Below are 121,896 nucleotides of genomic sequence, written 5' to 3'. Positions count from 1 at the left end.
TCGCAACCTGTGACAAAAGAGATAACCCCAAACTTTGTGATCGAGAATAAATTAACAAAATAATTATAAAAAGACTTGATTAAACGGACGTTAAATGTGCATGACTGTATTGTGAGAGAACTGTCAATCATATGACGTCATTTGTTTGAAGTTTTAGCGACAATAAAGAAGCATGTTAAAATGAGAGTTGTGTTTGAGCCACGTGAGTTGTTGTTTGTAGCATGTAAAATGGACGGAGTTTAAAATTGAAACATGTCGTGGTGTACAGGACAGTTTGATTACAGTGTCTTTATTGGATTTATTTAAATAACACGACGATCGTTTCTTCTGTTGTTTCACTCTAGAAGGTAGTTATTATATTTTATCTCATGCCCTTGCTATATATGTATTAAACATGAAACATGACGTATATTTGTATTGAGTGCAAGTTAACATGTTGACTTACTAACCAGACTAGACAGCACGTCCACAGACAAAAACAAACACCACGTCTTAAATTTGATTTAAGTTTTTTAAAAAAAGTGTTGACTTTAACCCTACAGAAATGGCAATCAGTTCTGAAAAGAAAGATGCAAATGTCACTAATGAATTAACACATAAAATTCACCCGAGGTAGAGAAAGTGTGTGTGTGTGTGTGTGTGTGGGGGGGGGGGTGGGGGGTGGGGGGGGGGTCAGAGAGCGGGAGGGGGAGAAGAAACATGCCTGGATCTTAAGTCTATTCGTGTGTCTATTCGTAATCCTAATCCTATCCTAATCCGGAGAACAAAGGGGCAACAGACTGATTATATACATGCGTGGATCTTAAGTTAATCAATGTGTCCCATGTATAGTGAGAGAAGGAGAGGGATATGCATTAACAATATTTTGTATTTAACATAAATATTAAGCTTATTCATGCTTTAAGCCCATTTTGGATGTGTTAAAGGCTCAATACCACTCTTGTTGTAACTGAATAATATGTCCCAATCTTTATTCTGGTCAACAAATTGTACTATTTTAGAATATTTCAATTAATTGATGATACAAATTTCATCTTAACACACCTTATTTAAAAATTTTGAAAAATTCAACATAATGGTTTGAAACGTCTAACGTAACTATTATAACACTTTAATTATCTTTGGTACGTGTAATACTCAGTCGATGACAAGTCATTCATTAGTTATATGTTGGTATTATCAGGGGAACCCATGAGGTTATGCATATATAAAGACAACATTCGCGGTGTTTAGTTCATATTGAACGGTTACACGTTTTTTCTTGTTTATTATACTCATTCGTCAAGTCAAACCATGAATTAGTTATATGTTGGAATATTCAGGGGAACCGACGAGGTTAGGCATGTATAAAGACAGCATTCGTGCGTTTTAGCCCATTTTGAACTATTACACTATAATTAGTTATCGTTTATCATACTCATTCGTCAAATCAAGCCATGAATTAGTTATATGTTGCTCTTATCAGGAAAACCCACGAGGTTGTACTCGGTTATCAAGTCACGTATTAGTTGTAAATACCGTTATGTAATGTGATATATACAATTGCTTTACCCCGATCTAGGCAATATATGAATAGTGCATTATGTTTATTTGCATTTTAAAACATGTCGTGAAGTCAACGTCAAAGATAAAACTTGATGTATGGGTTCTTAGTATGTCCCGTGTAGACATATTGACAGTCTGCTTATTTATGTATCCTGGATATTGTAGTTAAAGCTGCACTATGTAAAATTTAAATAAAGAGCTGGCCATTAGTTCTATAATAGTTCAAAAATAGATAACGAAAAATTAATAAATTGAAAATTTCATTGAAATTACTTTATTCTAAGCGAAGTTATGACTCTTTGAAGATGTAGCGTAGAATGTTTATTATCGCATCCACGGTACACGACAATCGAGACTAAGTCCCGATTATTTTTAAATCTAGCGTATGTTCTATTCCATGTAAATCACGACCATCCGATGGTCTAGAGAGTTTATTATAGGCATGTCGTGTGCACACGTCATGTCCAAATAATAGTTTAAATAATATTTGAAGCCATAATAAAGACTTGCAATAGACAGATTTAGTTCTTACACAATGCATCTTTAAAATAAGAAAATAGAAAATACAGGACAATAATATACAAAAAAATATACAAAAATATACAACACCAGGACTATCGCACACAGGGCTATAATACACCAGTTTGAGCACAATATACAGCATCAGCCACAGCAGACAGCGTCATTTGCTCGAGCACACAGGGCTATAATATATAACATTAGTCACAGCAGACAGGGCTATAATACACATCATTTGCTCGAACACGGGGTGCTATAAAACACAGCATCAGGGCAATAATACGTGGTGGGGTGGGGTGGGTGGGGGGGCTAATGGTCTACAGTGTCACGCTTCGACCTTTAGCTGGCCGACCACCTCTGGCTTGCGGTTGTGGTTTCGATCCCTGGTGGGAGCGTGTGTGGCCTCTCACCCTCGTGGGTTTACTCCGGGTACTCCGGTTTCCTCCCTCCTCTCACAGGTACGACACATGCACGTGCGCTAAAATAATACACATGAGAATAAGACAACTTGTCTGCAATATCACTTTCGGTGGAAGTAGACGTTAAACACTTAAGTACAACAACAAACAATAATACGTATTTATGCTCATCTTATAAATCGCTTAAATTTACAAAACGTCTTAAAATACGATTTCGACAGATATTGGGTGGATTAACGAAGTTCCTTGTCACCTACAAGCCTAGGATAAAACCACACCACTTGACTAAATGGCAGATCAGGTGCTATCTAAACCTTATCCGTTATGAATTTAAAAAAAAAATGACTGAACCCTTTAATTGATCATGTAATTGAGTCATTTTAATAAATAAAAAAATCTATAATGACCTAAATTCTGCCAATATATTTATAATGTACACTGTTGTAATACACAGTGGCAGTGGTACACCACTCAGATCCCCCCCACCCTCCCTCCCAACCTCCACACCTCTCCCATTTTTAAAAAAAAATGCCCCACCCTCTTTCCTGTATTTATCATAAGAGTTAAGTGATTTTAATGAAGAATCTATAATGACCTAAATTCTACAAATATATTTATAATATACGCTGTTGTAATACACAGTGGTATATACATGTAGTACATAGATAATATAATAATATTATTATTTTACCTGTTTAGACATGATCTAATCTATACATCAATACAACACAATACCTGGATTACTACATAGGTAAATCATACAGCTCACCTTATACATACCTTAAATCAATATACTATATTAGTTCAGTGTGTGTCGACTTGGGTGTTACTGTCATTTAAGTATAAAAATACTCTAAAATATCATACGGATTGTAATTTCTAGCCAAGGTAAGTTATTTAATATACTGGTCATTGTCCATGACTTCATAGCCTTGTTGTGATGACGTGTATAAAATGCATACCTTAAATCGATATACTATAGTTGTTTGCGTTGATCGGTGTGTTACTGTGTTCTTAGTATAAAATAATATACAATATCATACCAGTTGTAAGCTTTGATTAAGGTAAGTGATTTAAAAATTTAGACGACTTGATAGTCTGATGTTTGTTACGGTGATGTGTATATAATAATAGTTAATCTCTTGTCTTTATAGTCAATGACATAGTAGCTTATATATCGACCTATCTCTTTGTATCACAAAGTCCCATGCTGAAATGTTTATACATGATTCCCTGAGTTGGTCGAGAAGACCAGTGGATATATTTCAACCCCAGATATCTCGCCTGCGAAAAAGGTGGCACCTACGGTGCTGATAAAGACCGTTTGTCTAGATATTCGGCTGGTACGACAAACATAGGTCCCATGTACAGATTGTTAGTGCACGTACATGTATAAGATCAAATGGCTGTTTTCCAGGCAATATCTCCCAATCTTATCTCAATCGACAGAAATAAAATTACCGTGTGTTAGTCTGGAAATGACCCAAATGAAATGTAGACAGGACGTTAAACCCTATTACATTATATTATATTTGCTGAGTGTAAACATCACAGAAGCTTGCAATATTCTCTTATAATGCTCCCACTGATTAAAACCCCTACGCGCAAGCGATTTATTGAAATAAAATCAAACCATATGTTAGTCCCAAATTGACCTTGTTCGTGTCGAGTGGACGTTAAATCCACCACATGGTTTCTTTTTATAAATTGCTACATTAAGCCTATGTGGTTGATTAATATTAGCGTTGTTCAAAGCAGGTAGGCCGTACTCATGGCATAGCTATTTCATTGGTCAATCAATATGAAATAGTTGACCTATGACTATGTATAACCAGTGTTATTGTGACTAAGTATGTTGGATTTGGAAGCCGCGCCGAGATCCCTGATTCGACCCCACAAATTCCACGAGATTTTCGGGCGTGGCCTCGCCTTGCCAGTGGCGGAGGACGGATCTTCTGGCATGGATTATTGTAGTGGAACCATTTCTAGGATTATTGATAAATGAAATGATGTTTAACGCCCTACTGTTCTGCTCCGACTGGGTTAATGAAGACGGGACATTTTGACCGGACTGCGGCGCTACAGCCTACTCTTAAATCAAATTCCAACTGCCAATGTGTACACCTCGATTTTCGTCCAATCCGAACAAGTAGGAAACTACGCGGCGATGAACCTTCTCGGCGAACACCGGGAACGAACCTGCGACCTCCAGGCTAGGGAGCCAGCGTTTTGATAAGAAGTGTAGCGTCAGGATTAGTGTAAGACTATATAAGGATTAGTAGTAGTAGTATACAAGTATTATATAGATTAGTTTAGTATATACACAACGCCTAGTTATATAGATATGTAGGTATGTATGTGTATAACACCCCACCTGTAGTGATGTCAATATGTATCTTTATCTATATAACACAATAACATAACTAGGTTGTTGATAGATCTTATATTATTATTTATACCCCGTTTCCTTTTAATTTCCTTTCTATTTCTTACTTTGAGAATTCGGTGGCCGAGTGGTCTAATGGACTGCAGTTTACATTATAGGGCCTGTCACCGAGTCAAGTGGTGTGGTTTCGATCCCAAGATTGTACGTGACAAGGAGTAGGATCACTTGCCTGAGCTCGTGGTTTTTCTCCGTGTGCTCTCGTGTTCCCCGTCTGGTAGTTATTGAAATAACATTGTACCATAATATGTTATCCCCAAAATGATCCAGCTTGTGCCGACTGGATGTTACTGCGCCCCCCCCCCCCTCCTGCCCCCGCCATTTAATCATATTGATCAACCAGTGTCAAACATATACCGTGACTCAAATATGCAGATATGCTACATTTGGACTATCGACTCTAACCATGCCCCCCACCCCACCACCCCACGAAGATAGAGACAAATTCCTGTTTCACCATATGGCTGTGTTGCTTTTAGTAGCGCTGTTACTTTGGAAAACAGTATCTTTTCACTAACTTAAACCTACAGTTGTATTGAGTGGACGCTAAACCAGTTGAATTGTGCAAGAAGAATTCATGTCATTAACTGAATTGTTTTTTTATTCGATATTTCAGGTTGAAAACTGAACTGACGACTCGTAGAATATTGAATTAACTATCCGATAAATGGTGATTGACCTCCTATGAAATTGACTGAAAAGCCATAAAATAGTAAACAAACAGCTGTGAAATAATAAATAGAATACTGAATAAATGTATGCAAAAGACTGAATCAACTTGTGTAAAATACTGAATCAACTCAAGTCAAATACTGAATCATCTCAAGTCAAATACTGAGTGAAATACTTGATTAACAGGCAGCTGAATATTTATTTCACTACAAAAAGTGAGTTCACTTCTATAGAATATTAAATGGAATACTTTCAGAGAATACTGAATTAACTATACACTGAATACTGAGTGCAATTCTGTGGAATACTAAATAAAAATCTGTGAAATACTGAATAAAAACGGCAGTATGTGGAATAAAAACTAATTATTTGTAATGAAAGTAAATATTTGTGAAATTTAAGCGAGAAATCTAATAAAATATATTTATTACGTGCATCTACGAACCACAAAGGAACTGTCTGTAATAACATAGCGAACTCAACTGTATGTGAAATACCATAATATACCTAACTGTATGTGAAATACCATAATATATATACCGAGCTGTGTATTAGTATTGGTATACGTAATACCGGAAATAAATCTGTGAGAAATATGATCCAACTGTGAAATACACAACAGATACGTGAAATAACAAAGTTTTTATGTTGTGTAAGAAAGGGGACGAAATAAACAGAAAATGTTATAATCTTTAGAAAGGGTTTGGTGTGGAATTTCAGGAGATTTATATAATACTCAACACTAGTCATTGATCCGGTCACAGATTTTGTACCTAGTTTTCTAACACAAAGGTAAGATATCATTTATTTTATTTATACTTCCAGAACACTGGTAAATAAATGTGTTGAAATTAACATAATTGGCGTGATATGTTCAATGTCATAGATAGTTCCGAAAGAAATGTGTTAAAATATTAACGTACTATACATACATTTTACCCCATGGGGAGATGGAGTGAAAGTGGTGAGATTGGGTTGGACGAGAATAGTATTGTAGAGGATATCTTTCAGATTGCAGTGTATTTTAGAATAATCGGCAAATAATGATTTTGAGATCATGCACAATAGGATGTAGTCTTACCAAGATGCATAATATTCTAACCGGTATTAAAATTGATCAACGTAAATTCCACGTTAATTTCTACTGGTTGCAGATCGCCACCTTTCCTTTTTTTTTTCGGGGCCGCGGTGACTCAGTGAGTAAGACGTTGGCTCGCTAGCCCGGAGGTCCCTTGTTTGATCCCTACGTTGGCCGAGAAAGTTCATCGGCGTGGTCCCCGCTTGTCATTACTGTAGGACAGAGGGTCTAGCAAGAAACAACGTACAGTCGTTCGGGTGGGACGAAAAACAGGGGTCCCGTGTAACCATTGGCGTGCACGTAAAAGAACCCTTGATAGTTGAAATTCATAGCGCACTGCATAGCGCATGTCCGTCGTCTTTAGTGCAGAACAGTAGGATGTTAAATCAATTTCTTTTCATTTCTGGAGAAGAGGGGGGGGGGGGGGTAACGCGTGCGCGTTGTATCAGAAGGTCTGTCATTAAGTCAGGTGACGTGGTTTCTATTCCCCGCTTGTACATGACAAGGTGTAGTGTCCCCCGCTTTCTCTCCTACTAAAAACCCGTGCGTGCAAGCGAATTATTGAAATAAAATTGAACCAAATGTTAATCCTGCAATGACCTAGTTTGTATCGAGTGGACGCCCCCCTCCCCTCTCTTTCTCTCTCTCTCTCTCTCTCTCTCTCATTTCATTTCTTATCTTCCCACGATCTACCGTACTTTCAAAACCCTAAATAACCTCTTCAAAGGACATAAATCTCTGTAGTGTAATTATATATTTACACATAATATGTAGGTATAGCTTTCAATCAATTTCAATGTCAATCATTTCAACCTGATTTATCAGCGTGTGAAGATATTAAAGGGAAATTGAGCAGAGGTTGTGAAATCAAGCGTGAAAACGGATTTTGATTTTTTTTTTACGGCTTATTATATCTATTAGAGTTTTCTGAAATTTGCAGAAATTGTTAAATTATATGGGAAAACTAAATTTGAATTTTATCACAGATTATGAAGAACCATTGCAATGATTTCAAGTAGCTGGTCGTCGTTTGTCATTTTTGGATATGATCTAATTTTTCAGTGCTTACTTATATTTAGTTAATATAAAAATCAAAAAAAAAAAAAAAAATCAGAATATATACGGCAAATATTTGTTAGATAATCTCTTGACCTCGATTTTAGCGACGGTGATATCTCACTTGGTTTTATCAATCAGATATAAAATGTTCATCTCCTGAAATAAATAACATTCAATCAAATAAACGACGCCCCTTCCCCTTTGATTTTTAAATGTGGGTGATCTTCATATTTACATTTTTGGTACAATATCTAATTTTTCACGGCTTTTCAGATCCGAAATCAGAGAGAGAAATGGGGTTTAACGTCCACTCGACACGAACTAGGTCATTTCGGGACTAACATATGGTTCAATTTTATTTCCATAATCCCGCTTTAGCAGTGGGAGCAAACCGGAGGTCCCGGAGAAAACCCACGAAGTTGGACAGGCGACCCGACTCCTTGTCACGTACAACGGGGGAATCAAAACCACGCCAGTTGACTCAATGACAGACTTTATGATACAGCGCGCACGTGCTAACCATTTAGCCATCCAACCCACCGATCCGAAATCATGTAATAGATCAAATCAAATTTCATGAAACCGACACAAATTGTTTTGATCCAAATCCACGCCCCCCCCCCCCCCCACCGTTTTAATTTTGATTCTAATTAATAACAAATTTACGTGTAAAACAGTGTTATATATTTTCATTAACATTTTACAGCCTTCTACTTATATCTGTTTATTATATTTATAATGACAATTTGATTGGATTTTTATTGACTTTTTACATAGTGACCTTATCTCTAAGTTTAATAGTTAATGTTGAACATATTTATATAAACCTAGTATAACAATGGTGTCATATAAACATATATATACAAAGCACCTGTTGTACATATATATTGTTAAACACAGGTCATTGTTCAAATACCTACCATATTCAATATAGTTTATATATATATAAGTTGAATACGTACAATCTGAGCATTGATTTGTACGCGCGAATACGTGTATTTTATAGTGATTTGTTGTATGCCGGTGTTATGAAATCAAATAGCACGGTGCTGACGGGACATTAAATAAAATCCATTTTGTTTTTGTGTAAGTACAATATGTTTTGAACAATATACCATCCATTTTTTTTTTTCTGGCACTGTTTATTCGGACACTGTTTATTCCATCAATATTTACATAAATGAAATGAAATGAAATGAAATGGGGTTTAACGTCCTACTGTTCTACTCCTAACCTGGGCTAATGAAGACGGGCATACGCCATACAGTGTGCTATGAGGGAAATTTTGCCCGGGCAGCGGCACTACGGCCTACTCTTATATCGAATTCCAACTGCCAAGGGATCTTTTACGTGCACGCCAATGTGTACACGGGACCTCGGTTTTTCGTCCCATCCGAACGACTAGACAGCTTTCCTTGTCAGCCCCTCCGTCCTGCATCACTGACAAGGGAGAACCACGCCGGAAAATCTGGATGAACTTTCTCGGCCAAAGCAGGGATCGAACACCCGACCTCCAGGCTAGCGAGCTAGCGTCTTACCCACTTAGCCACGTGATCCCCCTATTTACATAAATATAAAGATATAAAATATAATTATGGAATCTGTAAATTGTACAGATTCATCTCCCCTAAGACATTATTAATTTACAGAAATAGAAACACATTGTTTAAGATTAGAATCATAAATTATATAAAGGTGTAAATTACAAAGCAACAAGCTAATATCTAAGAATTTAATCAAAATATTATCTCCGATATATCGTAATTTAGTTCAATACACGTTTTGATATACAGAAGGTAATGTGGGTAGCACATTGATTCAGTAGTAATCGAAGGGTATGCGAATCTTGTCAGCCCCCCCCCCCCCGTCCTGCACCACTGTCAAGGGGAAACCACGTCGGAAAATTCCGATAAACTTTCTCGGCCAATGTAGGGATCGAACACGCGACCTCCAGGCTAGCGAGGCAGCGTCCTACCCACTGAGTCACCCCGCCCCCCACACCCAATGGGAAATCAAAGACATCCATCGTGCGACAGACAGTATTCCATTCGTAACATTACTTATTGTATACCCCTAACCTCAACTTTCAGCATAATTTAACCCTTCCAAGTTCCACAGAGAATTGGGGGTGGGGGTCGAATGGTTAGCACGTGCGCGCTGTGGTGTATCATACGGTCTGTCATTGAGTCAACTGGCGGGGTTTCGATTCCCCGGTTGTACGTGACAAGGAGTAGGCTCGCCTGTCCAACCTCGTAGGTTTTCTCCGGGTCCTCCGTTTTCCTCAAACTGCTAAAGACCCCTACGCGCAAGCGAATTATTGAAATAAAATTGAACCACGTGTTAGTCCCGAAATGACCTAGTTTGTGTCGAGTGGACGTTCAGGCATCAGCTAACATTCTTAGAGAAAACAAGATGCACGAAATCAATGGAAAGTAATGGGAAATTCAGAACTTAGTTTTGATTAATCGAATTGAATACGGTTTATATCAAAAAGCTTTATTATAAGACTATACCATTCGGTGTTCATACCGTTTATCAGAATGCCCAAAGGTTTTAATCTGTAGTCTTATACATTGGGTTCTATACCATTTTTCCAATGTCGAACCAGCTTGCTTCTTATAATAACTTTTTATGTTTTATGAAAGTGTCTGTGAATTGAACAAATGGATGTCATCTCCCAATTTTTAAAAAACAAATGAAATTTAATAGGATTTACTTTTCTGCCCGCACCAACTGGAATAATAGGTGATTGTAAATTTTATATTAAGTGTACAAAACTCTATTTGGTTTGGAAAACCCTTTCGGATTGTTTCAGTATCCTGTTTATTTAATTTATGTGATAGTTACCTCTTCTTCTTCTTCTTCATCTTCTCCTCCTCCTCCGCCTCCTCCTCCTTCTTCTTCTTCTTCTTCCGTGAGCTCAGCGGGTAAGGCGTTTTCTCGCTAACTTCTTCTTCTTCTTCTTCCGTAAGCTCAGTGGGTATGGCGCTGTCTTGCTAACTAGGGGCTTTCGGATTCACTTCCGGTGTTGGCCGAGAAAGATCCTTGGGATTGTCCGGTGCGGTTTCCCCATGTCAGTGGTGCAGGACCACAGGCCTGGCAAGGACTGTGTCTAGTCTTTCGGGTGGGACGAAAAACCGACGTCCCATGTACACATTGGCGTGTACGTAAAATATTCCTTCAACAATGGAGATCCTAATATTTGACCTCGACAGTCGAGATGATTAATATAAAACCATTGATTGAAAAATATGTTCAAACTACCGCAATACACTGTAACTGTATTTCGTGGTTATTGTTGGGGGGGGGGGTCCACAATCATTTACCGAAGTTTGTATAGGCGGGCGACATTTTGGCAAGTGCTAGTTAATTACGAACTGTCACTGCATGTAACCGCCTTACTAGTCAAACATTCTACTGGGCCAATCTAATTAACATTAGGTTACAATGTCCTTTCCTGTTTTGCTGATTTTCAAGCTAGATTGTAACACCACCTTCTATTAAAGTACGCGTAGAAAGGCTTCTTCTTGGCCCACCTCGGTATTCGAACGCGGAATATTCTACCCGAGAGTCAAGTGTCCTTACTACCAAAATCAAGCAATAGGACATATTTTTCAAACTCGTCTCTCAAGGGTGACACATAGATGTAGTCGTTGAGATATAACGAAAAGGCGGGACCCATCCTTGTACATATTAGCCCAGTTGGAGCAGAACAGTAGGACGTTAAACCCCATTTCATTTGTACATATTGATCTCTTGCGTGACATGGAGTACGGTCGCCTGTCCAACCTCGGCGGTTTTCTCTGGGTCCTCCGGTTTCCTCCCACTGCTAAAGACCCCTACGCGCAAGCGAATTGTTGAAATAAAAATTGAACCATATGTAAGTCCCGAAAGACCTAGTTTGTGTCGAGTGGACGTTAAACCCCATCTCTCTCTCTCTCTCTCTCTCTCTCTCTCTCATAATCTCTTCGTAGTTGAAATTAAAAGGAGAGTATGTCGAAATGCCACTGGCTGGAGACAATTCTCCCCCTCTATATCTGGCCTTTAATAGGTTTTTGGTGGATCTCTAATTCTTGATTAAGATTTTATCAATTCGTGCGCTCTATATGTTACTGTATTTCGTAATAAAAACGAAACGTCTTTCAGTAATAAATAGTAATTACATTCCATAGAATTTTGTCCGATGTGTCTCTAATACTTGATATAGTTTTGATCAATTTGGTCCAACCACTCATTCGCTCTCTCTATATTAGTTACCATATATCGTGATGTAATTAAATAACAAGACCAGTGTTAATATGAACGAATCAGCTGGTATTAATTATTTATATCACATTATCTAACTTACATACATGTATATCTTAATTAACAAGTATGTCTATCATTACACCACGTGTGGAGAGATAGAAAGGGCGAAATTAATAGGGTTTAACATCCACTCGTCACAAACTTACATGTTAATATTATATATGTAAACATGTATGTATCTTAATTAACAAGTGTGTCTATCATAACACGCCGTGTGAGAGAGAAATTGGGTTTAACGTCCATTCATCATTTATAATGTATAACATCCTACACAGAGATAACTGGCTAATTTAAGAATATATCTATGGAGACAGACCACCATTAAATGTCATCATCTCGGTACCCAGTTCGTCTATCTAGAGCAATCCTCTCTCTGTCTTTCTTCTCCTCTTTCACATGCCCATTTTTGTTGATTTGTTGGTCTATAATGGACGAAGAGGGTTTGAATTAACATTTTGGTAAATATTCATGATTTTGAGGCGGAAGGATAACAGAGGTATCAGGTTGGCTACGGTGATATGTACGGCAACTAGTTACATGTTTTCAGTATGCTTCTTCAAGTTTGTGTATCTCAAAATTTTGGTGGTCAACGTCATACAAATTTTAGTGCAAAGACATGACCATTTGTTCCTCTGTCTGTAGTGAAAAGCTTTCAGCCCAACGAAAATTAGGGGAAAAGTTGGAGGTGGGCAAAGAGGCCAGAATTAACATTGAAGTCAATGGGGGAAAATAATGGTGGTCTGCTTCCCTATGTCCAGAATGGACGCCATATTGAACAATTAGTGTGCTATTTTATTCTAATCCGTTTCATACAAACAAAAATATCTAAAAAAAAACATTTTCAATTGAATAGAAATATACTTCTAAAAAATATGGAAGTATAGTTAGTGTTTTCTAATAAAATCATCAAATAGAAATCAGAATGTCTGTCAACTGGCTTAGTGTCTTTTCTCAAGTCAGTTTAAGTTTTGTTGTGATATGTATCTTTTATCTTAATTTGCAGTCATAGAGAGATCTGATTATACCGGGACTAACATAACGTGATTGCGTGTAGGATGTTTTTAGCAGTGGAGATGAAACCGAAGGACTGGGTGAGAACACTCGATATTAGGCAATTGTCCTAACTCCTTGTCACCGTCAAGTCTGGGAACAAAACCAAGGCCACTTGACTCATTGACAGACAGAATAAATGGTTTGGTTGTCGAATTTATGTTATGTAGAAATGAATGGCTGCCTGTGTCTGGTCGTGTATGCGATAGTATTAGAGAAATGAGTTGAAAAATGACCCTTTGTATAATCGTTAAGGTTGATTCGATGACGATGTAACCAGAGCTTGATTTACACCCTGTCGACCCAATGGGGGTTGGATAGCTGAATGGTTAGCATGCGCGCGCTGTATCATAAAGTCTGTCATTGAGTCAACTGGCGTGGTTTCGAATCCCCGGTTGTACGTGGCAAGGAGTAGGGTCGCCTGTCCAACCGCGTGGGATTTCTCCGGGTCCCCCGGTTTCCTCCCACTGCTAAAGACCCCTACGCGCAAGCGAATCATTGAAATAAAATTAAACCATATGTTAGTCCCGAAATGACCTAGTTTGTGTCGAGTGGACGTTAAACCCCATTTCTCTCTCTCTCTCTCTCTCTCTCTGTCGACCCAAGGCATGTCAGATTCGGGGGCACCGTAAATTATATAACATGAAAAGAAATGGGGTTTAACGCCCTACTGTTCTGCTCCTATACTGGGCTAATGGAGATGAACATACACCATTTAGTGTGCTAAGACAGAAATTTTGCCCGGACAGCGGCACTACATCCTACTCTTATATCGAATTCCAACTGTCAGGGGTTTTTTAAAGTGCATTTTAACGTGGACGCGGGCATCGGTTTATCGTCCCTTGCAAGGCCCGCGCCCTATACCACTGATAAGGGAAATCCCTCTGACCTTTATCATCGGTCGACACATATATCGAACACGGGACTTCCAGGTTAGCGAGCCAACGTCTAACTTACTGAGCCACCGCGGCTCACTGACAAGTTTGATTTCAAGGAGCACGTGTGATTTTGTTTATCGACTGTAAGAATAACTTTGACAATATTTTGCAGTTTGTAATATAGAAGACAAAGTGATATAGAATAATAATTCAGATTTTATAATTACAAATTTTATATAATAAAGGAAATCCAGTGGATTGTCTCCTTATACAAGTAACAGTGTGGAACAGTACAATTTATTAATGTCGAGGCAAAGCTTAATGTCTCTATATTTAACACTGCTAGCAAATACTGCTTTAATTAATATGTATACGACGGTTCGATTCCCTACGTGACATTAATAATACTTTATTGTTGTCTATCAGGGTTTAGAAACGTGATGTCGCTATGTTATTTATTCCAATGTCAAATCGATGTTCATTCAATGTCCGCCATCTTCAAGTTATTATATACAGGAGTGCATATCTATGGTAGACATAGTGCCTCAGTTGGTAATAATGGCGCTAGCTAGTAAACTTGGACGTACCTTATTCGCTCCCGGTGTTGGCAGAGAAAGTTACGTGGGATTTACCGGCGTGCTTCCTCCCCTTGTCAGTGCTGCAGGAAGTAGATCTGGCCAAACAAACGAGTCCGGTTGTTCGGTAGGCAAAACACCCGACGTCCCACGTACACGTTGACGTACATGTAAAATAACATGTAGGCGAACTGTATGGCGGATCCCTGTCTTCATTGAAATTGTTTGGCGAACTGCATGGCCGATCTCTGTCTGCATTGGCCTTAAAGGCTCAATACCACTCTTGTTGTAACTGAATAATATGTCCCAATCTTTATTCTAGTCAATTGTACTATTTTACAATATTCCAATTAATTGATCATACAAATTTCATCTTAACACACCTAATTTATAAAATTGGAAAAATTCAACTAAATGATTTGAAAAGCCTAACGTAGACCTTTTCAAATGTGACTTGGATTTAAAGATATTTTCGAACCCTCTGGACAAGTAAAAAAGGATGTAATGGATAATTTACACAACAGGTAGGACACATAAACATCTAATACCTAGAATAAGGGTATTATTTATTTTCTGGAGCTGTCAAGCCAGCAAGAGTGTTTTTGTCCCTTTGATTGGCTATCTGTATGGCTGATCTCAGACTTCATTGGCCTTGTTTGGCGCAGAAACGTGGGAAGATAAACCCACATTTTATTTCATTTCCAAACCATTAGTAGATGGCGTCATAGGATATGTTTAATCGCTCTAGGACGGACAATATAACTTCAAATTTAAGGGGTCAACTTGATTGACAGATTTTTTATTTACATTTAAGCTTATAGTACATGATTCGTTGGATGAATTAATAATAGTATTGCTACTGTGTGGATTTGGCTTAAGTCTATTGAATAGCTCGTAATCAACAGATTAATGAGATTTAGATGGATTAGTATAAGTAGTAATCTAAGATCACCCTCGCGTTTAATTAATACACTTATAAGTGCATGTATTAATATAACCGTGACCACACCCCAGGGAGTGGTAACAAGTGAAATGAAATGGGGTTTAACGTCCTACTGGAGTGGTAACAGGTGAATATGAGGTAATAACACTGGCTAACACCCACCCCCACAGAAATTTTACGATTTTAAGTCTGGGTCCAAGCACACAGCTGTGAAGAGTTTTAACGGACGCTGCCACCGAGGGTGATATAGCAGACCTGTTTCCACTGTTTGTAGTATATTTTGTACACGGTGAACAGTCCATTTGCTGATTACACTATTACCTATAGGACTTCGAATTTTGTCTAATGGTTTGGATTGTTCGTACTTGGTTTTATTTTATTTATAGCAGACAAATGTTTCTTAAGAAAGGGTCAATCGTATTGGGAGGCTAGCCCAACACGGTAGGACAACGTGGGGATGAAAAAATAAATTCATAGCAACCTCATCTTGCCTAGTAAGATACAGTGTCTAATGGGACCTTTCAATGTCATTCTCACCCCAATCTTCTGTGAACAAGCTACCTAATTAGGATGGTGGCCAGCAGGTGCGGACTTACCTTGGACACCTAGGGTGTACTGATCCTTGATATTATAAAATGAGCAACATGGGGTGGAGGTACAAAAGCCCTATAGATATATCGTTAAACACACACACACAAAGTACAAAGATATTTGGTGGTGTGTATGAGTAGCATATCCGATCTAAAGAGGGTTGTGCCCAGACTTACAGTAAAACTATTGTAATGTTGTTCGTAGGTGTTTAGGACCGGCTTCCACGAGGTTGAGAATGCGACAACATCTCAAAACGATACACGCTCACACCAGATATCGAAACCACTATCGTAAGACAGAGATGCCCGGCTAGCTGGTGCTCGAAGCGCAAGACTCAGACCACTAGGCCACCCAACCTAACCCCTTACGGTGATGTTATACAATATGTAACTTAATCAGTTATATCCACTGGTAGCAGGTGACTGGCACGTGACTTTAATCCGACACGTTTAATCAAAATTAGTAGGAGCTCGATCCACAGGGAAGGTGATTGCCACCTGCCATTTTGTCAGTTTGATATCTTTATCTGCGATATCAGTTTGTGGGAAGGGACACTCAATTTACTAATTGCCTTAGTTTGTTTTTACCACGTGGTACTGGCACCACGTGCCTTCTATTCAACACATTCTCTATTCTATTCTTCTCTTGGTCGCAATTGGACAAAGCTCATTGGAAACCACGGCCGGGGTCGTTCTAAACAGATTCGAACTTGTTTTTGGTAAAATTAATTCTCTCCCGGCATCAAATCATGTCGCATATATGGTAATTTCGAATTTTCCTTGAATTAATTTGTTGTCTTTGCTCGCAGACTCAAAAGTTATTTTGGCAGTTGAGGTTTCTAATAGAAAGCATACCCTATAACGCGGTTAAACGTCTCATACACCATGATGTATGTAGTTAATGCTGTCGTATGCACGGTAAGTACGAGTTTCTCCTCTAGCTCTATAAAGGAGCCACGGTGGTTCAGTGAGTAAAGGCTCTGTCCCGTGTTCGATCGTTAGGATGGAACGAAAAACAGAGGTCTCTTGTGCAAGTGTGTATACTCATTAGAGAGAACTCATGACAGGTTGAATTCAGTTAGCACACTTTATGTATATTTTCATTAGCCCAGTAGGTGTAGAAAAGTAGGACGCCAAACCCCATTTCATTCATTCAATCTAGCTCTACAATCACGTAAAATGCCACATCTTTTACTTGCAAACACGAAAGTTATTTTTACACCCGAATTTAATTGCACGTAGGAATATTAACCTGTGACCTTTCACTTTCGAGGGCCATTTCACATTATTTGCTTTCTCTAGAAACATCATTAAATGTTACTGTCTGTAGAGTATTTGTATCTGAGTTTCGAAAGGAATTACATTTTTGTGTTAATCGAGGTTTAATACGTGACAGAGACTTTAACAATCCAATATCCTGGTGTGGGCCAGTACTTCATTATTTGAGTTTCTTAAATCCTTAATAGTTATCCAAAATATTTAAAATATTTTTTTCAGGTAGTGCTAAGGATCTGAAGTTATCCTGAAGAGAAGATAAACCAAATGGTGCCATAAATAGAGATATAGTATGATACCTTATACTTGCTAATGGTAAACAATTCTAGTTGTTAATTTGTGGGGAGCCACGGTGGCTAGGTGGGTAAGACGCTGGCTCGCTAGACTGGAGGTCTCGGGTGTTCGATCCCTGCATTAGCCGAGAAAGTTCATTGGGATTTTCCGACGTGATTTCCCCTTGTCAGTGGTGCAGAACGGAGGGCCTGACAAGGACAGTTGTCTAGTCCTTCGGATGACACGAAAAACTGAGGTCCCGTGTATACATTGGAATGCACTAAAAGATCCGTTGGCAGTTGGAATTCTATATAGGAGTAGGCGATAGTGACGCTGCCCGGGCAAAATTTCCCCCATAGCACACTATATGGCGTATGCCCATCTTCATTAGCCCAGTATAGGAGCAGAACAGTGGGGTGCTAAACCCCATTTCATTTCATGTTATTTTGTGTGGAGATCTGGTAAGAATTATCTCATATCCATGTCACGAGGCCCCATGTACAATTGTCGGTTGCTATACCTGCAACGTGAATTTCAAGGGCTAATGGTCGAACTTGACTACTTGAGATCATAACGGCTGCTATAAATATGCATGTCGTGGGTTAGATCCGATGCTTGTATTTGATTAGAAAAATTAGGACTGGCTGCCAAACCTCACGGTTTAATTACTCTGTGGCCCGCTTCCTACCACTGATAAAGACCACTGCGTGCAAGAGAATCAGGGAGCCGCAGTGACTCATTGAGGAACACACTGGCTCGCTAATCAGGAGCACTCGGATTCGCTCGCGGTGTTGACTGAGAAAGCATCGCGAAATTTTCCGGCGTTGTGCCCCCTTGTCAGTGTCTCTACTCGTTCTGATGCGACGAAAAACCAAGGTCACGTGTAGACATTGGCAATATCTCCTTTGGTCCTGCACACATCATAAATAAATTGAAAATCACGATATGTTAGTCCCAAAATAGCCTAAAAATGGTGTTATTTGTCCTTTAACACCAAATTCCTTTCCATGTAATATTTATATTCATATAGATATATATATATTTTGTGTTATTAAAAACATATTTCATAACATAGTACTACATATAAAGCGATTGTGTATGTTCAAGAATTTAAATCATTATTTTAATTAAAACTCGATTCTGTTTTTTCAGGTGGAAGGGGATCATCTAGAATTAGTCACTTGACGAAAACTGCGATTCTTTGAAGTCATATATAACATGCTTATAAATTTCTAACGGTAAATTCTGTCAAGTCGCGGCTTTGTCAACGGTGAATAAAGAAAAACCCTATTGACGAAATGTGAAAGCGATTTATCAGAGCGTATACTAATCAATAGTGCTGCTCCCTTGACAGTGCAAGGGTCTTGTTTAAAGTGGGTAATCAAGTAAAACCGTTGTATTTGTTTATTGAGAGAGAGGCATTAATGTCAACACCACACTTGATTGGTAGAATACAAGTACTCATCATTAGAATTCAATAAACCTGAGCACTTGCTTGGGTCGTTTTATAATGTATGTGTGAAAATTCAAGCCTGGGAGTTTATTATTGAAAATAATATCGGTGTGAATAGCCTCAAAGATCGTATCTAAACGATATATCCCGTTTTGAACTATTTGATTTCGTGAAAACATTCTGATAAACATAGCTATGTAGTTGATGGAAAATGTGATTAAACATTGGACGACAATATTGTGAATTACTCGATACTGCTAAAAACAGATAGACGGAGGATCGTCAGTATATAAAAACAGACTGTTTTACCCCGATATACATATCAATGTAGTTAATGACTCTATCGTGCATTACTCGTACTGATAAACATAAACTATTTTAATAATTTGATTCGAAACATTGAGTGATTAATGTGCAATAGAGTGGACACTGTGATATATTATATTTTGATTTTGTGAAAGATATGACCGAATCCAGGACGACAATATTGTGCATTACTAGGTTCAGCTATATAAACACACTGGTTTAATCATTTCATTCGGGACATTGAGTGAATAATGAACATGATTGAGTAACATGTTGGACTATGTGATCAGATTATCTGGAAAAATGTTATTGTGAATTACTAGGGTGAAGATAAACGTATAAATATTGGGCGAACATTGGGCGAATGAACATTACGATATTATTATCACGCGAAAATTTGATCATTTGGATATTGTAAGTGGATATTGCATATATTGTAACGTGGATATTGCATATAGTGTAACGTGGATATTGCGTAGTGTAACGTGGATATTGCAAAGTGTAACGTGGATATCTCTTATGATAGGAAATTATTGATTTAAGATTCTGTCTGGGAGAAGACAGAGTAACAAATTAATTTTTCTGTTAATCAAACGATCGTCTTGCAAATTATTTGAATTTGAACATTGGAGTTAAGCATGCCAGCTTTCATGAAATATAATAGGGGCCATCATTATTTTCGTACTTAGTATAATCTAGTGTGTGTAGAAAAATCGATTCAGTGTTGTTTTTGTTTAAAATAAATTGTGGATTTGTTGGACACGTTATGTGGGCGTATTGTGTAATTTCACTTCGATGTGTAGTTTTTTAAAGTGACTGATTCTGCTCTGAACGCCACATCAATCATGACGGATCACCAGTATTATAATGGCGGGGGTTACGTCACAAAATCCAATACAATGAACAAAAGTTCCTCTGCTGCCTTAAGCAGAGACAATATTCACCAAGCTCCATACCGACGAATGGAACCTAAACATTTGCAGCCCCCGCCACGGCGCGTTGGACCAGGTCATCGTCAAGACCAACCCGATCTTATCAAGGATTATAGAGAGGTGAATAAAATGTCGGGTGAACAACATGGTTACCGTCCACACGCTTCCTTAGATACGACGGATCACCATGGTTATGTATCTCAGTCTGCTTTAGATTCGGCTCGGAAGAGTCAAGGAACTAATACTAAAGCTCCAAAGCGAGAGTTTCAAATCTACGCAAATGCTGATGTTAAAAAGGGAGAGTTCATCCATGATTCTTCAGGTTATCAACAAAGAAGTTTCAATGGGACTGCCGGCGTTGAACCCCAAAGATCAAGAGAATCAGAACGAACGTCTCAAACTCCTCGTCCACATTCCCGAGGATTGGCAATGAATGGCTCAACCCTGGAGGTCATCAATATGAACTATAATTCTATTCAGCAACAACTGGAAAGAAATCTTCTCCCAAAAAATCGACCATCCTCCAGGATGAGGTCTGAAGAAGCTCCAAACCAACCTCTAACTTCTGCAAATCATAAAGTTACAGAAAGGTCTACCATTTCGTCTGGTCGTAAAACACCATTGGATCAAAACACAAGATCATCATCGGAAGACTCAAATCGTCCTGTTACAAGAATGACGCAAGCTGAAATTATACGAAATCGGAATTTAGCGGCTGCTGGTCGTAAGACTCCGATTGAACCTCCACATCTTAGGAAACACACATCCGAAGATTCTTCGAACAGACCGACAGGCTACCAACAGTTTACACAAGATAAAGTATCCCCAATATTGTCGTCATCCCATAGAAATTCTAATGAATCTTCAAGACAGTCTGAGGATACATCATCCAGAGGTCGAATTCCGCCGCATGAGAGAACGAGTCGCCTCACTAAAGAAAATTTGGAGCAGCTTCGAAAGCCAAGACAGGAAAGCCGGTCGATAGATCAACAAAATGATACAGGTGTTATATCGCAAGTTAACCCTGGTGTTCGTCAACAGCCAATGGGTGCTGAAGCTGTTCCTCGCCCGGCTACTAGCATGGGGTTTGACAGAGCTGCCCCTCGCAGGCCACCAATAAGCAACGAAGCTAGAAACCTTGCTGTCCGAGAAAAGCTGCAGCATTTACAACGTAGAAAATCGGCAGGAACAAGCCCAGATGTGGGTAAAAGGGAATTTGCTACAACACCGACGCGAGATACACAAACAGAGAGTAGAACTCAACGGCACAGACTTAGCTCCAGTGGCCAGGAGAGACGAAAAAGCTACACAACATCAACACCAGCAAAAGGTCGTATGCAACCAGAACGACCATCATCGCGAGGATCGATTTTATCGAGATCAACAGATGACCGTTCATCTAGAGCCTTAACGGATTCTACAAACTTTTCTGATTCTCACAGAACCGCCACTAGGTTAAAAGACGTTGTGGGAAATAGTAAAGATGCTGCTGGACTCTCATTCAAAGAACGATCACTCATGCGATGGCAGGAGATAGACAAGCTGGTATGCAAATCTTCCAATCATGGCCCAGAAGAAATGACCAATAATAATGGTGTAATTTTACGGACTGACTATCCATTCTTCACAGAATTCTCTAAAAAGAGCCATTGTATATCTAGCTCTTTGGATTCTCTCAACCAAGAAACGTCGAAACACCTCGCTGAGCATCAAACAGATAGTGCATGGTTAAACGGTGGTGGTACACGTAAACACGCCTTGTTAGCCATAGGAAATGATAACGACTCGGATTTTCAGGGAACACCCCAACTTTCGTCCCCTGTTGACTTTGATCCAGAAAACACGAATTATCGGTCTAGTTCTAATGAGGATTTAGATTTGGAAGTGCGGAACCTTCTAGGTGAATCGCCAAATCAAGTTGATCCGATAGAAATGGCACTTTATCAGAAGATGATTGACGCCAAGATTCACGAGAAAATGACACTGCTAAGAGATCGCAGATTTGTGTTAGAAAGAAAAGACAATGATTTAAAATTCAAACGTGAAAAATTGCAGCGTCGGATGCAGCAAATGTTATCAAAAACGACAGCAGTGTTAAATAAATCAATCGAGTTGGATAAGTCCCGCTCTCTGAAGGAAATGGAATTCCAGGAGCAGACGAAATCCGTGGGTAACCCGGAAGAACTGTCTGTTATTCACGCGCTGTCATCTACAATCCGTCCTGATACCAGGTCATTAAATACTGGTAATCGTGCCCACAACTCTAGACCACAGCACGTGAGTGACACAATTTGAATACTCATTCTACCTTTTCCGGTGTCGTCCGAGAAAGTTCATTGGGCGTTTCCTAACGTGGGTTATCCTTGTCATTGGTGCAGGACAGAGCCACTGACAATGTCCAGCGTCTATTCGTTCGTATTGGATAAATATCCGTTGTCATCCGTGTACACGTTGGTTTGAACGTTTAAGAACCATTGACAACGGAATTTGAAATACGAGTCGCCCGGTCAAAACTGCCCCCATTGCACACTGCATGACATATGCTCGTCGGTTCATTTCTCTATCTAGCTCAGAAATTCGAATATGATTTTTCTGTACTTTAGACTGTAAGGTCAGTCACTGATTCAAGTGGCCTTTCAATCCTAAGCGTGTGCATGACAAGAAGGATCGCCCAATCCTTTTGGAATTTGTACAACGGTTGCTGTTTAAAACGACTAGGCCCCAGGTCACCAATCACCATTGGTTCCCCGTTCTCTTTAATATATTAGTTCTCATCACTTTTGTCGAGAAAGAGTAAGGGAGACAATATTGAGGAGAATCAATGGTGGTCTGACTCCATGTCAGCAATAGGCATCCGTTTCATCCAAAAAGCAATCTGACCGATACCTGATCAGTTGTGTTTTTTTTTCTATTTTTAGACCATGGAGAGAAAACCTCGACACCAAGGTTATAGATCTGAACCACCAGTGTATGGTGGTGCACAGTCTTCCAGTCATCATGAAAAGGAAGAATATGTGTAGTTCTACATCGGTTCTTACAAAAAGGACTCGATTGTCAACTGTTAAGTGAATTCATTACGGTTAAGAAGTAATGTAGACTATGGCGTGTTTATCGTTTAATATCACTGGCACGAGAATAGTGACTCAGTTATCCAGTGATATGCATGAGCCAAATGTTACTCCGTTATCAAGTGATGTTTTTCTTTTTCAGTTCAACATATATCGAGGCACCCACGCATTTCAAACACTTTATCGTTCGATCGTTCTTTCATTGGTTCGTTGGGGCTTAACGCCCGCTTCCACTTCGTCCAGATTTTTATGGTAAGGACTAGGAAACAGCCATAAGTTGGAACTGACCAATCAATCACAATTGACTATGAATAGAAGGAAGGCTTTGTCATCATAGAACAAAATGAGAGGCCTTAACTGTTGTCCAAGTTGGAATGTTGGTACAATATATCTAACCCCCATCTTCATTAGCACCGATGGATAAGAATGTAGGACGTTAAACACCATTTCATTTCATTTTTCCAACACATGGCGCTACTATTTGACAAATTCGTAAATCACGTGTTTAAAGACAAGAGCACGTAACTCCAAGTAATCAAAACGGAAATAGATAATTAGTGGATTGCTATAGATATTCATATTCTCTAGGACTAATAAGGCACGGTGTGAGATGTATGTGCTAGATAAATGATGTTAGATGTATTCGAAGTGGAGACAATTTAGGCTGGTGCAAGGGAGACAACAACAACAACAAAGCGTGAACTATAGCTTCTCTAAATACATACATAAATAAGACACGGTGTGAGATGTATGTGCTAGATAAATGATGTTAGATGTATTCGAAGTGGAGACAATTTAGGCTGGTGCAAGGGAGACAACAACAACAAAGCGTGAACTATAGCTTATCTAAATACACACTGTTTAACCGGCATTTAGTAATTGAACATATTAAATTAAACACGCGAGTTTTCATCGGAGCTACACTTCTTCAACGATTCTCTTGTCGTTTTTAAGCACAATACTGATACAGTCACAGGGAATGAAATATATGCTACGTACAATCAAAACATAAGTGAAAACACTTTATTAAATACACCCTAATACATTAATTTCGAACAATTGAAATAACACATTTAATCTGTTTTCTTTATGGTTGCTTCCACATGATGTGATTGAGATGAGTGTATCCGCATTTTTGTTTAGCCAAATCACGATTACAGTCATGGATCACTCGGGCGATGCTATCAAGTAGGCTTGCCATGCAATTTAGCTGACGTCAATTGCAGAATTAAACCGTATTTTACCAGATTGAGTTACGACTAATGAACTATCAAGTGTGATAAATAATGACGTATTTAATAAATATACATTAGTGGTTTATCTGTAAAATGAACTTTTTCTATGTGAAATCTTTCACCATAGCAACCGTAATGCATTTACATTGTACTTCCTGACGTCAAGTGTGATAAATAATGACGTATTTAATAAATATACATTAGTGGTTTATCTGTAAAATGAACCTTTTTCTATGTGAAATCTTTCACCATAGCAACCGTAATGCATTTACATTGTACTTCCTGACGTCATGGTGGACAATCCACATCCGGTTGAGAATTGTTTGTTCCGGCAGATGATTAGTTGATTAGTTATATTATTTTAGTGGTTTATATACGAAATGAACTTGTTTATATTAAATCTTTCACCATAGGAACAGTAATGTAATAACATTCATCGTCCTGTCGTAATGGTTGACAATCAGGCGGAGATACAAATCTAAATATCGCTGCAAATGCATGTATCCGTGGTCCCAAAAAGAACTATATTAAACGAAATTCGAACATAAAATAAATCACATTATTGCTTATTCTGTAGAAGTAACTTAAAATATAATTCAGTGCTTACTATATCTATTTGATTCTGATCACCATTCATTAGCTTAGAAGTAACCTAACGTGGCCATCCTTTATTAGCCTAGACGTAACGTAACGTAGTCTGGTCATTTAATATTCGCCTAGAGGTAACGTAACGTGGTCATCTAATATTAGCATAGACGTAACGTGGTCAGCTAGTAGAGACTTTTGGCAAGCGTAAATTTCTGGTCCGTATCGCGTATCCGTATGGATTTTGCGTATGACGTCATCGATGTGTGTATATTTCTCATACGTGATACGACACACGGATACGGCAGCACGTATCGAACAGCTTTTATACGGAAAGGTCCGTATAACATTGTCGTGTCCTTTTACCGTCTTTTTTGCTACTTTTAGACGCTGAAATGTTGTATCGTAGTGTTTTTATGAATCTTTGTGTATTCTAGAACATGAAGGTGTATATTTGATGTGATTTTAACCATGATGGTTGAACTACGTGCTAAATTTAGGGAGGCGGAACCTTGTAAATCTGTAAATGATTTTATTCTGTGGTAAAGGGGGATAAACTTTCTGAAATGTTACATTAGTGAAACCAAAAATTGCAGTCGAGTCGAAGTCGAAGATTTTAAATAAGATTCGACATTAATTTTTTTTAATAGCTCGGCTCTAATAGGCACTTGACTAGTACTGATGGTGATCTTGTAGATATCTGCCATCATGCTGTAATAGAACTAAGCTCAGCTGATCGACGCACACGTACGCGACACGAAAATCTGCCAAAACTCTTAAACTACAATGACGCAACGTATCACGTATACGATACGGATACGTGATACGGATGGGACAATTCCGCTTGCCAAAAGTCTTTAGTATTAGCCCAGACGTAACATAATGTCATATATTATTAGCATTAAAATACAGATGTGACGTCAGCCTTTAATGTTGGCGTACCATTATTTCAAATAATCGTACGGGCAACTTGCCAATCCTACATTATTTATACTATTGAAATATTAGACTCGCGTTACGTATTTCACTGTAAAAGCACGTGCGGAGTGTCTGGATTTTAAGTTGTTTAATGGTCTCGAGCTTAAGACATTGCCTGTTACAATATATTACTTAATGTCTCGCTCTCGACCATTAAACAATACATACGTAAGGTAATGTCATCTAACATTACCCTAGACGTAACGTAACGTGGTCATTTATTATTAGCCTAGATGTAACGTAAAACAACAATCGTTGTTTACTATGTGTATCTGATTATGTTCATCTAATGTTAGTCCCTTATTGTTGATCAATCAAAATAATATCAATAATCCATTTGTTTTATTCCGTCCAGATGTATATGTCTCTGTATTTCCATTCATTCAATGTGTTTTTGTGAATTGATGAATTGTTGATAATAGGAAAATAAATGATACAATATTTACATTGGGCTATATTTATATGGGCATTACAACTCGAATGTCAATACATGGTGATGAGTAAGACGATGGCTCGTTAGCCTGGAGGTCGCGTGTTCGATCCCACCATTGGCCGATAAAGTTCATCGTGATTTTCCGACGTGGTTTCTCCTTGTCAGTGGTGCAGGACTGATAGTTCAAGCCCTAATGTAAATCCGTCGGCTTTTCGGGTAAAAATCGTGGAACAAGCTTTATTTTGTAGATTTTCATGTTTAATGACAAAAAACCAATGTTGACATTTTTATACGCCCACATTTTCATGTGGACGTATATTGTCGTCGCCCCTGTCCGCCCGTCCGTCCGTCCATAATTGTTTGTGAACAGTCTACAGGTCACGATTTTTATCCGATTTCAATTAAACTTGAAATATAGGTTTATCACCCTAAGATCTCGGTTCCTGAATTATGGCCCTTGATTGTAGGAAAAATCACTTTCGTTTTAGCTTGTTCTCTATCGATCTCTCGAAAATGTGGGCGTATCCTGCCTGGCAGTCGCTGGTTTTCTGAGTAGGTCTTCATAGGGTATTATCTGAGGGCAGCCATTTTTCGATAATATTGCAACTTATTTTTTTTTTATTGTTTCCCGCCTTTCGAAGAAAGCAGGGGACTATTAAAATGGGTTCGTCCGTCTGTCCGTCTGTCTGTCCGTCACACTTTTTGGGACACAATAACCCTCTTTCTAATTGAGCTAGAATGCGCAAACTTGGTGTATTTGTTTATTAGGTCAATACCTTGATGGAGTTCGAAGATGAGCATATTTTTCCGCTTAGGGTAAGCGGAGATAAGCAATTTGATTGCTTAATGCTTTGGGACACGATAACTTTAGTTCTAATTAAGTGAGAGTGATGAAACTTGGTGTATAGCTTTATTACATCAATACCTTGACTAGGTTCGATAATGAACATTTTCTGCTGAGGGTAAGCAGAGCGATAAGCAATTTGATTGGTCGAGACTTTGGAACACAATAACTCTCCTTCTAATTGAGGTACAATGTTTAAACTTGGTTTAGGCATTCATTAGGCGAATCCCTTGATGGAGTTCGATGATGAACATTGTCTGCTTAAGGTAGGCAGAGATAAGCAATCCGATGGGTTGTTGCTTTAGGGGGCAGGATAATTTTGGTTATAATGAAGTGAGAGCGACGAAACTCTGAATATAGATTCATTATATCATTACCATGACTAAGTTCGATTGTGCGAATTTTCTGCCTGGGCTAAGGGGCGATAAGCAATTTGATTGGTCAAGACTTTGGAACATAAAAACTCTGCTTTTAATTGAGGTAGAATGTTTAAACCAGGTGTAGATGTTCATTAGGTGAATTTCTTGACTGATTTCAATGATTAACATTTCAAGCTAAAGCTAAGCAGAGCTAATCAATTTCATTGGTCGATGCTTTGGGACAAGATAATCTTGATTCTATCTGATAGAGAGTGATGAAACTTAGTGTATAGTTTGATTGCTCGATACTTTTGAAAAAAATAAATGTGTGATTAATTAATATACGTCATCTATTTATTTTGGGATTTCGGCGGGGGACATCAGCCTCACTGTTGGCTTTTGTTCACCTTATTTATGTTATTGCATGTCAACTGTGATTTGGCAATGTTTTAATATTGACAGGGGTAATGATATATTTCAGATTTTTTTTCGATCACTTCATGAAGTTATTTCCAAGATGGCGACCATTTTGGGCGGGAGAATCGGACCATATGTTGATTTTGATTAAGTAGTAGTGTTTGGTTTCAATATATATGTTTTCGGGGTCACAGATTCCATTCCTGGTATTTGCAACCTTGTAAAATGATCACATATTCACATACTTAGCATATTTCCAAGATGGCGGCCATTTTTGATGAGAAAATAGTACGATGTGCAAATTATGATTTAGTAGTAGTGTTTGGTGTCAATATATATGTTTTCGGGGCGCAGAATCCATTTGTGACATTTTCAACATTGTAAAATGAGCATATGTTCACATATTTATCATATTTACAATATTGCTGCCACTTTTGGCGGGAAAATCGGATGATATGCTGATTTCGATTCAGTAGTTGTGTTTGGTGTCAACATATATGTTTTCGGGGCGCAGATTCGATTTCTGCCATATACAACTGCGTAAAATGACGTATGTTCACCAATTTTGCATATTTCCAAGATGGTGGAACGTTTTCTAATCACATTATTATCATTTTATTTACTTTTCGTTGTTATTTACAGGTTTCTGAGTCCAATTCTGCTACGTAGGCTATTAGCTTGTAGCACATTCCTGAAAGCCGGTACCGTGTCGTTCCCATTTGGTATATTATCCAACGATGAAAATTCCTCATCCGAGATGACCACTGAACTGAAATCGATTTTCCTATTCACTCGGTCACCTGGCATGAAGGCAAAGATAGCGTAACGGCAACGTGGGGCTTGCGCTAATAAGCGTGGCAAAAAATTGACACGCGCCCATTATGCTCATGCCACAACCACACTAAGCGCTTCCTACGCCTAGCGCACTCCAGTCAAGCTCTGGCTACGCGCAAAGTGTTCCACCATGATCTTGCTGTTACCCCGTCAGACCGGGATACGTTCTCACCACACTCCAGTGACGTGCCTACCTGGCATAAGACGCTCTCTTGCCACGCCTACAGAGACTGTGCCATGCTCACCCCGTTCTCATTCACTTTCAAAGCAGATGTTTCCTCTTTGGGTGCTAGACTGGAGTTGATGGGCGAAGCTCAGTATCTTCCCTATATAGACATAAAAGCCGTAACAGCGTAGCAAGCATGTGGCCAGGAGCTTCGTTTCATCTTGGCGGCAACGTGGTTAAAAGAGGTGGTAAAATACACGATAAGAAGCCCTCGTGGCATATATTATGTTATCAACTGACTTCCAAGCTGAATGTGGAACGAGCATGTGGAATGCTGTTGAGTTGGAAACGTAAAGCATGTTATCACTTACACAACAACGTGGCCGGCCACTTTGACTGCACGGCCACCAGTTCTTTCCAGTTAAATGACTTGCAGTTTAAGTGGTGATATAGTTTGTTTATCCAACGTGACAGCATTCCTCCGAACGAATCCTTCCACGCGCAGCTCGTGGCCAGTTGATAATATAATCTATGCCACAAAAGTTTCTTATAGCAAGTATTACTATTTTATTCGCAGTCCTTGTTTTTATTTCTTTGTATACCGCTTTATGATATACATTTCTGTTCTAATTTTTAATTTATTAATTAATTTTTCAATAGTTTCACAATTTTAACCATCGTTAATTTTGTATCTATAACTGACAGACAACATAAACTGAAAGTCTCGATGAAGCCACCAAGTTTTAAAATCAGATTGGAGTCCAACTACTAAAACGCTATTTCCCTGGTACTGGCTTTCAGGAACATGCTACATGCTTACACAAAAATGGATTCAGAAACCTTTTCAGTAATGTGTTAGAAAATGTCCTGCCACAAAAGGCGGCCATCTGAATGGATGAACATACCATCATTTCACGCAGTTGTAAATGGCAGAAATCGAACTGCCGCCGAAAACATATATTGCACAAAAACCCAACTACTTAATTAAAATCAGCACATCGTCCCATTTTCCCGCCACAAATGACAGCCATACTGGAAATATTATAAATATGTGTATACGGCAGAAATGGAATCTGCACCCCGAAAACATAATTATATCCTGATACCATAGACGACTACTTAATCAATATCAATGCATCGTCCCATTTTCCCGCCACAAATAGGTAAACTTGTGATCATTTTACACAGTTGTAACTGGCAGAAATGGAATCTATGTCACCGAAAACATATATATTGACCCCAAACACTACTTAAACAAAATCAGCACATCGTCCGATTTTCCCGCCAAAAATGGTCGCCATCTTTGAAATATCTTCATGAAGTGATGGAAAAATATGTGAAATAAAGTCACGACCCCTGCCAATATTAATACATTGCTAAATCACAGTTGATATGTCGATAACATCATAAATAAGGTGAAAATAAAAACAAATAAGTTGCAATATTATCGCAAAATGTCTGCCCTCAGATAATGGCCTCTTATACTGTGAAGACCTAGTCAGAAAAAATGTCAACATTGTTTTTTTTTTTGTCATTAAACATCAAAACCTACAAAAAAAAGCTTATTCCACGATTTCTACGCGAAAAGTCGACGGATGGGAATTAGGTAACAAACCGAATCGGACTTTGAGGTCCTGACAAGGAAAGCTGTCGAGTGGTTCGGATGGGACGAAAAACTGAGATCCCGTGTATACACTAGCTTGCACGTAAAAAATCCCTTGGCCGTATGGCGTATTCCCGTTTTCAGTAGCCCAGTCGGAACAGAACAGTAGGACGTTAAACCCCATTTCATTTGAAGCTGGCTCACTAACCAGGATGTACCGTAATGGATCCCACAATTGACCGCGAAAGTTCCACGGGGTGTTCCATTCGGCCACCCAACCCCTCTGGTGTGAATTGATGAGAAAAAGGTACGGGTTCAAAATTCATCAGATTTATTAAAGAATCGCTACTAGATATTTTCATTACTAATCATATGAAAACTGCTTTAATAAAATATTCAAAACATAATTGGTATGAAAACAGCTGGTGGAATTCAAGTTTAAACGCCGAAGTTCTTTTTTCGTTCCCCATAGAATATCGTAAAAATCGCTTATTGCTTAATGATAATGAAACAGACAAAATTTCGTACTGTAAAAGAAGCTGATTTAAATAATCTTCTCAATTGTGAATTCACATATGAGATAAATATTACCCTAATCGAGGGTTGATATGTGAATTAACCCAAAACCGGAGGTCGTGGGTTATTTCACATATCGACCGAGGGTATTAGGGTAATATTTGTCTTACACACCGACATCAATGTTTAAACATACATTATGCAAGAGCTAAATCTGATTATTGCAAGTCTTTATTTAGGCTTCAGATGTCATAGAAATTATAAATTAGATCTTTATTTACACAACAAGCACAAAATCAACTCTGGCTTGGATTTAAACAGGATTTCATTGATTGATTAAATTTTTAAATGGCGTCGTAAGCGGAGATTAACCGTTACGTTGACGTCATACTCCCGGAAATTTTAGATCGAGGCTAAATGATAGAGTGTACGGAGCGAGGCCGCTGTTGAGCGAGGCCGCGTGTCAGTCAATTTAATTGAAAGTTCGATACGGCCTTGATATTATGTTTAATTGTGGTTAAAATGAGAGTTTGGATGTCGGTATTATACGCTCAATGCCACTTGCGTTTACAGAAAAATTATGGAAATTGATAAACATGGCAGCTAACATCACCCCAGTTGAATTGCAGCCCCATTGGATCACTGTTTCCTATTTGTCTGCTTCGGGAGTTACGTAGGCCTACCAGTTACAGTACACGAGTACACGCAGGCTAACAAAAAGTCGGCTAAAATTATGCCTCATTGATTTGGTCCATTCCTTTCAAACGTTCGCTTCTTATCTATATATTAAAAGTTTTATTTTTAATTTGTAGTAAAAATAAATTTGATACGAATTGAATTGCAACCCCGTCTCAAACCGAAAAGGCTAACGGTACCACAGCCATTGAAAACGTTACTTGATAATCGAGATTATATAGGTGGCGTTAACGCCTGTCAATCAAATGATCGGCCATTCTCGGAGATGGTGAAGAGAGAGTGGACTCCTATTTCTAGTCAAAAATTACAATGGCGATAACTTTGTTCAGAATAAAGTAATTTGACTGACATTTTCAATATATTCTTCTTTTATCATCTATGTTTGAACTGTTATAGCAAGAATGGCCAACTCTCTATTAAAATCTCCCATAATGCATCTTTAATCTTTCCTAATTGATTTCACCTATCAGACAATGGTTTAGCCCATATCGGCCCTGACTGATATGACAAAATTAAGAAAACAAGTCGAAAGTTGCACGTGCATTACATTTTAGTAACGAACTGATCCATGCATGTCAGTTTGTAGAAAAAATGGTTGAAAAAGAAAACGTATATTCTGACAAAGAATTATTTAAAGCTAGTCAACACATCGATCAAATTACAGCCGTAAAAAATCTATTGCTGACGATTCTGAATAGCAGTAATATTTACCTTTTGGCTTATTACAGCAGCTTTAGAAATTACGTTCTTTTTATTTTTTAGATTTCTTTATCATTAACTATACCGTTAGGAACGGCATCTTTTGGTTTAGTACAAATAATATCTCTTAAAAACTCGGGTTAGGCAGGAACATGACACTAGCAGTAGTTTCATTTAACTTTTATAAGGTTCTTAAAACAATTGTTGAGTTGCCTACCGTGCATGTTTCTAAATTCAATTTCTTGTTCCAGCTTTCTGTCATGTTTCGTAAAAACGTAGTCTTGATTATCTCGGCCTGTCAATCAGACGAAGAATGGTCGATAGACTGGTTAAGCGAGACTAATTTCTAAACAAGGGCACGTAACCTATTTGTTTGCTCAAAGCCTGGATGTTAATATGGACGACACTCTGAACCATCTTTCAGTGTATTATTTATGGATGGTTAGATGGTCATAGCTTATTAAGTACAACATGACCGTTTATTTAGTGACTATGAATGTGCCAAACAGATTTAAGGATTGGTAATTTCGAGTGACTAAAAGAATGTGCTAACAAAGTCGTGCCCATAAATACCTTACGCAGAAATCAGTGAGCTGTGAACTTTTTTAACAGTTGGTCAGTGTGGCGGAATAATAAACACGATTATTTTTTGGATGTCTAGATTCATCTTGGAAGTAAGGAAAATAAAATGATGAATATTACCCACCGAATTCCGCATTTATTTATGGGAATAGTTTTACATTTACAGATTGCGAGTAAAACTGACGTGATACTACACATTTCAGAATTTGAGAGTTTTAGACAAGTTGTTGATGGTCAGATGAAGAAACTAAGTAACTTGGGCCTGGTAAAGTTCGTCGTCCGAATCGTTTTACAACATTGTACAATAAGTAAATAAAATGTTAAAAGAAAAAATTTGTGTCCTTTTTCATTGAGCAGTCCTTAAACCTGTTGTGACGTCATCAGAGGGTGATATCTGATATCGTACCTAGGGCCGATAACAGATACCACCCTCTGATGACGTCACAACAGATTGATACGTTTCATAACATGCATGGGAGATCAAAGGAAATAATCAATCAATGTGTTGTGGGCAGAACAACGTAAAAGTTTACTCTTGAACAATTTCCTATTTCTTGGCAATGACTGAAGTTAGAAACTTTTGATGTATATATGTTCGCAAGAAAACAATTTTGGCCACAATGACGTCATTTTTAGTGACCAATTGGTTACATCTAAGGAATATTCACAGAATGGTGCAAATTTTTATGAAAATCAAACAACCATTATGGGTATAAAATGTTGAAAAATGATTCACACCAAATTGCCTATTTCCCGGACATGTCAAAAATTTAAAATGAATTAAGGATTTTCATTTGCTATAAGTTTTCCGAAACACGTACATTGCCGTCTGTAACCAGGTGGATTATCTTGGGACAGTGTTACCATGTTAATTTTTACAACTGATTCGCGCTTTTTTGCCTTCGCGTTAACTACGGTCGAAGGCGAAGCCGGGAAGCCCTAATCTCACCCCGTCGCTTGCTATGAAAATGATCGGCAATAATCAGTGCAAAGCCAAGAAGTTGAGACTTCTTTACTTCGTCTTGTTCATCTCTTGCTTTGTTTATTCATAAAGAAGCGAAGCCTCGAAGACGCGATATTTCTTTGCGTCTCACTTTCACAAGCACGAAATAATTTCACCTCGACTTCCGGCCCGTACCTGGCATGCTCAATTCTATTGTCGAAGCGCCAACTGTCGGTTCTCTTGGACTGTACATGTGTAAATTTGAGATTTATGTTGGTTTGGGTGGTGTAATTGAATGTTCAAAATGCCCCCCCCCCCTTCCACCTGGCCCCACACAGGGGGCTTGACAAGATAAAGTGTCTATTTGTTCGGTGCGACGAAAAACTCAGATCCCGTCTATGTAAAAGAGCCCTTAACAGATGAGGGGGGTTGGATGGCCGAATGGTTAGCACGTGCGTGCTGTATCATTGAGTCAAATGGCGGGGTTTCGATTCCCCGGTTGTACGTGACAAGGAGTAGGGTCGCCTGTCCAACCTCGTGGGTTTTCTCCGGGTCCTCCGGTTTCCTCCCACTGCTAAAGACCCCTACGCACAAGCGAATTATTGAAATAAAATTGAACCATGTGTTAGTCCCCAAATGACCTAGTTTGTGTCGAGTGGACGTTAAACCTCATTCCTCTCTATCTCTCTCTTAACAGATTAAATTCGAAACAAGAGTGGATCGTAGTGCTGTCCTGTCAAGATTTCCCTTTATGCATACGAAAGTTGATAACTACATGTAGTTTAATTACTTCGTTCAGCGGACGACAAAATCAAAATTTTCAGGAATCTACTCTGTTACACATTACACTAAAATATCCAGTTTATTTACGTTATACAAAATCGATAAGAGTTTTACGTAAATGTAAATGACTTCATGTTGCATACTCTAGAAGGCGGAAAGGAATAACCGATGATGCCCTCTTATGCATAGGCGTACGGGGAAATTTTTGACTGGGGGGGGGGGGGGCGGTGGTGGTTGGTGCCCAAAAAATGTAGTTAGGATCTTAGTATGTTACATAATAATAATAAATTCGCTGTTAAATTGGACACATTCAAGAACACGATATTTTTTTTATACAATTTTCCCAGCATTTGGTGCCCAAAATATAGCTACATCACATGGCGTTCTTTCCACCTCAACGCAGATGATACCCAACTGGATGACCATTCATCTTTTGAAACTCAATGAAGACTGGATTTATAATAATATGTCCAAAATCATCAAGTGCAAAATTAGAACAATTTCAACTAACTTTATATGACCCAACAATCAATCCCAACACAAGCGCGCGAAACCTTGGTGTTGTATTTGACTCGCAATTTAATTTAGAAACACATGTGAGTGATGTTTGAAAAACTGCTTACTTTCAAATACGAAATATCCACCAAATTAGGAAATTCATCGATAGCGATTTCACGAAACCTTTGATTCAGGCATTTGTCGTCTCACTCGAGATGTTGTTTAAATAGTTCCTTGCTCCTGTACATAATGACATAGAAAGTTATGATAAAAAATCCGCAAAACACCCTTAATAAAATTAATGGATATTTTATGTCCAAAAGACACGACCTCTTTGATCTTGGCGAACTTAAATAATTTTTACGTTTGCAGAATATGCCAATCTTAAGTTACAAATTGACATTTTTTTCGAATCGAAATAACACTTTATCTTCTATATATATATTTGTGACTGTCGTTTGTCTGTCTGTCTGTCTGTTCAGGGTTGGCGGCTACACTAGGTCTGCCCCGTGTCTGAAATTTGGGGTATAGGGGTAGCTCGGACCGGGGAGTAACATAGGCCAGGTGGCGTTAGTCTACCACTTCCGGTTTAGGAGTTATGACCCCCGAGCGAAGCCGGTCTGTTCGGGGTTGGCGGCTACACTAGGTCTGCCCCGAGTCTGAAATTTGGGGTATAGGGGTAGCTCGGACCGGGGAGTAACATAGGCCAGGTGGCGTTAGTCTACCACTTCCGGTTTCGGAGTTATGACCCCTGAGCGAAGTCTGTCTGTTCTGGGTTGGCGGCTACATCTGCCCCGAGTCTGAAATTTGGGGTACAGAGGTATCTCGGACCGGGGAGTAACATAGGCCAGGTGGCGTTAGTCTACCACTTCCGGTTTCGGAGTTATGACCCCCGAACGAAGCCGGTCTGTTCGGGGTTGGCGGCTACACTAGGTCTGCCCCGAGTCTGAAATTTGGGGTATAGGGGTAGCTCGGACCAGGGAGTAAAATAGGCCAGGTGGCGTTAGTCTAGCACTTCCGGTTTCGGAGTTATGACCCCCGAACGAAGCCGGTCTGTTCGGGGTTGGCGGCTACACTAGGTCTGCCCCGAGTCTGAAATTTGGGGTATTGGGTTAGCTCTGACCGGGGAGTAACATATGCCAGGTGGCGTTAGTCTACCACTTCCGGTTTCATAGTGATGACCCCCGAGCGAAGCCGGTCTGTTCGGGGTTGGCGGCTACACTAGGTCTGCCCCGAGTCTGAAATTTGGGGTATAGGGGTAGCTCGGACCGGGAAGTAACAAAGGCCAGGTGGCGTTAGTCTACCACTTCCGGTTTCGGAGTTATGACCCTCGAGCGCAGCCGGTCTGTTCGAGGTTGGCGGCTACACTAGGTCTGCCCCGAGTCTGAAATTTGGGGTATAGGGGTAGCTCGGACCGGGGAGTAACATAGGCCAGGTGGCGTTAGTCTACCACTTCCGGTTTCGGGTATCCTGCTAGTATTTAAATAAATTAAAGAAGGTGTGCAATACAAAAACAGTATACATTAAATTGATATATACATATACATATACATATATTACTTAAATCAAAGATACACTATGTAAGATTTAGAAAAAGAATTGGCCATTCTTACTATAATAGAAAATAGATAATGCAAAATGAATGTATTGGAAGTTATTCAAATTGCTCCATTGTGAGCTAAACTATTAACTTTTGAAGGTTTGACAAGACGTGTGCATTAATTGCAACCATCGCACTGGCTGTTCACTGTTCGAATTTTAGCCTCGCTTCACCATTTTTAAATTAAATCAAAATATGGCTGAACCGTTCTAATCTACTTAATATCGGAGATATCCGATGGCATCGAGAGTTCATTATGGTCTTGTCATGTTAATAAAAGTCCAATTAACAGTTTATATAACATTTCAGGTCCAAAGAAAGACTTGCAATAGACAGATTTAGCTCTTGCATGATGCATATTTAAATTAGGGATATAAATATTATCAAGAATACAATGTTATATAATCAATAATCAAATGTTATATAATAAAGTCAATAATGTAAATAGGCTAAAGCAAAAAGGTAATATAATAGGTCATAATTAGATTTTGTAAATACCGAACATAATAATGTCAAGCAGTAACACTGTTAAAATATCAATGCTTCAAATACGTTTATGGAACTGTAGAAAAATGAAACGTTCCATGTCTATTGTGGTCATATATTGTCCTCACCCATGTCTGTTGGTTAGCGCGTGGTTTACCTTTCTTAAAGACATACTATAAAGTTTAGATAAAGAGCTGACATGTTTTTACAATAATAGTTAAAAACTAGATAATGTAAAGGTAATTTGCTGAAAATTTTAATCAAATTGATCCACTCTGAACCGAGATTTTTGCCTAGCCTCGACCATCATTACTAAAGTCGGTACGATAAATAAAACATAGTCTCAATTATCCATTTCATGATTAAATCATGATCCTAATCAAATAAATATCGCAGGCTAGCGATGACATATCGAGAGTTAATGTTAATTAATGTCTAATTAGATAACATTTCTTGCATAATGTATGTTTAACATAAGTGAGTTATCTCATTTCGCGAGGACGCAAATCAAAGGGAATATTATTTCAATTACTTAAATGTACACGAGTTGCAGTTCTAATATTACGGATCTGGTTTGTATGGAAGCCTATTGCGGCCATTTTAGAATCTCGTGTTCTCGCCGCGAGAAGTCGAGGACGAGAACACGAGAAGACGAGAAGTCGAGGGCGAGAAGACGAGAAGACGAGAAGTCGAGGACGAGAACACGAGGAAATAGGGCGAGAATACGAGGATCTCGCCCCGAGAACACGAGATTACTTTCATATGGAAGCCTATTGCGGCCATTTCAGAATCTCGTCTTCTCGCCGCGAGAAGTCGAGGGCGAGAACACGAGAAGACGAGAAGACGAGAAGTCGAGGGCGAGAAGACGAGATTCTGAAATGGCCGCAATAGGCTTCCATAGGTTTGACATGGTGTCGTTTCATACCGTGACGACTTTCAGTCGGACAAATAGCCCCTTTTATCTATTTATGAAATAATCAGTTTGGTAGTCACACAAGTTGGTCTTTTAAAACACAAAATGTAACTAGGCAAACATAGTCTTTAAAAAACAATGTTACAGTCAGTGTAATATAATTATACAGCGGCAGTTTTCTGAAGTCTGGCGTTTAAGTTTTCGGGGCCTAAGAAATAACTACGCATACAATGATTGCGTTACTCGATATATTTCTGTTTATGGAAGTAATAAAAATAATAAGATTATTCAGTATTTAAGGTCGGTGACAATAAAGCAGCATATAAATAATTTGGCTGCATATAAATATATAAAGGTGTAGGGGTGAACAAGCTATTCTTTCAGATCTAGAGTCTCGTAAATAAAGTTTGCAATAGATGAGAGCAGACAACTGTCAGATGCTTGGCCAATTTCATCTAATACATAAGGGAGATAACAATCTGCTCCGAATAAGGATGAACGGTATTTATCTCTGAAATATGTCAGATTACGGCATTAAAAAAGAAAGTAAAAGGCTGTCTGGTTTCCTTTACTGGAAAGTGGACATATTTGACTTTTAATAGTGCTTTTCCTGAATAGGGTGGTAGCAATGGGCAACAAGTTTAATCTTTGCCTCGTAATTTTGTGAATGCTTAACTAACAAGTCATGTAATTTTCTTGACAAAGTGTTTGTGAAAATCAGCATCAGTACTCAGACTTTCGGATTGGGCTAAACTTGCTGACCATTCCTGCATATTTATATCTTTTAGTCGCTGCTTGACTTCAGATATAAAAACATTTTATGTCACTTGCAGATTGGACAAAAAAAAACCCAAAAGGAGAATAACAAGACCAGTGCTTAATACATGCGGTCATATAAAAGACACTGATACAGTTTCTGCCTCACTCTCCCAGTGCACAGCCACTTGAGGCAGATTTATAGATACCTAGAATGAATTTGCAAAACGAAGAATGTACTTTATCTATATCGTGTCTATATGTATGCCCCCATATTTGTGAACCGAATAGTAGAATTGATTGCATTATGTCATCAAATATTTTGAAATATACCTTTAACGAACGGTTAAACATAAAAACCTGGGAAGTTTGCAAATGAAGCTTAAACAACTCACAGGTGTAACAATATATACTCTATGCCCCAGGATTTGTGTCGGTTAGTTGTGTGATAACATGATCTATCTCCGACATTAGATCCCCTAAAATATTTCGAGTTTTTTTATTCTCATCTATGTTCACGTTTATTTTTTTAAATATTTCAGGTTCTTTATAATCAAGCGTGTTATCGTATACTTTTTTTGCATCGATGACCAATCCCAAAGCAAATATAGCAGTTTGCGCAGGACATGCTTCTGGGGTTTTTTTAACTCTGAAAATTTCCGTTTCTTTATATGGCATATTTTGCATTGTTTGTTCGGTCACAGATTTTCCTGTTTTATCAGTCGCTGTTCTAATCGCCACAGATTGAATCGTTTTATCAGTTTCCGCATATATAGTCGTAGTTGTCGTCAATTGTTTAGTGGCATTTGATATTCCAGCAACACCAGTTAGTGCTCTCTGGATTTCCTGACATACAAATTTAAATTTCGAATCAGTGTTTTGATGTTCTAACAAGGTCTGTAATCGATATTTAAGTTTTTGTGTACTACCTATTGCATGAAGTATATCTGACTTTAGTCTCTCAGACCACAGATTTATTATCAGCTTCAGGATTATATTTTCCTGTGTACTTATATCGGCGAGATGCTTCTCGTCGGCATGCGAAATGTTACATACCTTTTCTGTTAAAGCGTCAGAAGTTGTTTTGAAATATAGGGATGCCAAAAAGCCAATAACACTTGGTGCAACCGTTACACCGACACCAAGTGGTCCAGTTACTACACCCAGTACTCCACAGGTAGATGTGACCATATTACCCAGAGAACTTATTACCTGTCCTGCCCTATCATATTGACTGTTTTCAGTTAACGATTTAAGGGCATGGCTTAATCCATTTGTAACGTTTTCTACATGTTCATCATAAGTTTTTACAGTGTATCTGTATAATTTCAGTTGACAAACTAGCCTGAAAAAAAAATGCAAAAAGAAATGAAATACATTTAAGCCCTTACAACCAGCTGAGGAAAGGTATCGTTTTTTATCCAGCAGTCAAGATCAATTCCAAGGTGTTAAGGTATGAAATGAAATGAAATAGGGTTTAACGTTCTACTGTTCTACTCTTACTGGCCTAATATACAAAACCAAATGAACAAATTCGGCATAACCTTCAGTAATGCATTGACTCTCCAAAAGAACAAATTTCGTAATGTAAATGGCTTTAGACAGTTATGCAATACACGAAGTTGATGCGACGTGATTAATTAATGAGTTAAAATATCAATGTGTGAATGTCAGTCGATATAATTCGTTGTTATTAATCATCCTTTGACCACATAAAATGCTGAATATGTATATTAATTTCAATTCTAACAGAAATCTTTAAAAATATTTTGTGGAAATATAATTTCTATCTACAAAAACAAGTAAAAGCGGTTATAGATGGACGGATAATTGGGAAATAAGGTTAATAAGCTGATTGTGTAAATGCGTCACATCGAATTAGAAACAAATCCGATAATATCTGTAGACTCTATCGCGTTTACAAGGTTTTCGGAAACGGAAGGTAACATCAAAACGGAATGTCACGGATCTTTTACTATTGATTGGGTTCCTTCTCTCATGACCCCGATGCTACACACCAAATTTGAAATAATCTGTTAAAACCTGTAACGTTCAGAAAGTTCTCGGCAATGTGGGGTAACTCCAGAACAAAAGATTGCGGAACGCTGAATATCGATAGGTTTGTCTTATCATGAACCCAATACTTCACACCAAATCTGAAAAAGATCGGTTAAAACTGGCTAATGTCATATTCACAAAGTTTTCGGTTAAGGGCCATAACAATTAAACAAAAGATCGCGTGTCACTAATTATCGATACACAACAACGGGGTGTAATTATCTCTTTGATTTCCATGATCGTTAGTTTTGGATATCAATCGCTTGTGACATCACCAAGAAAATCAATAACGCACAATGAATTTATTTATTAGACTGAACAAAAAATCTTTCATGCCGTCATTAGAATCCGAAATATTAGAATAATGTGGATAAACTGCTGTTGGAAGTTCGGTTTCATTGTTGACAAATGGGGAAAACATTTCGACAGATTGTTTCGCTTCTAACAATTCGTCATCAGACTCAGTTGACTGCATGTTGAAGAATAAACAAACAAGTTTAGGGTCAATGTGACGTGTGTTGTAGTAAACTTCACTCACGTGTATATTATCATGACAACTAGAGGACTAATCCATTTTGAATAAAAGGGTGTTTTTCCCGTTAATCTCATTCGTCTGTATGCCTAATATAGACCTCTCACCCCTCGGTTGTTACACGAAGAAAGTTTCGGCTTCGCATCAACCTTATTTCGCGTATACGGAGGATACGTCCACATTTTCGAGAGATGGATAGAGAACAAGCTAAAAAGAAAGTGATTTTTGCTACACTCAAGGGCCATAATTCAGGAAATTACAATTCGTTACGAGCAAATATCGACAGGAACCGAGATCTTTGTGCTATAAACTTACATTTCAAGTTTCAACAAAATCGGATAAAATTTGTGACCTCTATAGGGTCCACAACCTTGATATAACATATTTTTACGCTATTTGAGAACGAACGGCGCCATTTTCCTTGCCAGTTTTGGGCTGATTTTCACAAAATTCGAACTCAGCCGTCCTTAGGGTGTAACGGTGATACACTAAAACGCTTTTTTTTAAAAATCGGATAAAAAAATATGACCTCTATAGGGTCCACAAGCTAAAAACGCAATTTTTCGTACAATCAGGGGCCATAATTCAGGAAGTTATGGTCCGATATGCGCGAATATCGACAGGAACCGAGATCTTTTGGTTATAAACTTACATTTCAAGTTTCATCAAAATCGGATAAACATTGTGACCTCTATAGGGTCCACAACCTTGATATACCATATTTTTACGCTATTTGAGAACGAAGGGCGGCCATTTTGTCTGTCAGTTTTGGGTCGATTTTCACGAAATTCGAACTCAGCCGTTCTTAGGGTGTAAAGGTGATATAATAATACGGTTTTTTAAATTGGATAAAAATTATGACCTCTATAGGGTCCACAAGCTAAAAACGCGATTTTTCGTACAATCAGGGGCCATAATTCAGGAAGTTATGCGCGAATATCGAAAGGAGCCGAGATCTTTGGGTTATAAACTTACATTTCAAGTTTCAACAAAATCGGATAAAAATTGTGACCTCTATAGTGTCCACAAGCTAAAAACGTGATTTTACGTACAAACAGGGGCCATAATCCATGAAGTTGCGATCCGATACATGCCAATATCGAAAGCAGCCGAGATCTTTTGGAGATAAACCTATATTTCAAGTTTCTTCAAAATCGGATAAGAATTGTGACCTGTAGAGTGTCCACAAACAAATGTCAGTTACATAGATTCACTCTGAACCGAGAATTTAGCGATTGAATTTTCGGCCTAGCCTCGATCATCATTACTAAAGTTAGTACGATAAAAAACATAGTCTCGATTTTTTGATTTAATTATCAATGAGCGTTGAACAGCAGATATGATTCTAATCCAGTACATATCACAGACTAGCGATGACATCGAGAGTTGATTATTGTCTGGATAAGTTAATTAATGTCTAATAAATAATTTAGATTACATTTCAGGCCTAAAGAAAGACATGCAATTGGCAGATTTAGCTCTTGCATAATGTACGTTTAAGTTAATTGTCGCATCTGAGAGTCCACAATCTCTGTATATATTTCACACTTTGTTTAGTAGGCTGGGACATAACTACGGCACGGAAGGTCCGATAAGCACCATGTCGAACTCATCCAAATTATTTTGACCCGTAACAATTATTGTAAGTTTTATCTGAATCGGACAAAATTGTATATATTTACGTAAAAGGGAGCGATCATATGTTATGGGTTTTATCAAAATCGAATGACAATTTTAAATTCTAGAAGGTCCACAAGCTATAGACGCGATTTTCGTAAAATCAGAAGCAGCAATCCATGAATCTATAGTTCGATGCGTGTCAATCAAAATAGAATAAACAATTTGACCAGGAGAGTGTCCACAAACAGATTTAAACTGACCAATAAAAATAAACTTACCCCGCGATTTCAGCACGTTCCATCGCTTGTAACGTTTGGTTCTTGAATTTTAATTGCTTTATGTTGTCTTCCTCCCTGGATTAAACAAAATATGCCGGTGCTAAGAACGCTAAGAGAAAAAAAAAGGGGGGGGGGGAGTACCGCAGTGTATGTTTTTCTTCTAGTGCAAACGCTGCCACTCAATCTGGAACCACAAAAACGTTACCCAACATTATACAATTTTAATAGAAAGAAAAATGTTGTATTATCGCTATTTTTGAAGAGGTTAATAATATACGTGGGAATACAATACCACTTGAATCTTAGCAATGCCACATCACAGGTGATCAACACTGTTAATCGAGGAATAACGTTCTAGCCATGCTTGTTAAATAAAATGATATGGGGTTTAACGTCCTACGTATTTGCAACGAGAATATTTTTCCCAGTCAGTGGCACTATAACAGTTTCTCTCTTATTTCCAATTCCACGTGTCAAGGATTCTTTTACTTACATGTCAATGTGTACAGGGGACCTCGGTATTTCGACCCTTCCGCACGACTAGACACTGTTTAGTATTAGGCCCTCCGTCTTGCACCACTGCAAGGGGAAACCACGCCGAAAATATTGCAGGAGCTATCCGAGATTTGTATTACATCTAGATACAAATGGTTTGAGAGGTAAACTCATCAGATGGTGGGATGGAAACCTCCGAATGATAATTCTTAACTTTACCAATCTGTGCATTAAATAAGGTGCGCTGCTTGAAGTACCCCCCTCCCCACCTTCCCCAATAGTCAGTTTAAATTACATTTTTAAATACATCGATCAAACTGGTGCCAAAAGTTTCATTTTAGCACTCTGATTACAGATGTGTCATTCCTAAGTGACAAATTGGGTGCGAAACGCATTGAAGAACGGTCTAAAGGGGACAATTTATTTACATTTAAATCACATATTAAATCACATTTAGATCACATTAGACCTTACTGATGAAGTGTCGGTAGTTTTTAAATGTCGAATTTGGTGCAAAATTCATTTAAGAACGTCACAATTGTCAAGAAAATGCTATATTTGTACTAACAACTGTGAAGTTGACATAAAATTAAATATGGTATTGGTTATATTTTGATTTAAACCAAAATGTAGAAAACATAATGGACAAGGAAACATATGGCATTTATGAAATCCATTAAGAGTTTTAAAAGAGTTATCGCTCTTTCTGTCAAACCTTGGCAAGATTGTTAACAGTATTTCATGGCGCACAAGACCATGTGTGAGCACACAAGTCCAACATTTATATCGTTAATGCGGTCCCATGGTACTGCCTTGGATGGTGGGCGGGTGTTTATCCAGAAATTATGAGCTGGGTGGCTAGAGTCTGATTAGCCAGGAGATATGCTTGACATTAGTTGAGTAATATGGTTATGAAGTTATTGAGGCCATAATCTGTCAGTAGTTTTGGAAATCGCATTGAAATCACCTGACCTTTTCTCTAAAATATAAACCCACACTGTACATACCCTTTCAATTAGATCCTACAGTGTTTTTACTAAAGGTAGCTGTAAACCACTAGTTCAGATATGATTTATGGTCAAATTTTGAAAAGCAAAATTACGCAATTACTTTTCAATTTAAATGCCATCAAAGTTAGTCATCATCATCGCTGTTACTACATATATAAACATCAAATTTGTTCTCTTTAACAGTCTTTTTGTTTCGTTTTCATATTGACTACGCTTACAAAGATATGTACAAGACAAGAGAACTTCAGTGCGGTTTCTCCCTGTCAGTGGTACAGGACGGGAGAGGGCTGGAAAGGACAGTGCCCTAACGTTCGGATGGAAGCGAAAGCAATCCAAAACAATATTTCTACTAGTATATATCTGTTAACCTTTAGTTCAGATAAGATTTGAGGCTACATTCCCAACAAGTGCGATTGAAACAAAGAATCTATAAATATGTACTTTTCTCACTTAAATATATAGATATACGTCAAAAACTAAATGATACTGTAAGGGAGTGGCAATTGTAATGACGAGAAAGGAAATCAAATGGAGTTTAATGTCTTACTGTGAACTCGTATAAAGCATGACGATGAGCATGCGCAATGCATTATAGTCCAGGGGAGGGGGGATTTTGCATCTTAATATCTTACTGTTCAGTAGCAACCGAGATAATAAAGATTTAAATACGCCACGTATTATGCTATAGGGGGAATTTGGCCCAAACAGTGCATGCACAACTCAGAACACTTAAAATTCCAGGAGTTATTAACCAGATTCCATGAGTTCCTGTATAGAATTCTAAATCATAATGTATTTTTTTTTACGTTTGGAGAACATTTACGTCGACGAACTTCTGAACTTTTGAAGAAACATTCGATGACTACGTTCAGTTTTATATCTTAAAATATATAGCGAAACCACAAATGTTAATTTTGCAGGAGGTTCAAGGAGTAATCTTGTTTTTCCAGGATTTTCCAGTACTGGAAATCACATTTTCATTTTTCCAGAAGTTTTCAGGAGTTTAAAGGCGAGTGCGAACCTTGCCAAACAGCGACGTTACGGTTTACTCTTTATTTCGAATTCGAGCTGTCAAGAGTTATCTTACATGAACGCCAACGTGTACACGGGACCTCAGTTTTATTTCCCATCCAAATAACTAGACGCTGCCAATGACACCCCCTCACCCCCCTTTACCACTGACAGGCGAAACAACGCAAGGGGAAGTTGGTGGAACTTTCTAGGCCAACACGGGGATGAAACCCCGGACCTCCTGATTAGTGAGCCAGCGCCTTAGTCACCGGGCCATGTCCTGTACCACTGACAAAGGGAAAAGACGCCGGACAATGACCAAACCCTGAACCTCACGGTAAGAGAGCCAGACTCATACTGAGTCACCACGGCTCCTATGTACTGATGACATTGGCATGGAAAGCAGGAATACTAGCTGTACATGTACAATGCAAAATCCCCCCTGAACTATTATGCATTGCGCATGCTCATCGTCATGCATTATACGAGTTGACAGTATGACATTTAACCCCATTTGATTTATTTTCTCTTCATTACAATATTGTCACATATTTTTACTTTTGTTAGTGATGAAACATTTATAATACACTAAGATCTGATTAAGAGCAACAACTCATTAAGTAATTATCAAAAAATCAGAATTTGTTTGGCCCATGCTAACGTTTAGTATACAAAACATTTAATATCATGGATTTAGCTGTTCAAAAATCATTGAAAGTCAATATACTTGTTCGTCTCAAGAAATTAAACGCGGTGTATCAATCTAAAGTCAATCGAAACGATTATAGATAGGCGTAAACACGGTGTATCAATATAAAATTAATCACATGATAACTGTAGTCTCTAAAGCATCCACAAGATTTATCAAAGTGATCAAGGGTTATAACTCTAGCAGTAATTATCGAAAATCGTTGAAAATCAATAGGCTGCTTCGTCTGATGACCTTAAACACTGAGTATAAATGTAATCTGATATTAACTTTAGCCTCTAAAGCGTCCACAAGATATTTATATCAAAGTGATCAAGGGCCATAACTCTGGCAGTAATTATCGGAAATCGTTGAGAATCAATAGACTTCTCCGTCTCATGACCTTAAACACTGTGTATAAATTTAAAGTCAATCGGATATTAACTCTGGTAGTAATTATCAGAAATCGGTGTTAATCAAGAGGCTTCTTCGTCTCATGACCTTAAACAATGTGTATAAATTTAATGTCAATCGCATATTAACTTTAGCCTCTAGTGAAAATCAATAGGCTTCTTCGTCTCATAACCGTAAATACCGTGTATAAATTTAATGTCAATCCGATATAAACTTTAGCCTCTAGAGCGTCCACAAGCAATTGTGGACGCCGGACCGACGGACGGACGATCCGACGGACGGGGGCGACTACAATATACGACCACATTTCAATGTGGGCGTATAAAAAGGGTTTACAGATATTAAAGTAAATATAGTTTTTGGGTAGAACTTATATAGGCCCTTGTCTGTTGTTAAATCCTATTCAGTTTATCGAATAAAGACTGTTATCAATAATTATTGTTTTCCATATAGGGAAATAACTCGTTGTACCTTGTACCGTAAATGGATTTCCAAAATTCCGTATGTTCCCTTGTCCATTATGTTTTCTCCATTTTGGTTTAAATCAAAATTTAGCCAATACCCTATTCTTTGCCAAGGATGAAGGCATCGGGTATTTTCACCAATATTTTATTTTATGTCAACTTCACAATTGTTAGTATAATTATAGCATTTACTTGACAATTATGACGTTTTTAATAGATTTTGCAACAAATCCAAGACTCGAGAATTACCGATTCTTCATCAGTAAGGTCTAAAGAATATTTAAACAAAGTTTCATTAATGTATCCAAAATGTGATTTAAATGTGAACAATCGCCCCCTTTAGACCGTTCTTAGATGCGTTTCGCACTAAATTGGTCACGTAAGAATGACAAATCTATAATTACAGTGCCAAAATGAAACTTTTGGCACATTGATCGATGTGTTCAAAAAGTTCAAAAATGTAATTTAAACTGACTATTGGGGAAGGGGGGGGGAGGGTACTTCAAGCAGCGCACCTTATTTAATGCATTATCATTCGGAGGTTTCCATCCCACCATCTGATGAGTTTATCTCTCAAAACTTTTGTACTCGAGATGTAATACAAATCTCTGGTACCCACCCACCCTCAGACTAAAATTCCCGAGAACAATTCTAGGATACGTGTTGAAGTGTTCGAGTATGTTTTATGGTGTTTCATGGAGTAGCGGTATACAGAATCGTGTCAATTTATCTTCGTGTTCCTCGTCAATTGTTGCAAGAGATTTGACGAGGTTGTCAGATACTAGCCAAACTTCTGCGTCCAGTTCTTTTTCTGATATTATGACCTGTTAAATGCAGTGGAGACGCAATATATATGTCATGTTCTTCCTTCTGGAAAATTGCGGACATGACGAGACTGAAACTAAATCGATCCTTATCTATCGGTCGGGTAAAAGAGCTTGGAAAAGGAAGAGACATTGGTTTCTACGCTTACTTATCAGGCTAAATCTTTGAACGACATTTGTTGAAAGGGTATTCATCCCTGGAAAAGCACATAAAAATAAAAATTACCGCTCTTTTTCCAAACGCTTATTCTCTTCTTTAATCTTTTTAAATTCATTTTCTTTCTTCTCTTTTGCTAACTTTTCGTCGGCCTCTTGTTTCTTCTGTTCTTCGACTTGTTTTACAGCTTGATCATACATTCCGCTATCATAGTGTTTCTTGTGATTAGCCTTCTTCAGTGTAAAAGCCTGTCCCATAATCTCATCAACATCGGATTTGGAATCGGTTCCATTCTCGTGGTAAATGAATTTGTACCGATTCAAGCATTTTTCCAATACCGTTTTCAGATCTTGGTTTGCTTTTTCAATATACTTCTTTTCATATTCCTCTCGGTTAGATCGTCTCTTTCTGAGAGTAAACACAACATTCGTGTATTGTAGAACCGTATTTCCAAATATGCGGTTTAACCCATTAAAAGCAACTAATTCTTCACAAGTGAATTTATTGTCAGTGTTTATAATATATAAAACAACTTCGGGACCAGGAGACAACTGTTCGACAGATTTACCAATCTCTTTGTCGACTTCATCAACCCTTGCTTTAGTATCAAACAGCCCTGGGGTGTCTGCATATTTAACTTTGTGACCATTCCACGTACCTTCCTTTGTTGTGGTTTCACTGGTTTCAGATTCACTGTATTCTCCTACTTCAAATGATCCTTCTCCTATCAACGCATTCCCCAGGGTGCTTTTACCAGCCCCTGTTTTACCAACTGCCACTATTCTTATCTCATCTGAAAAATAAATTCGAGTCTATCATGTGGCAAGACAATATATCACAAAAGCAGGTTTATACCGTACTATTGATATACTCATTGGCCTTATTGACATGTATTGTTGTGTCATCATCATCCAGACATAAACACACACATTAAATTCAAAAGAGTATCGATGATAAACCATGAGTGAGGTGCATGTGTGCATGTGAATATTTTAAAATCGTACTTTTTTGAAAATGGTAGTTGTTGTTCGTGGAGTTCGAGGAGGAAGCGACATGACCAATTGTCACCTTTTTTCTTCAAAACGATTAATTATTTTCATTTGTAACATTTCAGTCAAACCCAACGTAAACTTTCAAAAACATGTAATCCTGTCTGACACGCATACAAGTCATCTTTTGAAAATCCAAATGTTAAAGGGTTGGTTGGCAAGCATTTTTCATTTCAACTCTGCACGGAAGACGGCCATACACCATTTCTCAAGGTATGTAAATATGATTGTGCTAGATAAAATAGTTTACTGTTTTGAACAAAGAAACTAACGTTGTGTCCAGTGGTATGTAACATGATGATATCTAAAATTTCGTTTTGAGACCGCCTATTGGCATGAAAAGTCACCTTATTAGAGACTTTTGGCAATCGGGAATTTTCCCCATCCGTATCACATATCCGTATCGTATACGTGATACGTTACGTCAATGTAGTTTTAGAGTTTGGGCACATTTTCGCGTCGCGTACGTATGCATCGCTGAGCTGAGCTTAGTTCTATTACATCATGAAGGCAGATATCTACCAAGATCACCATCAGTACTAGTCAAGTACCTAGCCTACAATTTCCCGGAGGGAGTGAAGTCGCTTGACAGTCACTGAGCTTATTAAAAAATCTTCGACTTCAACTCAACAGCAATTTTCGGTTTCACTAATGTATCATTTCAGAAAGTTTATACCCCTTTACCACAGAATAAAATCATTTACAGATTTGCAAAGTCCCACCTCCCTAAATTTACATGTAGGATGTAGATCAAACAGCAAGCAGACAGACAGACAGGAAAAGCATGAAAATTCCGAGAAAACCCCATCAGAAATAATGCTTAAATTCCAGTCTTTATCATTGTTAAAATTACATCAAATATATACCTTCGTGATTTAGGATAGCTATTGGTTCATAAAAACGCTACGATACAACAATTCAGCGTATAAAAAGTAGCACAAAAGACAGTAAAAAGACGACAATGTTATACGGACCTCGTCCGTATGAAAACAGTTCGATACGTGCTGCCGTATACGCGAGCCGTATCACTTATGAGAAATACACACACATTGATGACGTCGCACTCAAAATCCATACTGATAAGCGATGCGGACCAGGAATTTACGCTTGCCAAAGTCTCTATTGTCTGGTGCCGGTTAGATCTGATTATTAAGGCCACTTGCATATTTCGTTCAACCATGTTTACATCTCGTGACCTTGACGAAATCTGCAGATGGCCTTACTATTAAGATCTGACCATCTGGTGTCAAATTGTCTTTCTTGTTTGGGGATCACGGTGGCTAAGTGGGTAAGACGCTGGCTCGCTAGCCTGGAGGTCCCTGCATTGGCCGAGAAAATTCATCCAGATTTTCCGGCGTGGTTCCTCCTTGTCAGTGATGCAGGATGGAGGGTCTGACAAGGACAGCTGTCTAGTCGTTGGGATGGGACGGAAAACCGAGGTCCCGTGTAAACATTGGCGTGCACGTAAAAGATCCCTTGGCAGTCGGAATGCGATATAAGAGTAGACTGTAGTGACGCTGTCCGGGCAAAATTTCCCTCAAAGCACACTGTACGGCGTATGCCCGTCTTCATTAGCCAAGTTCGGAGCAGAACAGTAGGGCGTTGAACCCCATTTCACTTCATTTGCATTTCCATCTTCCTGGTTGATTTCCGGTGGACATGCGTGATTAGCGCATGCGTAATATATCGTAACTATGAATGAACTGTTCTAAAATAGCGAAAATCACAGCTTGATTAATTTAACTGATATTTTTGGTTGGATTTGAGTCGCTACAGTTATGGTAAATTTGTGACTGGGTATGTTTAATTCGTCGTAATAATAATAATAACTAGAACTCAGAAGGTGTACTGACGTGTTTCGGTACGTCAGATCACGCCTTGTCACGTCAACAATCAAGTTACACCATGAGTATAGTAAGATCAAGTACCTATTAAAGTTGAAAAACCTGTCATTTAATAAACCGGAAGTTATACTTCAATACCGAACTTTTTGATATTAATAGTTAGTAGATATCAGGGTCATTATACATACAAAGGTCAAGGGTCATTGAAATAAAAATCGAAATTTAAAAATCCGTTCCCTAAGAATTGTCGCCATTTGGAGTAGGTTCAATACAAAAGAAAGTTTCGTAAATCGGAATTAAAATGGCGGTTAAATATCAATTTCAATGTTTTTTGTAAAATCCAATATCGTAGTCAAGCGATTGAAAATGTTATCAAACAAGGCCTTTGAAAATGAAAGATAATATCTGGGGCTAAGAACACCATATGTCATTTCTTGTCTATTTTTTTAAAATGGAGAGAACTATTCATGTTCTGGAAAAATCGGAAGGCCTCGGTAATTTCCGGAAGCCGTCACAATTTTTTTTAATATGCCATTTTAAAGACATTGATGCGTTCCTTATCCCCACAACTTGGTACTTCAAATAGTGATGTTGAATGTCGAAAAAATGATGAAGAAAACGTTCGCAAATCTTTGATGCTAATATTAATCAAGCGAACTTTCCGAATTTCGAAAAACATATGGGATTCGTCCAAAGAATCGAAAAATGAAAACCCGAAGAAGATCCGTTGAGAAATAACCGAGATATGGGCAATCTGAGATTATTTTCTGTACCATCCGTAAAACACTTCCTGTTTGTCAACCAGTGGCTGCCAGGCACGACACACCCACATTTTGCAAGAGATGGACAGAGAACAAGCTAATAAAGCCCCATGATTTTTCGTACAATCAGGGCCCATAATCCAAGAAGTTATTGTCTGAATTGCGCGAAAATCGAAAGGGACCGAGACCTTTGGGATATAAAAATATATTTTAAGTTTCATCAAAATCAGACAAAAAATTGTGACCCTTATAGGGTCCACAACCTTCGTATTACATACTTGTACACAATTTGCGTGCAAGGAGCGGCCATTTTGTTGGGCAGTTTGGTTCGATTTTCACGAAATTCGAATTCAACCATCATTAGGGTGTAACGTTGATATATTCAAACGTTTTTTTAAATCGGATAAAAGTTGTGAACTCTAGACGGACCACAACCTAAAAACGTGATTTGTCGTACAATCAAGGGCCATAATTCAGTAAGTTACGATCCGATATGCGCGAACATCGAAAGGAACCAAGATCTTTTGTTATAAACATGTACTAATTTTGAGTTTCATCAAAATCGGATCAAAATTGTGGCCCCTAAATGGCCCACATCCTTGATATACCATATATTTACATTATCTGCGTACAAGGGACGGCCATTTTGTTCGAAATCAACTGTCATTACGGTGTAACGGTGATACATTTGAACGTTTTTTAAATTCGGATATAAATAGTGACCTGTAGAGTGTCCACAAACAATTGTGGATGCACGTCCGGACGGAGAGGGGTGACTACAATATACATCCACATGAAAATGGGGGCGTATAACACAGTTGGTATGCGTCTTCGAGTACAGATTTCACATCACAAAGTGCTTGGGGAACATTTAGTACTGTAATCAAAACTACCATTAATATACATAAAAATATGTTGTGGCAGGTAGATATCAATCCTTACCATTTGTTTCTTCATTTGAACCATTTCTAATCTTGTCATCATCAGCCATATTAGTATTCATACCTATAATTTAAATATCAAAATAAGTCAGCCTATCTACGGTAGTTCTCTTTGAATATTTGCAGCAATTTGGAGTGTCCAGTATGCTGTATCACTAATGAATAAATAGTTTTATAGATTTATAAAACAGAGCAGTTGGATTTAATATTGTAACTCCAGAACGAACGGTTGCAGAAAGCTTAATATCGATAGGGTTCATCCTCTCACCGACACAGTGCCTCACACCAAATCAAAAGACGATTAGTTTAAAACTGTGGCCACTACCACAATCACAAAGTTTTTGATTAAGGGGGCATAACTCTAGAAGAAAATGTTGCGGAACACTGATTATCGATAAAGTTCTTTCGCAAAATTTAAACGGTTTTTAAAAATGAATATAATTTGAGACTTCTAGCGGGTCCACAAGCTAAAAATGCGATTTTTCGAACAACCAGGGGCCATAATACAGGAAGTTACGTTTGGGTACGCGCGACTATCGAAAGGAACCACGATCTTTGGGTTATAAATATTAATTTCAATTGTCATCAAAATCGGATCAAAATTGGGACCTCTAGAGGGTCCACAACCTTGATATACCATATATTTACACGATTTGTGTACGAGGGGCGGCCATTTTGTCCGGCAGTTTTGATCCGATTTTCGGTGATCGAGGCTAAGCATATCCCAGGGCCCGGTTCCTTGAAAATTCTTAAAGTAAGCACAAAGTCATGCTTTACTGTTGCTTACGTAAGAAACATTATAAAATACCGTCTCTAGAAAATTCTCAAGACCGTTCTTACGTAAGCACAAGTCAAGTACGAGTCTAAGTACATCGTGTCTGGTAAACTGAGACTACGATGCTCTCTAACGTCATAAAAACAATTTTGGTGGGCGAATTACGTAATAAATTCGACGGATGGTTCCCGGCAAATGGTCGATTTTGATGCATTTACATGACCCCTATATATAAAATGTGCCACAAGTTAAAAAAAACAAAAATACAAGCACATGCAAACAGACCGAATAATTGTGAGAGCGCCTGATCTTAAAGTAGCCCATGTTTGTGTTGTTTACTAATTGGCATATAAGAAAAATGGTTTCAGGGTAGAAGCGAGAATAATTATGTTTCTAAAGGATTTTCTGTCTTTTAATTGTCTTTTTTGTATCAAAAGATGTAGGAAATGCCGTCGAATAACTCTACGGTCAGCCCTCTTGATTGAAACAGACGGGCTTAAGGTTGGTAAGCAACCTGTATACCTTGCTTGGGACTTGTGTTTAGATTGACAATGTTTAAGAACGAAGTTGTGCTTGTGCTTACACTGACGTCTACTTAAAATCTGGGGTGTATGGGGTGTCGGGGGGGGGGGGGTAGTACCCCTGACGGGGGAATATGTCGCACCCTCGGGTGGCTCGTCCGCTTTGGCCCCCACCTGGCGCCCAGCTCTCACCTGTGGCTCCTAGCAGCTGTCTGCATGCGACAGCGGCCACACCCCGGAAAACCACTTCGACAGGCGGGCTTAACCAGGTGAGGGTAGCCGTCGGGTCTCAAACCCTCGGCGAGTTAGGGAATGCCTACCCAAGCATGTGAAGACTGTAGTCGGCGGAGTGAGCGGATGAGATTATTTTCAATCCCAATGGTCACGAAGGCGGTGACAGCAAGCGTCGTGGAGCGCTACGAGCACGGCAGGGCTCTACAGACGTCGTGGTCATCCACTGCAGCCGAGGAAGTCCCTGGCCGTGACGGTTCCTCCGTACCACCAGATCCTGGTTTCTGAGGCCGAGAGAGTGGCATTGCCCCTGTGCATCGACTTTCCCATTTAAACACTCTCCCGCACAGCCTTTCCTCGTGTGTGTTAGTCCCCATACCCCTACACAAATTCCGGCGGCGATAAGGAACGAGCGAAGCAACAGGTGGAGGTTCCCACTGAAGTTGTAGTCTGAACCCTGCACGTTGGCGGCCTGGTGGCAATAGTCGTTCTCCTCCTGACCCAGGAGTTGGAGCAGACTGCAGAAATTGGAAAGGCGTGCTGGGACCCCACGGAATTGGAAAGCTGAATTCTAATGGCTTGATACTTTTAAGCCTTTGAGCTGAACAACACCTCACTATTACAAATACAAGACAACGCGGATGCACCCAAGATCCAAGCAGTGGCACCTCATTGACTTCGCCATCTGCCGCCAAAGAGACACCCGTGACATCAGGATCACCAGGGCCATGCGAGGAGCGGAGTGTTGGACAGACCATCGCCTAGTCAGGGCCATCCTATCCCTGCCTGCATATTGCTCCAACTTTCCACAAGACGCCGACAGTGCTCAGACCAGCGTTCAACGTCCCCAAACTTGAACAACATCTGCAACGCAGTGAATTTGCAAAAGACCTGGACGGCCGAATGACTGCCCATGGACTCAAAGGTAGGAGCAGTTCAGAACACTGGTGACGGAGTTAGCAATAGCCACCATCGGCCCCAGGAAACGAATTCATCAGGACTGGTTCGACGAGAACGACGAGTACATCAGGACACTCTTGGAAGACAAGCAGAAAGTATTTCTTGAGTGGCAAAACGACCCCTCCTTCACCTTTTGACATGATCACTTCAAGCATCTACAAAAACAGGCCCAAGTTGCGCTGCGCAAGATGCAGGACGAATGGTGGGAGAGGAAAGCAGACGAGGCCCAGAAATACGCTGACACGCAGAATTACAAGATGTTTTTCAGTGCCATCAAAGAAGTCTATGGACCTTCCAAGCTGTGTACTACCCCACTCCTGTCAGCAGACAACTCAACTCTACTGAATGAGAAGAGTAGCATCAGAGAGAGCACTTCAACAACCTGCTCAACAGCCCCTCCAGTGTAGACCCCTCGCTCTTGACCTGACCCCACAAAAGCCCACTGTCCACTGCCTCGACCCCCCCCCCCACACACACACACAATGGATGAAGTCTTAAAGGCGATATGGCATACCAGCTCAGGCAAAGCATCCGGAATGGACGGAATACCAGCATTTGGGAAGAAGAAGAACTGCCCAATGATTTTAGGGGTGCCACTGTCGTCTCCCTATTTAAAAACAAGTGTAGAAAGACTGACTGCGGCAATTATCGGGGACTCTCCCTCCTTTGTATTGCTGGGAAAATATTGGCTCGGATCCTCCTCAATCGACTAGTCGAAAACATTTCCGAAGGAAACCTGCCAGAAACACAATGTGGATTTCGCCCAAACCGCTGCACTGTGGACATGATCTCCACATTCCGGCAAGTGCAGGAGAAATGCCTAGAGCAAAACACGGACTTGTATGCTGTCTTTGTTGACCTCACCAAGGTCTTTGACACAGTGAACAGGGAGGCCCTTTGGATCATTCTATCCAAATTCGGATGCCCACACAAGTTCGTCAACCTTCTACACCAGTTCCATGACTGGACAGGTTCGGACTCACCATCAGCCTCGGCAAGACAGAAAAAAAAATAAAACCAAGTACGAACAATCCAAACCATAAGACAGAATTCGAAGTCCTAAAAAACGTTATAGGCAAAATAGTGTATTCAAGCAAAATAGTGTAATCAGCAAATGGACTGCTCATCGTGTACAAAATACACGACAAACAGTGGTAACAGGTGTCCGGAAGAGTAAGCTTACCCTGCCTGGCGCCACACCCGCCATAGCTGCATCCAAACTATTAGGCGAAATGTCGGTAAAATAGCGTGATTGACCAATGAACTATCGGTATGCAAAATGCACGCGATGAACTGTGTTAACGATGTAGTAGACATTATCAGGGAGATAGTAATAGTATACGTGTCAATTAAATATATCTAGAATAATAGCCGAGAGAGACACGTTATATTTACCAATCAAATCAATATGACGGCCATAAAACTATTTAAAGGTTTTAATAAGTTTAGTGCGCAAGTATCCTTGTAGTTGAAGCTTAGATGACAAATGCCTCGATCTACTTAAAAAATCAGAATAAAAGGAACAAGCTCTCGCGTAACGAATAAGCTGAGACACAAACACTCCATAAGCTGGTGATATTGGAATGTTACTACTAATAAATGGAACGTTAACAATCGGAAAGTCAAAGTCATCACGTTTATCGTACAATTTAACACTCAGTTTATGGCAATTGTCAAAATCGAGACGCATCACTGTCAGTGGTGTTTTTAATTTCGAGCTCATCAGGATATATGAATTCTACATAATCACTAAATTTAGGATTATTAAGTGATAAAACGTCATCGATATATCGATAAGTGAAATTAAAAAGTCTGACTGGTCGTTTATTAGTTTTTACGAGCGTCTGCATGTAATCGGCTTCGTACGAATAGAGAAACAGATCAGCAAGCAAAGGTGCACAGTTGGTGCCCATGGGGATGCCAACCACTTGCTGATATATTTCCCCTCCAAATTCAACAAAGATGTTATCAATTAAAAACTATTTCAGCCTGCCCCTGCTTCAACCGACCCCCCCCCCCCCCCCATCTCCATGGAGAAAGTGGATGACTTCAGATACCTCGGCAGTACCATCAACAACGATGGCAGCCTGGATAAAGAGATCAACCTCAGGACCTGCAAGGCCAGTCAGGCTCTTGGTTGTCTCCGAGCTCGTGTCCTGAACCAGCACAACATCCAGCTCTCCACAAAGCTCAAGGTGTACAGAGCCGTCGTCCTCACCAGCCTCCTCTATGGATGCGAGATATGGACTGTGTACAAAAGACATTTGAAGCAGTTCTATATGAGAAGCCTGCGGTCAATTATGAATATCCACTGGCAAGATAGGATCACAAACCTCGAGGTCCTGGACAGAGCTAAGATCACCAGCATTGAGGCCATGATACTGAAAGCCCAGCTTCGATGGGTTGGTCACATGATCCGGATGGCTGACCACAGGCTGTCCCAGCAGCTTATGAATGGCGAACTGCTCTCGGGAAAGCGGAACCAAGGTAGACGATGCGGAAGATTCAAGGACTGCGTGAAGTCCAACAGCAAACACTCTGGCATCCTTCCCAAACAGCTGGAGCTGTATGCTATGGACAGATCAGGTTGGCGCGCCCTTACCATCCATGCGCGTGACAACTTCGAGGAAAAGAGGCTAGCTGATGTGACTCCAGCAAGGGTAAAAAGAAAGGCGTCAATCACCAATCCTGACGACCCCGGATAGTTTCCTTGCTCCTACTGCACCCGTGTCTGCCGATCAAGGATTGGCTTAATCAGCCACCTCCGTGCCCACACAAGACAAGGACCTAGCCCATGAGGACAGTCATCATCGTATCGATGAACGACCAAGAAGACTTAAAATCTAAGCACAAGAACGTTCTTAAGAATTTTCTGGGAACACAAAATAAGATAAGTTTACTTATGCAAAGTCTACTTATAATCTAAGCACAAGAACGTGCTTAAGAATTTTCTAGGGATCGGGGCCCAGGAGAGAATACTACCAGTGTAAACTGGAATACCAAGATGCCAACGAATGCTACTCAGCTGTTACTCTTCGCGTATTTCGCCGATCATAACTGATTAGAAATTACAGTAAAATAGAAACGATTGAATGTAAATCAGTTTATATACATTGATATTACATTATTATATGTCCATATTTAGGTGCCAAAGAATAGAGATTTAGCATTGATATTCTGTGGATGTTTAGTACATTCTCGACAAAACAAAATGAGTCAGTCAATATAAAATGAGTCAGCGGTGGATTGCCAGTATATCTCTGATTGACAAATATAAATTCTCTGTCATTTATAAGGACGTTCTTTAATAATAAATTGGTAATTCATAATATTGTAGTCACATCTTCTGAATTTAGTAAAACGCATTTTGTGTCAGATAAAAACACATAAACTACAAACAAGATGACCAGTCATCAACATTCCGCGCCCATGCAGTTGTTTGGAAGGCATAAGGAACCAATTTCTTGGAATATCAATGGGACTAGTCAGAAGATTCATACCCTGATCACAGTAGCTCGGCAAGGCAGAAAATAAAATAATAGGTTGATGAATATGAAAGTGTTATAAAGGTATCTTGAACAGTTTCTGAGATATGCTCTAGAATAATAATTATATACCAAAACCTAAGTCAAATGTGTTGTGGTAAAAACTAAAATAATCATTCCAACTAAAAAACACAAAGATTATTAAATCCGAGAAATTTCTAATAAGCAAACGACACAACTACTATCATATGTTGAAGTTTGTACAAAGTTTCATAAAGATAAAGTTTATGAGGTATGCCTCGGAATAAAAATTGTGTACCAAAAACTAAGTTAAATTTGTTTCCAAAGAACAAACACAAAATATTAAATCCGAGAAATTCCAAATTAGCAAAAGACACAACTACTATATATAGGCTAATATTATATATCACCTCGGTGGAAGCGGACGTAAAATACAACTAACTCATCATCATCATCATTAAAGGGTTGGTCATAAGTATGCTTATAGACAAATTGGGCGTCGATTTGGTTTTAAACTTGGCATACCAGGTACATGTGTGTGTCTTAATCAGCCATGGGCAGTTATTTAGATGGCACAATAAAAGTAAAAATACTGAGTCTAGGGAAGGAAATGAAAAGAGCATGACTTAACACATGATGTCATTTAGAGACTGTGGTTACATGTGAATTGTGAATGCAAGTGCAGGGGAAAGTATTTTAGTCAGGCAGCATTATTACCTACTCCTATTTCAAATCTAAATTGCAATGGAATCATTTACATGCATCACAAAGTTTCTTGCTGAACCGAATGACCACTTTGATGACAGTCTCACAAGCATTATTTGTGTCTAGAGCAAAATAACTCAATAGTGTCTCCAGTAACATATTGGATAATCATTTGGGGCAAGTTGTGAAACTATTAAATTTGATATGGATATTATAAAAGTCTTACCTACACTTCTTCTATAATATATTTAAACTTTCATATTCCATACGAAAGCTTATTGTTTCTGTTAAGATTATTATTAAGCTTTCATATTCATAATTTATATGAAAGCTTATTATTTCTGTTAAGATTATTAGGTTTTTAAGAATATTGTTATTACTAATATTCTTCTTCTTCTTCTTCCTACATTATTATTATATATTTTTTTTTCGGGGGGGGGGGGGGGCTATGTCTCAGCAACTATAAGAGATAGACGTCTGAAGTTTGGTTCTCTCTTGGGAAACTGGGTGGTGGTTAGTGCTTAAATGTAAAACGAATTTGTGCGCATAGCGGAAATGCGTTAAATCTTTAACGTGCACCAAAATTAAACATAAGCAGATATGTTATTTATATGAGGATAAATCTTAACAATGTATTACGGGACATGAATTTATACAAGCTAAGTTTTTTAATATGAAGAATGGAATAGATGCAAACATATTACTTTAATTATAAATAAACTGTTCAACGTAAACAACAGTATTTAATTTAATTTTTAAATTCATTTTTAGAAAGGATGTTTAACGTCCTACTTTTCTGCCCCAGTGCGGCTATAGTACAGTGGTGCAAGACGGAGGGCATGGCAAGATCTGTCATTGAGTCAACGGCCGTGGGTGGTTTCGATTCCCCGGTTGTAGGTGACAAGGAGTTAGGGTCGCCTGCCCAACCTAGTGGGGTTTCTCCCGGTCCTCCGGTTTCATCCCGCTGCTAAAGACCCCTACGTGCAAGCGAATTATACGTTATGTTAGTACTGAAATGACCTAGTTTGTGTTGAGTGGACGTTAAACCCCATTTCTCGCTCTCACTCTCATATTATGTATGTACCACTGAACACACAAACCCAACAGCAAAATAACTAATAAAAATCCATGAAATAAAATACAAATCCGAGCAGTATAGTTGTGGCCAGTTCACGATGACACCAGACAGTCCGTTTCACTATTTTGGCCTCTTCGTCCGTTAAACTAAATTACTCTATGGATTAAATATAAATGTATCCTATCAAATTAATTCATGCAAGTAGTAATAACCGAATAATATACTTACGGATAGTTTGGATGTACGGTATGTTAATTACACGTCAAGCTGTGAGCTAGTCACGGTGCGTTCTGGTGAAGACCTGCAATCATAGATCGTATATTACAGTTCTGTGGTGCAATACATGGTGGAATATTGGCTACAGACGAATCAGCAAGCAATTGTAGTAATCATAAAATTATATATATTAACATACCAGTCATAACATCCGATTCAATCAGATGGCGGGAAATACGATATGTTCATTTATATGTATTTATTTATGTATTATGTTATGCATCGTGTTGTGCTGTTATATGTACCAGCAGAGGTGAAAACAAAATCAAATAGATCTTGTCAACGGTAAAAATTTCATATGGCATGGCAGGCGTCTTTTCGAACATCACTTGGCTTATATTAAGTCTGTATTTCTCGTCATTAGAATAGCTGTTGAAATTTTCAATAATATTTAACTGATCAAAACTAAAATGCATCATGTAGTGTCTACATGTGCATGTTAGTGTAATAACAGGATCCACTGCTATAGCCGGAAAGCGGTATCTGTAGAACTAGAACGTCAAGTTTCGCCAGGTCAGGCCTTGTCACGTCAACAATCAAGTGGCACCATGAATTATTGAATGAAATATTGATTATAGTAACATCCAATACCAATTGTAACACTATGCACAGTTCGGCAACCAAATCAAATATTTCACAACGATGCATTTCTGCGAGCCGCTGGCTAGATGTCAAAAGTACAAGGCTACAAAACCTCCACATCTAACGCGTGACACATACTCTCTTCTCTGCTACATATTTAAATAGCCTTGTGATCGTCTAGTATTGTCGCTGGATGACCTGGCGCCTGGTACGTTCGGGCATTTTTATGCGCGAACTCTTAGTTTTTTTTTACTGGCATGCGCACAGGTACTATTTCTTTTTCTTTTAACATGTACCCAAATCGGGGATTTCGTGCGGAGGTAGTTCGGAGGTAAACAGTCTGTGAAGTACAACACTTGCCACTGTACCTGTATATCGCTAATTATAAACCGAATGTGTGAAGACAGTTCATACATATCACTCAAAAATTTTTCAGTACAAACTCTGTTGATTCACGCTCGATTTGCTACTAAACAAACCCATCGGTTTATTTTCTCAACAGTGTGACCCGAAGTGACCGCGGATTTATTGACCTTGTATGAACTTATCCATAGCTATATCCTTACACCGAGAGAAATTATCTAATCTCGGTGAAAAGAACCATGGTCATCTGGTAGAAAATTACTTTTGTATTTTTTGGAACGGAGAACAATGTTTTTAGAAGCAAACTAACCTGCCGCACATGAGGAAGTCATTATACTAATAATAAAAGGCGAGACCTCTTTTTGCGGCGCAGGCTTATCACTGAGTAGTAAACCGTCCACAAACAATAATATAGGAAGCCTAGTGACGAGTGTAGTAAGTAGGCTATGGACTATAGGTTTGAGTCGAGATTACTCGCTTTCAGTTTACTCTGTTTTTGCGATAACCAATTATGTGAGAAATACCATACTGACATTCGGTTTTTAAAAGTTGTACGCGAACTAAATGCGTTTGTTAGATACTGACAGAGCAGCCCCGAGTCGAACAATCGCCGCCCGAGCTGTCTTCGTCAGCTAGTTTCACAATATCGTGCAATAGGTGTATTAATGTGATTTTTAGGTTTAACCCCGCAAACAATGCCAAAATAGTGTTTTCACTGCTTACAGAAAACTGAAATTTAAAAAAACATTTTTTTATGAGGGTGACCCTCCCACACACTCCCTATCGAGCTGCCGCTCGGTCTGCGCAGCCTCATGCCTGGCACATACTGTCAACATTGTATATTTTTCCGTTTCCGCCCTCCCCCCCCCCACAATATATATTTCACGGCTACGTTGCGACGGTACCAGCATACCCAGTTGTTGACACCCATTACATCACTCATGTCTAACAAATCATAAAGCTGTGGTGTTACGGTGGCGGCATAGTATTTCACCGTAACACCACAGCCACTCTAACCATTCATAATACATCTAACTATCCCTTTACAGCACTTCACTCCCTACACATTTCCCCTCGTCCTACTTTCCCAAACGTCAACAACACATCTCATACATCCAGTTCGCGGATTAACCCTTGTACCACGTCTACTGGATGGCCTGGCGCCTGGTACGTTCGGGCATTTTTATGCGCGAACTCTTAGGGTTTTTTTTTACTGGCACGCGCACAGGTACTATTTCTTTTTCTTTTACAAGTACCCAAATCGGGGATTTCGTGCGGAGGTAGTTCGGAGGTAAACAGTCTGTGAAGTACAACATTTGCCCCTGTACCTGTGTATCGCTAATTATAAACCGAATGTGTGAAGACAGTTCATACATATCACTCAAAAATTTTTCAGTACAAACTCAGTTGATTCACGCTCGATTTGCTACTAAACAAACCCATCGGTTTATTTTCTCAACAGTGTGACCCGAAGTGACCGCGGATTTATTGACCTTGTATGAACTTATCCATAGCTATATCCTTACGCCGAGAGAAATTATCTAGTATCGGTGAAAAGAACCATGGTCATCTGGTAGAAAATTACTTTTGTATTTTTTGGAACGGAAAACACTGTTTTTAGAAGCAAACTAACCTGCCGCACATGAGGAAGTCATTATACTAATAATAAAAGGCGAGACCTCTTTTTGCGGCGCAGGCTTATCACTGAGTAGTAAACCGTCCACAAACAATAATATAGGAAGCCTTAGTGACGGAAGTAGTAAGTAAACTATAGGTTTGAGTAGAGATTACTCGCTTTGAGTTTACTCTGTTTTTGCGATAACCAATTATGTGAGAAATACCATACTGACATTCGGTTTTTAAAAGTTGTACGCCAACTAAATGCGTTTGTTAGATACTGACAGAGCAGTCCCGAGTCGAACAATCGCCGCCCGAGCTGTCTTCGTCAGCTAGTTTCAAAATGGCGTACAGCCAGTGCCAGTGGGAAAAGACGACAATAAAATCAGAAATATTTTATTTATTATTGTCGGACTTACGGTATTTATTGATAGGCTACATGTATATCTAAAGAATACTGGCATTCATGTTTGATACGACTCCTCAGTCTCCTGTAACCCTAACCAGTAAAAGGAAGGAGTCGAATCCACATTTGACTATTTGTTGGAAATGTACGTATAATTATGACCAAGAAACTAGACCAAGAAACTAAAAACCATAGCCAATATAAAAAATGTTGTTGAAATTTTTTTTCCCTGTATATATATATTATGATATTCGACATGGTATTGAGTATTGGAAGCGAAGTACAGAGTCAGGGTACAAACACTTTTCAATTTCAAAAGGTTAGTGGAAAGGTGCCTGGGTCGATTTTCTCTGTTTTTGCGATAACCAATTATGTGACAAATACCATACTGACATTCGGTTTTTAAAAGTTGTACGCGAACTAAATGCGTTTGAAATTTTTTTTCCCTGTATATATATATTATGATATTCGACATGGTATTGAGTATTGGAAGCGAAGTACAGAGTCAGGGTACAAACACTTTTCAATTTCAAAAGGTTAGTGGAAAGGTGCCTGGGTCGATTTTCTCTGTTTTTGCGATAACCAATTATGTGAGAAATACCATACTGACATTCGGTTTTTAAAAGTTGTACGCGAACTAAATGCGTCTGTTACATACTGACAGAGCAGCCCGGAGTCGAACAATCGCCGCCCGAGCTGTCTTCTTCGTCAGCTAGTTTCAAAATGGTGTACAACCAGTGCCAGTGGGAAAAGACGACAATAAAATCAGAAATATGTTATTTATTATTGTCGGACTTACGGTATTTATAGATAGGCTACATGTATATCTAAAGAATACTGGCATTCATGTTTGATACGACTTTTCAGTCTCCTGTAACCCTAACCAGTAAAAGGAAGGAGTCGAATCCACATTTTACTATTTGTTGGAAATGTACGTATAATTATGACCAAGAAACTAAAAACCATAGCCAATATAAAAAATGTTGTTGAAATTTTTTCCCCTATATATATATATATTATGATATTCGACATGGTATTGAGTATTGGAAACGAAGTACAGAGTCAGGGTACAAACACTTTTCAATTTCAAAAGGTTAGTGGAAAGGTGCCTGGGTCGATTTTCAATCATGTCGTGTTCATCACTATGAGGGGGGGGGGGGGATTTTTTTATCAACATTTTTTTACATTGATTTGTAGTTTCTTGGTTATGTCGTACATTAATTCCAACAAATATATGTATATTCGAGGTTTTATGACACTTGTGGCAGTGGTCGAATCAAACATTCCTTTACGCCATAACCATACCTTAGCCCTCTGGAAGCTGAATATGTATTTAATGTCCGTTTCGCGTTAAATACCATTTCTAATATTGTACATAAGTGAAGAAATTTTTTCTGCACCAGTTCTGTACAAACATTGCTCCCCTTTAAATGGAATGACCCCTTACCTCACATTCCAACATTTCCTACTACTGGCCCCTTCGGAACACCTGATACCACTTTTTATGCCATATGGACCGTTCACATAACTACTTTTGTTTATGTTATGTCTGTGTTTGTCTTGTACTGGTTTTAACAGTTTACTTTGTAAGGATTTCTTTTCTTCTACAGATTGCCATGTTTGCTCGACTCCTGAGAGAAGATGTACCTTCAGCAATGGCCATCATTAATGACCCCTGTGTGAAAACCCTGCACGTCAACAATCTACAACTTGACGACACACCAGAGAATATTCGCATCATAGCTCATGTACTGCGAATCAAGAAAGCGTCCAAGTCGAGATCTAAACTGGCTACCCGAGACACTGGTAGTAAATCTATGAAATTTGATCTTCCATATGATCGCCTTCTGTTGTGCAGGTAAGTACACAGTCTGTTTCGGACCCTTCCACACTACAGTGTACATTTCTCACACTCTCGGAGGTGGTCCGTTGGCCGAGCTGTAACGTGTCGGTCTGTCACCAATGGCGTTGACGGTTTGAATCCTGTTCTCGCCAACCTCAATGACAAGGTGCGGGAGTGGCCTATCCCATCACGCAGGTCTCCCCGTGCACCGAAATTACTCCCCGCGCATTAGCGAATCATTTGATAACAAGTGGATTGGCGCACATTGCCCAACACCATTCCTTCATTCATTCCACGACACTGCTATTCAATTTGTCTCTGCATATTGCATTTCCATGAGACACAATACTACTAATGCCTGACTGCGAGGGTAGCAATTTTCAAATGTCCCCTTAGTGGTAAACGTAATCTTGTGCCCCACCAGTAACTGTTTTGCATCTCAGTTTGTGGTTCAATGACAAGGTGTGGGACAATGTTGACAGTGGACGGCCCCCCCTGTTTGTACTATTGATATCTTTTGGCCGCTCCTTTACTGACATTCCCATTCTCGCCGACCTCAATGAAAAGGTGTGGGAGTAGCTTATCCGATCACGCAGGTTTCCTCCGGGTACTCCGGTCTTCCCCTGCAGCTACATTACTCCCCGCGCATTAGCAAATCATCTTCGATAACACAGGGATTGGCGCAAATTGACCAGATTATTTCAGTGTCAACGTGCCATAAAACACCATTCATTCATTCATTACTGACATTCCTTTCTTTTACAGGGACATCAACCAAGGAGATTTATTTTACATCTGTTCGAAAACCACTGCACAATCTATAGACCTACTCATGGTCAAATCCACTGCCTGGATTGGTCAAGTTGTTGCAGTGTTCGAGCCCAATTTCATCTGCAGCATTGCACACAACATTAGAGTACTTGAGACAGCACATCCACTGGTACCTTTGGACAATCACGACCTTGGCAGCATAAACCAACCGTACAAAGATTATTGGGCAGCAGGCATTGACATGCACTCCCTTTTTATGACAAATGCTGATATTTCCATACAGCGTGCCAACCTATTGCAGGCCTGTGGTTCCACTGCGTGTGATGGTCAGCACAGCAATGATGCCATCTGCTTCAGTTTGATGTCAGGCGCACCCCCACTCAATATCATGAGATGTCATGTGTCCTCCCTTGCTGCAGGTGTTCGAAATGTGGTTTTCCAATCCACTGCATTCACAAAATTGTTTGTTGAACCAACTGTTATGAAGGTTAGTACTGCAAATTCCTTGTTTCCAACGTATCAAAAGTTTCCCTACAGTGCCGCACTGTTCTCCACCACCTGTTATGAAGGTTAGTACTGCAAAATTCCTTGTTTCCAACGTATCAAAAGTTCCCCTACAGTGCCGCACTGTTCTCCACCACATTTTGCACTTCTTCCAATCATTAATGTGCACTGTACAGGTACAATCATGGCCCTATTGTTAAGCCCTCCACTGCCATCTTTCCCTCGTCTGACATGGCTAGTTCCCAGGGAATATTTCACTTTTGAACAATCGATTACCAATTTCCAGTACAATTTCCTAATAATGCTAATCCACTGTATAATTGGGTCGCAAATTGTAACATTTGATTAACACCGTTTTTGGTGCTGTGTGTAATTTTCCACTCATCCTGTGTGTAAATGACAGACTACACTACTAATTTTGTACTATCTGCAACAAATTTCGAACCTGCAATATACATTACAGACCTGAGATGCTTACTTACAAATAACATAACATTAAATAAGAAGATTCAGTCTGAAGTCTGATTGTATTCAATTAATGCTAATCAAGTTTAAATTTAAATCGCTCATCCTGATGTTTTGAGTAGCAAAGTGCGATGCGAGTCTGGTTACAATATTCCCTGCTACTTCCAGTACCATACCTGTCAGGGCAGTTTTGTACTGCGTCCATTTCATTTTAATACTTCTCATCCACTTCTTAATCCCCTGCTTAGTACACACCTCACAATTACTGCCACTTGCTTTGTGCGCCTATAGCGTGCTACTGATCAGCCCACGCCTTGCACTTTGCTTTTTGCTCGTCTGTCCAGGCCAGTTCTACTACCATACCTGTCAGTGCTGTTTTTACGTGTGCTAATTGATCCGTTCGACCAGATGTCCACAATTGGTTGTATGCACTTTATCTACTAAACAGATAACTTGTATACATATGTAAGGAAGCTCCCTTTTGATTTTGTCCATTTTGGTGTGATTCGCGTAATTCTCATAACAGTTACGGCCCTTGACAAAGAAATGCTTGTACGCTCTTTTCTGACTAGACTATTTGATGATTTTTTTTTACATTTTACTGACTACTTTTCCAGGCACTACTGAAGGCTCCCTTTCGATATTGCGTTATTTGCCTACATTTTGACTGAGTTATGGCCCCTGATTAAAAATAAAATCACGAATTCACCTCTTTGATTCTTTGTATTTGTATACTGACAGTTTATGGTGTCTTACTTTGATTTCAAACTTATTTCAATTTGTCTTGTTTCAGTTGTGACCCTTGCTATTCTAATGAGCTGTTTTTGTGTGCATTGACTTTGTTTTTGTCAAAGCTGCTGTTCATCGTATTCCCATGCTTGAATGCCTATCTGTCCCCATAACAGTACTAACGTCTACTTACTTATTTGTCTTTACAGAATGAAGCTCGCCACGCAGTTAATATCTTCCAATTTCGACATGTTGTCCAGGATGTGCTACACCACTACGCCATCAACGATGTACAATGGATACTTACAGGCTGGTATAAGCCAGGATTGCGTCCAGGATCGGAACTACCTAAAGAACCCCAGTTCCACATTGTCAATATCCAACCCCACCGTGTCCTTCCAGATGCACCTCGCCTCGCTCCACCTGCACACCAACCTGAACCTGAAGCTCCATTGGTGTTTGCAATGCCCCCACAGCGTCTGCCAATGCCTTTGCCTCAACCAAACCGCCCTGCTCCTCCAGCCGGACAACGTTTACCAATGCACGCACCTGCACAGCGTCTTCCTACTGCTCCTACTGTGCCACAACATCGTGCATCTCCACAACCTGTACCGACTGCACAACGTGAACCAACTGCACGTGTGTCTGTACCTCCTCATATCTCACTGCAGCTCCCACAGCAACAAACAGATCCCCTGCGACACAGAGTTGTCACAACACAACTAAATGCTGATGTCCTGCAACCTTCAAACGCACAGCCAACACCACAACAGCACCTCCATCCACAAGCACAACGTTCATCCTCCAGTACAGATTCCTGTTTACCCCATGTAACCAAAACCAAACGTGTCAAAACTAAACGTCAGTAATACCTGTGTACTATTTAACAGCATCCGTCTTTGTACAATACTGCTGCTGCTGTTCACGATGTGCAAAATAGCAGTCGCTGAGTGTACATTGCTGCTTTCCTTATTGACACAAAACTGCTTCATCGATTTATTTTTGTGACTACCGTTTACTGCCATTCACTTCTTCTCATTACGTATGTATTTCCAGTTTTGGTTATTCTTCACCCTCTGTATTAGACTTTATTGCATGCATCCTGATGTTTGTACAGATAAACATATAGAGATAAAGAATAAACGTTCACTTTCTAATTCTTTTGCTTCTTTTCTCTTACCTGCCAGCATTCCTGTCCCAGGTTCCCTACGCATATTGCACCAGTACCTTGTGGCATCAATCACCTATCATTTCCACAACACCTTCTCCATCATTTCAATATAATTCAGTACCATTGCTACAACCTCAACACCCCCCCCCCCACTTCCATATAATTGCCTCTGTACCAGTTCCTGTCCATTTTGTCATGCTCCATATTGTGCACTTTACTCATTCTTCCTTACTCGTTTCAGGTACACATTTCCAAGCAGCATGTCTTCGAAAAAGTACTTTTGTACTGTTTGCGGCACCAAAGGCCATAACTCCCGAACTCTGCATTCAATCTGTGCCTCCTGTGGTTTACTCCTACCTGAACAGCATTCCTGCACACCACACAGAACCAACAGCCCGCCAAAGAAGCATTGTGCTGTATGTGGACTCGCTGGGCATAATGCTCACAGACGGCACATCATCTGTGACTTGTGTGGTTTACTTCGTCCCTCACAACATTCATGCACGTCTCACACCACAATGGTAAGTTATTTCTTCTGTTATATTTACAACGGCACACTACAACCAGCAACCACAGCAACACGATTCACATGCATCTGGTACATTTCATATCATGTTCACCACATTTCCTAAATTTGGGCAACTGGCCTCCACTACCATTTCAGAAAATATGTCGGAATTTCACATACCAATGTCGTAATTATACTTGTGGTTGTTTATTGAATATGATGTTTCGTTTCATTACAATTTATAGTTCCATTCAATTTACAAATCCCGTAATAATAACACTCGCATTAAAACTAAATCATGTTTTCGGCTCCACACGGGCCCGTCATTTCAACTCATTTTAAACCGCAGATTTGAACACCATTATTAGTCTATTGTTTTTTAACTAGTTTTATCACCACTTACACGTTCATCAGCAAATAATTACTAATAATAGATAAAACATTAAATTTGAGAGCCTTCGCCCGGTACACATCCACCCTATTAAGTACTCCTTCTCAACACTCGCTAAACCCAATCAAAAAAATCCGTCTCATTGCACAGCACTCCCCAAAACCAATAACCAGTACTCACTAAAAGCAATACCCAACACTGCAGCACATCCTTCCTGTAATTAACACCTGATTACAGTTCTGTCCGACCCACACAATCGGCACATATCAGCTAGACAATTTCCTATAGCGTGCACAAAGTACACTGGCCTTGGCACTTTACTAGAACACTGTACCTTGTGTGCATGAACATACTTTTTTAGTTTTAACCCCCCCCCCCCTCCCAGTAATGCACATATCCATGAACATTACAAAACCTTCTGCACAGTGCCGCTCATACCCCTAAAGTGGGATACTAAAATGTTTTGCAAGATCTCTTCCGTTGACAGTACTCACCTGTTACAAACACATTCCTGCATACCTCCAATCTTCCCACACAATTTATTCAGTAGCACTCTTTTCCTAATTTTTATCATTTATACTCTACTTTCAGAATCCACAACCACCACTTGAAACCACAGCCACTGCTCCAATACCACCACCTGAGGCCACAGTTGACGCTCCAATACCACCACCAGGGGCCACAGTCGTTGCTCCAATACCACCACCGAGGGCCACAGCCGCCGCTTTACTTCCACCAACTGGGCCCACAGCCGCCGCTCCACTTCAAGCACCAGTGGCCACAGCCGCCGCTCCAATAGTCTGTGCCATATGTCATCGAGTCTCAACCACTCAGCACCAGCTCCAATTTGCTCCACTAGATCCGGCTCTAGCTGCCAACAGACGCATTATAACTCGACAGTTCGGCGATATCACTGGCATGGTACCCCTGGCGGTTGTTTGTATGTTATGTACTATATATGTTTGCCCCCCCACCGCACCTACAACACCACTCTGGAAACATGCTTGGCCAGCAGTTATATGGTTATGCCTTACAAAAGGTAACTATGCACCTGCCCAGATATTCATGCAGTTCCTTCCACATGAACTACGTGATTCTTGGCTATATGAAGCTGATACCTGGACACACATTATGCGCACCAATGTGGACATACCTCCATACTTTACAGATTGCACTAATACTTTGCAAAAGTTTACTACTGATATCACCAGTGGCCAACTTGGAAGATTAATTACAGCATTGAATGTGACATGTTTTCCACAGGTTCGCTGCCCTATGGGATGCTATATGTATATTGATGATTTCAACTCTGGAAAGCTCTGCCTACTCCCAGCTCATCATTATCTTGCTACAATCATTCCATCTTTCTCGCAATTTAATGCTCAGCCTCAATACTTCAATGGTGCCAGAGCTGATTGGACTCTGCCTGTTTCCGAGCTGGACTGGATAGTGTCACCCTCCCTTATTGTAGATACAGACCACGGCCTCTCTGTCCTCATGTGCTCCAGCAAACAACACTCTGATGGTCGCCGACAGTACATCCACGTGACTACCAACCCTGTGACCGGCAACGTGGCCCCACAGACACCAGATTACCTTGCTCCAGCGGTTGTCACTGGGGAAATTCTACGTCAAGGCACCAGCAACCACTACAATACCTCATTTCCTGTCTTCAAACAGCATGGTAATACTGGTGGTCTATCGACGGTTCGACTGTCGTGTAGATCTCCTCCAATTAAAATGACGACAGAACTTGCAATAGCCAGTGGGCTAAGCCTACAGTACAGACCAGATATTCTGGAATATGCATGGCAGTCTCAGCAATTTGAAGCAGAAACAATACCACACACTCTCCAACTGTATCATCTCAATCGCCCCACAGACCATGTGATATCAAAACATGCACAGACTGCATCTTTTATGGACTACCATGACGCCTATGCTCTCGGGCAACTGTTCAAATGCAGCACTGAAGATCAACAAAACTCTTCCATTACCAACTTCCTTGTCATCATCCATGATAACTCCATTTATGGACATACTCCATTCCATGTTCCTGAAGGCGTGACAACAGCACGGCGCCCACAACGCCCGATGGGATGGGTGGCATATGCTACAATACAGGCACTACTGCACAACCGCATCTTGCACCACTGCTTCCTTCACAAACTAGCTGCTGCACCACATGTTCGCCACCTCAAACACCTTGCAGATACCTGCAATAAATTGACATCCCACAACAACACCTTACCACCTGCTGATATGATAGAAGTAACAACACAGCTACAAGCACTCACTGGTGACCGTTATGCCGAATTTGAAATTGCTGCTGTACTCGCTGCCAGTTGCAACAATGTCCTTGTCGATAGTAACGATGGCTTGTGGCTCTTTCCTAATTGTGATGATGCGGTCACCAAAGTCTTCATTGTCACCACATCTCCACAAGCTGTACTGCCTGCTTTGCCCTTACAGTCTGCAGATGCACAATGGATTTTACTATTTGCCTTGTCCATTGAAGGCCATGACCAGTATGATATCAAGGTTACATATCGCTGGTCACCAGATTTTGATTGGCAACATACCGGTACAACTTCACACCTTCAACATGCGCAGCACATGCCTTTTGCTGTGTATGTGAAACAGACAACACTCACAGAAGCACGCACTGCAGTGTTAAAACGATGTGGTGGTCAGACACGCGTTTCGTGTTTACATCATCAGCAATACCTAATTCGCGAACAACTCGGGTGTCCTATAATATGCTGTTCTCCACACTGCTCCACAAGTGTGCGCTGGAGATGTCCAAATGGCTTACCATCTTCACAATGTCAACTTGGATTATGTTTCAAGCACTTTAAAATGACCACCACTGATCTCTCACATACCATGATTGCATGTTATGGTCCTGCCCATCACAACGTATGCGCACCGTCAGTAGTTCCTGATACCCATGACATTGTCCCTGCCAGTGACGAGATCATTGCTACACCAGTAGAATTTTTACATCCCAGTGAATATGAAGACGATCTTCACAACAATCCCCTGCACAAATATGCTATTGGCGCCAATGACTTTCCAACTGATGGCAGCATTACAACCGCTTCAGTAGTTGACTATGCCTTCCTTGCTGATGATTGCGCATTTACTACTTCTGGCCATTACTTGTTAAATAACCACCTGCAAGTTTTAAATCGCAAAACCCTCTCTCACACCCCTCCAGTTACGACACAAAAGGTACTGCAACAAATATGTTCCAGAACTCCACATTGGACTGTGCCCTTACTGTTTCCAGAGGCTCAACTATTTCCACGGATTTTCTGGTCTTGCCATGGCACATCTGTTGTCGGTGCCTTGCCTGCAGTTCTCTTTTCAGCCTTCGGAACCATTAAAAACCAATCTACTTTGGCATCTCTGAAAGACCATATGTATCTGCGCCTCATGGATGGCAGCCTTCTGACATCCCACGACCACAGCTACTTACAGTTCCTCTTTGATGTGCTGCTAAATGATACCCTAAACTATAATTCTGCCACAATTGCCTGCCGCAAAGGCTTGGAACACCTCACCACTTCACATTGCCATCAAAACATCAGTGGTAAGCAAACTATTTTGCAGTTGGATGAACTGGATGCCAGAAGACAAGTCAAGCAGCTCACTGGTATATTACGCTCAGAAGGTGCCTGGCACTATTTCGTTACCTTCACCTGCAATGACAGTGGAACAGCCGGAGTGTGGCCAATCAAAGCAGCAATTACGCGCAGCAGTCCCGATGAATTACATTTACATGCACTGTTGCAGAACTATTCCGTCATCATGTGTCGTGCATGGGAGAGGTCCAGCCGTTACATTTGGAACTACATCCAATACAGCCCTGAACGCCCATTAGGTCATGTGAAATGTGCTTGGATGCGCTACGAATTCCAAAGCAGTGGTGCCCTTGGAAATCGCCCACATGTCCATGGTGGCATAACTCTTTATGAAGAACCGGAACCACAGTCCTTGCAACGCATTTCCTGCTGCATGAAAGACATGTTTACTGTTTCCAAAGGGACTGATGAACAGACATTACTCAATGAAGGCATTATCAGCACTCACAGAGATTTCTGCAACCTTCGGCTGCAAGCTTCCCTCCTGCAAAACCACAGTTGCCACAATGCCAAGCACAGATGCCAGAAGAAAAGGGCTGCTGATGATTCCTTTATTTGCAGAGTTCAGCGACATCCACCATCCATATCTTATCTGTTTGTTGAAAAGGAACAATTGTATGATGAGCCAACACTTGCACGTCTCCAATATTTAGATTTAGGCACACTCCATCCAACTACTGGTGAATGGCAGTGCCCCATGCAATTTCGCGCTGGCAAATGGCAGTATCCTGCGCAGCCTCAGGAGCACTTTGTACCTACAGTTCCTCCTCTTTTTTTGGCCACACAGTCCTCACTAATGTGCAATATTGCGACAGAAAATTTCAGGTCTCCTACTTGGCCAAATATGCAGCAGGCCTAGATGAAAAACCTAATGTTACCATGAAGTCTGATGCCAACAACACCATCACAACAGAAACGCACATCCTCATCCATGAGAAGATCACTGGCCAGCACTTCCGGCGCCAAAAGAAGGATGGCCCTGTGCTTGCCAGGGAGATTGCGTTGACTGAGATGATATGGTTCAGTTTGCGCTTGCCATACGTGTCCTGTGAACGTGACATCACCCATGTCTCTACAATGCCTCCTGAGTACCGTACAGCTGTTGTAAAAGCCAGACCGGGCCGCAATCGAATTGAAGGTGGCAATGGTGACTTAAAACCAGTTACTGCACGACGCGAATTACCTGCATGGCGCCAGTTTACACCGACACAGGTTTTAGCCATACAGCAGTTTGCCCAAGGCTCGTACTATTTAGATCCTACAACTGGCTTCTCCGTCAGACCACCAGAGCTCATCCTGTTTAATGGCCTTGAAATGTACACCAAGTGGTTTACCTTCCAGTCATCACGCACTGATGTTTACTCGGTAGACATGGATCTCCAGTCTTGTTCTTGGATGGACGGTGCTATGCGAGAAGTAAAAATACGCCATGCCCACGTACTCGATGTTGCGGCATACATCCAACAACAACTGCACAACGACGACGTTGAAGTATCAGCTCCTGCCCTGGCACTGCACACTGCTATTACTTTGCCTTTACGTGACGAATACCACCAACAGCACCACACTCTGCAGTTCTCACAGCTGTACCGACGTTTTGTTGACATCTCTAAACACCGACGCAACATAGTTGTCTACACACAGGTGACTCCAAAACAGTTCTCACGCTTTCTCATCCATGTCCTTTTGACAATGGGACGATTTGTCACTGAAATCGACCTTTACTCGAGTAACAGTCTATTGCAATCTTTCCGCACAGCAGGAATTATTTCAGCCGATCCACCAACTGAAGCCAATGTGAAACATATAGCTCGATGGTATTTACTGGACCAAATGCAGTGGCTGTCTATTGGTACACGGCAGTTTGCAGATTTACTACAAGCCTTAATCGATGGCTTGCACAGGTTTCTACTTCTAGGTACTGTTGCCTACGACTCGATACCATTGGTGTTTGAAAGGGACATGGTCCAGCAAGCCACAGATGAGGTCCTTCAACTCGAGGCCTCCAGACGCAGTACTGCTGTTGAAGCGCTCCAGCTTGAAAATATTCATAACTTCCCGGATGAAGAACTACTTCGGGCTGGTCGTCCGTTTCCATACCAGCTGCTAATACAACAAGCACCACATCAGACTGCAGAATCCCACAGACAACAGTGTGCTGCCTTACTGCAGTGTCAACGCGCCATCGACACCATTTCAGAACCTCGCACAACATTTGCTCATTCCCCTCTTCTTGTGGGCCCTCCAGGGTCTGGTAAAACACACATTCTGCTAGCTGTACAAGTTTATGCCATGTCCAGAGGCCTTTCTACACAACTGATTGCTGTGACATCTGAGCGTGCACGACGATTAGGCGGTGAACATATCCATTTGTTTTTTTAGCTTACCAGTGCGTCATGACGCTCAGCATACCATCTCGGCCTTGGCGGAAATGACACTGTTTAAATTGATGCAGCAACCAATTCGATTAGCTACCCTTCGACGCCTAAGTGTTCTCTTCATAGAGGAAATTGGTCTACTGTCAGCACAAACTTTTGCAGTGCTGGACATTGTTTTGCGCCACATACGTGACAACCCTGTACCAATGGGAGGCATTGTTATGGTCGCTTGTGGTGATCCACGACAACTGTCGCCAGTTCAAGGCACACCCATTTGGGCTAGTTTCCATTTAATTGCTACGTTCACTGTCATTCCTCTCACACATTACGTCCGTGCTGCGCAAGACAGAGATTTACAACTGGTTCTAGACATTCTGCGCAAACCTATAGCCACAACTGTGGATATCGACCAATTTGTATTCATCATGCACAACAGGTGTATTCCACGCAATTGTGTCAACTCTTGGAATGATGTTCCGCCACATGTCCTGCGAATTGTTGGAACTAAAGCCGCAAGTCAGAAGATCACAAATGAATTCTTGGCAACAAAGATTGATGATGACAACACCCCCTGCACCCATGTACAAGCCGTCGACCAGGTTGAAACCGTCGCTGGCCAATACGTACCCGCTTCTCACCATATACAGACCAAGCTAGGTTACCTGTGCCGTGAACCAAGAACATTAGTTCTCTTCATTGGAGCTGTTATGAGGCTAACATATAACAACACTCATTGTACACCAACATGTCCTATGTTCTCTCAGGGACAATTGTGTGTCATTCAAGCGATTCCAGAGAACATTGCTTCTGCAAATGATGCTACCCTCTCCGTCACATTGATACCTCCAGGAAATCGCCAGTTTCATGTCCATGACTTGCCACAAGACTGGGCAACTATTACACTACAGCGCCGTTGGACACCATCAGTCACTGTACACTCTGCTGGCAACACATTCGTCAAAGCGTTCCGTTTCCAGTTTCCACTTACCTACTTTGTCAGCTCTACTGTGCACAAAGCCATCGGAGAAACATGTGCACACATTGCAACACAGTTGAGCATATCAGCCAAGGAATACAGACTGTGGGAACGAGAACAACTGCTGGTATTACTTAGTCGTGTGCAAACCCTTGATGCTATCACATTTGTTACCAATGACCACGAAGACACTATTGAGGCAATGGTCAGTATGCTTCATCAGCGTTCAGAATGGGCAGCACATATAGATAACGTCCTGACTGCAATACAACTACTGCATCCAGCACCTCGGATTTTGCACCATATTCACAATCCACTACCGCCATGTCATCGTCCTATACCTGACATAAACATGGGCTTCGTGTACCTTATCAGCACGCAAGATCCACGACATGCCTATGTGGGTGAGACAGCCAGCATTCGCAGACGCCTACAGGAACACAACAATGGTCATGGAGCACTGATGACGAATGATCCGTACTTACGCCCATGGGCCCTTCTTGCACTTGTTTCAGGGTTTCCATTCTCTGGTGAGCACCCAGATAATATACAGGCCCGCAAAACCTTTGAAGCACAGTGGCACCAGTTAAATGCCCGACAACATGGGCAGTGCAATGTACACACCGTTGTGCATAATGGCCGTCAAATATTTGCCGAGGCATCAGCACAAAACAGCTTCCTTATTTGGGAACAGTACGGTTCAGTGACTATTGAAGAACAAATTTAGATTCAGTTGTACACTTTCGTTTCATGTTGCTACGAGTTGCTTAAATACAAAAGCCTTCCATCCTGTTATGTATGTCTGTTTTTCCATCCTTCATCATATTCACTATCTCATGTATGTATATTTTGTATGCTTGGATTTTGGATTTGCCGCTTGTATTAATCACCTGTACGGTTTTCTACATTACATTTTTAGTTACATATCCTTTTCTACAGGACAGGATGTGTTTCATTGCTAATTAATGTTTGTGTGGTGGGTGCTATGCACAGGGCAGGGTATGCTTACCCTCCGGGACACCTGATACCACTGTTCATGTCATATTGAAAGTCCACATAACTAGTTTTTTTATTTCACGTATGTGTTTGTCTTTTACTGTTGTTAACACTTTACTATGTGTGGATATTTTTAATTGCATCCTCATGGGGATATGCCGCTATCCCCCTTACATATCTGTTTTGTACATTTCATGTTTGATATGGAACTTTTTTATTTACCTACCATTATTGTACACTGCTCTTGTATACTTCGGTGGTTTTGCATATCCTAATGTTATACTTAGTTCCACATTCACCCTTGTGGAGAATTGCGTGTTTCGCACATTTTGCCTCACTGCTTTAACGACTTACCAGGTCACCCTCGCACTTGTGGGACCCAGCCGTTACGTGTCCTTTTAGTTGCCCTCCATTTTGTTTCACATATTCGGTTTTTGATGGATTTCTCCGATAACATTAATTTCACTAGTGCACCGATACTATGGACTGTATGTGGTACATAATTTAGTTACACCAATTCCTTCACTAACTTCGCTAACCAATAAAATCCCCTGCTCGCCGTCGGCACTAATAAGTTCACTGCTCGGTGCTTCAGATGTGTACCATCTGATTACTTTTACAATGTTCCATACACCATCTGTTGGCTACTTTATATTTTGAATGCTTTGTTACTGTCTGTTGTACTTCTATACTATTGCCTGTATATCATACTCATATACCACAATAAAACTGTTTCTATGATCATCTGCCTTCTTTTTTCCCCCGCTCACTACTGACCCCGTTTACAGTATACCTTATAACTTCATACCGCCCTGTGTTGTGCAAACCATCCCTATTACCCCCTTCTTTATGCACATGTTCCTATATCTACCCAGTGTCCTATCTGTGCTGTCCAGCACGCAACAGTCATCATTTTCCACCTGATTCTCACCGTGTCTTACAAAGCGACTATTTCGGCAAGCGCTCGACTACCAAATGACTTATAATTGACTTGTCATCCATGTGGTCGAGCGTTTGCGGGATCTGTGGCATAATTGTATGCCTAGTGCCTACTCTATCCAGTCAATCTGGACAGCTTTCTCTTGCATCGCAAGTACCCCGCAAATTTAACTCAATCACAGTGTCCACTTGCACCAACATGAGGTTTGGCGAAAATTTATCTGATTACCGCTGCAGCATGCCATAAACCACCCTTCCTTCATTCCCGGTACCGCACAACCCAATTTACTTGCGCTAGCTCTTTGCATAAAATTACCAACTCCCGGTGTCTACGTGACATAACATCTATTCCTCATCGCAATGCATTTCTTGGGTTGGGGTGCAGTCATGGGCGTCACACATGAGGGGGCCCGGATGGGTCTCCCCCCCCCCTTATTTTCCAGATGTGGTGGGGGCGAAATATACTTGGTCTCCCCTTATATTTATTTTAACAGATATTATGATTATTTAACTTTCTATCTGTATAAAACTTGTACATATCCCAATATGTCAGACAGCACCAAAATTATTTCCATTTTGTGACAATTTCTGAAGAACCTCTACAACTGACCCCCTCCCTTTGCGAATGAGGGCCCTCCAAATAAAGCCACCTCCACCATAATAAACCTTAAAACGCCCCTGACTATCACAGTAATTACTAAACTGTTGTGTACAATTTTTATATTAACATATGTAACAGTCATTAAAAAACGTCCGAATACGGCACCCCCTGACTTAAACATGATACACATTGTATAGACCTATTGCACGTTCATGGAATGTCAAAGGTTAATCGGGGATAGATGATAAAAACACCAATCGAAGCGACTATAAATCAAAACACGGTTGATTCAACACGACTTCAATGGTTATTCAATACGTCGTTAACCCCGAATAACCTTTCACACGTCCAATCACAATATCGTGCAATAGGTGTATTAATGTGATTTTTAGGTTTAACCCCGCAAACAATGCCAAAATAGTGTTCTCACTGCTTACAGAAAACTGAAATTTAAAAAAAAAATTTTTTATGAGGGTGACCCTCCCACACACTCCCTATCGAGCTGCCGCTCGGTCTGCGCAGCCTCATGCCTGGCACATACTGTCAACATTGTATATTTTTCCGTTTCCGCCCTTCCCCCCCACAATATATATTTCACGGCTACGTTGCGACGGTACCAGCATACCCAGTTGTTGACACCCATTACATCACTCCTGTCTAACAAATCCTAAAGCTGTGGTGTTACGGTGGCGGCATAGTATTTCACCGTAACACCACAGCCACTCTAACCATTCATAATACATCTAACTATCCCTTTACAGCACGTCACTCCCTACACATTTCCCCTCGTCCTACTTTCCCAAACGTCAACAACACATCTCATACATCCAGTTCCCTGATTAACCCTTGTACCACGTCTACTGGATGTATTTGTAATTCATTAACTAGTTAGGACATATATTTAAATGTTTCTTTGACATCTCACGTTGTGTATATCTTTTAATCAGTCCCAAAATATCGTATGTTTAAAAATCAAGATGTCAGAAACTAATATACGATTTATTTTTCAGATTTCTACCAAGCTGGATACATAGGTTACAAGCATAGATCAGGTCATTGTCTCTATCTCTATCTCTCGATTCCACCAACTTGCTACATCCTCTCCTCTAGAATTTACATGGTGGTCTAAAGAATCGTCCAGAGCCCAAACATTTCATATGCCTTGAGTTTTTGCTATCTAATATTTAATTAGTCAAATATTACGTAATTAAACAAACTCATACCATAGCTAACATTTTGACACTGGAGAATACAAATAAAACATATTATGTATTTATCAAATTATATATCATGTCCTCTGGTGCACCTATATTCACCTAATGCAATTCCGCATAAATTACCAAATAATATTGTACCATTAAACTCTTAATAAAACCGGAAGTTATACCTCAAGACCAAACGTTTTGATATTAATAATTAATTATTGTTAGTAGACATCAGGGTCATCATATACACAGTTCAAGGTCATTGAAAGGTAAGGTCATCAGCTAGAAGGTCAAACGTCGACTGAAACTCAAAGTGAAACCGGAAGTAAACAAAATCGAAATTCAAAAATTGTTGCCATTGGGAATATGGCGGTCAAACGGTTATGGAACACGGCCTCTGAAAATGAAAGATAATATCTTTTTAGATAAAACTGCTAACATCAAAACAGACATTTTCAGAAGAACATAATGGCAAACATGTCGACAAAAGGTAATAAATTAATGATTAATATTCTTTAGGATTTGTATTTATAAAACATGTCATGAAATAAAATACGAGTGAAAATCGATGGTCTGGCGCGTAACAATATATAAAACAGGAAAAATGTTTAATGTCTATTGGCATAGGCGTACGATCCGGGGTTGGGCTGATTATGATGAAAAAGGGTTTTTAGTTGATTTAAGAGGAAAAATTTGAAAATTATTCGATTCCGCAAAATAAGTGGCCGAAATCCGGCACTTTAACTGACATTGATTCGGAGAGTCTAGTTCTCGCTCACTACGGTTATTTTGTGGTAAAGTTATGTGTGTTCATTTTGTCGGTCGCTGGGGACGTATTTCCTGGGCAAAATTGAAACAACACAAACTTGTGTTAAATGTTGAAACTACACAAACTTGTGTTAAATGTTGAAACAACACAAAACTTTTGTTAGATTTGATCAAATAACACAAACTTGTTTTGAAACTTGTTTGAAAATCTACACATGACTGACTTGTGTCAAAATTTCTGAAACTTGTATTGAAATTTCTGAAACTTGTATTGACATTTCTGAAACTTTTGCTGAAATTTCTAAACTTTGTATTGAAATTTTTGAAACTTGTGTTAAAATACCCGAAACTTGAGAGAATTTCCCATGATTGAAGTGTAAGCTTTACACGCCTATTTGTCGGAACCTGTGAGAGAGCCTTGATTTTTAAGGCATCAGCGATAGAAAAAAAAAGCAACAACCCAAATCGCGCGGACTTCACTGTAAGCCTCATCACAAATTTCCATCCGGTTTTTTGCTATAAAAGTAGTACTATAACGCCGCAAAAACTGTTCAAGCCGTGTAAGCTTTTAACAGTATGGGCAGCAAGAAAGAGTACAAGACATGCGCGAAGTGCGGGGGCGCTCTACCCAATAACATCTTTAAACATCCAAGTGATGCCTGGTTTTGCTGTAGTTGGTGCGGGACCAGTATGAAAAACACCGTCTGGAAAAGGCACGTCCATGGACTTAGTTGTCCCAAAAAACAAAAGAGTACAACCAAATTCTCCCGAAAGTTCTTTTATATTCTATTTTGGGGTTTTCGTACGTGACGTCATCAATACTGTCTATATAAACGAGCCAGCGACTGCTAGTTATAATATTCTACAATGGCGAACACACCAGGCTACACCCTACGTTTAGGACACCAGCACCGTTCTAGACGTTTTCACACGAAAGGTTTGTATATCACCAGAATTGAAACCAAATTTCACCAGCTGATGTTCCAGAAGTTTTATATGATACGTTTGCTGATATATTAAATGATTTTGGAAATTTGGTTGGCTGTCAACCCAACGACTTTGTGCGATTTAGTGTATCGCACCCGGGACTCAAGACGTCGGCATGGATACCGATTCAACCATGGCAGAATGTCAGGCCAAATCACATAATAATATTAGATCCGTTAGCCCGAATATTACAATCCAACGAAGAATTTAAGATGGATGAACGTCCGAGGTTACACGTGTGTCACGTAGCCCCGCCTAATGGATCCGGAAGTGGATACCCTATTATCATTCGAAGACTACTTGAAAAGAAAGAGAGCCATCGTGGTCATTAAAAATAGGGACCAGCTCTGTTGTCAGCGTGCTTTGGTGGTGGCCAAACACTATGCCAATAAGTACGACACTCCAGATGGGAAGCAGAAAGGACAAGACTTCTTCGAAATTGTAGGTCGGAGGTGCCTACGAAGCCTGTCGTTGCCCCGAGACCTGGGAACAGTACCAACGGGTGCTGGGTACCAGATCAATGTTTATTCCCGACAACTTTTAAAGGGACAATAACACTCTTGCTGGCTTGACAGCTCCAGAAAATAAAAAATAGCCTTATTCTGAGTACTATATGTTTAAGTGTCCTACCTGTTGTGTAAATTATCCATTACATACTATTTTACTTGTCCAGAGGGTTCGAAAATATTTTTAAATCCAAGTCACATTTGAAAAGGTTTACGTTAGGCTTTTCAAATCATTTAGTTGAATTTTTCCAATTTTTTAAATTAGGTGTGTTAAGATGAAATTTGTGTCACCAATTAATTGGAATATTGTAAAATAGTACAATTTGTTGACCAGAATAAATATTAGGACATATTATTCAGTTACAACAAGAGTGGTATTGAGCCTTTAAAGGAACCAAATACGTCGTAGGTGGCCTGCCTAAAGTATTACATTTATACCATCACGCCAATCATTATGACGTCATCACATCCATGCCTGCTTTTTTTGAAAGAAACTATTTCTGTGAGGCCTGTCAGAAAGCTTACGATCATCCGGATCGACACGATTGTCATGTCATGTGTCAGTTGTCAACAGCCGGGACCCCGTGTTTGGAAGACGCTACCCGTCGAAACTGCGACACATGTCATCGACGTTTTCCGAATCAGATGTGTAATGAGCGGCACCTACAACCTCGGCAACCAGGAGCGCCAACGATCTGTCAACGGTGGACGAAATGTCTGCAGTGCGGCAAAGAATGCGATATTCTGAAAAGACACAAGACATTGGCCGAACACGTGTGTGGAGAATACGAGTGCTCTGTTTGTAACAAATGGCATCAAGGCGGAGACCGTTGGTGTTCTATTCAAAAACTCAAATCGCCTATCGATCTAACTCAGCCGGACCGGCAACAGCAGTTAGCAAGACTCCAAGGAAATGAGTTGACTCGTTTTGTGTTTTATGATTTTGAGTGCACCCAAGATACGGGGGAACATGTAGTAAAATTGTGTGTGCTGCATGGCATCATCGGACGCCTGTGATTACTGTGATCCTTTCGGGAATGGTCAACGCGAATGGGTATTTCGGACGTTGGACGACGTGGGAAAATGGTTCATCCACTTATCGGCACACGGTACAGTTCCCGGAGGACGAAAATCTCGCAAGTGTACACAAATCATAGCCGTTGCACCTAATTTCAAGGGATACGATGGTTTACTAATGTTTCAGACGATACACGACCATGCGATAGTCGCTCCTCAAGTTGTTATGAGTGATGACAATGACCTTGGGAGCCGTTAAATTTGTCGATTCGCTGAACTTTCTGCCGATGCCCTTACGAGATTTACCCAAGACGTTTGGCCTCGCGGAACTGAAGAAAGATTATTTTCCACACTTTTTATACGCCCACATTTTCATGTCCGTCCGTCCGCCCACAATTGTTTGTGGACTCTCTACAGGTCACAATTCTTATCCGATTTTGACGAAACTTGAAATATAGGTTTATCCCCAAAAGATCGTGGCTGCTTTAGATATTGGCATGTATCGGATCGAAACTTCATGGATTATGACCCCTGATTGTACGAAAAATCACGTTTTTAGCTTGTGAACCCTATAGAGGTCACAATGTTGAACCGATTTTGATGAAACTTGACATGCATGTTTATAACCCAAAGATCTTGGTTCCTTTCGATTTTTGCGCCCATCAGAACGTAACTTCCTGAATTATGGCCCCTGATTGCCCGAAAAAAACCTTTGATTATATCACCGTTACACCGTAAGAAGAACCAGCGGCTGCCAGGCAGGATACGCCCACATTTTCGAGAGATGGATAGAGAACAAGCTAAAAACGCGATTTTTCGTACAATCAGGGGCCATAATTCCGGAAGTTACGGTCCGATATGCGCGATTATCGAAAAGAACCGATATCTTTGGGTTATAAACTTACATTTCAAGTTTCAACAAAATCGGATAAAAATTGTGACCTCTATAGGGTCCACAACCTTGATATACCATATTTTTACGCTAATTGAGAACGAACAGCGGCCATTTTGTCTGTCAATTTTGGGGAGATTTTCAGAAAATTCAAACACAACTGTCCTTAGGGTGGAACGGTAATATAATAATACGTTTTTTTAAATCGGATAAAAATTATGACCTCTATGGGTCCACAAGCTAAAAACATGATTTTTCGTACAATCAGGGGCCATAATTCAGGAAGTTACGGTCCGATATGGGCGAATATCGAAAGGAACCGAGATCTTTGGGTTATCAACTTACATTTCAAGTTTCAACAAAATCGGATAAAAATTGTGACCTCTATAGTGTCCACAAGCTAAAAACGTGATTTTTCGTACAAACAGGGGCCATAATCCATGAAGTTTCGATCCGATACATGCCAATATCGAAAGCAGCCGAAATATTTTGGAGATAAACCTATATTTCAAGTTTCGTCAAAATCGGATAAGAATTGTGACCTGTAGAGTGTCCACATGGGCGGACAGGGGCGACGGCATAATACGTCCACATGAAAATGTGGGCGCATAAAAACAAACTCTGCGGTACCCCCATTCTCTTAGCGTTCTGAGCAGCTGCTTATTTTGTTTAATCCAGGGAGGAAGACAAGAAGAAGCTGTTGATATTGGAGAAACAAAGGTTAGAAGAGAAAGAGCGTTATCAAATCAAGCAGTAAGTTTTATTTTTATGTAGTCAGTCAAATTTTTTTTATCCCATTTTGACCCATATTGAAATATAGGTTTATATCCCAACGAGATCGTTTCCTTTCGATTTTGACACGGATTATTAGAACTGATTTAGGAAAATCGCGTTTATAGCATGTGGGCCTACGATTGTTATCCTTACGATTGTTATACTTTTTTGATGAAACTTAAAATATATGTTTACTTCCTGGATTATTGCACCTGATTGTACGAAAAGTCACGTTTTGAGAATGGTCAACGCGAATGGGTATTTCGGACGTTGGACGACGTGGGAAAATGGTTCATCCACTTATCGGCACACGGTACAGTTCCCGGAGGACGAAAATCTCGCAAGTGTACACAAATCATAGCCGTTGCACCTAATTTCAAGGGATACGATGGTTTACTAATGTTTCAGACGATACACGACCATGCGATAGTCGCTCCTCAAGTTTTTATGAGTGATGACAATGACCTTGGGAGCCGTTAAATTTGTCGATTCGCTGAACTTTCTGCCGATGACCTTACGAGATTTACCCAAGACGTTTGGCCTCGCGGAACTGAAGAAAGATTATTTTCCACACTTTTTATACGCCCACATTTTCATGTCCGTCCGTCCGCCCACAATTGTTTGTGGACTCTCTACAGGTCACAATTCTTATCCGATTTTGACGAAACTTGAAATATAGGTTTATCCCCAAAGGATCTTGGCTGCTTTAGATATTGGCATGTATCGGATCGAAACTTCATGGATTATGACCCCTGATTGTACGAAAAATCACGTTTTTAGCTTGTGAACCCTATAGAGGTCACAATGTTGAACCGATTTTGATGAAATTTGACATGCATGTTTCTAACCCAAAGATCTTGGTTCCTTTCGATTTTTGCGCCCATCAGAACGTAACTTCCTGAATTATGGCCCCTGATTGCCCGAAAAAAACCTTTGATTATATCACCGTTACACCGTAAGGAAAGCTGAGTTCGAATTTCGTGAAAATATGGTATATCAAGGTTGTGGACCCTGTAGATGTCACAATTTTAATTTGATTTTCATGAAACTTGAAATGCATGTTTATAACCTAAGGATCTTGGTTCCTGTCGATATTGTTGCATATCGGATCTTAACTTCCTGAATTATGGCCCCTGAATATACGAAAAATCGCCCTTTTTAGCTTGTGGTCCCTCTGAAGGTCACAGTTATTATCTGATTTTAAAAATCGTTTGAATATATCACCGTAACACCATAATAAAGGTTGAGTTCGAATTTCGTGAAAATTGGACCAAAACTGCCGTACAAAATGGCCGCCGCTTGTACGCGAATAGTATAAAAATATGGTATATCAAGGTTGTAGACCCTGTAGAGGTCACAATTTTAATCTGCTTTTGATGAAACTTGTCATGCATGTTTATAACCCAAAGATCTTGGTTCCTTTCGATATTTGCGCATATCAGATCCTAGCTTCCTGAATTATGGCCCCTGATTGTACGCAAAATCGCCTATTTTAGCTTGTGGTCCCCCTGGAGGTCACAATTATTATCCGATTTAAAAAACCGTTTGATTTGGTCCGATTTTCATGAAATTCGAACTCAACCTTCATTACGGTGTAACGGTGATTTTCGGACCAAAACTGTCGGACCAATTGGCCGCCACTTTTACGCGAATGGTGTAAAAATATGGTATATCAAGGCTGTGGACCCTGTAGAGTTCACAATTTTAACCTGATTTTGATTAAACTTGAAACGCATGTTTAGGACCCAAAGATCTTGGTGCCTTTCGATATTTGCGCATATCGAATTGTAACTTCATGAATTATGGCCCTTGATTGTAGGAAAAATCACTTTCTTTTTAGCTTGTTCTCTATCCATCTCTCTAAAATGTGTTCGTATCCTGCCTGGCAGCCGCTGGTTTAACAAACCAGAACATTATGCGTACTTGGGTCCTTATCCACTCAGGATGTTGCCATCCTGTGAAAATTTTCTCGAGATCTCAGGTATTTTTATGTGTGCGCGTAGTTTTAACGTATTTTCAGCGCCCCACGACCTGTCGTTTCGGAGTTACCCCCCCCCCCCACACACACACACACTTTCCAGAAAATCTTAATAGCACGATAGAGTCTAAGTTTTTAACGGATTTGTTCCAAATTTAGTGTAAAGAAATGGGGCCATGAGAGGACGGTCCCTGTCGCTTCTAGCGCACCTTATCGTTCTGGACTTATCCCCCTTATCCGAAAAACAAGAGGATACAGTTTTTAACTGATTGTGTTTTTCAAATGTGGTGTGGAGCACTAGGGCCTTTCGGTTTTCAGTACTCCGCAAACTGCTGTTCGAGAGTTACCCTCTTTTGTCCGTATTTGACGATGAAAGGACGAACCCTATCGATATTCAGCATTCTGCGACCTTCTGTTCCTTAATATACCCCCTTCCCGCCCGCTCCCTGACAGCCTTGTTCACACCATAGAGACTTCACGTATTAAATTCTGTGTGAAGCTTTGTGGTCACGAACTTTATTGATATTCAATGGTTAGCGATCTTCCATTACGGAGTTATACTCTCCATTCTTTGAAAACCTTGTTTTTAACGGATTTTCGAAATTCCGCGACAAGGATGACCCCTGTTAATTTTCCGCAATATAAGGTTTTCTATCCCAGAGATATAACAAGCACGTGAACACAATAGAGATTACGTTTCTTGAAGAATGAAAGATCCTTATCCAATTTATTAAACAACCAAGTTTTCCTTTCGAATAATCTGCTGTTGAGGCATAGATGCTGCGTGGGCTTATCTCCACACTTTGCGTGGCTATCGTTCAAATTTCTTTGAATCATTAGTGTCATAAGCAGAGGAACCCTATTTATTTTCGGCGGAACAATGAACCTTTTTGATTTGCAGCGCTCCCTGACGTTTTGTTGTGTCGTTACTCCTATTTTCCGGTAAACCTTGTGAACGCGTTAGAGCCCACAGTTTTTCAAGATTTTTGATTTAAAATCTGCTCCGAAGCATTTGTGCCACAAGACAATAAACTCTGTGTCTAGCTTTATTCTAAAACAAAATTTGGTCTAAAAACCATGTAAAAAATGACATTTTCTGTTAAAGGTCGCCCAAACATTAAATTGAAATAATTTAACAAGCATGTCTGTAATTCAAAGCTTCACACATTAATGCTAACTCGGACCGGCAACGGCAGTTAGCAAGACTCCAAGGAAAAGAGTTGACTCGTTTTGTGTTTTATGATTTTGAGTGCACCCAAGATACGGGGGAACATGTAGTAAACTTGTGTGTGCTGCAGTGCTGTTGTCATTTATGCATGGCATCATCGGACGCCTGTGCATGATTACTGTGATCTTTTCTGGAATGGTCAACGCGAATGGGTATTTCGGACGTTGGACGACGTGGGAAAATGGTTCATCCACTTATCGGCACATGGCACAGTTCCCGGAGGACGAAAATCTCGCAAGTCTACACAAATCATAGCCGTTGCACCTAATTTCAAGGGATGCGATGGTTTACTAATGTTTCAGACGATACACGACCATGCGATAGCCGCTCCTCAAGTTGTTATGAGTGATGACAATGACCTTGGGAGCCGTTAAATTTGTCGATTCGCTGAACTTTCTGCCGATGCCCTTACGAGATTTACCCAAGACGTTTGGCCTCGCGGAACTGAAGAAAGATTATTTTCCACACTTTTTATACGCCCACATTTTCATGTCCGTCCGTCCGACCACAATTGTTTGTGGACTCTCTACAGGTCACAATTCTTATCCGATTTTGACGAAACTTGAAATATAGGTTTATCCCCAAAAGATCTTGACTGCTTTAGATATTGGCATGTATCGGATCGAAACTTCATGGATTATGGCCCCTGATTGTACGAAAAATCACGTTTTTGGCTTGTGAACCCTATAGAGGTCACAATGTTGAACCGATTTTGATGAAACCTGACATGCATGTTTATAACCCAAAGATCTTGGTTCTTTCCGATTTTTGCGCCCATCGGAACGCAACTTCCTGAATTATGGCCCCTGATTGCCCGAAAAATCGCCTTTTTTTAGCTTGTAGTCTCTTTGAAGGTCACAATTATTATCCGATTTAAAAAAAAAACAACCTTTGATTATACTATCATATAAGGTTTCATATTAACTCAAAATCTCGAGAAAATTTACACAGGATGTCTATATCTCGAGAACATTAACTCGAATTCTCGAAAAAATTTACACAGGATGTCAATATCTCAGGAAAATTATCAGGGGATTTCGAGAACATTGAATTGAGATCTTGAGAAAATTATCAGGTGATCACGGGATTTCGAGGAAGTATCACAGGATCTCGAGACCTTCTACAAAATTTTGCATGACCCCTATACGCTTCCGTATTTAATATTTTACACATTTATTATGATAACCATGGGCCACCATAGATATGTATTCTTCTTCCAACGAAAGTAGAATGTCATTTCTTCTCAAAATCATACCATTTTCCAATATTTGCCCTTTTTGTCAGCATATGACGAAATTGACGGACAAAAATGTCTGTAACCATGCCGATTCTGCTCTCGCCGTGGGACTACAGTTGAAAAGAAACACGAAGATAAATTAACACGAACACGTGTCTGTAACGCACTGCTCCATAGAACACCGTAAAATCGTACTCGAACATTTTAACACGTATCCGAGAAAAGTTTTGTCGGGATTATCCGGTGTGGCTCCCCCTTGCATTAGCACAAGACGGAGAGTCTGACCAGGGACAGGGGCCTAGCAAGGAAAAGTGTCTAGTCGTTCGGATGAGAAGAAACACCGAGGTCCCGTGTACACATTAACGTGCACGTAAAAGAACTCTTGACAGTTGGTGTTCGAAATAAAAGAGACCGTGTTATAGTGCACAATGTATGGCGTAATCCCGTCTTCATTAATCCTGTCGTTGCAGATAAGTAGGACGTTAAACCCCATTTCATTTCATTTCATTTATCAAGCATCGCTAGAACGTTATTCCTCCATTAACTGTGTTGATCACCAGTGATGTAGTAGTTGCCAGATAATACAATTTTTTCTTTCTATTAAACTTGTATATGTTATGTTTAATGTGGGGCCCGTTTTAGTGGGTCCAGATTTAGCGGCATCATTGCCACGATTTGTAAATTCATCACTAGAAGAACCAGCGGCTGCCAGGCAGGATACGCCCACATTTTCGAGAGATGGATAGAGAACAAGCTAAAAACGCGATTTTTCGTACAATCAGGGGCCATAATTCCGGAAGTTACGGTCCGATATGCGCGATTATCGAAAAGAACCGATATCTTTGGGTTATAAACTTACATTTCAAGTTTCAACAAAATCGGATAAAAATTGTGACCTCTATAGGGTCCACAACCTTGATATACCATATTTTTACGCTAATTGAGAACGAACAGCGGCCATTTTGTCTGTCAATTTTGGGGAGATTTTCAGAAAATTCAAACACAACTGTCCTTAGGGTGGAACGGTAATATAATAATACGTTTTTTTAAATCGGATAAAAATTATGACCTCTATGGGTCCACAAGCTAAAAACATGATTTTTCGTACAATCAGGGGCCATAATTCAGGAAGTTACGGTCCGATATGGGCGAATATCGAAAGGAACCGAGATCTTTGGGTTATAAACTTACATTTCACGTTTCAACAAAATCGGATAACAATTGTGACCTCTATAGGGTCCACAACCTTGATATACCATATTTTAACGCTATTTGAGAACGAACGGCAGCCATTTTGTCTGTCAATTTTGGGCCGATTTTCACGAAATTCGAACTCGGCCACCCTTAGGGTGTAAGGTTGGTATAATAAAACGGTTTTTTAATCGGATAAAAATTATGACCTCTATAGGGTCCACAAGCTAAAATCGTGATTTTTTGTACAATCAGGGGCCATAATTCAGGAAGTTACGGTCCGATATGCGCGAAAATCGGAAGGAACCGAGATCTTTGGGTTATCAACTTACATTTCAAGTTTCAACAAAATCGGATAAAAATTGTGACCTCTATAGTGTCCACAAGCTAAAAACGTGATTTTTCGTACAAACAGGGGCCATAATCCATGAAGTTTCGATCCGATACATGCCAATATCGAAAGCAGTCGAAATATTTTGGAGATAAACCTATATTTCAAGTTTCGTCAAAATCGGATAAGAATTGTGACCTGTAGAGTGTCCACAGGGGCGGACAGGGGCGACGGCATAATACGTCCACATGAAAATGTGGGCGCATAAAAACAAACTCTGCGGTACCCCCATTCTCTTAGCGTTCTGAGCAGCTGCTTATTTTGTTTAATCCAGGGAGGAAGACAAAAAGAAGCTGTTGATATTGGAGAAACAAAGGTTAGAAGAGAAAGAGCGTTATCAAATCAAGCAGTAAGTTTTATTTTTATGTAGTCAGTCAAATTTTTTTTATCCCATTTTGACCCATATTGAAATATAGTTTTATATCCCAACGAGATCGTTTCCTTTCGATTTTGACACGGATTATTAGAACTGATTTAGGAAAATCGCGTTTATAGCATGTGGGCCTACGATTGTTATCCTTACGATTGTTATACTTTTTTGATGAAACTTAAAATATATGTTTACTTCCTGGATTATTGCACCTGATTGTACGAAAAGTCACGTTTTGAGAATGTGGACCATGTAAAGGCCCTTTTGTTTCATTTAAAGATTCAAATATATCACCGTCACACCATAATCATACCCGAAGTTTTTAGCCGATCCCAGTACGCAAATAATATAAAATCAATACGCATAGGCAACAATTTTGTCCGATTAAGATGAATCTTAAAATGGTTGTTACGGATCAAAAGTTCTTGGATAAGTTCGATTTTGGTGCGCACGGGACCTTCCGTGCCGAGTTAAGCCTTAGCTTCATAAGCAAAATGTGAAATATGTACACAGTCTGTGGACTCTCTAGATCCAACAATTTTACATAATATGTTAAGGATCAACAGATCCTTATAAATACCCCCTTTGTCGAAAACCTTGTGAACGCGGTAGTAGTAGTAGTTTGTTGTATTTTACGTCCGCTTCCACCGAGGTGATATCGCAGACAATCACGTGTTATGTTTTATTAAGGATTTTTTTTTTTTTTTTTTTAGTCGATAGCAATAAAACTGTCAATGTTCGGATCGAAGCTGATCTCAAGAGGTGTTGAGGTTGAGGGATGGTAGCTGCATTCTTGGATGTTAAAGCTGCTCTCATTTATTTTTATTGCAGGTGGTCTTGGCTTTGTAAATTCGAAGCTTGTTTCTTTTGCTATTGTTCTACCTCCCTCTTCTCTCCTTCGTTTCGGTGCCTTTGGTTCTATTGGCGGAGACTGTGTTACTGGCGGTGACTGGGTTACTGTTTCGATCACTGTTTTACTGTCCTCGACTGGCTTTGTTGCTTCTGGAACTGGGTGTTGTGCTGGCCGTTTGTTCTTTTCCCTTTCTGGGCCTCGAAGAGGGCACTCCTTGCGTGAGTGGCCCAACTTCTCGCATCGGAAGCATGGAGAAGCTTGGCCTGTTGTTACGACTCGGACTCTGGCATCTCCGTGAGGGGTCTTCAGAACTATTATCTGTGGAATATTTTTCATTTCCTCCGTCTTGATTTCTATTTCCACCTCTCTTACTCTCTTGTAAACTCTAGTGCCCGGCAATATTTATTATATTTGAAGCATTGGGGTCATGAACGAACCTTATCGAAAATCAGTGTTCCGTGACCTTGTGTTCCAGAGTTATGCCCCTTAACCGAAAACTTTGTGTATGTGATAGTAACCACAATTTTGACCGATATTTTTTGTGTGAAGCATTGGGTTCATGCGAATATAAACCCTATCGCTATTCGGCGTTCCGCAACCTTTCATTCCGGAATGATAACACATTGCCGAAAACGTTCTGAACGTGATAAAGGCTACCGTTTTTAACGGATTTATTTCAAATTTCGTGTCAAGCATCGATTTCATGAGAGAACGAACCCAATCGATAGTCAGCGATTCGTGACATTCCGTTCTGAAGTGACTCCCCTTTTTCCGAAAACTTTGTGAACGTCTACATATTTTAACAGATTTATTTCTAATTCGATGTGCAGCATTTGACCAATGAGAGGATGAATCGTATTTCTCAATTAGTAGTCCATCTATTGCAAAATAGATTGCATGACAACCGCTTGTTACTTGCTTTAGCAGATGTAAATTATATTTCCACAAAATGTTTTTCAAAGAGTTCTGTTAGAATTGAAATTAATATACATATTCAACATTTCATGTGATTAGGGGATGGTTAATAACAAGAATTATATCGACTGACATTCACACATTGCTACTTTAACTCATCTTATCTATTATGTATTTGTATCATTGCATGGCTGTGATATATGTGATAAAAAGTCAATTGTCGTTTTTAATGCTACAAACGAAATGTGTTCATTTGAAGAGTCAATACATTACTGAAGGTGATGTCGAATTCGTTCATTTGACTTTGCGTATTGCCTATAAGCTAATATCCAGGGCCGGATTGGGCCATCGCTCGATCGATCGGGCGATCGCCCGATGGGCCGGTCGGACAAAGAATGAAAAAAATGATTTTGTCCAATTCGTCTAGAAATAACTTTTTCTACTGAACAATATATGGGGGGGGGGGGTATTGGACCGACCATGGAGCGAAAATGATCATGTTGTATGAGGCCGGTGGCTTTAACGGAGCGCCACGCCATCACTGGAGTCTGGAATGGGCTGGTATAAAATACTTTCTGGGCCGGGTGTGCTGGGTGTAGGCCGGAGGAATCAACCAGCGCTCCCGGCAACAATTGGCCCAATAGGAGCAGAACAGTAGAATGTTATGTCCGATTTCATTAAGCTTCTTTTCATACCTTAACAACATTTGACTGTTGGTTTAAAAAATACATCATTCTTTAGGTTTTTGTAAAGGCTTAAATTTATTTCAATAAATGCTTATTCATTTTTGCATTTTTTTTGCAGGCTAATTGATCATCTGAAACAATATGGAATTACAATAAGTGATTATGATAATTATACAGAAAAGGTTAGAAGAGAATTTAACGATGTCCTTGGAAGGTTAACTGCAAATAGTGAAAGTTGTAGGAAATGCCAGGTATTAAGTTCTTTGGGTAATATTGTCACATCTACCGGTGGAGTAACGGGTTTATTAACTGGTCCAGTTGGTATCATCGTAATGGCTGCGCCAAGTGTTATCGGTTATATGTCATCCCTTCTTTCCGACACATCTTCCGACACAAAACATGCATGTTCCATTTCATCTGACGACGAGCGGCATCTGTCTAATATAAGTAGACAGGAAGATAAAATCGTCGACCTGTTACGAAATCCGGTTTCTGAGCGGCTCAAGTCAGATGTATTTAAAATAATAGATAGTACAAAAATACTTAAATCTCGACTACAAACCAAATTAGAATATCAAGGGCTAAAGTGGGAAAAAGAAGAATTGTGGGTGGCCGGCCATGTAGCTAAGAGTATGATACTTAGTAAGGATACAGCGAAAGCTATGAGTGACGAAACAGCGAAAGCAACAAAGCTCTTCCGTGCTGCACAAAAGATTACGTATGGTGCGGGAGTAGCCCTTGATATCAAAAACATAATCGATAATACTGAAAATTATAAAGAACCTGAAATAGAAAAGAAAATGAAAGTGAAAATAGAGGAGTGTAAAAAAACTCGTGCTATTTTAAGGGATCTCATGTCGGAGATAGATCATGTTATCACAAAACTAACCTGCTCATATCCTGGGGGATAGATTGACTTGGTCACATTTCATGGCAGAGTATATATTGTTACACCTGTTTCTTATTTTGAATTTTTTTTCTCCAAATCTCCCAGGATTTGAAGTCACCTAAATGTTTTTGAAGAGTACAGTTTCTGACACTTTTGTCCAACTTCCAAAATCAGAAATATATCGAATAACGCAATGATATTATAAGTAGTTGGCCCCGAAAACTTAAACGCCACACTTCAGAAAACTGCCGCTGTATTTACATTATAATTCTGTTTATACTATTTACGTCACTTGGAATCATATGAGAGTGCTTTGCGCATGCTCTGGTCATAGCTTTGCTTGCTCTCGAAGAGAGCGGTCACGACAATAAATTGTCTGTAATATACTTTGTAGTTTCACAACAATTTGTGAACTATTTACGTGTACTGACAAATAATTTTGTTGGTAAACTATATCAGAATATTAACAGTTCTTATCGTGTATTTTAAATCCACATGAAGATATTATTTACGATACTCAACTAAACTAAAGTCTAAAATGGATTTTTTGCTCGAGTCGGACACGGAAAACACGTGCTTCGATGGATTCAGTATGACCGATTTGACTCAACGCGTTGTCACTAATAAACCTGAGAAAATGGGTAAAACTCCCAGCAATGGTAAACAAGTGGGAAAAGGTTCCAAGAAATCTTGCAAAAAGTTGCAAACGGCTACGAATGATTTACCCATAGCGGGGACGTCGACAGAAAAGAGTCTGCTCCGGGTCCAAAAGTAGGTTCTGATTTAGTGAACGACGTCAGCGCCTCTATAGTAAACATTGACGGCCATGTGTCTTCAAAACGGAATGAAACTAATGTGACTGATAATATTTATCAAAATATGTTTGTGGAAATGACTGAGATGATTTCAAATCAAAACAATCTGTTTACTCAACTTATCAAGTCTAGGAACCAAAGTCAAAGTGGACTTATTGAGGATTTGGAGTCGCCACCTGTATCGCCTTCAATCTCTGATCAAAATCAGGACACTGTCGACGAAGTTGACATTTGCACACAAATTGATAACGTTCTCATGGACACTGCTCCGGAGGCTGGGACAACGGATGTCTTGTTACAGGATATACAACAGTTATATGCCGATGATTCGGATTGTGGACCCGATATCAATCAGAAGGTAGCAGATTTAATCAATAATCTGTTGTGTCGAAAAATTCCAGATTCTAAATTAAATAAAACTGGAGAAGAATATAAAAGACCTCAGAATTGTATGATGATGGTTACGCCTCGGGTTAATGCCGAAATTTGGGCAGACGTTCAACTGAATCACCGTTCTTCTGATATAAAGTTTCAGAAAATTCAAGATCGATTAACTAAGGGACTGGTACCTTTAACGACACTTGTTAACGACTTGAATATCATGAGAAAATCACCTAATCTTCAGTTTGATTCTGAGGAAATGGGAAAATGATTCGGAAGTTGTGTGATAGTCTGGCTTTTTTAGCAGCAGCCCATTTTGAAATTTCAATGAAGAGACGTGAAAATTTAAAATCAAGTAACCTCAACAACAAAATCATGTCTAGACTTTGTTCGGTCTCTAACAGAGTCACTCAGAATCTTTTTGGAGATGATCTTCCGAAGTCGATCAAGGATATCAGTGAAGTCATTCGTGTTGTCCAAAATGTTCAAACCACGAAGATTACCATTTAATGCTAGACGTCCTTTTCCTTATCAAAGATCTTATAATAGTCAACAGATTAATTATAAGAATTCTTATAAGAATCCTGCTAGTACTGGAACCAGTCACAGATATGGCTCAAGTGGTCAGATGTCAAAAAACTTCTATCCAGGGAGGGGACGAAGTCGGAAGAAACCAAACTAACACAGGAATCGGTTAGTAAAATTTCTAATAAATTTAATATCATTGACATAGATTATCTCAAAGATTTAGCCTCAAAATTTAAGGGAGGTAATTTGGCTACGAAACTTCCATTTTGGAAGTCATTAACTACAGATGAATTTATTTTGGCAGTTATTCAAGGTTATTCTTTAGAATTTGATCAAGCCCCTAGTCAATATTGTATACCTAAACCATATGTTCTTTCTTTGCAGGAAGAGCAGAATGTTTCCCAAGCAGTTGAAAAACTAGAAAATAAAGGTATTATATCTGCTTGTTTACATGAACCTGATGAGTTCATTTCTAATATTTTTGTTACACCTAAAAAGGATGGATCATTCAGATTGATATTAAATTTGAAGCAATTTAATAAAGAGATCACCTATCACCATTTTAAAATGGAGTCCCTAGAAAATGCAATCAATTTGATGTTGCCTAATTGTTATATGGCAAGCATTGATTTTACAGATGCTTATTATTCTATAAATATTAATCCTTTACACCGAAAGTATTTACGTTTTATCTGGCAAAATCGTTTATACGAATTTAACGCTTTGCCGCAGGGTTTAACGTCTTCTCCACGAATTTTCACTAAAATCACTAAGCCATTATTTGCATCTTTACGACTAAAAGGTCATCATAATTGTTCATACATTGATGATTCTTTTCTTATGGGTGATACCTATGAAAGTTGTTATGCAAATATTCTGGATACTGTAGATTATGCGATTAAAGCAGGTTTCATAGTACATCCAAACAAATCTGTTTCGCAACCAAAACAATTCATTATTTATCTGGGTTTTGTTTTAAACTCTGTATCTATGACAGTATCTATATCGAGTTATAAAGCCAATAAAATTGAATTGGCTTGTTCTAAATTATTACAATTAGCTAAACCTAGTATCCGACAATTAGCTGAAGTTGTTGGTATGATGGTAGCTTCTTTTCCTGGTAATGCATTAGGACCATTATATTATAGACTTCTTGATAATTTAAAAAATCAATGTCTAAAAACTTGTAAAGGAGATTTTGATTTCACAATGGTTATCTCTGATTTATGTAAACAAGATTTAAATTGGTGGATACATAATATTGGACAGGCCTCCAAGTCGATCATGCATGTAGACCCCATTCGTACTTATACTTCGGATGCAAGTAAAAAAGGGTGGGGGGGCACATTTGACACAGCTTGTACATCGGGTATATGGAGCAGTGTTGAACATGAGCTCCATATAAATACATTGGAGTTACTAGCTGCACTCTATACTATTCAGTCTTTTTCATCAGATTTATCAGATTGTCATGTGCACATTTTGGTTGACAATACTACAGCGTGGCTTATATTAACAACATGGGAGGCACATCTATATCTTGTAATGCAGTTGCAAGGCGCATATGGATGTGGTGTTTGAAACGAAATATTTGGTTATCTGCTGCTTTCTTACCTGGTAAAGAAAATGTTCAGGCAGATCGACTAAGTCGACTTAACCATGATAATGTGGAATGGAAACTAAATAGCAATATATCTCCACAACTTTCAGATATGTGGGGTAAACCAGATATTGATTTATTTGCTTCCAGACTGAATAATCAAACCCCTGTTTATGTTTCCTGGAATCCTGATCCATCGGCTATTGCTGTCGATGCTTTTCACATTAAATGGCATCATAACCTCAATTATGCCTTTCCTCCCTTTGTTTTGATAGGTAGAGTCTTGCAAAAGGTTCAGTTGGATAAAGTAAACATGTTAATTATAGTTCCTTTTTGGACTACTCAATCCTGGTTTACATCCTTAATGCATATGCTCATTGACTGTCCTTTTTTAATTTCTAGAGAAAGAACAACTTTGACTCATCCAACCAAAAGTTTTATGGTTCATCTACCCAAACTCAGACTGCTGGCATGTTTGATTTCAGGCAAGCAACACGAAAGCGAGAATTTTCGGATGAGGTTAACAACGTCTTGTTGCACTCATGGCGACCACAAACTATTAAACAATATGATGTATACCTCAAGAAGTGGTTCACTTTTACAAATCAAAGGAGTGTCAATTCATTTTCACCCTCTGTGGGAAATGTGTTAGAATTTCTATATCAATTATTCGATTCAGGTTATTCTTATAGTGCCTTGAACTCTGCTCGATCAACATTATCCAGTTTCATCACATTTGACAACCAACCGTTGGGATGTAATCCATGTATTGTGCGGTGTCTTAGAGGATGTTTTAATCTTCGACCATCCCTTCCTAGAACTAATGTGACTTTGGATGTGGACAGAGTATTAAGTTATTTGAAGAATTTGTATCCGCTTTGTGACTTAACTCTTAAAGATTTGACATTGAAATGTGTATCGCTATTAGCGATTGTTAGTGGTCAGCGTATGCAATCTTTATTTTACATTGATGTGCGTAATATTGAAATATTGTTTGATAGGTTAAAAATACGTTTTGGGGATCTACTTACAACTAGTAGACCAAACTTTCATCAGAAGGAACTGTGTTTTGAATCATACACAGATAAACGATTATGCATTGTGACTACCTTTCAGGAATATATTAAGAGAACTGAAACACTGAGATCATCTGGGACTCAATTGTTCATTAGTTACACGAAGCCTTATTCATCGGTGACACGTTCAACCATCGCTAGATGGGTCAAAGTGGTACTTTTTAATTCAGGCATTGACATGTGTTTATTTACACCACATAGTGTTCGTGGTGCATCTACCTCAGCTGCTCATCGGAAAAGAGTTCCATTGGCCACAATTTTGGAGACGGCTGGATGGAGTAACAGTAAAACTTTTGCTAGGTTTTACAACAAACCTATTGAGGATAACAGTGTGTATTCTAATCTTATATTGGACAGCTCAAAATAGGGCAGTGTTTTATTTGTGATAGTTCAAGTGTTAAACTATGGCAAACTGTTACTAGTATAACTATTGTGAAGGTGACAAACTTCATAGATTGAAAACATTTTAGATTAACTCTTCATGTACAAGTCAAATGGACTTTAAACATGTTCCAAAAGGTTTAAGGAAATATTATAAAACAACAGGATTATGCTAAAGGTTGATAACATGACTGTAATGAGAATCATAAACACTGAGTTGATGATATTTTTTCTAGTAGTTTAAATATGTAAGTGCTAGTAATAAAAGTTGGAAAATTGAATTAGTGATCTTTTCTTATACATATTTTTGCATCGGATGACTACTGGCTTTGAAATCTCATGTGATTCCAAGTGACGTAAATAGTATAAACAGAATTTAAAAATTAAATGAGCTTACCTGTAAGTGAAATTTGATTGTAATTCTGTTTTACTATTTATGGAACGGAGGGATCACATGCCCACCCTGAATTTTGTGTTTTGAGATATCTTGTTGCCCACCCAGCCCTTGGAAATTTCCATTATTCATCCTCCTTTGAAGTATGACCAGAGCATGCGCAAAGCACTCTCATGTGATCCCTCCGTTCCATAAATAGTAAAACAGAATTACAATCAAATTTCACTTACAGGTAAGCTCATTTAATTTTTAAATTCCATTACACTGACATTAACATTTCACTGCAAATTTGTTCTTTAAAGACTATGTTTGCCTAGTTACATTTTGTGTTTTAAAAGACCAACTTGTGTGACTACCAAACTGATTAATTTATAAATAGATAAAAGGGGCTATTTGTCCGACTGAATGTCGTCACGGTATGAAACGACCCCATGTCAAACCAGATCCGTAATATTCGTCAGAACTGCAACTGGGGTACATTTAAGTAATTGAAATAATATTCCCTTTGATTTGCTTCCTCGCGAAATGAGATAACTCACTTAAATTAAGGAAATTAAATCACGCTGAGCAACAGACCTGGACGACGACAATATATGACCACATTAGACATGGAACGGTTCGTTTTTCTGCAGTTCTATAAACGTGTTTGAAACATTGACATTTTAACATTGTTAGTGCTTGACATTATTATTTACAAAATCTAATTATGACCTATTTTATTATTACATTGCTTTAGCTTATTTACATTATTGACTTTATTATATAACATTATTGATTATATAACATTGTATTCTTGATAATATTTATATCCCTAGTTTTGTCTTTTATTGCACACTTTCCTTGATTTATGTAAAGTGTTATTTCGATTCGAAATGAATGTCAATTTTGAACTTAAGATTGGCACATTCTGCCGACGTAAAACGTATTTAAGTTCACCAAGATCAAAGAGGTCGTGTCTTTGGATATAAAATGTGCATTAATTTTAATAAGGGTGTTTTGCGAATTTTTTATCTATTGATTGAAGTATCTTAGAAAAGATGAGTGGTGAAGATACCGAGTGATGTGAAGTTTTATTGATGTGAGCTATTATGTGCTTCATATTAATTTGATATTTAAAAGCTTATTATTGATAATTATATGTTATTTTTTAAATTAAACGTTGCTAATAAATTTGCTTTCACAATTCACAATTTAGTATAGTACATAATTGTTTAATGGAACAGGAATTAGCATATTGTCAACATTGGATTTCCGATTTCCGAGCTCCATAACTTTCTATGTCATTATATCTTGCGCAGTAGTCCAGGAGCGAACAAAGGTTTAAACAACACCCCGAGTGCGAAGGGATGGGAAGTAGAATGGGTAGAATGGGTAGATATATGATCGAGACCCCCCCCCCCCCGGGAACGCAACTCTTGAATTTTAACATCAATGACACCTGTTTAGAAATGTTCCTTAGAATTGCCATAACATATCAATCCTTTCTGGTCAATCAATTTTGAGGATCAACCCACTTCTGAGTAGGTCAGAGGTAACAATTGGTCGATCACGTAAATCTCAGTACAAGCACAAAATGGGTGTGAAACGTTTTCTTGGGACCCCATAGGGAAATATAAATATTTCTGATTTGTCAATTTTTACACCCAATCCACCTTAGATGCATACACTCAGTATTGTTCCTTGTGATCCTGTGGAGAAATACAAGTCCCCCGAGCATTTTAGGAATTACCCCAATTCTGAGTAGGGCAAAGGGTATCACACCCAATCCACAAAATATGTATCAAATGGGCCTTTCGATGCCCTGGGGAAATATAAATCCTCCAGTAGACTATTTTGGGGTTTAACCTACTTCTGTATAGGTCAAAGGTCAACATTTGTATGCAGACGCCCAATCTACCTTATACATGAATATCTCAGCATCTGAACCAGTTAGGATCGCAATCGTAATGCGTATCGAAAAGCTTACTAGTGAACCACGTTTATTCAATATCACATTTACGTAAAACTCTTATCCATTTTGTGTAACATAAATTTATGGACTGGATATTTTAGTGTAATGTGTAGCAGTGTAGATAACTGAAAATTTTGATTTTGCCGCCCGCTGAACGGAGTAAACTAGTTATCAACTTTCGTATGATAAAGGGAAATCTTGCCAGGACAGCACTTTTGTTTTGAATTTCATCTGTCAAAAGTTCCGTTACGGCAACGGGACCTGGGTTTTTCGTCCCATCTGAACAAATAGACAGTGTCTTGCCAAGCCCTCTATTCTGCACTACTGACGAGGGGAACCATGCCGGAAAAGACCGAATGTAACATTCAATTACACCACTCAAACCAACACATATCTCAAATTCACACAAACACAGTCTAATTCTAAGAGAACAAAAAGTTGACACTTGAACCATAGGAGTGAGCATAAGAGATACAGACCGGAAGTCGAAGAGGAATCAGTGCTTGCGAAACAGATAAAATTCCACTTAACCCCAAGCTTTAAATTTATATGCATCAGCTGTCAAAATAAAAGATGTATTTTGCATAAGGCAGGCCATTCTTTCTTTAATAGTTCAAACATACAGCGACGGTTTGACAAGAATTAGTCATTCTTTTCTCGATTGCCAAGTACCGTTGTGGCGATAACAAACGAAGTCTCGACCTACAGTTCTTCAAACTACAGTCTACCTGAGTGGCGTCCAGGTTATCGTTTAAAGAAGATGTGGCAGGCATTATCTAATCCATTCAATATGAAGTTGATAATGGCTAAATAATAATCAATATAACATGTATAGCCAGCAAAAAGAGCTGCAATAGGTTGTTAGGTATATTGAGTTTCAAGGAAATAAATTTTACAGCTAAATAAGATGTAATCCTTTTATCGACAATTCCGGACGATTTGATAAAAATTAAATTATCTGTTTCAATTTATTAATTTGTATTCTCTATGTTGTAATTTGAATTTTAAAGATACTAACTTAAACATACATTTATGCAAGGGCTAAATCTGCTTATTGTAGGTCTTTCTTTAGGAATGAAATGTTATATAAACTATTAAATAGACATTAATTAACTTAGCAAAACCATAATCAACTCCTGATGCCATAGTTAGCCTGTGATATTTACTGGATTTGAATTCATGTTGTTGTGGATGAAATCACCGTAGAAACCACTAAATAAAAGTAAATCTCAAAGTGTTGTAATGAGTTTATTTTGCCGCGCTCATGGGTTTGAAAGTTAGAAAAGAAATGAAGCTATTACAGCTAGCTCGGTACCGTAATGAGTGTATATTTTATTCGGCTTTACATACCAATACATGTTCGTGGAAAGCTATTGTGACATATACATGTATTTGCTTCGACCTCCGAATCTAAGTGCGCGGGATTAAGCTTTGTTCACTTTAGAAAATCTCCTCGGTGATGCAGTATGGTAGATAAGTGTGTCAGTTTTTATAAGGACAAACATTTGAAGCGTGAACCACTCTACGTAGACCTACTAAACTCTATTTAGAGGGAGAGAGAGAGAGGTATAAAATGTAAAAATACGGGTCTTATACGAAATTCCAGTTATCATGTCATAGATCACCGTAAAGTATGTTTCTATGGCTCTTTGAATCTAGCAGTTATTTCCTGGCACATCCATGATTACGTACTTTAGAAGAGATAAATCCTCGTTGTTTTGTTGAAAGAAATGGGTCGCTGTACACAGTATAGAATATACTTTCAATTTATGTTATTTGTCGAAGCTACCAATCACGTGACTTTATTGCAGTTGTGGTCGTCCAGCGAATTTCTTATAGCGTGCCAGCTTGATTTCTGCTTATTGTGGTGAATATCCTTATAGTGTTCTGGCTTATAGTGTACCAGGCTGATCTCAACATATTGTTGTGAACGTAAACTTTTTTTTGATTGCTTCGCAGATTCAAACTGCGATCATGGGCAAACCATTTGAATACATGAATACCCCATAGATTAACCTAGGGTATAGTTGAGTAGAACGGAATGAGACCACTGGGGATACCGAGGATGAGGGTATAGTGGAGGACAACGGAATGAGACCACTGGGGGTGCCGAGGATGAGGGTATAGTGGAGTAGCACGGAATGAGACCACTGGGGGTGCCGAGGATGAGGGTATAGTGGAGTAGAACGGAATGAGACCACTTGGGATACCGAGGATAAGGGTATAGTGGAGGACAACGGAATGAGACCACTGGGGATACCGAGGATGAGGGTATAGAAGAGTAGCACGGAATGAGACCACTGGGGATACCGAGGATGAGGGTATAGTAGAGTAGCACGGAATGAGACCACTGGGGATACCGAGGATGAGGGTATAGTAGAGTAGCACGGAATGAGACCACTGGGGATACCGAGGATGAGGGTATAGTAGAGTAGCACGGAATGAGACCACTGGGGATACCGAGGATGAGGGTATAGTAGAGTAGCACGGAATGAGACCACTGGGGATACCGAGGATGAGGGTATAGTAGAGTAGCACGGAATGAGACCACTGGGGATACCGAGGATGAGGGTATAGTAGAGTAGCACGGAATGAGACCATTGGGGATGCCGAGGGTGAGTGTAGTGAAGAACGTAAAACACAATTTTGAACTATAATAAAGGACGAAATGAAATAGGATATGTGTTTTACTCAAATTATCTTTAACAATCAACTAATACTGCTGCTACCAAAAGAACACGATATCATTCAAAGGGGCTAAATCGCTAATATTTGGGACCTAGAAATTGACACAAATGGGTCGCAACGTACATAAAAATGTAATATGAATGTATAAAAAACTGATTCACATTCAATCGTTATCAATTATGTTCTGCGAAATACGCCAGAAGTCTCAATCGAATGGCAGTCGTTTAGTTATTATTCCAGTCTACACCGACAGCTGTTTATTGCGCATGCTATCCAGATAAGAATATATCGTCACCGTTTGACATGACTTGTGGAATATGTCTAGCCTCGTTCTTCGAGTCCCTTGTTACGAATGGCACTGAAACGCATTATGGTACACGATTCGTGTACCAATGGTGAAATGTTTATTTTATCTTATATAAGAAAGCCCATATTTTGCCGGTAAGATCACAACATCGATGTTGATTTAAATTGACAAATAATACGTGTTTTCAATGTCGAAGACTTTGGATGATATTGAGATAGAGACTAGCTAGTTTAAATGATGTCTACTGGGGATTTAAATTTCACTCTCTTGGATGATGCTCAGTGCAAGGCAGATTACCTGGAGTAGAATCACGAGGTTGAGAAGGCGCCCCTATCTCCGAGCTGCATACGTTCACACTGATCAAATGTGAATATTCGCTAGGCCGCTACAATCAATCACTGACAAGGATGACATCAATGCGTCTTAATGAGTCTTAAATATTAACTTTTTTCCACCAACAAATTAAATTCTAAAACATTTTTTTGATGTATTAGAAAAATAGATAAAGACGTTTGACGTATTTGTAGGTAAAAATTATTTCCTATTTAGTGTAAATGGGTATTCAAATGACTAAAAGGCAGCATTCTGCCCGGAGCAGTAACGTCTTATGTAAACAATGCACGCGCCATTCAGCTAATGATTGACGCCGCGAGCTGTGAGGCACATGTTAAAGACAGTCATCTTTTACAGAGATATTAGAAGACTTGTAATTATCCGTGAAACAAATTGGGATAGAGGCAGTGGCGTAGCAGGAAAGCACTATAATTGGACCCTTGTCAAATTTCAATTTTTAGCACAATGCACAAACTATTGTCAATTCGGACATCGGATACACTACCTGAAAAGAAATCCATGATTTTAGATGCACAAATGCCTAATTCTTCGTCTGATAACTCCAGGAGTTTCACTGGAAATAAAACATTAAACACAGCAGTTATAAGGCCTACCATCTTTTCTACCTCAAATCTTGTTTTCAATTGTGTTATTGCAGAATCAACAATTGGATAAAATACATGAACTTGGAACCCCCTTTCTGGATCCTGAATTCATTGGTCACTAGTTAGTTCTCCAAAGAATTGTTTTGTTTGTTTTTCTCTTTTTGTACTCAGAAGGTATTAAAGCGTTTGCTGTTAAAATTATTGTTATAGATAATGAAGTTCCCTAAAAGCCATGGATAGTAAAGTGGTCGATGTACATAAGTAATCAGTAGGGATCCCTACAGATGTCTTATGATTGGCAATAAAAAGTTGTTCCCGGACATAGGTGTACGGGGTTGATGAATGTTAGGGGGGGGGGCAGAACCTGAATTGCCCGGAAAAAAATTCGGGTTACAGTGCGAAAGGCGAAGGCGCGTAGCCTATCGTATAGGACCCCAATCCCCCCGCCCCCCCAAAAAAAAGGAAAATCTGTAAATTGTGACGGCCGCAAACGCGTTTTCCTGGCGCGAATCGTGATAGTGGGAACATATAATTCTATGTAACTATTGTAACACCTCACTGGTTTACAAGAATAAAATGAAAAGTCAGACCTGTATGCCCCTTAACGCCGTCACATGTGTAAAAATAATAGATATTTCAATAACGTCCTGGTTGAATAAGAGAGAGAGAGAGAGAAATGGGGTTTAACGTCCACAAACTAGGTCATTTCGGGACTAACATATGGTTTAATTTTATTTCAATAATTCGCTTGCGCGTAGGGGTCTTTAGCAGTGGGAGGAAACCGGAGGACCCGGAGAAAACCCACGAGGTTGGACAGGCGATCATATTCCTTGTCACGTACAACCGGGGATTCGAAACCACGCCAGTCGACTCAATGACAGACTTTATGATACAGCGCGCGCACGCTAACCATTCAGCCATCCAACCCCCCCCCCCCCCCCCCCTGGTTGAATAAGTGTGCAAATAAAAATATATAGTATAAAGAAGACGGTGTGTGAAATTGTATACGTATATATAACATCAACGATAAATAAATTCATTATTTATACACTTGGATTATGACGTGACTTTTAATTTCTTTAATAACCAGATTAGCCTTTTGTGAAGTGTGTTTCACCGGTGTCCTTTTACCAACATAAATCTTAATATATCCGATATCGTTATTCATAAAATGGTCCCGTGATGAATAGGCGTACTTAACTGCGTGAAGTATCAGAATCCCAATCAAATGTCGCGGGGTATGGGGGCTTTCCCCGAGAAAATTTCGTATGCCTATGTTCCCAGATTATAATGAACACCAAAAACTCATATTTTGAGATACTTGTTACATATGAGGAAACATATTAGTGAAAAGGATATTTCCATTTACTCTTGTAGCTCGCCTTGAAATATAGGGTCGGCTTATTGTTCACTTTGCGGGTATGTACTACCGAATTAATGTATTAGGGTTTTTTGTAAATTCGGTGGAGGCTCCTTGAGGGCCGGGTGCCTGGCATTTGGACGCTCGCTCAATGGGTAGAAACCACAATTATTATGAAATAACTACATGCAATCTCCTACCAGTACCCCAACCTCCATGCACACGACCAAAGATTAATTCTGGTATCACCTAAACGTTTAACATACATATTAAGTATCCCAACAAAATACACCCAACCTTTATACAATCAGAGATTAATATCACACTGATTTTACATTACATGTTACTTATACAATATACTGCACCCACATTTATCCCTTGACACAACGTTATACATATCTTGTGTAAAAGACTACAATTTATGTATAAATAGGCGATATTTAAAATATAGTCTTGATTGCGACGGTAAATCCGAGTACAGGAATCCCTAACAAATGAATGAAAACCTTCAGACTTGAAACCTTATTTACAGATCTAGTCAAAACTGTACAGGGCGGATCTAGAAATCTTTACAGGGGGCCGGGTGGGGTGGGAGGGGGCATCAGCAGAGACAATCTAATTGGGTAATTTTTGACAAACGGGAAGCGTTGGGCAGATGGGACAAAAAAATAACCCCAGATTACCCATATCTCGGTTATTTCTCAAGGGATCTTCGAAGGATTTTTCATTTTTGGATTCTTTGGACGAATCTCATAGGGGATCTGACTGACGGTTTTTCGAAATTTGGAAGTTCGTGTGATTAGTTTTAGCATCAAAGATTTGCTAAAGTGTCCTTCAGCAGTTTTTCACCATTCAAGATGGCCTCTCTCCGTTAGCATTTGAGGTATCAAGTTAAAACGTGGTAGGAATAAGGAACACAGTGATGCCTTCAAAATGGCATATTTAATACCTTTTTGACGGCTTCCGAAAACTTCCGGAAATTAATTACCGAGGCCTTCCGTTTTTCCCTAACATGAATAGTTCTCTCCATTTGATAAATAAACTAAAAATGACATATGGTGCTGTTAGCCCCAGTACAGATAATTATCTTTCATTTTCAGAGACTGTGTTCGATAACATTTCAACCGTTTGGCCGTCATATTGGATTTTATTAAAAAAAACGCCTTCAAATCGATATTTAGCCGCCATTTTGAATCCGATTATCGGAAACTGTTTTCTCTTTTGTACCTACTTCAAATGGCAACAATTTTTGGGGAGCCGATTTTGAATTTCGATTTTGTTTATTTCCGGTTTCACTTTGAAACATTTGACCTACTAAATGGTTACTTTGTCGTTTAATGACTATTGACCTTTGCAGATATGATGAGATGACCTTGACGTCAACTAACAACTATTATTAAAACGTTCCACCTGAAGTACAAATGACAGGTTTTTTTCACTTTAATATGTAGGTACTTCATGGCATGGCATTTTGGGCGTGAAATACCACACCCACCACCAGAAACCCGGCAGACTTACATTCTGATGACACCAGATATACATGCATTGAGACCATATAGGTGAAAATTGGTACACTTTTCAGCTAGATTAACCCCCTGGGCTTCCACTCTATAACTTGACTGTTGACGCGACAAGGCGTGATATGGCGTACCGAAACACGCCAGTACTGCTTTTTTGCAGTTCTAGCTAATATTAATTTACAGATGTAGCCAGTTAGCACCAACAGTTATATAATTTATACTGGTTTATAGATGTAGTCAGTCAGCACGAAACCTTTTGATTTACTGATGATAAAATGACATTCAAAATTAATACTGATTTGCAGATGTAGCCGGTCACCACCAATCAGTTATAATGTATACTGGTTTAAAGACTGTATAATCATTATGTTCTATAATCACGGTGACTAAATGAGTAATACGCTGACTCGTTAGTTCGGGGCCGCGGGTTCGATCCCGTTGTTGGCCGAGAAGGTTCATCGGGATTTTCGGGCGTGGTTTCCCTATGAGGAGGTCCTGACAAGTACAGCTGTCTAGTCGTTCGGGTGGGACGAAACATTTATTATCAGTTTACGACTGACTTTGCAATCTGTTTCTCATAACTGTGTGTAAGATGACTGGCCTGTATGAAGATCATATGCATTCTACGTGTGACGTCACATCAAATGGCGTCGATCACTGGACGGAGAGCGCGTAAACTAATCGGATCAGAATGGTGCCTTTTACTCAAACATCTTTATTAATTTTCCTAATACTTCAAAAACAAAGTTCTAGAATTTAATTTTCAGAAGTAAAAGGGTTAATATTGCGAATAAATTCACCGGCTCCGACGTCATCCTTCTCAGTGATTGTAGCGGCCTAGCGAATATTCACTGTTGATCAGTTCGCTGGGTTTTTTTTCTACTTCTCATTTCCCGTCTACGATATTGCTCACTGTTGATTGGTTCAATGTCACCATTTCACAAACACGTCATAATAAAGATGTAGATGTATATATGCATGTGATCACCAGACCACAACGTGACTAGCTCACAGCTTACGTGCTGACACCTCTACGGTACATCCAAACTATTCGTAAGTATATGTTATTACTTATATGTTAGATAATCGCCAAGTAATTGAATAAATTTGGATAGGATACATTCATATTTAATTCACAGAGTAATTTATTTTAACGGACGACGAGACCAAAATAGTAAAATTAACGGTTCTGATATCGTCTACATGAACTGACAACACCTATAGTCAGGGGCGGATTGGGGCCGGGAACAGGCCCGGGCTCCCGTGTCGGATCGGCCCCTTTTATTGACCGCGGAGCCCGGACGGGAAAATTTTGAAAAATGAACCCCAAGTATGCGATTTGGTGGCAGATCTGATTATAACCTCTGTCAAATAATATATCTCATAAATCGATTAATTTAGGCCAAAACCACGACCTGTAAGTAATTTACAACCATCAACCTGTGAAATTATCATATCGTCATATTATTAATTAACGTATTATCATTGTATCGTCAAGAGTCAAGAGAATTTAACTGGTTAAAAAATGGGACTAGTTGAGAAAATTTTGACCATTTGATTAACCAGTTAGGAATATTGAATACGTAGGAATATATTCATTGAAAACTGTCCCATTTTTGTTGCCGGGAGCGCTAGTTGATTCCTCCTGTGATGGAAGGCCATGAGACACATTGGTACAGAGTGACGAAAGTGAAATTCATAAAAGCTGCTTTTTGGATTTTGGATTTGTTGTTCCAGGTAAATTATTTTACCTTGACTCCGAACTTGAAATTTGACACACTACATATTGATTAATGAACATAGCATTAGTTCAGATAATGAATATTCGAGTATAAGACCACACAAATTTAATTATGAGAATTGCGTTACCCTCGACATTTTTGTCAGGAGCGGCGGGGGAAAATAAAAATAAAAATAAAATTTTATCTTGGACGCAAAATATAGCTACCGCGACAGTGTCGGGTGTATCCGATGAAATTTTCGGATAAAATTCGGAATCCCCATTGCAGGATTCCGAATTCCGTCCCACACCCAGCACACCCGGCCCAGAAAGTCTATTATACCAGCCCATTCCAGACTCCAGTGATGACGTGGCGGTCCGTTTAAGCCACCGGCCACATACAACATGATCACCATCGCTCCATGACCGGTCCAATACCCCCCCCCCCCATATAATGTTCAGCACAAAAGTTTTTTTTTAGACGAATTGGACAAATTTATTTTTTTCATTTCCGACCGGCCCTTCGGGCGATCGCCCGATGGCCCAATTCGCCCCTGCCTATAGTGCTGTATTTTATTTTATTACTTGCATGGGGTGTTGATTTAAAGTTCGGATTTGTATTTTATTTCATGGATTTTTATTATATATTTTGTTGTTATGTCTGTGTGTTCAGGAAGGCGTGAGGGGTTAATGGCGAAATTACCCAAATAACCGATAATACCAGGAGAACCCATTGCGCTTAGTTATGAATGCATGTTCAGCTATGGGGTATTCTCAGAGAATCGATTTATATACAGGTCGTATTTTCCGCGTAAGTGCCCTTTCGCGGAAATTAACGAGCGTTAATATACTTTTTATAACACGTAACTTAACAAAGCCAGCCAAAGAAATAAACAAAGCCCTGATGTAATGAGGGCGGTTATTTCTGGTTAAGCTTCGAGCGCCACCGGTTATTCCCATAGGGATATTGATTGCTGCTAACTTTGTTCATGTTCAGATCTTCAGGACTTAATCACAATCCCCCAACCATGTGTCAATATATGGTATGTCATGGCTCATATATACCTAAAATCGATTCTAACGTGTACATATGGTTTTAAGTATTTAGATAATTTTTTTAAGCAATACAAATAGCTATAGTTTGTCTGTAAAACTGCGAAATTACTCAGCATGACTGTAAAATAAAATATATATTCATATATATTTTATATGAAGTAACCATAAAATGATGAGATACTTGAATGCTATTATTTGGTTTGACACGTGTCACCTTGACATTAACCTGTAATAGGACTATTTAATTATCTTTCAAAGGGACTATACCGATTTGAACAGAGTCTCAAAAATAAACGCCCGAGTACGTATGAAACTTAAGCGCTAAAGTATAGAGGAACGGTGTATTGACCCTGTCTCAAAAAAATTTCAGCTAAAACAATTCAGTTGTTTGGACGTGGACGTCAAAACAGCTTATCCGGACACGTAACCCTTTCAAGATTTCGGGTCAATTTTTTCATTGGGTGACCTGATAGTCGATTTCTGTTCCTTTAGAGGTCTATACAGTGAAATGACCCATGTGCTGTACTTGATAACAAAAGGTACATTTCACCTAAACATTATTTTTATAAAATAAAAGTTTGGTTTTATCCAAACACCACATAACACAGCTTGGGACCCCCCGGTCTCTATTTCCAGATGAAGACTAACGGGTTTAAGTTGTTTGAAAACGTATCATGTATATTGAGTTTGTTGTTCGGCCCTAAGGTAGGGGATTTTATGGGATTTTAGTACAAAATTAAGCAGTTTTATTCTCCAAAATATTATCGGGATTGGCCCTTTAATCCAACTGATTGATTGAGAAGTTGAATGCTAATTAGCAGTATTCTTGAATGCCATTTTGAAAGTACTTCTATTGGGGATTTAACTTTGCTTGAACTTATAAGTCTACTAAAGTGTCCTAAATAAAACGTAATACAATTAAATTGTTATATTTTTGTCTTATTTTATTTTTAAAAAATGATTTAAATCTTTTGTTTTAAATTTCAATATTGTAGATTTGTGTAAGATATACTTAATGGGAGTCTTTGGTGCAAAATTTGGAGGCTTGTCATAGTTGGAAATATTGATATGTGCCATGAAATGTAATTGAAATGAAATTGGCCATTATATAATGTTTTGGAATATAATTTAAAATAACACTTCCATTACTTTTGAAATCTTAAATTATACTCATTACATTTCAATTGATATCTTCCATTACTCGACATCTTAAATTATACTCATTACATTTCAATTGATATCTTCCATTACTCGACATTACTTAAAAAATATAGTGATTACATTCCATTACCATTACCCCAGCCCTGAGACATACACGTAATTAAGGGGTCACCCCGTTATCCCAGTTTCTAATCCCTGAATTCTAATCGGATTATACTTAACGACCCTAATTGGCTTAATCAAGTAGGCCGGTTTCATGGTCTAGTGAACTGTGTTCAACATATTTATCATGAGGGGTGGCATTCCAAAATAAACTTGTCACCAACCACCCCAACATTTATCACTTCATCCGTCTCATCAAGCAAAAGCAAACTTTCTGTGATGTGACTCTGAAGCAGCTTGCTGCTGGTGCCTCTCTGAATCCCAGAAAGAGGAAGTATCGGCAGCTGGAAGAGAGGCTGGTGACTGAGAAGCGGCGCCTCCATGAAGGACAGTATACCGTCATCCAGTACGGGGATGCTGTCTCCCACTTAGTGGGCTTGTAACATTTTATTCTAGAATGGTTGAAAATGTATATTTTATAGGAAAATGTTTGTAAATGGATTGATAATGGTTAAAAGAAATGTTTAAATGATAACTTCTACATTCTATGCTAAAATGATTGGAAATGTTGTATATTTAATAGGAAAATGTTTAATAGTGCTTACATTACTGGTTGATTGCCGCTACTGCTTGTACATTTTAAAAAATTATATTTTTGTATAATAATCTGTAAAAAGAGACGTGAAATGGAATAAAATATTGAATTGAAATGTCTTTCAATGAACTCTTTATGGTACACCCTTAATTAATCCTAATTAATCCCCATTGTTGCATCGTTAATTGTTAATTATTCCCCTAACAAAGGAACTGGCATACTGGGGTCCAATCGTAATTAATACCTACGTTTCAACAGTGCACTGCAGCATGACCATATTAGGACTACCAAAACATAAAAACACCGCATAAGCTATAAATTAAATTGCGCATTACAGAACAATTATGAAAACTTGGCATTCTACCAAATTGAAATGAATGAATATGTTAATGAATGATATATGAATAGAGTTTCTAAAACGATTGAACAATGGACAAGGAAGTTTTGCTGCTCGGTAACCGTATATTTGTCTAACCTCGCGGTCACGCTGTTCCCAGCAGATATTGCATAGTGCCCGTGCTAACTAATTCTAATTTAGTTTCTTGGTCGCCCGCAGATTGGGACTGGTTCGAGGCATTGCACGTTAAAATTTGGATTACGTGATTAAATTTGTTTTACAACTACTAATCAATTCGTTTTACTTTTTCGTTCTCAGAATGAAATATAGGGTTTTCCCATCGCTAAATCAGTTTTACTCAAACATCTTTATTAATTTTCCTAATACTTCAAAAACAAAGTTCTAGAATTTAATTTTCAGAAGTTGATCAGTTCGCTGACTTTGTTTTCTACTTTTCATTTCCCGTCTACGATATTGCTCACTGTTGATTGGTTCAATGTCACCATTTCACAAACACGTCATAATATATGTATATGTATATATGCACGTGAACACCAGACCATTACTTATATGTTAGATAATCGCCACGTAATTGAATTAATTTGGATAGGATACATTCATATTAAATTCACAGAGTAATTTATTTTAACGGACGACGAGACCAAAATAGTAAAATTAACGGCTCTGATATCATCTACATGAACCGACAACACCTATAGTGCTGTATTTTATTTTATTACTTGTATGGGGTGTTGATTTAAAGTTCGGATTTGTATTTTATTTCATGGATTTTTATTATATATTTTATTGTTATGCCTGTGTGTTCAGGAAGGCGTGAGGGGTTAATGGCGAAATTACCCAAATAACCGATAATATCAGGAGAACCCATTGCGCTTAGTTATGAATGCATGTTCTACGGTGGCTAATAAGGGACATGAAAAATAATATAATTTGTTTTTTATAATTTTCACCCAAGTCAATTTTAATATAATTTGTTTTTTATAATTTTCACCCAAGTCAATTTTAATTTTCACCCAAGTCAATTTTAATTTTCACCCAAGTCAATTTTAATTTCCACCCAAGTAAATTTTAATTTCCACCCAAGTAAATTTTAATATAATTTGTTTTTTTTATAATTTTCACCCAAGTCAATTTTAATATAATTTGTTTTTTATAATTTTCACCCAAGTCAATTTTAATATAATTTGATTTTTATAATTTTCACCCAAGTCAATTTTAATATAATTTGTTTTTTATAATTTTCACCCAAGTCAATTTTAATATAATTTGTTTTTTTTATAATTTTCACCCGTCAATTTTAATTTTCACCCAAGTCAATTTTAATTTCCACCCAAGTCATTTGTAATTTAATTTGTTTTTTTATAATTTTCACCAAAGTCAATTTTAATTTCCACCCAAGTCAATTTTAATTTTCACCCAAGTCATTTGTAATATAATTTCAATTCTGTTGAATTTTCACCCAGCGCGTGATGTCATCTCAATTAGCCTCGTTTCCAAAACACTAATTTTCGCCCGCCATTGGGAAAATAAACGTGCAGGGGTCTACACAATCTTAGTAGGGATCTGACAGTGATACGTATTGAAATAAAATGAAATGGGGGTTTAACGTCCTACTCCGACTGGGTTACTGAATACTGGGTTACTGAATTTTCCTCTGTCAGCGGCACGACATGAAATTTCAACTGTCAAGAGTTATTTTACATGCTCGCCAATGTACTAGGGGCCTGGGTATTGATATAAGCATGCACCCATCATAGACAACGCTATCGAACATCCAGACATATAATTTAGCGCAGTTTCTTGGAAAGAGATAACAAAAAACAACTTGGCCTATGTGCACTAATGAATGATGGGTCACACGAATGGCTCTTGACCTTACTACTGGAAATAAACACAGATAGCTTTGCCATGAAGTCAAAGGACTTCTTTTCATACAGGACACAGAGGGTCTCTTTTCTTGGACTTGGGGCACTTCAACTGGATTTGGTGTTTTCCTTTCAGTTTAATTTTTGGATATTTTCAAAAAAAAAAGTTTATTACACTTTCCAATACAGGCCTATATTTATATAGCAAATTTCCCCAGGGAGGTTCTCGCAAGATACTTGAATTGATATTTTGGTGCGTAACATCCACTCCACACAAATTAGGTCATTTCAGGACTATAACTCATTCATTTCAATAGTCAGTTTGTGTGTAGTGGTCTTTAGTAATGGAAGGAAACTGGAGTACTGGACGAACAACCCTACTCCTTGCCACGTACGAGCGGGAAATCGAAACCACGCCACTCGAATTATGATGCAATGCACACACGTTAACTATTCGCCTCCCCCCTTTTCAGTTCTGAACATTTAATGAAAGTCAAGATTTCTTCCCTTCGATTTAGAGATCTTGTGATAATTTCAGTCCATAAAGTATAAATCAAATGTAATTACAGGCCTCATTTCTGGCTCTGATACGTTGACAGGCCTGCTTGTGTTCACCTAAAAAGTCAACATGTTATAATATCAAAAATCTTTATTACACTAGTAATGGCTTTTCTGGTGACATATATAATTTAAACAAGAACTGATAATAAAAGTATGAGATAAATAAATATTTGATATAAGGTAAATCATAATCTATTACAATCTGATACATGTAATTACAGAATGAGAAAAATATCTCTTTAATATAAGGTAAAACATAATACATTGCAATCTGCTAATTACAGTATGAGAACCAGCGGTTGCCAGGCAAGATACGCCCATATTTTGCAAGAGGTGGATTGAGAACAAGCAATAAAAAAAGCTATTTTTCATACAATCAGGGGCCATAATCCATGAAGTTATGGTCTGAAATGCGCGAATATCGACATGGACTGAGATATTTGGGATATATATTTTAAGTTTCATCAAAGTTTGCGTCCAACCTCGTGGGGTTTCTCCGGGTCCTCCGGTTTCCTCCCACTGCTAAAGACACCTACGCGCAAGCGAATTATTGAAATAAAATTAAATCATATGTTAGTCCCGAAATGACCTAGTTTGTGTCGAGTGGACGTTAAACCCCATTTCTCTCTCTCTCTCTCTCAAAGTTTGCGTACGAAGGGGCGACCCTTTTGTCCGGCAATTTCGATCAGAATATCAGGAAATTCGAACTCAATTATCATTAGGGTGTAACGGTGATATATTGAAACGTTTTTTTTTTAAATCGGATACAAATTGTGAACTCTAGAGGGACCACAAGCTAAAAACGATATTTTTCGTACAATCAAGGGTCGTAATTCAGAAAGTTAAGATCCGATAAGCGCGAATATCGAAAGAAACCAGATGATAATTGTGACCTCTAGAGTGTCCACACGTTAAAAAAGTGACTTTTCGTACAATCAGGGGTCATAATTCATGAAGTTTCAATCCAATACATGCCAATATGGAAAGTAACCTAGATCTTTTGGAGATAAACCTATATTTCAAGTCTCGTCAAAATCGGATAAGAATTGTGACCTGTATAGTGCCCACAAACAAATTATGGATGGACGTCCGGACAGACAGGGGTGACGACAATATACGTCCATATGAAAACGTGGGCGTATAGAAATCTCTATTTGATATAAGGTAAAACATAATACATTGCAATCTGCTAATTACAGTATGAGAACCATATAAGATAAAACATAATACATTACATTGGAAACGAGGCTAATTGAGATGACGTCACGCGCTGGGTGGAAATTCAACAGAATTGAAATTATATTACAAATGACTTGGGTGAAAATTAAAATTAACTTGGGTGGAAATTATAAAAAACAAATTATATTAAAATTGACTTGGGTTGTAATTAAAATTGACTTGGGTTGTAATTAAAATTGACTTGGGTGGAAATTAAAATTGACTTGGGTGAAAATTATGAAAATCAAATTATATTAAAATTGACTTGGGTGAAAATTATAAAAAACAAATTATATTAAAATTGACTTGGGTGAAAATTATAAAAAACAAATTATTTTAAAATTGACTTGGGTGAAAATTATAAAAAAACAAATTATATTAAAATTGACTTGGGTGAGAATTATAAAAAACAAATTATATTAAAATTGACTTGGGTGAAAATTAAAATTGACTTGGGTGAAAATTATAAAAAACAAATTATATTATTTATCATGTCCCTTATCAGCCACCGTAATGGGGTTTTCTCAGATCGATTTATATACAAGTAGTATTTTCCACGTAAGTGCCATTTCGCGGAAATTAACGAGCGTTAATATCCTTTTTATAACACGTAACTTATGAAAGACAGTCAAAGAAGTAAACCAAGCCCTGATGTAATGAGGGCGGTTATTTCTGGAAAATCAGTTTTTCTTGGTTAAGCTTCGAGCGCTACTGAATATTCCCATAGAATTATTATCCCGCGCCGAACGATGTTAGGGAGGGATATTGGTTGCTGCTAACTTTGTTCATGTTCAGATTTTCAGGACTTAATCATAATCCCCCAACCATGTGTCAATGTATGGTATGTCATGGCTCTTATATACCTAAAATTGATTCTAACATGTACATATGGTTTTAAGTATTTAGATAATTTTTTTAAGCAATACAAATAGCTATAGTTTGTCTGTAAAACTGGGAACTTATTCAGCATGACTGTAAAATAAAATATATATTCATATATATTTTATATGAAGTAACCATAAAATGATGAGATACTTGAATGCTATTGTTTGGTTTACCGCCTGTCACCTTGACATTAACCTGTAATAGGATTATTTAATCATCTTTTAAAGGGACTATCCCGATTTGAACAGAGTCTCAAAAATAAACGCCCGAGTACGTATGAAATTTAAGCGCTAAAATATAGAGGAATGGTGTATTGACCCTGTCTCAAAACATTTCAGCTCAAAATATTCAGTTGTTTGGACGTGGACCTCAAAACAGCTTATCCGGACACGTAACCCTTTCAGGATTTCTGGTCAATTTTTTCATTGGGTGACCTGATAGTCGATTTCTGTTCCTTTAGAGGTCTATACAGTGAATGACCCATGTGCTGTACTTGATAACAAAAGGTACATTTCACCTACACATTATTTTTATAAAATAAAAGTTTAGTTTTATCCAGACACCACATAATACAGCTTGGGACACCGGTCTCTATTTCCAGATGAAGACTGGCGGGTTTAAGTTGTTTGAAAACGTATCACGTATATTGAGTTTGTTGTTCGGCCCTAAGATAGAGGATTTTATGGGATTTTAGCACAAAATTAAGCAGTTTGATTCCCCAAAATATTATCGGAATTGGCCCTTTGATCAATCCGGTTGATTGAGTGGTTAAATGCTAATTAACAGTATTCTTTGATGACATTCTGAAAGTACTTCTATTGAGGATTTAACATTGCTTAAACTTATAAGTCTACAAAAGGCTCCTAAATAAAATGTAATAAAATTAAATAGTTATGTTTTTGTCTTATTTTATTTTTAAAAATTGATTTAAATCTTTTGTTTTAAATTCCAATATTGTAGATTTGTGTAAGATATACTTAATGGGAGTCTTTTTGGTGCAAAATTTGGAGGCTTGTCATAGTTGCTAATATTGATATGTGCCATAAAATGTAATTGAAATGAAATTGGCCATTATATAATGTTTTGGAATGTAATTTAAAATTACCAGAGCAATGAAATAAATTGCGCAATACAGAACAATTATGAAAACTTGGCATACTTCCAAATTGAAATGAATATGTTTATATATGAAATATGAATAGAGTTTCTAGAGTAGAACGATTAAACAATGGACAAGGACGTTTTGCTGCTCGGTAACTGTATATTTGTCTAACCTCGAGATCACGCTGTTCCCAGCAAATATTGCACATCACCTGTGCTAGCAAATTCTAATTCAGTTCCTTGGTCGCCCTCTGGTTGGAACTGGTTCGCGAGGCATTGCTCGTTAAAATTTGCAGGGTTGTGTTAGAACTACCAAACCATTCGTTTTACTTTCTCGTTCCCAGAATGCAAATATAGGGTTTTCCCAAGGCTAAATCTATTTGTTAAGGCCAGCGCAACTTTTTTCAAGGTCTCTGAGATGTAAATAGAGATAGGGCACGTTATTGTTGGCGAGATTGTAGGTTAGAATTAGGGTAAGCATTAGGGCTAGGTCAAGGGTTAGGGTTGGGATTAGTGCTAGCCCTGTTTACATCTCGTGCCCTATGACGAAACATTGAGTTGACCTTTGTGTGTGTAGACTACATAATATACAGATAAGATAAGCACGCAGGTAACAAAATGATCGCCAAGGTTTCCTGAATACTGGTTAATTAAATCGATCAGTGAACATGTTGAATACAATTTTGCCAGAACAATAAATTCCAAAATTGAATCTTACCGTCTCGGTCTTATAGTCAATCTTTCAAACGGAGTTCCCCAAGATTCTGTGCTAGGACCAGTCGTATTTGTACTTTACACAGCCAGTGTCGCCAATATACTTAAAAAAGCACCAGCTTCTGTACCACTCGTACCCCGATGATACAAAAAATGTTGAAAGCCGACATTCTGCTGATATCAATGATGACAAAACAGGGGTCATAGTTATTGGTACCAAACAACTGCTTTCTAATAAATCATCACCTACCATCCAAATCGCTGATTCTCAAATAAATATTGTTAACTCAGTTCAAGATTTTGGTGTCCATCTTGATTCTGAGCATAGTATGGAGAC

The 121,896-nt window shown here is 39.1% G+C and overlaps 2 protein-coding genes across 3 annotated transcripts; one reads left to right on the top strand and one right to left on the bottom strand.

The window, feature by feature from the left end:
- The first annotated feature begins 212 nt into the window (after positions 1-212).
- LOC126814208 (uncharacterized) lies at positions 213-26,629 on the top strand. Its single transcript, XM_050539218.2, has 5 exons — positions 213-347; positions 5,543-6,390; positions 17,577-17,669; positions 18,780-22,595; positions 23,237-26,629. The coding sequence occupies exons 4-5, from the start codon at positions 20,232-20,234 to the stop codon at positions 23,336-23,338; spliced, it is 2,466 nt and encodes an 821-aa protein (XP_050395175.1). The 5' UTR covers positions 213-347; positions 5,543-6,390; positions 17,577-17,669; positions 18,780-20,231; the 3' UTR covers positions 23,339-26,629.
- An 11,876-nt stretch (positions 26,630-38,505) lies between these two features.
- LOC126814275 (uncharacterized) lies at positions 38,506-61,566 on the bottom strand. Of its 2 annotated transcripts, XM_050539353.1 has the most exons (5): positions 61,463-61,566; positions 53,460-53,522; positions 48,933-49,656; positions 43,801-43,875; positions 38,506-40,657 (listed from the first exon to the last, which is right to left on the bottom strand). In XM_050539353.1, the coding sequence occupies exons 2-5, from the start codon at positions 53,518-53,520 to the stop codon at positions 39,727-39,729; spliced, it is 1,791 nt and encodes a 596-aa protein (XP_050395310.1). In that variant the 5' UTR covers positions 53,521-53,522; positions 61,463-61,566; the 3' UTR covers positions 38,506-39,726. The 2 variants fall into 2 exon arrangements, with proteins under 2 accessions (XP_050395310.1, XP_050395317.1); XM_050539360.1 differs by lacking the exon at positions 53,460-53,522 and having other exon boundaries at positions 61,463-61,533.
- Positions 61,567-121,896: the final 60,330 nt, after the last annotated feature.

The sequence above is a fragment of the Patella vulgata genome, chromosome 1, assembly GCF_932274485.2.
Source record: "Patella vulgata chromosome 1, xgPatVulg1.2, whole genome shotgun sequence".
Classification (NCBI taxonomy): domain Eukaryota; kingdom Metazoa; phylum Mollusca; class Gastropoda; family Patellidae; genus Patella; species Patella vulgata.
Note: the sequence above shows the minus strand (reverse complement) of the source record. Positions and strands in the feature narration are given on the sequence as shown.

What these genes read in the sequence shown, in the direction of transcription:
- LOC126814208 (XM_050539218.2), top strand. Translation starts at nt 20,232, where the DNA reads ATGACGGATCACCAGTATTATAATGGCGGGGGTTACGTCACAAAATCC. An exon ending in ACAACTCTAGACCACAGCAC is followed by an intron (nt 22,596 to 23,236) that starts GTGAGTGACACA and finishes TTCTATTTTTAG; the next exon opens with ACCATGGAGAGAAAACCTCG.
- LOC126814275 (XM_050539353.1), bottom strand. Translation starts at nt 53,520, where the DNA reads ATGAATACTAATATGGCTGATGATGACAAGATTAGAAATGGTTCAAAT. An exon ending in AAGCGTTTGGAAAAAGAGCG is followed by an intron (nt 43,876 to 48,932) that starts GTAATTTTTATT and finishes TGTTTAATCCAG; the next exon opens with GGAGGAAGACAACATAAAGC. An exon ending in GAACGTGCTGAAATCGCGGG is followed by an intron (nt 40,658 to 43,800) that starts GTAAGTTTATTT and finishes TTTTTTTTTCAG; the next exon opens with GCTAGTTTGTCAACTGAAAT.